Source organism: Astatotilapia calliptera, chromosome 5, assembly GCF_964374335.1.
Source record: "Astatotilapia calliptera chromosome 5, fAstCal68.1, whole genome shotgun sequence".
Classification (NCBI taxonomy): Eukaryota; Metazoa; Chordata; class Actinopteri; order Cichliformes; family Cichlidae; genus Astatotilapia; species Astatotilapia calliptera.
This window is the reverse complement of record NC_137426.1, coordinates 35,713,264-35,850,000: the sequence shown is the minus strand read 5'-3', so window position 1 is coordinate 35,850,000 and position 136,737 is coordinate 35,713,264. Positions and strand designations below refer to the sequence as shown.

At 40.9% G+C, this 136,737-nt stretch overlaps 3 protein-coding genes and 2 long non-coding RNA genes across 8 annotated transcripts in view; 3 read left to right on the top strand and 2 right to left on the bottom strand.

Moving 5' to 3' along the window:
- The window catches only part of barx1 (BARX homeobox 1), a 3,279-nt gene extending 1,612 nt beyond the window's left edge, over positions 1–1,667 (bottom strand). Inside the window, exon 1 of the mRNA XM_026166456.2 lies at positions 1,048–1,667. Within this exon, the coding sequence (XP_026022241.1) occupies positions 1,048–1,249 (202 nt within the window). The 5' untranslated portion in view covers positions 1,250–1,667. The remainder of the gene's footprint in view (positions 1–1,047) is intronic.
- An 18,173-nt stretch (positions 1,668–19,840) lies between these two features.
- On the bottom strand, positions 19,841–22,119 carry LOC145428984 (uncharacterized). Its single transcript, XR_013909346.1, has 2 exons — positions 21,229–22,119; positions 19,841–20,110 (listed from the first exon to the last, which is right to left on the bottom strand). It is a non-coding gene; the product is annotated as an uncharacterized LOC145428984 (long non-coding RNA).
- Positions 22,120–22,583: 464 nt separating this feature from the next.
- Positions 22,584–47,388, top strand: ptpdc1a (protein tyrosine phosphatase domain containing 1a). Of its 4 annotated transcripts, none has more exons than XM_026169069.2 (10): positions 22,584–23,269; positions 29,338–29,429; positions 32,118–32,289; positions 32,682–32,762; positions 32,883–33,001; positions 41,062–41,199; positions 41,291–42,390; positions 43,385–43,570; positions 46,095–46,205; positions 46,287–47,388. In XM_026169069.2, the coding sequence occupies exons 3-10, from the start codon at positions 32,153–32,155 to the stop codon at positions 46,398–46,400; spliced, it is 1,986 nt and encodes a 661-aa protein (XP_026024854.1). In that variant the 5' UTR covers positions 22,584–23,269; positions 29,338–29,429; positions 32,118–32,152; the 3' UTR covers positions 46,401–47,388. The 4 variants fall into 4 exon arrangements, with proteins under 4 accessions (XP_026024854.1, XP_026024853.1, XP_080158284.1 ...); XM_026169068.2 differs by having other exon boundaries at positions 29,338–29,433; XM_080302158.1 differs by lacking the exon at positions 22,584–23,269 and adding an exon at positions 23,428–23,446 and having other exon boundaries at positions 29,338–29,433.
- A 420-nt stretch (positions 47,389–47,808) lies between these two features.
- Positions 47,809–54,517, top strand: LOC145428983 (uncharacterized). Its single transcript, XR_013909345.1, has 2 exons — positions 47,809–47,856; positions 53,684–54,517. It is a non-coding gene; the product is annotated as an uncharacterized LOC145428983 (long non-coding RNA).
- Positions 54,518–57,255: 2,738 nt separating this feature from the next.
- wnt7aa (wingless-type MMTV integration site family, member 7Aa) lies at positions 57,256–71,908 on the top strand. The gene is made up of 4 exons (XM_026169067.2): positions 57,256–57,819; positions 58,058–58,284; positions 61,774–62,045; positions 68,944–71,908. Exons 1-4 carry the CDS (start codon positions 57,749–57,751, stop codon positions 69,421–69,423), a joined length of 1,050 nt encoding a protein of 349 aa, XP_026024852.1. The 5' UTR covers positions 57,256–57,748; the 3' UTR covers positions 69,424–71,908.
- The last annotated feature ends 64,829 nt before the right edge of the window (positions 71,909–136,737 follow it).

Genomic DNA, 136,737 nt, shown 5'->3' with positions numbered 1-136,737 from the left:
GGAAACAACATATTACCCACGGCAATGAGGAGCAGATTTCAAAACGAGTTGGTTTTATTTACTCGATGTTTTCGAGGAGTGGGGACCCAAGGGGGGAACAACGGCGTAAACTACAAGTGGACCTTTAAAATCGATTCCCTGATCGTTTAAGGTGGGCAGCTCTCGGAGGCTAAATGAGTTCCCCGCAAACGAAAAGTCGTTTTAATATCGTGTGTTTTCTGCAGAGGACGCATGTGACAGCACGCACACGCTGGAGCAGATTTCAAAGCGCTGCTGCCACACGGACAGAAAAGCATGAATGACGTAGATACGATTAAGTTCTACTTATTTCTGATACCAAACATTATAAGCGTGGAAGGTTAGAATAAGGCGTCAGTATTATTGTGTTATTGTCGTTAGACATGTTTTCAAAGGTTAAAGGTCACATGATGTGAACATTAAACGAAACAAAGCACAGCTTCAAGCTTTAAAATTGGAGTAGCTACAGTGAATATTAAAGAGGCCTGAAATTATTATTAATAATCGGGAAAGGAAATTAGTCTTTCTCGTTCTGTGACTCGAATTGGAAAAAAGGCAAATGCAGTTCTACCCTAAACTACTACTACTATTATTATTATTATTATTATTATTATTATTATTATTATTATTATTATTATTTCTAGATATTGATCCATCATATTTAGATACCGTCACCGAGCGCTCATCAAAAGAAGAGCTAAGATTAACATGAATCTCATCGGTGATCCACGCTTTAACTCATTTAAGCTTCTAATATGTTTTTGTTATATTCTGTTTCTTAATCAGATAAAACCCATTATTTAAAAACTTTACAGTAATTCATTTTCATAATGCGCCTGCCTTTTTCTTGTTTACAGTGTTACTTAAAAACAGCGATAAGAAAGGAAACATTTCCCCCATGCCTACATTTGTAATTAAATGTGAAATCCCCTTTGAATATTTCGCTATTGTATTAAATATTAATGCGTGTATTATCCCGGTGTGTTTTTTCCACACCGCTATGAAAGACTCATCCATCTTTTGCCTTACCCAGTTGGTTATGGAAAGGCCGCGCAGAGAGTAGAGCTTGTACTCCGAATTTAAGCAGCTCCCCGGCCGGAGCCGAAACTTTGTGCTCCGGGTGATCTGTGAGGATCTCCTCTATCATGAAACTCCTGTAGCGATGAGTTCTGTGGTCTGCATGAACATCCGGAGGATAGTAATGCGCCCCCATGTCCAAAGGATGCTGCATAATCTGGCTGTCGGTCACCGGAGCGCGTTTACCCGATTATCACTCCCTTTCAGTGGCCCAAGCCGGAACTCATATTCCCTCTGTTGCGCTGCTGTAGTCCGAAGATCAACGCTGTGGGCAAAGTTATCCTCAGATTTAGGATCAAGGCAAGTATTGAGTACAGGTTGCCGACTTTTTCTGTGCGTCTGCGGCTCCTGGTTTCTTTTTTTTCTCTTTTCTTTCTTTGTGTTTGTTTTTTCTTACGCTCTACTTCTGTCCAGATTTGATCCCATGTGGAGCAGAAATCTGGAACCGAAAGCAAAACTTTGACCCAAAACTCCCAAATCCTGCCGCGTTCATGCCCGGTCCCTGCGTGTGAAGCGCGGAGCTATTTGTCAGGAGCGGAGCTCGTCACCTTGGCAGTGAGTTGAGGAATAAGCTTCGGATTTTAAGAGTCTCGTCATAGCTCCACCTCTTCTCGGGGTTTGTGTGCTGTCTGCCTTTGCTGACCCAAAGTTACATGCAAAGCCACACTTGTCCTGCATGGATTTATGCAAAAGGGAAGAAAATAAGGACCTGAGAGGACGGGCCTGCAAGTGACTTTTATATGTTATTAAAGTCACGAGCCTGGAGACTTGGAGCAGTTAGTGTGATACTGCAAAATGGAACACAGGGAACAAATGTTTGATATGTGATACTTTTTCAGAATGTGATATACTTTTTTATTCATAAGCAATCTGTTGTTGGTTATTACCCATATTAGGCCATTGCATTAAAATGCATTCATTTCGCCTGTAACGCTGTTGCCAATAAATAATCAATAAATGAAGCCCATCCCCTTTTCTCTACTGCTGTGTTCCTTTATATGGTGCAATGAATGTAAAAAAAAATATTACCGCAGATATGATTCAAAATCATTGCTGTCTCACCGCTGAGGTAGTTCCCTGCTTTAGGTGAAACATCTCCGGCATCTTCACTTTTCACTATTTTTTCTCTGAAATTGTGAAAACCCTCCCACAGGACAGCTTCAGCGGCTTTGAAAGCCGCTTGGTCGCACTGTGTTTTAATCTATAGAGCGGTAGAAGTAAAGGACAGTGATTCACACAATATTTGTTTTAAGTTAAAGAGCAGTGGATAGTAGCTAATGGATCATACCACTGTGAGGCATAGGAAGGGGAGTTTTCCAAAACGTAAACATGTGTTTTTATTATTATTATCATTATTATTATTAATAATAATTCATTTATATTTATTATATATTTTAACATTATATAATTCTATTTACTCTGATGCCTAAAGATGAGGAGAACAAAAGGATGATTTTTATATCTGGAAAGTTTTTAAGTGAAACAGCTATGAAAATTATTTTTACAGATTTTATTTCTCTCTCTCTTTAAATAAATACCTAAACAGGTCTAAACAGAAAATCTAAACACCATCTATACACCACCACAACAAAAGAAATGACCATGAAGTAACAATAAGGGCATGTTGAATATCCAATAATCTGCAAAAGGTTTTAACCACTTGTTGGTTTCAGTTCGCATTCTTAAATCCACAGTCTCTGGGACTCTATTAAGCACTTTGTGCAGCCACATGGCTGTGAATGATAATTCCTGAGAGCTCTGCTCGATGTGCAAGAAGACACCGGGTCAGAAGAATAGTGCTCTGTGTCCTCACAGATCCTTGTACCTGTCAAATAGACTCTGTGTGGCAGCGTACAGATGAGAGCTGATGCTATTTGGTAAAGTATGATAATGATTCAGCTCTGCACACTGCAGGTTGTTGGGTAACAACCTCCCCCTGGTGGGCATTTCGGAGATTGCAGATTATGCTCCTTGATAACGTTTCTGCAGTAAAAATCAAGAAAAAATACATATACTGCCTTTAGATGCTTCTACTGCTGCCCTCCATAATCACGTACACAGGTTTTGCTTTCCTCACCTTGTATGTTTTCTTAACATACATATTTCTCACCAAAAATAAAACAAAACAAAACAAAAAAAACCCCGAATGTGAATATTTTGTTCTTTTCTTATGGATAGTTTTCACTGTTTTTCATTTTCAGAGAACGACACACTCAACGGTCATTTATTAAAGCAAAAACTGAATACAGATTATGTTTTCTGAACAATATTATAGTTACAGTGCACAAAGTAATCTAAACCATATTGGTCTGGCTCATTATTTACAATGTGAAGATATGAGTGTTTCTTGAATCTTTACATAGTCAAACTAATAAATTGTATTTAGGAAAAACAAGGCGAGTTCCAACAAACAATATGCTACCACTAAATGAGAAGAAACATTACCATTTTTTGAGACAAAAACATTTAATAATGTCACTCATTTCAGACAATGAAGCAGTTTCTTCACAGTTGATCACACTGACCTTGATTTTCTATACACAAAACTTAAAAGAACATCAGAATACAGTCGCTATTCAGTATACACACCTTGTCCTATGTATTGTACCAAAACAATGTCCATTTATTTTCCAAATATAGAAAGAGCATCATCTTTTTCAAATATTTCATTTGCTGACACTGATACAAAACTCAACGTCTTACAGGGTATAAGTGAGTTCAGCTACAGCAATGTTCAGATTGATGTGTGTGGTAGCTCATAGTCACTGTCAAATATCACTCATGACAACTTTTTGCTGGTTTGTATGCTTGTATTTGCTGTTCTGATCTTCCTTTACCATGCAGCCTACCTGCATCACTATAATAAACAGCCACTAGGATGCACCAGTGGACTACAGGAACGAGCTCTGTTTCTCAAGGATCATCTTTCTGTTATCCCGCAGAAGCAGCAGTGTGGCCAGCCGAATGAGCTCTGTACAAAGAAAAGAAATCTGACTTCTGCTCTCCTAACCTTTACCATATCATTTTTCTGAATTCAGGGGGTCATTTCAACAGCTAAAAATAATTGCTGGTACCCAGTGGTGCTTACATTGTAGGTATAGTGGAACAGGGGAGTAAAAAAAAAAAATAGACAAAAGCAGTTTAGCACTACAGCTAAATATTGTTTTGTGTTTGTTTTTTTCCTCTTCTTCTCTTTTGCCTACATTTTAAGCACCATTAGTTGCTAAGTTCTTTATATCAAGGGCGCAGATTTGGTTTAGGCATTGGTGGAGACAGATGATTCAACCACCGAATGCTGCCCTGTTTCTTTTTTTTTCCTTTTTGTCTTTGCTTCTTGATAAAAGCAGAAATATACTTGCCTACATATGCCATTCTACATGCTTTTAAACCATTTAAAATTACAATTCATAGTTTTATATGTGAATTATATAAAGTTAAATTACTATTAAGCAAATGACTGACTAAGTATTTTAGGCTTTAGTTTACTTCAGCCATGTAACACAGGGTCTGGCTACCATAATCTGTAGTGGGCAAAAGCAAGATGACTGATCAGAGTGAATCACAGTCTGGCCCAAATAGAGAAGCACCAGTTTCTAGTGCAGGGTTTAGGCCCTTTGGTATGATCCCTATGTTTAATATGGTCACAACTAAATTTAGAGGGAAGGATTCAGATATTAGTCTAGGTGAATGGAAAAGTAATTTGCAGACAACATTTGCTTTGCAAGGAGTTCCTGTAGATTTTAGAGCAGAATTAACACTCTGTTACTTAGAAGGCAAGGCTAAAAGAGAGATTTTAATTCTAGCACCAGAGAAGTGTAATTGACCTGAGCTAATTTTTAATGAGTTAGATAAGTTGTATGGGGATAAAACAACTGCTTCGGTCCTGCACTCTCAGTTCTTCAACGCTCGCCAAGAAACACATGAAGACATCAGTTCATTTGCACTGAGATTACAAGAACATTTTCTCAGGTTAAAGAGGAAGGACCCTAGAGGTATGAATGACGAAGATATTCTTCTCAGAGATCATCTGGTTGAAGGCTTGAGAGACACTGCCCTTAGAGGTGAATTCAGAACAAAAATTCTAATGAATGATCAGTTGACATTTGCAGAAATTAAAGCAGAACTAATCCTGAGGGAACACGTTTATGGTGAAATGGTTGATCCAGTCCAGTGTTTTGCTGCCAAAGGTGAAAGATACAAGACCTGTAATGCTAAGGATATGGAACAGATCAAATCAGAGTTGTGGGAGGACATGAACAAGCAAATGACTACACAATTCAATGATTTATCACAGACTTTGATCAAAGAAATTCGATCAGAACTTCATCAAGCTACACAAGGGACTTTGGACTGGAAACAGACTGACCAGTCCAGATCAAGAAAGAAAGGAGGGAGCAGACCCAGAGTCTACTCAAACAGCTATGATGAACAAGGTAGCCCCATCTGTAACACTTGTTCCCAGCCAGGCCACATAGCTCGGTTCTGTAAAAGCACGCCTAGATCTGGATCGTTAAACTAGACGACACCACTGGCGGCCCAGACAGTGGGTTGTGTCGATGCCAATGGGCCTCAAACTGATGTGAAAAAACTGATTGGAAAAGTTCCTAAAGTCAGCTTGTGTCTTGATGATGTCCCAATACAGTGTATTCTGGATACTGGATCAAATGTGTCACTGATAAAGAACAGCTACTTCTCTAAACACTTCGGCAGTAATGGTATGAAATTGAAGGATGCAAGCAGCTGGCTGGTGCTCAGATATTCCATACCTGGGTTATGTATTGCTACATGTGAAGATTGGACAGGTGGAACTCCCTGAATGTGGTTTTTTGGTGATTAAGGACCAATGTTTAACCGACAGTGAAGGCGTCCTGGCTATGAATGTTATTTCACAGTGTTACGAAAAAATGGATCAGGAGAAGCCCTTAGCCTACCTCTCCTCTAGTGGAGCCGAACAGAGAGCTTGGACTACTGCTTTTCAGATTTGTGCCAGTCAGGCACGGTTTGCAGCTTTAGATGGGTCCATTGGGTATGTACGTACCATAAATGGCGCTGTCACTTGGTGTTCGCTCGCTCTGTGGTAGAGTATCACTTCCTGTTCCTGCTCAAACACAGTGGTGTTTCTGAGTAGCTTATTTGCTTAGCGATTTAATTAACAACTTTTAAATACATTCTTCTTTCATAGTATAATCTTCACGTGCTTCCTCCGAAGCACACTTTCTGTGTACTCACTACCTAATTTATAGCCAAAGTATTCACTCACTGTCTCTGTACTGTCTCGCTAGCCTAGCTTAGCTCGTAGCCGACTCATTAGCACCATGGCTACTTCACCTGTCCCTCCTGCACTTTCTTGCTCATTGTGTCAGATGTTTAGTTACTCCTCGGCCTCCTTTAGCAGTAATGATATCTGTAACAAATGTAGCATATTTGCAGCGCTGGAGGCCAGGATTACTGAATTGGAGACTCGGCTTCGCACCCTTCATTCACCCGCAGCTAGCCAGGCCCCTGTAGCTGGTGCAGCCGAAAATAGCGTAGGCCCCGCTAGCTGTTCCCCGGCAGGTCCCAAGCAGCTGGGGAATCAGGGCGGCTGGGTCACGGTGAGGAGGAAGCATAGTCCTAAACAGAAGCCCCAGGTACACCACCAACCCGTTCATGTGTCTAACCGTTTTTCCCCACTCGGTGACACACCCGCCGGGGGTCAAACTCTGGTAATTGGCGATTCTGTTCTCAGACATGTGAAGCTAGAGACACCGGCAACCATAGTCAATTGTCTTCCAGGGGCCAGAGCAGGCGACATTGAAGGAAATTTAAAACTGCTGGCTAAGGGTAAACGTAAATTCAGTAAAATCATAATTCACGTCGGCAGTAATGACACCCGGTTACGCCAATCGGAGGTCACTAAAATCAATATTGAATCGGTGTGCAACTTTGCCAAAACAATGTCGGACTCTGTAGTTTTCTCTGGTCCCCTCCCCAATCACACCAGGAGTGACATGTTTAGCCGCATGTTCTCCTTAAATTGCTGGCTGTCTGAGTGGTGTCCCAGAAACGATGTGGGCTTCATAGATAATTGGCAAACCTTCTGGAGGAAACCTGGTCTTGTTAGGAGAGACGGCATCCATCCCACTTTGGATGGAGCAGCTCTCATTTCTAGAAATATGGACAAATTTATTAAACCCCCCAAAATATGACTATCCAGAGTTGGGACCAGGAAGCAGAGTTGCAGTCTTACACGCTTCTCTGCAGCTTCTCTCCTCCTGCTACCCCCCCAAAAACCCATCTCCATAGAGACTGTGTCAGCTCCCAAAAAGACAAAAAACAAACTAAAAACCAGCAACAAACAACTTAAACATAAACAATCACAAAGAAAGAACAATAAAGTATCCACATCTGAACCAAAGAGTAAAACAGTGAAATCTGGATTATTAAATATTAGGTCTCTCTCCTCCAAGTCTCTGTTAGTACATGACTTAATAATTGATCAACAAATTGATTTACTCTGCCTTACAGAAACCTGGTTGCAGCAGGATGATTATGTTAGTCTAAATGAATCAACACCCCCGAGCCATTCTAACTACCAGAAATCTCGAAGCACAGGCCGAGGGGGCGGTGTGGCAGCAATTTTTCACACCAGCCTATTAATTAATGAAAGACCAAGACAGACTTTTAATTCATTTGAAAGCCTGATGCTTAACATTGTCCACCCCAGCAGTGAAACTCAGAAACCAGTCTTACTTGTTATCATCTATCGTCCACCTGGGCCTTACACAGAGTTTCTGTCTGATTTCTCAGACCTTTTATCTGATTTAGTTCTGAGCTCAGATAAAATAATTATTGTGGGTGATTTTAACATCCATGTAGATGCTAAAAATGACAGCCTCAACATGGCATTTAATCTGTTATTAGACTCAATTGGTTTCTCTCAAAATGTAAAAGAACCCACCCACCACTTTAATCACACTCTAGATCTTGTTTTAACATATGGCATCGAACCTGAACATTTAACAGTGTTTCCTGAAAACCCTCTCCTGTCTGATCATTTCCTGATAACATTTACTTTTACAATAATTGATTACACAGCGGTGAAGAGTAGACTTTATCAAAGTAGATGTCTTTCTGAAAGCACTGTAACTAAGTTTAAGAATATAATCCACCCACTGTTATCATCTCCAATGCCCTGTACCAACACAGAGCAAAGCAGCTATCTGAACGCTACCCCAACAGAGGTCGATTATCTTGTTAATAATTTCACCTCCTCACTACGTACGACTCTGGATACTGTAGCTCCTGTGAAAACTAAGGCCTCAAATCAGAAGTACCTGACTCCGTGGTATAATTCTGAAACACGTACCCTAAAGCAGATGACTCGTAATCTGGAGAGGAAATGGCGTGTCACAAATCTAGAGGATCATCATTTAGCCTGGAGAAATAGTTTGCTGCTTTATAAGAAAGCCCTCCGCAAAGCCAGAACATCTTACTATTCATCACTGATTGAAGAAAATAAGAACAACCCCAGGTTTCTCTTCAGCACTGTAGCCAGGCTGACAAACAGTCAGAGCTCTTGTGAGCCAACCATCCCTTTAACGTTAACTAGTAATGACTTCATGAACTTCTTCACAAATAAAATTTTTATCATTAGAGAAAAAATTACCAATAATCATCCCACAGATGTAATATTATCTACAGCTACTCTTAGTACCATTGATATTAAGTTAGACTCTTTTTCTCCAATTGATCTTTCTGAGTTAACTTCAATAATTACTTCCTCCAAACCATCAACGTGTCTTTTAGACCCCATTCCTACAAAACTGCTCAAAGAAGTCCTGCCATTAATTAATTCTTCGATCTTAAATATGATCAACCTATCTCTAATAATCGGCTATGTACCACAGGCCTTCAAGCTGGCTGTAGTTAAACCTTTACTCAAAAAGCCATCTCTAGACCCAGCAGTCTTAGCTAATTATAGGCCAATCTCCAACCTTCCTTTCATATCAAAAATCCTTGAAAGAGTAGTTGTCAAACAGCTAACAGATCATCTGCAGAGGAATGGTTTATTTGAAGAGTTTCAGTCAGGTTTCAGAGCTCAGCACAGCACAGAAACAGCTTTAGTGAAGGTTACAAATGATCTTCTTATGGCCTCTGACAGTGGACTCATCTCTGTGCTTGTCCTGCTAGACCTCAGTGCAGCGTTCGATACTGTTGATCATAATATCCTATTAGAGCGATTAGAACATGCTGTAGGTATTACAAGTACTGCGCTGCAGTGGTTTGTATCATATCTATCTAATAGACTCCAATTCGTGCATGTAAATGGAGAGTCCTCTTCACACACTGAGGTTAATTATGGAGTTCCACAGGGTTCAGTGCTAGGACCAATTCTGTTTACATTATACATGCTTCCCTTAGGCAGTATCATTAGAAGACATAGCATACATTTTCACTGCTATGCAGATGACACCCAGCTCTATCTGTCCATGAAGCCAGATAACACACACCAATTAGTTAAACTGCAGGAATGTCTTAAAGACATAAAGACCTGGATGGCCGCTAACTTTCTGCTTCTTAATTCAGATAAAACTGAGGTTATTGTACTCGGCCCTGAAAATCTTAGAAATATGGTATCTAATCAGATTCTTACTCTGGATGGCATTACCTTGGCCTCCAGTAACGCGGTGAGGAACCTTGGAGTCATTTTTGACCAGGACATGTCCTTCAACGCACATATTAAACAAATATGTAAGACTGCTTTCTTCCATTTGCGCAACATCTCTAAAATTAGAAATATCCTGTCTCAGAGTGACGCGGAAAAACTAGTTCATGCATTTATTACTTCCAGGCTGGACTACTGTAATTCATTATTATCAGGATGTCCAAAAAACTCACTGAAAAGCCTTCAGCTAATCCAAAATGCTGCAGCAAGAGTCCTGACAGGGACTAGAAAGAGAGAGCATATTTCTCCTGTTTTGGCTTCCCTTCATTGGCTTCCTGTTAAATCCAGAATTGAATTCAAAATCCTGCTCCTCACATACAAGGTCTTAAATAATCAGGCCCCATCTTATCTTAATGACCTTGTAGTACCATATCACCCTATTAGAGCGCTCCGCTCTCGCTCTGCAGGCCTACTTGTTGTTCCTAGAGTATTTAAAAGTAGAATGGGAGGGAGAGCCTTCAGTTTTCAGGCCCCTCTTCTGTGGAACCAGCTTCCAGTTTGGATTCGGGAGACAGACACTATCTCTACTTTTAAGATTAGGCTTAAAACTTTCCTTTTTTCTAAAGCATATAGTTAGGGCTGGACCAGGTGACCCTGAATCCTCCCTTTGTTATGCTGCAATAGATGTAGGCTGCCGGGGGATTCCCATGATGCATTGAGTTTTTCCTTTCCAGTCACCTTTCTCACTCACTATGTATTAATAGACCTCTCTGCATTGAATCATATCTGTTATTAACCTCTGTCTCTCTTCCACAGCATGTCTTTATCCTGTCTTCCTTCTCTCACCCCAACCGGTCGCAGCAGATGGCCGCCCCTCCCTGAGCCTGGTTCTGCCGGAGGTTTCTTCCTGTTAAAAGGGAGTTTTTCCTTCCCACTGTCGCCAAAGTGCTTGCTCATAGGGGGTCATATGATTGTTGGGTTTTTCTCTGTATCTATGAAGCGCCTTGAGGCGACTTTTGTTGTGATTTGGCGCTATATAAATAAAATTGAATTGAATTGAATTGAATAAATCGCCATCCTATACAGATTCCCCCTCGGAGTGAGATGTTGGTTTGGGGTCGTACGAAGACTGGAGTGGATGGCAGGGATTATCAATGCCTGGTGGAACCTGTCGAGGTGGGTGAAGTCTTAATTGCTAGAACATTATCTACAGTCCATGATGGGAGGCTTTTGATTAGGGTCCAAAAACCTTAATGACTCACCAATGTACCTTTACAGACATCAGAAGTTGGTAAGACTTTTATTATTGACCCAGCAGATATCATACAAGAGAATAGTGTGAACATGACTCGTGTTGGTGTAAACAGAGTATGGACAAGCCCTGCCCAAGGAGAAATGCATGTTCCCTGATTTAACTGGTCTTCATTTGTCCACAGAGGAATTGGAGAAACTGCAGGCTTTATTGCATAAGCACAGAGCAGTGTTTGCTGTGCATGAGGAAGATTATGGATTGACAAGCACCATGCAGCATTCGATTCCTACAGGCAATGCTGCACCAGTCCGTGAGCGCTATAGACAAATTCCACCAAAGTTATATCAGGAGGTGAAGAGTTTGATTCAAGGTATGTTGGATGCTAACATCATTGTGCCTAGTTGCAGTCCATGGGCTTCTCCGATTGTGTTAGTCCGTAAGAAGGATGGGACACTTAGATTTTGTGTGGATTATCGTAAACTTAATGCTGTGACCCATAAAGATGCTTACCCTCTTCCAAGAATAGAAGAGTCACTTGCCAGTTTGGGTAACGCAAAGTATTTTTCCACACTTGATCTTGCCAGTGGATATTGGCAGGTTGGGGTGTCCCCACCAGACAGAGAAAAAACTGCCTTCACTACACCCATGGGTTTATTTGAATTCACCAGAATGCCCTTTGGCTTGTCAAATGCACCAGCCACCTTCCAAACTTGTGCGGGTAACTCCACGTGTAGCACCAAAGTTAATGATGACTCTTGGGTGGAGGATGAGGAGGAAATGGAGAAGGTGTGAGGAGAAAATTGTTAGAAGGCAAAGAAACTCAGACTTGGATATCTTTTTAGATGCTTCTTATTATTAATATTATCATCTTTTTCTTTCTACATAATAACAATAGTATATTACAATATTTTATTAGTGTATACTACTACTGAGCCAATTTAATAGTTAGGATCATCTTACTCAGCAAACAGATAATTTAGAATTCATCCAATCTGTACAAATTTGCTTTTTCTCTGAAGAGGTTTGTGCCTACTTCTTAGACTGGTCTTCTGTTTGCCTCATCTCAGATCCAACCTTCGGTCACATTCATTCTCTCTGTTGCATGGCAAACCAAGCAGTTTATTATAATATATATTATTTATATTTTATTTTGTATCCATCAAGGGCTTCGGGTGATCTGCAGTTTCACCCTTTACCAAGCTGGAGACATTTACCTTTTCACACACTTTCCTTGGCCGAACAATGACACAGCCTTAATGTACCTTATGCATCTCTCTATTTTATTTAATAGGTTTTTGTGCGAATTATTTCCTTTTATTCATTTTATACATTCTGGGCATGGTCGTCATGCCAACTATGTTTCATTGTTAATATCAGTTTACAGGTTGTTATCCTTCCTATTATTAGTTTCAATACGTTAAAAATAAGTTCTAATGTAATTTTGTCTTTGTTTATTTTATTTTTGTACTTCTTATATTTATATCTATTCGGTGGGGTCTGTTTCCAACCTTTTTAAACTACTTTGATCTCTAGTTTTCACTTAATAAGGGTTTTGTCAGTCACTGCACTGTAGTGTGACCTGATGCTGATTTTACTATTCAATTCTCAGAAGATACTTTAATAGTAAAATCAACAAACTTAGGTACTCAGCGAGGTGAATTATTAATCTGAACCTATGACAACGACACCTAATAAAGTTACTGAACGTTCTTATTACTTGAGTTTCTCCACACCTAAACATCACTTAAACAGCACTGCATTTGCGCAGATCTCTGACTAAACACTATCAACATTCAACACTATAATACTGGTTACAGTGTTAGATTCAGGAACAACAAACATGTTACACGCAGCATAACCTTTAACTGGTCACTCAGATATTCAAGTCTTAGATCTGATGTAATCAGACAGATGCATAGGTACGCGTCTGTTTGATCTGACTGGGTATCTGGGCTTGTCTGTTAAGGCGGGGTCGACATGCCGTCCAGGTGGGGCATCTTCAAGTCCATGTCTGATTTTCTTGAAGAATGAGGCATTCCTGACAATGACAATTGAGTGTCCATCCCTTGTAGCTGTAATTTCAGAACCCTTAACCTTAGTCACTTTGTAGGGTTTTGCATTGTATGGTGTGGATAATTTGTTGTGTTTGGGTTGGCGATGCAGCACTGTGTCACCCGGACTTAGTGAGTGTGGTCTGGCGCGACGAGTTGCATCTGCAATCACCTTCATCTTGATCTTTGCGCTATCATCCCTTGCTCTCACTTCAGCATCTGAACACTTCCGTGGAGTGGTGTTAACGAAAGGGAGCTTGGTGTATAGCTGGCGTTGAAACAGTATTTCAGCTGGTGAGCTCGCTGTTGTGCTATGAGATGTAGATCTGTACTCATGAAGAAAGATGTTTAGTTGCTGTTTCCATGGTGTGCCCTGCGTCTCGGCAACTCTCAGTGCTTTACCTAGGGTTCTCATAAATCTCTCAGCAATGGCATTCGCCTGAGGCCAACAAGGTGTGATTTTGCGATGATGGAATCCTAGGTAGTCTGCAAACTGTGAGAAAGCCTCACTGATAAAAGGAGGACCATTGTCAGTTTTTACTGTCCTTGGGATCCCAAACATGGAGAACACTTTGTCAATGACTGGGATAACAGAAGATGCTGATGTTGAGTGTATACTTTCAACGACTGGATAGCGAGAATACTAGTCTGTGATAACGAGCAGGTATTCCCCCGTAGGGAGTGGTGCATAAAAGTCTGCACTGACACTGTGCCAGGGCGTTTCCGGTAATGGTGACATCTGCAGAGGGTCAGTGTGTGTGACAGGTGTGCTAGCTTGGCACGGCAGACAGTTTTGAACTGCAGATTCTGCTTTCCGATCGATCTCTGGGAACCATACTTTGGTACGTAGCAGCGCTTTGGTCTTGACGATACCCTGGTGCCCTTCGTGTGCCAGTTGTATTGCTCTTTCTTGTAGGACAGTTGGAATGACTATCCTCGTGCCTCTGAGAATGAAGTCAGATGAGTCGGCTACTGTTAGTTCACTTTGAACATGTTTGAATGATTTCAAAATGTCAGCATGCTGGGATTTATCTGTTAGATGCCACGTGTTGTTCCTGATGTGACCGATGACTTCCTGCAGAACCTGGTCTTTCAGAGTCTCTGTTTTTATCTCGTGAAGTGTCATGGCTTTTGGGGTGGAGTGATAAGAGAAGAAATTGACATACTCTTCTGCAACCTTACATGCACGAGCACTTTCAGTCTCCTGTGTTGGCACTGGATGACGTGACATTGGGGCAGGGATAGCTCAGTAGGTAAAGTGGTCGCCCCATGATCGGAAGGTCGGCGGTTCGAATCCACTTAACGGCTACCCTGAGGTACCCCTGAGCAAGGTACCGTCCCTACACACTGCTCCCCGGGCGCCTGCTTAGTGGGCTGCCCACTGCTTCACTGAGTGAATGGGTCAAATGCAGAGGAAAAACAAGTAATTTCCCCATGGGGATCAATAAAGTATCCATTATTATTATTATTATTATTATTATTATAAAGTCAGCTGGATTATCAGCACCTTTTCTGTATTCCACTCTGAAGTTATATGGCTGAAGTCTCAGTCCCCATCTTTCTATTCTGGCAGGTGGTTTTGATCTTGGGTTATTCCAGATGATTTCGAGTGCCTTGTGATCGGTCACCAGTGTGAATGGATGTCCATAAACATACAAATGGAAATGTTCGCAACTCCACACAATGGCGAGTGCTTCTTTCTCAGTCTGCGAGTATCCCGTTTCCACATCACTCAGTGCTCTGCTTGCATATGCAATAATGTGCTTCATCCCCTTTTCATCTTTTTGACAGAGAATGGCGCCCAGTCCTACTGAACTAGCATCAACTATCAGTTCAGTCTGTCTGCTGGGATAGAAGTAGGACATCGTCGTGTCGCTTGTGAGACTGACCTTGAGTGCCTGCAACGCAGTTTCTTGGTCTTGACCCCATGTCCAAGGGGTGTCCTTGTGCGTGAGCCTGCGCAGTGGCTCAGAGATCGATGAGAAGTCTCTGATGAACCTTGAGCAGTAATTGGCCATGCCAAGGAGACTTTTGATGTCATCAGATGTTTTTGGGTTGGGAGCGTGTTGAACTGCTGCAACCTTTTTTTAGGATCTGCTGAAACGCCACCTGCAGAGAAGATGAAACCAAAAAACTCAAGTTTCGTTTTATTAAATTCACACTTCTCTCGATTCAGAGTAAGACCTGACTCTGATAGTCGCTTTAAGATTGCTGTCATGATCAGCCTGGTCCCTGCCAAAGACTATAATGTCATCACTGAGATTTTTGACTCCGTTCAGTCCTTGCAGCATCTGATAAATAGCATTTTGGAACACTTCAGCTGCAGAAGAGACTCCAAGTCCCAGATGAGTAGTGAATGTCGTAATGTAGCGGCTGTCGGGGTGTAATTCAAGTTGGTGGTATCCTGCCCTGAGATCAAGTTTTGAGAACACCGTAGATCCATTCAGCTCATGGATTACATCATCAATCGTGGGCGTGACGTGTGGTTCTCGTTCGATTGCAGTGTTCGCTTGTCTCATGTCCACACATATCCGTACGTCATCCGGATTCTTTGGTTTCGGCAGTGTTACAATGGGTGAAACCCACGGTGTTGGTCATGTAACCTTTTCAATAATGTCATCAGCTTCTAATTTCTGAAGTTCGTCCTCCACTTTTTGACGTAAATGAAAAGGAACACGTCTGTGTGGTTGACAGGTTGATTTTACATCTGTGTTTATGTGCAGTTTCACTTGAAAATCTTTTGAGTTTTCCAATTCCCTGGAAAAGTTCTGGGTGTTGTTCTACTAGCTTGTCTGCAACAGAACGTTGAGACTGAGAAGAGACCGCAGTGACAATATGGAGGAGTCCCAAGGCTTTTGAGGTTTCAAAACTCAAAATATTGAAACCTCCTCCTTTAATGACAAAGAAGGAACACCTAACTGTTTTGTCTTGTTTTTCCACACTGCACCTGAACGCACCACACATAGGGAGAGACGTAGATGAGTGGTATGGGTAAATCTTGATGTCTGTAGAAGTCAATGTAGGACGTGGTGTCAGTTTGTTGTAGGTAGCTTCAGTTAAGCAGTTAGCAGTGGCCCCAGAATCGATTAGCACCGGTATCTGGGTGCCCCTTACTCTGATTTCAGTATGTGGGAGTTTAGGATGTTTAGCTGTGTTCACCACATATACATAGGCGTCATCACTGCTGGATGTGTGTCCTGTCTCCACATGTGCAGCGCTATCTGTTACTTGATGAACAGTTTGCGGTGGCAGATTTTTCTTATACTTCTTTCCACAATGTGTCTCTTTTCTCTTTGAGCGACATTGCTTTGCAAAATGATTGTATTTGCCACAAGAATTACAGATTTTGTCTTTGGCTGGGAAGCCTTGCTCATGAGGATATCTGCCTCCACAGTTTTGACAGCGGTTATTCGGCTGCCATGAGGGTGTCCATTTGTTTCTAGCCGTGGTGTCACGTCCTGTTTTGTGCTGTACTTTATTAACTGCAGCTGTCTTGTCAGCTTCCATCCCTGTAGCTTGCAATTCAGACAACTCACATGCATGCCCATGATTTAATAGATCATCCAAAGTTAAATCAGGTTCTCTGAGTGCTTTTCTACGCAGCTGTGATGATGTACAGCTTTGGATAATTTGTTTTGATTTCTGCAGTAATGTCTGCAAACTCAGTTTTTGGCTAGAATCCTAAGCCTGGTGTGATAGTTGTCCAACGTTTCACCTGACTCCTGCACCGCTTTCCTGAACAGATAAATCTGATACTGCACGTTTTTCTTAGGCGCAAAGTACGCTGACAATTTCTGTTTTGTATCTGCGTACTTGTCGTCATTCGTTGCTAACGTGTCGTAAACGTCATGCACTTTTTCACCAGCCACATGCAGCAATAATGCTCTTAATCTCGCATCCCCAGTAATATTCATTGCGGTGGTGTAGTTTTCAAACCTCTGAAGCCATTTTGTCCAGCGAGGTCCGACGGAACCGAGGTCGGTCTCCGTGTCGAAGGGTGGAAGTGGAGTAGCGTGTGCAGCCATGTTCTTGTCTCCTAAGCTCCGGGTAGGGCAACTTCCTTCGTCTTGCTTTGGTTGTAACCTTTACTCTCATCGCCAATGTAATGTTTGCATGCCTCAAACATTAATGATGACACCTTCAGTATTTCTCAGTTCTATTCTTTAATTCTCAGGCTTGCAGCGGCAACCCAGTCTGCAGCGCTAACTTGTTCATCTACAGTTTTCTGTTGTCTTTTTTTTAAATTTTTTTTTATATCTCCTCCTTCCGCCTTACATTCGACCTTTCAAAATAAGTTCTGTAAACATCACAGGTGTAGTGAAGGCAGTTTTTTCTCTGTCTGGTGGGGACACCCCAACCTGCCAATATCCACTGGCAAGATCAAGTGTGGAAAAATACTTTGCGTTACCCAAACTGGCAAGTGACTCTTCTATTCTTGGAAGAGGGTAAGCATCTTTATGGGTCACAGCATTAAGTTTACGATAATCCACACAAAATCTAAGTGTCCCATCCTTCTTACGGACTAACACAATCGGAGAAGCCCATGGACTGCAACTAGGCACAATGATGTTAGCATCCAACATACCTTGAATCAAACTCTTCACCTCCTGATATAACTTTGGTGGAATTTGTCTATAGCGCTCACGGACTGGTGCAGCATTGCCTGTAGGAATCGAATGCTGCATGGTGCTTGTCAATCCATAATCTTCCTCATGCACAGGAAGATTATGCATGAGCACACTGCTCTGTGCTTATGCAATAAAGCCTGCAGTTTCTCCAATTCCTCTGTGGACAAATGAAGACCAGTTAAATCAGGGAACATGCATTTCTCCTTGGGCAGGGCTTGTCCATACTGTTTACACCAACACGAGTCATGTTCACACTATTCTCTTGTATGATATCTGCTGGGTCAATAATAAAAGTCTTACCAACTTCTGATGTCTGTAAAGGTACATTGGTGAGTCATTAAGGTTTTGGACCCTAATCAAAAGCCTCCCATCATGGACTGTAGATAATGTTCTAGCAATTAAGACTTCACCCACCTCGACAGGTTCCACCAGGCATTGATAATCCCTGCCATCCACTCCAGTCTTCGTACGACCCCAAACCAACATCTCACTCCGAGGGGGAATCTGTATAGGATGGCGATTTATGGTACGTACATACCCAATGGACCCATCTAAAGCTGCAAACCGTGCCTGACTGGCACAAATCTGAAAAGCAGTAGTCCAAGCTCTCTGTTCGGCTCCACTAGAGGAGAGGTAGGCTAAGGGCTTCTCCTGATCCATTTTTTCGTAACACTGTGAAATAACATTCATAGCCAGGACGCCTTCACTGTCGGTTAAACATTGGTCCTTAATCACCAAAAAACCACATTCAGGGAGTTCCACCTGTCCAATCTTCACATGTAGCAATACATAACCCAGGTATGGAATATCTAGTCCATTAGCAGCCTCGAGCACCAGCCAGCTGCTTGCATCCTTCAATTTCATACCATTACTGCCGAAGTGTTTAGAGAAGTAGCTGTTCTTTATCAGTGACACATTTGATCCAGTATCCAGAATACACTGTATTGGGACATCATCAAGACACAAGCTGACTTTAGGAACTTTTCCAATCAGTTTTTTCACATCAGTTTGAGGCCCATTGGCATCGACACAACCCACTGTCTGGGCCGCCACAGTGGTGTCGTCTAGTTTAACGATCCAGATCTAGGCGTGCTTTTACAGAACCGAGCTATGTGGCCTGGCTGGGAACAAGTGTTACAGATGGGGCTACCTTGTTCATCATAGCTGTTTGAGTAGACTCTGGGTCTGCTCCCTCCTTTCTTTCTTGATCTGGACTGGTCAGTCTGTTTCCAGTCCAAAGTCCCTTGTGTAGCTTGATGAAGTTCTGATCGGATTTCTTTGATCAAAGTCTGTGATAAATCATTGAATTGTGTAGTCATTTGCTTGTTCATGTCCTCCCACAACTCTGATTTGATCTGTTCCATATCCTTAGCATTACAGGTCTTGTATCTTTCACCTTTGGCAGCAAAACACTGGACTGGATCAACCATTTCACCATAAACGTGTTCCCTCAGGATTAGTTCTGCTTTAATTTCTGCAAATGTCAACTGATCATTCATTAGAATTTTTGTTCTGAATTCACCTCTAAGGGCAGTGTCTCTCAAGCCTTCAACCAGATGATCTCTGAGAAGAATATCTTCGTCATTCATACCTCTAGGGTCCTTCCTCTTTAACCTGAGAAAATGTTCTTGTAATCTCAGTGCAAATGAACTGATGTCTTCATGTGTTTCTTGGCGAGCGTTGAAGAACTGAGAGCGCAGGACCGAAGCAGTTGTTTTATCCCCATACAACTTATCTAACTCATTAAAAATTAGCTCAGGTCAATTACACTTCTCTGGTGCTAGAATTAAAATCTCTCTTTTAGCCTTGCCTTCTAAGTAACAGAGTGTTAATTCTGCTCTAAAATCTACAGGAACTCCTTGCAAAGCAAATGTTGTCTGCAAATTACTTTTCCATTCACCTAGACTAATATCTGAATCCTTCCCTCTAAATTTAGTTGTGACCATATTAAACATAGGGATCATACCAAAGGGCCTAAACCCTGCACTAGAAACTGGTGCTTCTCTATTTGGGCCAGACTGTGATTCACTCTGATCAGTCATCTTGCTTTTGCCCACTACAGATTATGGTAGCCAGACCCTGTCGACAACGCCAGTTGTAACACACCAAAAGAAAGACTCTAGGTCTGACCAACCGTCTCAGTCGTGAGCAAAAAGATGACAGTCAATAAAATTCTAAAAGATAATTTATTGACAAAAAAAATATCAAGAGATAAAAGATAAAACAGTCCAGTGTCCCATTTATGAATCGTATAAAAACACACAGTCCCAAGGCCAGAGCCAGCTATGCCACACGGCCAGTTGCACTCCACGTGTTGCCTTTAACAGGGTTAGAAGTTGTCCTTGGAGACCCACCACCCTGCAAGCAAATAGCCAGTGGTCACTCCAGCCTCTGCAACTCTGCTACCCTTAGGCTGTGGCATATAATAGGCCCTGGCCTGCACAGAGAGACAAAACGACACTTTCACTATAGAATTCATAGCACAAAACCAAAACATCTGATTTCATCACATTACATACCTGCACAGAGACAAAACGACACAGCAGTGTTTGTAGTATGGGCTATAAGTAGACCAGTGTATCAGTGCAATCAAGTACACCTGCCTCTAATTAGTCCAACCCCATTCCAGCCATTGGCTCACCAAAAATGTGACACACACACACACACACACACACACACAAAACCACTCCCAACCCAGTGCAACTTCACACAATAATATGGAGCTGAATTAACACAGGCACATTAGTCTACCATGTTACAGCCATATTCCATATAAATCAAGTATCATACAAAAATAAAAATAGCTTCAAATACAGTTAAGACAATAAAAGAATATGACTTTAAGGACTTCACAACATTAGTTCAGTTATAGTACACCAACATCGTTATACATTAGCACTAAGGGAACACTGAATGGCCTGGTGGGTTTTGTCCATAAAACTACTCGTCTAAGAGTACCACAAAATTATCAATTTCACCTGTGATCTTGTATCACCATTGATCTCTCAGCTTTGTGTTGGTTCGCCTGTCACCTGACAAATAGGACATACATGACAATAAGACTAAAATGTGGAGCTGCTTCAGTGTTTCTGTCAGTTTGTGCAGATCTAGACTCATCAGTAATGTTTGTAGTGTGAGTGCATTTTAAAAACAATTTGTGCAAACTGCACTATGAGGTGGAATATTTGCAAAATCATGACTACTTTGTGATATTTTGTCTCAAAAATTAACCCTATGAAATTATCATTACCATTAGGATGAAATTATTGTGTCTCCAACATTTTAACGTTAGACATATAATTCTAACAGCCTCTGTAAACTAATATCCTGGCTTGCTCGAGGCTGCTGTTTTCTCTGACACCTTCAATCAAAAATAGAAATGCTGCTCTGAGACTGAGATAACTAATAGTGCTGCATGTTGTGCAGTTAGTTTCCAAAAAACGTTATTCGTGGTTACATACAGTTTTAGACTGATGTGGGCCAAAGCCTAGCATAGCCTGTAACGTTATTGTGACGGACACATTTTATGAGTTAACTTGGCTTTAAGTGACTTACAGGTTTCTTTGAAAAACACTTTCTTATATCCAGGTTCTTCCTTTTTGCTGCCATCCTCCTCTCCTCCTTGCAGGTCCTCGCAGCGCAGTAGTGATGGGTCGTTCGCGAACGAAATGGCTCTTAGAGCCGGCTCTTTGACGTGAACGACGCGAGCCGGCTCCTTATCGCGAGCCGTCACGTGGGTTTGTTTTTTTTTCTTTCTCTCAGCCTCTCTCTCGCACTTTTTTTCCGTTTCACTCTGCACGCGAGCCTTGTGCTTTACGCTGGGCAGAGGGGGAGGGGCGGTAGTTACACTCAGTAGCACAGGAACAGAGCCAGAGAGAGAGAAAGAGAGGCAGGGACAACAACATTAGAAAGGTATAGTAATCATCCACAACTATTTTCGGTTGCAGATGATAAAGGATTGAGAAAGTTTATTCATGCAGGTCCATATGACAGAGAATATGCATGTTCTTTTAGTTTTCATATTATAATTTATATTTAATTGTGTTGTGGTTTGCAGTGTTTTGTGTTCTTTTCACTTTAAATTTGTGAAAGGAAAAAGCTGAAAATGTAAATAGTTAAAACTTGAAATGTGAATAGTTGATTTTTGTATTAGATGATTTATTTATTACATTTTATGTGGAGTGAATAAATAAAAGTATATTTACGGTGGCCCCTAGAGACAAAGCACATACAAACTTCAAATCACGTACGAACTCTGAAGCATGTACAAACTCCAAAACACGTAAAAACACGTACAAACTCCAAAACACGTAAAAACTCCAAAACACGTAAAAACACGTACAAACTCCGAAGCACGTAAAAACTCAAGCATATAAAAACTCAGAAGCACATAAAAACTCAAAACACGTACAAAAGAACAACAGAAGTGCTCCAGGATGCTGGGCGCAGTGTTGAGCCTTTGTTATCTTGTGGCTACACAAGCCAGCAAGTACCAATGACCGGATTTGGTGTGTGGTAATAACAGGTAAATGAACTTTTTTTAAAATTATTTGAATATATATATGAGTGCCTGTGTATAAATACACAAACAATACACACATGCTTTCAATTGTGTAATTTAAGTGATCTAGTAGCTCTGCTTTGGAAGTTCAGTTCATGCTAGAAATGTGTTTTGGAGTTTGTACGTGTTTTGTCTCTAGGGGCCACCGCATATATTTATATATAAACATATATAAATAAAACCACTTGTTTTTACGTTAGTAATTCCTTTTGTGCATAATTTTATATTATTGTTAATAATAAATTAATTAAAGCAACAAAACAACCTGAAGAGCCGGTTCGGAGCCGAAAGAGCCGGCTCTTTTTAGTGAGCCGAACCGAAAGAGCCGGATCTCTAAAAAGAGCCGGAAATCCCATCACTACAGCGCAGGCTTGCCGCTGCTAAAACTAAACAGAGCTCCCTGAGAGGCACAGCCAATCACATTGCCCATATTTGTCACATGAGGTAGAACTCCAGTAATTTAACGCTTTCTGCACCGCTGGGTGAATGAGACGCTGACAGATCGTTTTTTTCTTTTTCTTTTTATCGATCAAATTATTGGTGGGGACATGTCCCTTCCGTCCATGCCAAATCTACGCCCTTGCTTTATATACTGAAAATGATATCTTAAATTTAGATGAATAATTGTGAAATTACATCACAGGTGAAATTCTTTACAGCTTTACATCGGTTGTACAGTTCCATTGTTTTGTTTTGTTTTTTAAATTCTATCGCAATAGAGCCCAAATGCCTTTGTTTTTACTTTGGGGACAGTGGCTCTGTAGCTTCTGGATAAACAAACTACCAGACTACAAAATGCAAATTGAGGGGTGCTCGTGGTCACGTGACGCAATTGGACCGTTCCCCATGACCAACGTGTCAGGTTGCTAAGTTAGCTAGTAAGCTAGCTGCACTTAGCTGACCAAATGATGTGGCTCGAAGAAGAAGATGCCGCTTTGCGACGTGCCAGCGATAAGACTGTTAGCTGGAAGAGATGAATCGACTATGTCAAAAATTGTAAAGACAGCTACGTACTCGGACGACAGGCAAACAACGGTAAGCTGGGCCTTTTCTAGTCACTGTGCTGGCTTCAGCTAATACAGCAGAGTAAGCTAATCAGCTAGCGGTAAGTCCTCATCTTGCAGCATCAGCACCACCGGGCCAGCGTTACCCAACTCTCCGGAGTCCGTCCTGGCCAAAACAACAGTGTGTCTCACACAAATTCTGATACATGTAAGATAGTGCTTGTGATGTTTAAGCCAATCGCATCGTTCATAACTATAATATTAATGTAACCATTAAGAGCCAAGCGTTAATTGTTAACGCTGATAGCGGGACCGAGGAAATCAGAGCTATAACCTCAGCAACCGCTGACAGCATGCTGTTTGTACGGGGACAAATCTGCGTTTTATATCAGGGTGCTAACAGCAATGGGGGCAGGAGGTAGATGATGAGCTCAGCAGGTCAGCGTAAAGATTCTCTTGAAAGCTTAGGAAGGCAGCATGTTCACGTTGGTGTGGAAAAAAAGAAACTTGTCAGTGTGCTGCTATGTTTGCTCAGACGGTTATTATTATTACAGAATGTAGTTCTCTGTTTAAATGTGCTCACTCCGGTAAATCTTTCTTCATTTTAATGCCAGGCTCATCTAATAGCCGGTATTTCTTCAGTGTTAAAAGAGTGAAATGTATGTTGTTATTATTATAATATATTTAATATTGTAAAAATTTGACTGATTTGAAAGCTTACTCAAAATGCAGTTTGATGCTATGACAGCCAAAGCTTCCTGAAGAAACATTACTCTACAGATTATGTGACATTGCCCACTTATTCTTCCAAACAATAGAATTTGAAGACAGATATTATGTGCACCTTACTGAGGCAAATGTGGGAGTTAATGATATTGATACTGCTGAATTGCTTTGCCTGATCCTATTTTTTAAGCAAGAAATAGTCACTTCCTATTGTGCACATCAAATACTTGAATGTTATGAGGCTCAGTGCTTAATCTGACCAAGCAGCACCTTCAAAGGTGGTGTATTTGGGATCTGATGATCATTGTTTTCCCATTATGTGACATTTGTTGATTTAAAAAACAAACAAAAAAAACAAGCAGAATAATCAGCAGTGGAAATGCTAGTACATCGCCGTACTAATTGTTGCTCAGAACATTTAAGACTTGAGGGCAAGACTTCACAGACTTGCCCTCAAGAAAGATCATTCCATGCCTCTAATTGTGTTATTTATGACTCTCACTCATAAGGGTTGTCGGTGGTTAGGGGTCATTCATAATTCTCCTGTCAGACTTTTCCCTGTGTTGTGTTAATGAGTGACAGGTGAAAAAGGATGAACACCAGCTCTTAGCCTGACAGTAAATTGAGCATTGTGCTCTTTGGCACATCATCCAGGTTTGTGATCAGACAGTCCAAAAACATTGGTCTCTTGTTTTTCCCTAATCACTTTTCTTTACTTTGATGGAAAATTTTATGAGGTGAAGGAAAAGATTATAACTAGTCTACTTAATAATGTGACAGTGGATGTTGTTGACATAGATCTGCTCTGTTGAAACTAATGTCCTGAAGGTGGATTACGAAAAGCTTAACTTAGGTACTTAAGTGTCATGCTATGTTCTTAGTGTGTTTTTCATGCAGCCTATTTAAAGAAAAATCTCACTTATCAGGTTGTATTTTCTTAAAGGAATGTATACAAAGTGAATTGAGATGTTTGTCATCCTGAGGTTAGTTGTGCACTCTGTTTACTCGTATGTTCTCTTCCTGTTGGAGAGAGATGAGAGATGATTTCATTAAACAAACAAATAAAGGTCTGAAATATCATCGTCTGTAAATAATGGCTGTCAAATAACAGAAAGTACAATTTAACAGTATTTCAACAATGCTTATAATTATTATTTTTTTTAAATGAACTGGAGGAACTCTAATAATTGGGTGGCTGTAGCTCAGGAGGTGGAGTAGGTGGTGGTTCAGTCCTTGGCTCCCCCAGTCTGCATGCCAAATATCCTTGGGCAAGATACTAACCCCAAGTTGCTCTGTGATGCATCTATCGGAGTATGAATGTATGTGAATTTTACATAGAAAGCACTTAAGTTGTTTTAAGTTAACTGTTACTTTAGGAGTGTTTGCATTCATAAATAATAATAAAAAAAATAGAGCTTTTGAAAAGGTTTCCCGGTTTCTTCTTTTTCCTTACCTACATTTTACATATAAACCATCTCAGCAGGAGGAAAAGGAAAAGTTTCACATGTTAAAATATAAATGGTCATTCAAAATCTAGCGATAGGTCTGGGTCGCTAAAGAATGACATCTGGTCCAGATCTGGAACAATGTCTGCCTACTCTAGAGTTGGCCTGTGCTCTAAAGTAACGTCTGTGACTGAAATTAATAAATGATAATAATAATGATTCATAATAATCCTTAAAACAGATAGTACAGCAGCACTTAAGTTGAGGCTACAAAAATTGCAAACTGGATAATAGCAAACCATCGATTTGCTCTGCTCATATACTTTATTGAAGATCTTTTTCTAAATCTGTGCCACATAATGGTTCATTCCTGTGAACAACTTTATAACAAGCACATTGTATTTCAGCAGCGTGGTATTGAGCTGTAATTTCATGCATGATATGGTCCATCCTATCACAGCTGACAGGGTAAAATGCAGGTTACACCCTTGCCAGTCAGTCGCGTGGCTAACAGATGGGCAGCCATTCACACTCACACCTACAGACAGTTTCAAATCACCAGTTAGCCTACATTATAATGCCAAAAGTATTCGCTTGTCTGCCTTCACACAGATATGAGCTTGACTGCCATCCCACTCTTAATCCATAGGGTTTAATATGATGTTGGTCCGCCCATTGCAGCTATAACAGCTGGTAAGGCAATCCTTACCAGAAGAGTTGAAGCTGTGTTTACGTGTGGGAATTTGTAACCATTCTTCCCGAAGCACATTTGTGAGGTCTGACAGTGATTTTGGATGAGAAAGTCACCTCTGTAGTTCATGCCAAAGGTGTCCTGTCGGGTTGAAGTAGGGCTCTGTGCAGGCCAGTTCAGTTGTTCCACACCAAACTAACTTATCATGTCTTTATGGCCCTTGTTTTGTTCACTGGTGCACAGTAATGTTGGAACAAGAAGGAGCCATTCCCAAACTGTTCTCACAAATATCATCCAAAATTTCTTGCTATAGCATTAATAGATTATTTTCACTAGAACGAAGCTGAGCTCAACTTCTGAAAAACAACCCCACACCGTAATCCCCCTTCCTAACTTAACACTTGGCACAATGCTGTCAGACAAGTACTGTTCTCCTGGCAACCATCAAATCCAGATTCATCCATTGAATTTGTTACTCCAGAGAAAGCATCTCCACTCTTCTAGAGTCCAGTGGTGGCTTGGTGTACACCACAGCATCTGATGCTTTGCATTGGTTGGTGATGTAAAGCATGGATGCAGCTGCTCAGCCATGGAAGCCTATTCCATGAAGCGCTCTAAGCACTGTTCTCGAGCTAATCTGAAGGCCACATAAAGTTTGGAGGTCTTAGGTGTATTGACTCAGCAGAAGGCTGTGGACCTGTGCACACTATGTGACTCAGCATCTGCTAACCCCACGCTGTGATTTTACATGGCCTACTACTTTGTGGCTGAGTTGTTGTCATTCCCAGTCACTTCCATAATGCCAATAACAGCTGACTGTAGACTATTTAGTAGTGAGGAAATTTCAAAGCTGGTTCATCCTGTCACAGTACCGTGCTGAAGTTCACTGAGCTCATGAGCGTGACATATTCTTTCACAGATGTTTGTAGAAGCAGCCTGCATGCATAGATGCTTGGTTTTATGCGCCTGTGGACATGGAAGTGATTGGAACACCTAAATTTAGGTGATTTAGGTTGAGTGAATACATTTCACAATATAGTGTAGCATGCTTGTCCTTGGACTGTGAGAGGAAGCAGGAGACAACCCAACATGCATGGAGAGCACACTCAAACTTCACATTTAAACTAGGATCTCAGCACAGCGACGAGAGAGAGGGGGCCAGGCTATGCAACCGAATTTGTTAATCACCAGTTGTTAGCCAGCGCACTAGAAAAGACGAATATATGAACGGAGACACAGAGTTGTGCTATATTCTTATGGAGGCTGTTTACTCTGCTGGCTGACTTGTTTCCAGATTAGTCACATTACCGTAACTGAAACATGGTGTGAGGAAAACCATTTAATGGGCCATATTTCTTTATTAGCACTCAGTGGAAGCGACTGTCACATCCCACACTCATTAGCTGGTAACGCTCAGCTTTCACACACTGGGTCATGTCCACCAACACACCAGCTTCCCAGAGGAGCTTATGGATACGGCACAAATGCGTGAGGCGTTTTGGCTGATTTGTGTCTAATACTCTGTTGAGTGAAGAGATTTATTCACAGTGGCTTCGTTAGATCAGTTTCACATAACTGTTAATATTTGATACACATGCGTCACGTTGGTCATGAAGAACAGCTTCTCACTCACCAGCTTGTTATCGAGAGCTTCCTATAAACAAAGCCAAGCGGTGTCAGGCTCCAGCCCAGCAGAGTCTTGAACTGATTGGATAGGCTACCTATCCAAAACACAGGCTGAAGGTGGAAGCACTTCAGCCTGTGTCATACTGAAAAGACAGGCTATAACTTTACACTGTCAATTATTCAGAGACGTTAGGAGCCTCAACAATAGTGTCCTAAACGTGGAATGCTTTCAAATGTGTTTAAAAAAAAAAAAAAAAAACCCTGAAGGGATTGAAATCTCTTAAATGACAGAAGCGGCTGCCTGAATGTTTACTCTTCCTGTTTGCAGTACTAGTCAAATACTTATTTTTAGGCCTCACAAACACAGACTGCTGGATGCACCAGAGTTTTTACACTTTCAGTCTGCCTGTAGGGTGCATGTGTATTTGGTACTAGACATGAGTCGACGTGTTCACAAAGAATTGGTGGATGCATGAGTCTTGCGCTCAGTGACTGATAGAACTGTAAGACTGGTTAGATCACTCCTCAGTACCTTGTGATTTATTTTGCTGGAAAAATAAGAGCAAAATTTTCAGCATTCTGAAAAAACAGACAGGTTAGAATGATTTGAACATTTTGTTGGTGCACATTATGTTCACGAGATTGCTTGCTATTTTTTATTATGTGTTCAAAGCTGAGCTTGTGTTTTACAGCTTAGCACAGACTTGGTTGTTATCGTGCAGCCATCATTAGTACACACTTGTTGAGCTATTCACTCTTCTTTTAGATAGATAGATAGATAGATAGATAGATAGATAGGTGTGTGTGTTTGTGTGGCAAAAAAGCAGGCCATTAAGGCCATTAGTAAATCTGGCCTGCAGCCTCGTTGCTCTTTGATTAAGCTCTCTGCATTAACTTCAGGGAGGAAGGAAAAGTCAAAGGTCAGGGAATCATTTGCCCATCAAAAAGTCAGCATGTGCGATACAGTGACCCTGCTCAATTTTTGATGGGTCTCACTGAGGCAGACAGCCTGAAAGGTGCAGAGTTTCACTCCTCCAGCAGTAGTTAGCACACGATGTTGAAGGCCTATTAGAGCTCTGGGTGTAACGTGAGAGATGGTTGGTCCCCAAAGTTAAATCGACACTCTGGAAGATTGGTGTGGCACAACTGTTATATCAGGCTACATGTTCAAGTAAGGTATTGGTGCTCTGAAAGAGGATGTGGTCACCTGAATAATTGATAAATGTGTCATCAGTCTTGTAAAACAGGAGAAATCGGAACTTATTGAAGTGGATTTGGAACAAATTATCATGCAGCGATTTTACTGCGTGCTCATCTTGTAGTCTTTGTGATTCTCATACTTTGTAATGCAGCAGCTGCTGCTGTTGTCCCCAGGCTGTATGCACCTGCTCCCAGAGGTGCAGTGGTCAGACCAACACACAATCTGCTGACACGGTGGCTCAGTTTGCACATTTCCCTCTCTCCCCTGGGCTCTCCTGCCAGGCAACGCTCTTATATCTCATCCGTGTGCACACCTTGTCACTGTTTGTGTTATCGGCACGAGAAAAGCTCCTGCTATGTTTTTTTCTCCTCCCACCTGCGTTTGACACAATGTTTATTCCCACCTTTCAGCCCGTGCCATGGCAGCAGGTGTCAGCATACTGAGTGACCTGCCTAACTCCATCGGTGGAGCCCGCAGTGGAGAGACCAGCACAGAGATGGAGGCAGGTAGGAGAGCTCTGCACCACACAAACAACACAGGAACAACACCTGCTTTTTATTTGGCAAGGAGATGGCACAGGACTGAGTTAGGAGTGAATTTCACGTCTGGTTGGGTTTTCTTTAATGTAGGTTTACGGAGCATCAAGATAATCCTTATTTTATTCTCAGCTCTTATACGCAAAACAGATGAATGAAAATGTGTGTGGTGTACTGTATGTAACAGGTGGATGAAATGAGAGTGTGTTGTCTGACTATTCCAAAACTTGTTGAATGATTAGAGAGCCACTCAATTCATAATTGTCGATTCAAAGGTCACTTTGAGTTTCAAAAAACAAATATGGTGGTCGAAAACCTATGTTGGAGTCCAAAATCAGAGGCTGATGTAATGGTGGCTGGTTCCATCTTTTTAATACTGTCACTGTTGATAATGGGTTGGGAGTATGTAGAGGCAAATATATTGGGAAGTGAAGTTACGTTCCTGTCTCATTGTGTGTCAAATTGTGAGTTTACAAGCCTGGGGATTTTCACAGTGTGTACCAATATACACTATGTGAAGTAAAGTACTGGACAAGCAACAGGTTACATCTACAGGAGCTGCTCTGCCGTGGAAACCCACGCCATGAAGCTCCCAACATGCTGATGTTAATGCCAGAGGAGGTTTGGAACTTTGCATTTACTGAGTGTTGGCAACTTTCATGCACTATGCACCTCAGCACTTGGTGAGACTACTCTTTAAACTTTACGGGATTTTTCCCTGCAAAGTTGAGCAGCTGTGGGTCGTAAACAATTAAATCCTGCAATAAAACCACTTGGAACCCCTAGAAGAGAAGACATTTCACAGACTGACTTGTTCCAACTGTGACATCCTTTTTATGCTACTGTGCTTGAATTTGGTTTATTCTAAAGAGCTCACTATTCTTCCACAGATGTTTGTAAAGACAGACTGCATGCCTAGGTGTTTGATTTCACACACCTGTGGTACTGGGACTGTGGGCCAAACTCTTGTCCATGTCATGTAAGTTTGTGGTGTGTGATTTCTAAACTCAGTGAGTAAGGAGGCAGTGTTAGTTATATCAGGGCTGCAGATGTGCAGACCCCAAATCATCATCAGATTTATAACACGTGTTACCTGGAGAGGTACGTTTTCACTGAGCCAAGAAAGAAGAAAGTTATATAGGGTCCGAGTGAGAAGGCACAAGACAGACAGCTTTCCAAAGCGATTCCACTGCTGTGACAACCGTTTAATAAATATCTAAAAAGTGATGCGCAGGCTGAAAAAACAGAGGTTCCTAATAGTGAATCACTAACTCAATCACTCAAGTTAAAGTCTAATTCTCCAGTATCCATATGATAGTACCAAGAAATATAAATGCAATTTATATATTGATTAATATGAATGTTTGTCTGAATGTTTTTGGCTTTCTGTGATAGTTTTAGTACTGTCAGATGTCTGCCTGGTTGCACTGACTGAAAGACTGTAAGACAGACTGATCTGTGAAATATTACAGTAGGAAGTATGAAGGTGGCAGATTTTCAGCCGGTGTTGTTGAGGCTCTGTCCCTTGCAGCTAGTGAAAGCAGCTCTCACTTTTTTGTCAGCCAGCCGTCCTGCTGCTCCCATACACTCACAGAGCCCACAGTATCACTTCACCTTTTGGATGCAGCAGCCTTCAACCACAGCTTGTTGTCTTCATTTTAACCAGTGCATTCACGTTGTTACAGCAGTTGAGTTTGTGTTTGATTTGTTGATGCAAAGACATAATTGCTCTTGTATGTGTGTTACATGTGTGTTATATATATATACAAGAGACATGCATGTATATGTCTCTTGCATTGCTTTAGATTAATATAATGTGGGAAATATGATTCGGGCCAATAACAAGGATTTCATTTAAGCTATCCTGTGTATAATTGACGATTACATTACGTTAATATGAATAGGAACTCACCTGGCTCTCCAGTACAGTTTTCTGCTGAATATATTTGGATCCAGTGCACTTGGTTAATAATGATCCAATCAAAAGCAGAAAAAGGTGTGCCATTGTACCTGCTGACCAGTGCCGTGTGTTCGTGGCTACTGTAGATGTACAGCTTTAAAAACCAAACAAGTGTGACATTTTACAAGCAGCCTGCCTGCCTCAGATCTGTGACATGGTGTGTGTGCGCACTGTGTGAGAACAACATAAGCCCCTGTCCCACCTCCCACTGACGACTTTGGAGATGGTTGTCATGGTGACACTTCAAATGCTACTGATGAACTGATCAGCAATGGGCGATTGTTGAGCCATGATTCATCATGGGCACAGAAGTGCTGAGCCAGGAGCCTTTGTTAGCACAGAGGCGCTGGCTGTGGTGTGCAGGCAGCAGCACTATAGGATGCAGCAGCATCAAGCACGCCGCTCCTTCGCCGGTGAGATGTTGGCCAGAGTGAAGTGGCATGACCGCAGGCGCTCTGCCTCGGACATCCTGCTGAGGGTTCTGCAGCGGCAGTGCAGATCTGCCCTGGAGTTCCTCTCCTCCTCCTCCTCCCACACGGTCATGGTGGCTGTCAGCATGAACCAGCCTCAGTCCGTCACCCAGTGCAAGACCAGCAGATGTAACCACACTGAAGAAAATGAGAAATGTTGCAATTTCTATGATATCTTCTTCTGCAAATGAAGAATTTCCTTATGTTTCTTTTTGTACCATTAGCCAATACAAGGGTCCCTACTGCAAAGTACACCAAGATGGGTGAGACCCTGAGGCATGTCATCCCCGGTCACATGCAGTGCTCCATGGCCTGTGGAGGGAAAGCCTGCAAATATGAGAACCCCTCTCGCTGGAGTGATGAGGAGCAAGCCATCAAGGGACTCTACTCATCCTGGTATGTCGATATCTTAGAGTGTCCATGTAGTTTAAAGTGGGCAGATGTACAGATGTACTGTTCCTCTAGTGGAATGTTAAATAGCCGCATTTAATAGCCATATTAAATGGCCATTAACATGGCCACAATTTCAAATAATGAGGGCAGTGTATGTTTAAGTAAACCCTGTGAGGGTTGTCATCTCAGCCACACAGCTCTGACTCTTAGCAGGGCAACCAATCAAAAGGAAGTAGAGTTAAAGGGAGAAGAAGCTAAAACAACTTGTGTCAGGCATAGAATAAAGTGAGGGACTGCACCAAACGTTCAGTATTAGATACTGAATAGTTTTTAGTATTGATATTGACCATCTTGCTGTTTTTACTTGTTCAACCTTTCATCTTCTCTTATTACAGGATTACTGACAACTTGCTAGCTATGGCAAGGCCTTCCACTGAGATCATAGAGAAATATAACATAATTGAACAATTTCAAAGGTCCATTCTATTTCTTTCACATCTCATTTAAAATGAACATCGTTATAAACAGAAGAACTGTGAGACATAGAACAGCTCTGTGTGTCTGTGTTGACTTGTTTTGTGGACTGCTGTGCTCAGGTGTGGTTTGAAAACCGTTATTAACCTGCAGCGACCTGGAGAACATGCCAGCTGTGGAAACCCACTGGAGCAAGAGAGCGGCTTCACTTACCGACCTGAAACTTTCATGGAGGCAGGCAGTAAGTTCTCATATCTACTTATTGCTTATACACTGAACTGCCCCAAACATGGCCAAAAACGGTGTGCACGAGTAGTTGTGTGACTAGGTAATACCCTTTTATAATCATGGTGGAATAGCTTGTTTGACGGCCTCATTTCTAAAACTCTTAATGTCCACCACACTTAACTTTGCAGCTGGGCTTCATTCATGAGGTTAGCAAGGTTTGGCTAAACAAGTTGCAAATATAAATTCCATTCCTTCAGCAGATAATGTATAGTTCAGTTAAAACATGTGCAAAAAAACTGTACAAAAGCACAAAAAAAGAACAATTACAGTTATTCACTGTTATCATACAACACTGTGAAAAATTCTTATGCCACCCCTCATTCCTCTGTGCTCTGCTTCCACGTAACCAGACATTCTTTGTCAAGTTTTTTAAGCAGTCTTGAGCAATTATTGTATAGTTTTTTTTTTTTAATGTGCTAAGCACATGTGCACCTTTATAGAGCTGTTGTAATCTTGTTATACTGTGTATAATGACAATGAAGGCTTTCAGTTCAGTTCAATTCAATTCAGTAGTCGACCAGACCTACTGAAGGTCTTTTAAAGACTTTTCAATTTCCGTCCAGTGCTTGTACCTAGGGCTGGGCCATATTATACCGTTCACGGTAATACCGGTATAATGTTAGGCAACGATAGGAAAATGAAATATCGCGATAGAATATGAGTAAAACGCGCATGCGCAGTGCCTTTGTTTTCATACGCACATGGCCGATTGTTGAGTGAAACAGATGAACCAGAATTGGTTTGTAAAAATGGTGCAACTTCAGTGATGTGGAACTGGTTTGGTGTTTGTCCGTCAGATACACAACAAAGCACATTTTTTTGCAGAACATGCAAGCGGCCGTCGTTATTGTCATATTTGTCGGACTAAGATGCTCTTAAATCTGGGAGTAATCTGGGTCCTAAACTCCGTATGCGTCAGGTCAAACAAACACTGCAGCATCACTTAGAGTTAAAAACTGTCTAAATTCTTTCATCTTTAATAAAACGATCAGCATTGCTGCTTTACCAGGTGTAACTATGAAGTTTAACTTCCAGGCATCCATGAAAACAGAATTTATTACATTTAACGGAGTTAGAAGTTAGCAGGAAGCTAGCGGAAGTTAGCTCGCTAGTTTCGCTAGTTACCTAAGCATGATATTGCATGTTCTGACTGAGAGATTTCTGAAAAAATTCAAACGTACAGCTCTGCTATCACTTCCAACATAAATGAAGACAGAAAACTAAACAGCAGTGACGTTTGTAGGGTTACTGAAGTTGGGCTAGTTGGTATATAATGATGTGCTACGTGATCGCTAGCGACACAGCTATGTTAGCATAACATAAACAGTGAAGCTGGAGGACGAACACTAACACTTTTCCACTTATAAAAGTTAACGTGAAGGTTCCTGATAGTTAGAGACAAATGCAATCGCATGGCAGGATGCTGTAAACGGACCAAACTTCAGTCAGGAGAACAACTGAGATAATCCATCCACAATACGAGGTTAGTCATTAATATACTGCAACAACATGGGAATAGAGCAGCTGCCAGAGAATTCAACATTAATGAATCAATGGTACAGAAGTGGAGGAAGCAAGAAGAATGAGTTTAATAAAGTTTGATTTATCTGACTGCTTTGTTTCGCTTAATGTGCCTTATAATCCCGTGCACCTTATGGTCCAAAAAATACGTACTGCACACTGCAGTTTAATGTTGCAAAGCACCTCTTTTTAACTTCAGTGGATATTATACATGGTTATGCTCAGGATATGTCAGCCCATTTCTACTGGAAATGCCTTTTGGTTAAACTTTTAGCAAGGAATTTGCATTTGCACTGTTACATTTTTATAAAGCTTTAATGTACATAAAAACCAGCTTCTTGTTTAAGTGAAAATAAATGGAAGGTTGTCTTTTTGCGCTAGTAATGTTGTGGAGTTGTATTTTGTCTCGCATCAATTATATCGTCAGTTATATCGTTATCACAAATTTTCAAATATATATCGTGATAAATATTTTTGGCCATATCGCCCTGCTCTACTTGTACTTCATCATTTATTTGTTAAGCCACTCAACACTGACTTATGAACGTTAACTTTGTATTATTGTACGGGCTTTACCTTACAATATAAAGCACCTTAAGGCAACTGTTGTTGTGATTTGGTGCTACATTATATAAATAAAATTGAATTGAGTTGAATCAATTTTTCAAGCATAAAAAGCCCCCAAACTCAAGGGATGTGTGTTGTGTCTACACATATAAGACAACTTGGCAAAGAAATAATCTTTTTTAAACTTTAATGTTTAGGTACATTGTTACTAGTCTGAAAAATTTCAAAGGTATTATGTTTGACGTCATCAGATAGGATTTTACAACCAACAAATTGCTTCCCAAAGAGTGACTGGCTGAAAACTTGGCATATCTCAGCATAGTGTGCAGTGTGTCCTTACATTTTATTTAAGAAACTGGATAAGTGGAGGACAAAAGAGAACATGTCAGGCCTAAAAGAAATATGTATACAGCAGATGAACAGTGTGGGAGAGTCATGCCTTTAAACAATAGGAAAAAATCTAGAAACCTGAGAGATTGGTCTGTTCGCAAAAGACCCAAAAGAACTGACCTCAGTGGAATGGTAGCCATGTTTTTTTGTTTTTTTTTTCAAGAAGTCATTTTATGGAATGGCACAAGTTGAGGTTAAAACATGCCAAAAATGGAAATCTTTGTTTGAAATGATTGTCACCAGACAGAGGTGGTCAGGACGAAGGTATAACAATGATTATCTACAGCCATCTAAAGCACGGTGGAGGCTCAGTCATGGTTTTGGGGCTGCAATTTAGCCTGTGGTGTTGGGGATCAAAATGAATGTAGAAGACTACAGTCATATTTTGATCCACCATGCAAAAGTGTCTGATTGGCAACAGCTTTATTTTTCAACATGACAGTGATTCCAAAGACCTGCCAATGCAGTAAAAGCGTAACTGGATAGAAAAACACACAGCGGATTACTATCAGTGGTGGATTGGCCCGATGTGTTAAAGGCCTTTCAAGCTCAGAATTGTTCAGACTTTGTTTTTGCCTTTGGGCTGCAACGATTCTTCGAGTAATTTGAATGATTCCATTATAAAAAAACCTCGACACAAGGTCTGTGCTTTCATGTGTTGTTTAGTGCACGGCTCTGTAGCGTGTTGATGTGTTAGACGGTGTAAACGCCAGTGTTTTATTAGCTAAAAACAGACCTGCAATACAAACGTATTTAGGAGCAGCGTGTGGGCAAGAAGTCTGACATGAAGTTAGGGGTGGGCGGTATAAACGGTATACGGTAGAAACGATATGAATTTGGCCAATGGTAGAGATTTTGACACTATCACGATAGCGCATGTTGATGGTGACATCAAGCTTCGCCTTTTTCGGTCAAAAGCATCGCAGCAGCAGCTGCAAACAATATCATCTGCAAATTATGCCGTGCGACAGTAATAGCGATGAGACGAAACACGTTTTGGAATATGAGAAAAGCCAAAAACTGCACTTCCTCTTCTCTCGCAGCTTCTCTATTCCCACGTTGTTGCAGTATATTAATGACTAACTGGATTTCTCAGTTGTTCTCCTGACTGAAGTTTGATCCATTTACAGCATCCTGCCATGCAATTGCATTTGTCCCATCGGGAACCCTCACGTTAACTTTCATCGAGTGGAAAAAAGTTAGTGTTCATCCTCCAGCTTCACTGTGGTTATATTATGCTAACATAGCTGTGTAGCTAGTGAATTTAGACAGTTTTTAAATCTCAGTGATGCCACAGTGTTCGTTTGACTTTGGGACCTGAAGCGTACGGAGTTTTGGACCCAGATTCCTCCGCAAGGCTCCTGACTATGGTAGCCATAATGCTCCGACAATCCATCAAGCGGTGTGGCTTTGTAGCTTACCAAAATCGTATTTTGAGCGTCGTGTACCACATAAAATGAGTTTGAAGGTCAGTAAGCACAACCAGAATTCATAAATAAGGCGCACTGTCGATTTTTGAGAAAATTAAAGGATTTTAACTGCGCCTTATAGTGCGGAAAATATGGTATACACAAGAAAAGAATATATCGAGATATATATTGTTACCGCACATGTTTCAGATTATACTGCGATATGGATTTTAGGCCATATCCCCCCCCCCACGTTAAGCCCACTCAGGGCCCAGTTTGAAACAAAGACACAAAGGCAGCAGTGACGATGACGCTGGCACAGTTTACACAAGAGTGAAGAGGCGGAGCGGTTACTGAGACGGTTTGTTTTTTTTATGATGTTGTACGCAGTCAAACAATTTCTAGAATGGAAGCCAAAGAGAAGTTAATTCTGGAAGACCTTTTTATTAATAAGACAAAAGTATTTCTTATCTGATTAATTGATAGATTACTCGATAACTAAAATTATTGTTAGCTGCAGCCCTAATAAATAAATATATACTGTATTTCAATATGATACTAATACTGTTTGTTCTCATTTTAATAAGTTGCTGCACCTTCAAGGGGTGGCTCAAGACGTGGTAAATGGACTGGTTCTTAATTAGAGCTTTTATCGCCCATTTGCACTTTTTTCTGTATAAGTGCTTTCAGTCTAACATTCACAGTCCAACGGATGCATCGAAGAGCAGCTTGGCGTTAGTGTCTAGCCCAAGGATATTTGGCATGCAGACTGGAGCAGAAAGGAATTGAACCACCAACCTTCTGATTAGTAGGTGACCTGTCCTGCCTCCTGAGCTGCAGTGTTCAGATAGACTATTGCAACATTACACTGTTATTGTGTCACTGACAGCTTAATATACTCCTGGTTCTGTTTAAACTGTCCGTCTTTTAAAGAGCTGTTTCTCATACACCACTGACGTGTGTATCAGTAGCTTTTTGATTGGATCCTTCTGGAAGTGGCCCTAACAGCAGATGTACTTGGCACCAACAGCTATTGAAAACGTTGTGAGGATGTAGAATGAAAAGTGACAGATGTGGGGTTTTTCTTAATGAATCAATGGTTCGGCCCTGATTAGGTAGATTTGTAGATTCTTAAGAGGGGAGACCATTCTTAACATAGAAGATCATGTGACCAGATAGTAATAATGGAAAAAGTATACATTTAGTTTTCTTGAGCCTGAGTTATGGTACAAGGTATGCAGTTAGTGGAGCAGGTGACAGGCTAAGGTAGATTTAACATTTCCCTCAGTACCATCTGTGTTGTGTTTTGCCTACATGCAGTCCCTAGTAACCAAGTAATTGCAAGGGGATTGATTTCATTCCTCCTTCTTCCTAATAGGCTCTCCTGGGATTCTGACAATGTCACCTCATCAAAACGTGCATTTTGCGTACCCCAATGTTTTATTTGACAGTCTGTAAAAAGTCTCAAGTCTAAACACTTGGCTTTAATCTTAATATTGGTCTTTGTCGTGCAACGTTTTTCACTCCTTGAGAAGCAAATCTTATGAAAAGTGCCAAAGCAACAATCGTGTGAGTCTGTTAATCACCTGATCACGTATCATGTTAACATTTTCCCTTTGTGTCAAAGATCTTTACAGAGATGTTGGAAGTGGCGGCTGTAAACTAGTCTTTGAGGTGTGTTTCTAAAATGATTGATAGTTCCTGTATTTTGTATAGAAAATATGCATCATTCAGTGTAAGACTAAGGCTCCTTTATGTGTTTTGAATCGCTTTTCAGCAACAACTAGTTCAAGTTCAACAAGTTATTAAAAATCCACCAAGCTTTAATCAGTGGTTTATATTTAACCAAATAATAATGGAAGGAGAGCCTTTCCATAGAATGGATTGATCCTCTAACAACACATTATTCTGGGAGTTGAATTTAAATGGTAGCAGTAAGTATATTTTCGAGCAAACACAGTTTTATCTTGGGGTAATAAAATGTGCTTAATGTATTACAAACCTGTATTACGCTGTCAATATTTATCTAACAAAACCCAAGCACAAAAGCTGAAGCAGTGGTTGACAAACTTGAGTACACCATGAATCAGTAGCTTAGAAACACCTTTACCAACAGTAATAGTTTCGTGTAGGGCTTCATTAGTCTTTCATGTCTTTTTTTTTTTTTTAGCTCACTTTTCTTTACAACATTGCCTCAGTTCATTGTGGTTTGCAGGCATTGCTTTATATGTGGCTTTCTTCATGTCTTATTGCAGCGTCTCAATTGGGTTCTGGTGTGGACTTTGACTGGGCCATTGCAACACTTGAATTCTCGGGACACAGTCTAAAACGCTGATATACAGAGCAGTTCATAATTGGTTCAATGCCTTCAAGATGCCCATGTCTTGTGGTTGCAAAATCAGCTCAAGTGATTGAAGTTTGTGCCAAACATGTTTATGGTCAAACATGTCCACTCAAGACATTTCTTGAAAAAGGTGTCAAAACTATTACAGCATTCCGCTTTTAGAGTTTACGCTTCAACCCAGGTAGCTCTGGAGGAATGTTAGGGGAAAATCACGCTCTGCTTTGGTGCAGAAAATGCAACAATGACTGAGGAAGTTATTCAGAACTAATTATATTCATCCTAAACACAAGTAACAAAAGAATTTATTCATCTAAAAAATAATTTCTATAATACATTGCTGTTTATAACACTTACAATCTTATTCATGCACAAGATTGATTTATTCCAAGTTACTTCAAGTTGTATGTTTTACAACTCTATTATTGAACCTGGCTGACTGCGCCAGTCACACTAGACTGGAGACCAGTTGGTAAATACTTGGGAACCACTAGTTGTAAGAGAAAAATTTCTGTTTCTCGAGCAGTTGACAGTTGCTGGCAGTTGCTGGGAAATGGATTGTTGAAGTCCCATTCACACAAACCTGAAGACCAGGCTGTGACCCCTCTGATAACCAACAGTTGCTAGGGTGTGTATTCTGTGAATGGTGCCTGGAGGTTGCTGGAAGAGGTTTACAGTGCTGGATCTTGTTTTCCGATAATTTGAATGGAAGATGCCTACTACCTTGCAAACACTCACAAACTACCAAGTGGTAGTGTGAGTGTAGCACAAACTGGAAATGGCGACCATTCAACTTCAAAGTAAAATATGCACCTTTTAAAATGTATTTGTTGCAGTGGTGCAATACTTTACTTTGAAGGTGAACATTCTCTGTTTTTTGTTTGTCATACTGTTTCACTACTGCTCGGAGAGAAAATTGCGTTTGCAGACAAGTCAGTGGCTTTGTTGCGACTCATGGTGACGACAGTAGTCTGCTAGCAACCAAAGCAATCACAAGGTTTTTGGTGCAGTACCTACTAGGAAGTCCAGGAAACCTCCAGCAACCACTTAAGAACCAGTCAGAGAATTCACATTTAGATTAGATTAGATTAGATAGAACTTTATTAATCCCTCGGGTGGGTTCCTCTGGGAAATTCGATTTCCAAAAAAGCACAGCACCGACAGAAGTTACAGAGTTACAGAATATTTTATATATATATATATACACACATACACACAGAGACAATATAAATAAAATATACGAAGGGGATAAATAGAATAAATAGGAATAAAAATACAAGTGAATTGCACATTTCAAGTATTGAGTCTATTGCACCGTTGACTATTTACAAAAGTATTGCACAAAAGGTATTGCACAGTGAGGTGAAGAGGCACTACAGCTTATTTCTTCCTGGAGACCAGAAATTGCCAGGGGATTGCTGGCTAATCTCTAGGCCTGTGGGACTGAGACCTTGTTTAATTAGCAAGCTAGTTTTGGAGGGAAAGAAAAAACAAGTAAAACTACCACCAACTTGTCATTGCTGCTCTTGTTTATTAGATTATCTTAACTGATTTAGGGTGCAATGTTTGCATCTCTCGGCTGGTCTGGGAACACCTTGGTGTTGCTCCGGACAAGCTAGAGGAGGTGAGTGGGGAGAGGGAGGTCTGGGCTTCTCTGCTTAGGCTGGTGCCCCCGTGACCTGGCTCCGGATAAGCAGAAGAAGATGGATGGATGTTTGTGACCATGTACTGCACAAACAATTAAAAACTCCTTTTGATTCTAATCTCTGGCTTTTTATCTTTCAGTATATTATTACAATTTTGGATGGAAAGATTATGGTGTGGCATCTCTGACTACAATCCTTGACATGGTAAAAGTCATGTCATTTGCTGTCCAAGAAGGGAAGATGGCTGTCCACTGCCATGCTGGCCTTGGAAGAACAGGTTTGCAACACGAGCAGTCTGGAATCGCTCAAATCTGCATTTGTACTTTATAAATATATCAGTTTTTTAATTTGTATTTTGCATCATTCAGGTGTGTTGTTGGCTTGTTATTTGGTCTTTACAACTCGTATGAACGCTGACCAAGCCATCCTGTTTGTGCGAGCCAAAAGACCCAACTCCATCCAAACCAGAGGCCAGCTTCTCTGTGTCAGGGAGTTTGCCCAGTTCCTTGTTCCTCTTCGAAGTGTCTTCTCCTGCGCTGAACCCAAAGCAGGTGCTGTTACTTTGTCCCAGTATCTCACCCGTCAACGACACCTGCTACATGGCTACGAGGCTCGGCAGATGAAGAACGTGCCAAAGATTGTCCAGCTGGTGTGCAGGCTGCTAATTGACATCGCAGCCAACAGACAGGTGGTGATTGAGGAGGAATGGTTGGAGATTCCCGACCTCACGGCTGAGGTAGAGAAGACGGTGTCCCAGCAGGCCCTTCAACAGCTTGGGAAGGAAATGAAAGGGAAAGGGATTCCCCTTCTATGTAGTTCATCCCATCCTCTTAGTCCAGCACTGATACAGCCTAGACTTGCTAACGATCAGCCTCTAATTAGTGACAATGAGCTTGACCCCTTGTGGAGGCAGCAGAATGGAGAGAGCCCCCAGCGATCTTCTCTGTGCGAAAACAGGAGCTACAGCGATTCTGTTCTTCACAAGCTGGGGCAATGCCAGCATCCTTTAGGAAATCTGAAGAACAACCAACCAATCAACTGCCTGATCAAACATTCCTTGTCTCACAGCAGCCTTACTGCCTGTAACCCTTCCAGATTTTGCAACCTCTCTACTCAGAACATTTTTAAGAACAATCAGAACTCCAGTATAGAAACAAAGGAAGACCTTGGATCTCCCATTTTAAAAAGACCGCTCCGTGAAGGCCATCAGAGTTTGCCTTTAGATTTCTCTGAGGACAGTAGAAGATCCCACTGCAATGCCACACTGCCTGCCTTAGCAGTCAAGAGCAAACTGGTAGCTGGTAAGGAGAATGTGTCAATGGGTGGAAGTGCAGATGACTTCTCAGAGGTTCCTTTCATCACCCTCCAGTCTGAGTTCTCACCAGAGAGCAGGTGCCTCGTGGTGGCAAAAGCTCTGGCCCTGGAACTGACAGACAAGGATCTCACCTCCAAGGTGTCAGTGTGGCAGGTGAGCCCCACCTAACTTGTGCAAGGACTATTACACTTACTTTCCAGCCAGATTTCCAACCTGCTTAACCAGATTTTCTAAACATTACAATCTCAAATTGTAAATTGCACCACCTTAAGTGCAACTTTGGACTGTCTCATAGTCGATACGCTCTCCGGCTAAATTCTTACTTTTCATGCAATTGCTAGAAAAGCTATCTATGACTCTTCATAAGGGAAGGATGATAGATTAGCAACCTTCCAGGATTAGCCTGTTATTTTTAGCAGCGGGAGGAAGAGAGTACCTTTGACCAATAGGGTTTTGAAAAGAGTGCTCTGTCTTTACAGCTTTGGGCTTACCCATCTTTGTGTTGACTGCTAGGTCTACTGTGTGACCTCAAACCATAATTGTTTTTAATGACATCCACAGCTTGTTGCTTTGTGTTTGAACAGAGGTCATGCTAGGATTAGCCAAAACAGTGATAATACATACATGTGACCGACTAGATTCCAGGACCTCGAGGCACCAGTGCTAACCATTGTACTGTGCTGCTCTAATTTTGTCATGCTAGCAAACAGGAACTTCCATTCATGTGATTTTTGTCAGTAATAATGTTAGCAAGCAAGATAAAGGTAGCTAGCTAGGTATATCTTAGCTGTGCTCCCAGAATCTAGCTAATAAACTAAATTAAAAATGGGCAGCTCAGTTAAATAATCAGATTAAGATCACAGTGGTATTTGCTCCATGTGTAGTTTTAGTGTGTTAGCAGACCTACCAGTTTTAGCTTACATTTGCCAAAAAAAGACAGCTCTGGGTCTCATGTATCATAGATTGTCTTGCAGTGTATTTAGAATCACACTGTCGTTACCATAGGAGATGCGTGTTGAGTTAATCTAGTTCTCATTTTTTTTTATAAAAAAAACTGTTGTACATAGTTTAACTTGAACCTGGAACTGTGTTCTTACTGGCACTTCATTTCAGTCATTTCATTGTCAGTCTGTTTTGTGTTGTGCAGATGGAGCTGAACTCCAGAGAGGGAACATGGGAGAGGCTGTGCAAGGAGAGAGACCCTCTGGTCCTATCTAGTCTGATGTGGTCATGGGTGGAGCAGCTTAAGGATCCAGTCATCAGCAGTGAGGATATAAAAGCCCTCACTGAAAGGAATGTAAACCCACAGAACGCCCTCGATTCACTGGAAAAGGTAGACTGTGTCAAATATCTTCCAAGCATTGCTGTCTAAACCAAACAGGGATAGCAGACTTTGTTAAACAGCTGAATGACGTGAAAGGTTGCACTGCATATTAAAAGAAAATATTTCTTTTAACTTTGAAAAATCAAAGCTACTGTAGTGAAATGTACACAAGAAAACATGGAGCATGAAATTGGCTTAATTAGTTTTTTTAATGTCTTGAAATCCCAACAAAGAAAGTTCTGAATTGGTTTTAAAAAAGTTTGTAAAAAAAATGGCCCAGTCTGTTAATGGAACTATTGTCCTTCTGTTCAAGACCCTTTGACTCAGTAATGGGCTTGAAGAATTAGTCCCATGATGCCTTTAATTAAGCTGATAATGTAATTTTGCTTAACATCAATACTAGATATTCAAAAAAGTCTGCAGTAAGGCTCAGGAGTAGTATTTGACTTCCACTGGGTGGTGTATGTCAATAAGTCAGTAAGTGAGAAGGACAATGAAAATGTATTGTTTGTCTAACTTGTTTAAATTGTGAGGCTGTTTGGAACAAGTGTAACTCAAGTTATTTTGTTATAGCTACAATTATAGCTACAATTTACAGATGTCCCCTAAACCCATCACATGTAAGCAATCGTTAAGTTGTTGCTCTCAAATGGCGACACCTACAAAAACAGTGCCAAATTAGTTCATCTTAACTTGCATTCATAAAACTACTTAACTACAAACACGGTTGAAGCTACTGGAATTTCACTCACAAAAGTGAAGCACAAACTAATCTGATCATAGTATTTTTCAGATAACTGCATTGGACGTGCTCCACGAGGCACCAACAACACAAACAAAGTTGTGTCTCCCTGTTTGCTGAGTCTTGAACTTTCGGTCACTTCCCCGAGTCGTGACCATAGGTGAAGGATGGGGCGCAGATCATCAAGTAAATCGAGAGCTTCACTTTTAGACTCTCTTTTCACCACGACAGACCGGTGCAGCGTCCGCACCACTGCAGCCGCAGCACCAGTTCTTCTATCGATCTCCTCTTCCCTTCCCTCTCACTCGTGAACAAGACCCTGAGGAAACTTAAACTCCTCGACTTGGGGCATTAACTTGTCCCTGACCCAGAGTGAGCACTCCCCACTTTTCCATCTGAGGACCATTGCCTCAAGCTTGGAGGTGCTGATTCTCATTCCTGCCACTTCACACCCGGCTGTGAACCACTCCAGTGTGAGTAGGAGGTCATCCTTCTAGAACCACATCGTCTGCGAAAAGCAGAGACAAATTTCTGAGACCACCTAAGTGGAAACATTCTGCCACGAGGCTATGCATAGAAATTCTGTCCATAAAAATTAGTAACGGAATCAGTGACAAAGGGCAGCCCTGGCAGAGTCTAACCCCCAGCCAGTCCGACTTATTACCAGTGTTCTGACAAACCATCCTACTTTGGCAAAATGTCCTACCGTAAGTAGTTTATGCACATTTGTGCTGTCACAGAGTAATTCCAGCACCAGTTTAAGTAGGTATGACGGTTTGCCACTTAACTTTGCTCATCAGATTATGCTTGTAGCTCATTTTCATACAGCCAGGATGGTTTGCCACTTCATTTTACCCGTTAAAGTATGCTTGTAGGTGACATTCACAAAGGTAGCATGGTTTGGCACTTAATTTTACCCGTCAGAGTATTTTTCTAGCTGATATTCACAAAGGTAGGACGGTTCGCCACTTAATTTCATGTTGTGCGCATGCGCTGAAACAACGGGTAGGATGGTTTGCCAGGTTGATGGATTTCCAGAACACCGGCTGTGTGAACCAAGATCTTGCCATGGTTGTTTAACGACCGAAGGCCTGTGACAACGGGCCAGACACCCCATACTCCTGAAGAAGAATACTCCACAGAATACTCTGAGGGACATAGTTGAACACCTCGAAGTCCACAAAATACATGTAGACTGGCGCCGGTTTAGCTCAGTTGGATGAGCAGGTGACCATATGCCGCATGGATGAGAGCGGCCGATCTGGGTTTGAGTCTGACCCGTGGCCCTTTGCCGCATGTCTTCCACTATCTCTTTCCTGTCAGTCTTCACTTTATCTGTCTAATAAAGCCAGAAAGAGGCCAAATAAAAAGGATGTTAAAATGCCATTAAATAGCAAATTTAGAGGCCGTTTTAAAAAACCAGGGTTGACATCTATGGATAGTTTCCACCTTAGTAACAAGATGGTGGGTTTTTTATAACTCACCATTCATAGGATGCTTCATCTCAGCTAGTTCAGTTACTGAACAGGGCCGCTCCACTATATTATAGTCTCTAATGGAATAAACGGACTGGTAAGGTCATTGCAGGGAATAATTGGGTATTAGCAGATATGTGTGTCTGTACATTGCACTTGGTTTTTGGATGTAGCTTGCTAACCAATCTTGCTAAGATTCAGATTCATCCCTCGCAGATTAGCGACAATTTAACTGCTATCCTGACACACCCAGTGTCTCACCCAGCACTATGTGATCCTGTAATGTGACACAGTATGGTCTCCTTCCTTTTGATAGGGTCACCGGCTCACTTTGCTGTGCATCCTCGACTGTGCTGCTCATCTCCTGCCAGTGCCTAAAGAATTGGAGACCAGTTTTCTTAACCAAACCATTAAAGTGTTTACTAAGGTGAGCTTTAACAAACAGCATGTATTGAACATGTTTACTTAAGTGTTTACTGGGCATGATGCAGTGCAGTTTGCTTTGCAGATGGACCCTGGCTCAGAGGAGAACAAGTCTCTGTATGCAACACTGAAAGCAATCCTGACTCTCATTCTTCACGAGCTGCATGACAAAGCTGTTCAGGAGAATGAAGCCTCCTGATTGGCATTGCCCCAATCAGCCTGCCGAGAAGAAGACTCCCAAACGAGGTTCCACTTTTATTTGTGGGCATTACTGCATTAGAAGCCACCTCTTGCACCCGACGCTGCTGAGATCTGCCAGTCATGTAGTGTTTGAAGCTAAGTGTTTTTTCATTCTGTTTCCTTTGAAGCTTGTAATTGACTCTGAGTACTGCTACTCTGTGTTAATGTGCCACTGTGCTCACTCTGAACGTTTTGTTGGTTACCTGTTCTTTGTCTGAGACTAGATCTTGCTTTATTATCTAACTCATAGCTGTTAGGGACATGATGAAGAAACATTTCATTACATGAATGTAATGTTGTTTAAATGTGTGACTCAGCTCTCTGGGTTCTTGGTGGGGAGGGGTTATTTAAACCAAAATATGTTTTACACTGTGCACATGCTGCAATGTGTCTTATTTATTCAGATGTTCTTTTTTGAAATGCACAAGTCGATAGAATTGCTATAACCTGATAAGTTGCTTTGTTGCTGTAGAATGTAAGGCGTTCTCTTAGTGTTAAACTGTGGCTGTTACAGCAGTGCAAACTCACCAGGCCACAGTGCGTTTTCTTTTTCAATCAATTTTATGTACTTAATACTGTTTACCAAAAAAATCCTCCGTGTATTGTTGTGTCATTCATTCATTTGTAAAACATCAATCTGCCTCAACTCCTGCATTTAGCACTCTGCCTCGACTCACATGGCCTCTGTTTGGACTCATTTTGTGTAATTTTGACTCGCGCGCGCGTGTGTGTGTGTGTGTGTGTGTGTGTGGCTATTGACAAAAATCTTCCACCTCATCGCTTGTATACGGACAAAATTCAGTGTAGATGCAAGCTGAGGGTGATATACTAATAGTACTGTAGTAATACGAAGAACATGACACGTTGGGCTGTGGAGGATTTTCAACAAGCACTATTTTTTCATTGTTCCAACGGGTTACTTGGAGAAATAAAGATAACTGACTGAGTCTTGTTTGAGTGTTTGTTTGTTTTTTACTGGGGGTGGGTGTTGTGTTCCCCAAATTGCTCCTGGGCTGGTTTTTGACTTACTGGAAGAGGCTGCTGCCTGTGGGGAGTACTTTTACAATGGCAAGTGAGCTTGGTTTTCTAGCAAGAAGTTTCACTGTTTTTCGCTACACCAATAAATAGTTTAATGTTGAGGCTAAACATGTACAACATTTTAAAAAACTATACTATAAATCAGAAAAAAAAACCCTCAAAATTAAATTTGTTAGTGGCAAGCAGAAGATCAGTCAGCCTTGACTTAAAGCAAGTGTCGGAGCATCTGGGAGGGTGAGACGTTGTAGGAGTTAAGTAACTCCTAAAGATGGCAGTAATGTAACATTAAGGATTCTACTGTTAAACCCTCGAAGAAGACGTAGCAGCTTCACGAAGAAGAAGCAGTCAGAGGGTGGCGGATTCTTTCGACATGGCAGGTAGGTGGGTATAATTTGTTAATTATACATTTTGGATACACATTTCTTAGTAGTTGGGGTAGTATTCTTTCAAGCATACATGTAAAGACTCGGTAGTGCTGCAGAGGCCGCTGCCGCACTTTAGCCTGGCGTTTGCCTTTTGGGACTTCCATGCTGGAACGTGCTGCTAGCTGCTAGCCCGACAGGGTTAGCTAGCCATTAGTAAGGAGTGGTTATTATCGGGCGCAGAATGAAGAGTACGGGGGCGACTGGAGCGCTTCACGCGTCTCTTCTTATTAAGCACTGAGCGGGACTTTACCAGCGAGGGAAATGGGCATATGGGATCTTGTGCTTCTTCTGTTTCTGCTAAACATTAAGCCTCTACACTGGGCAGCTTTGACTGTATTTTAAGAGCAAACACTGGGCAGGGAGCAGTTTCATGTTGGGAAGAGGTACTTCCTTTCTAATGGACACGTTAAGCTCTTCAGGGTTAAAGGGTCTTTGCGTGTAAAATCATTTGACTGTAGTAGTCAATGCCCTCATTTATGAGGCTATTCATTCTTCAAGCAAACAAGAGTTTAAAAAAGACCCTTATTGTGTTTTCCTAGCTGTCTTTAATCATATTTAATATGGGTATTTCAGTTTACATCATAGTGTAATATGTGCATGTAAGCCCTCTAAACAAAGCTAGGGCTTTGGACTGATCTAACTGCTCAGGTTCACAGTTTTCTCGTTGGATCTTTATGATGTCGCTGAGCTTGGAGCTCTCTAATATGGTCATCTCAGGCACGTGCTTGCCCCACCCACCTGCTGCAGATGAGGTGAGGTGCTGCACCAAGGCCTGAACAGTGTGTGGGACAGACACAGCTGTCTGGTCTGCCTGCTGTCTGGAATATTATGAGTGCTGTTTATCTGACTTCTAATTTTTTTTTCTTTTCCCCTGGCTCAAGTCTTTGGGAGGCAGATGTAAGCAGGGTTGGCCTAAATGTAGTTAATGCAATGAGTCTGTGATGATGAAGCAATTTTAAGTATTCATTTCTGAAGGCCAGAACCTCATTCATCATATTTATGGAGCACGCGTTCACAATAGCCATCTCAAATTGCTTTATATTTTAAGATCTAGCCTACAATATGGGAGAGAGCCTCATCGATCAGGAGATCCCCTATGAACAAGAACTTGATGACAGAGGAAAGAAAAACGCCCTTTGAACAGGAAGAGACCTCTGACAGAACCAGTCTCAGAGGGGAAGCCCTCTGCTCTGACTGGGTGTGAGGTTTGGGGAAACTCTGAGTAAGTACACCCTGAGTTAACGAAAACTCTGGGTTTTCGGTTTCACAAAGCGAGTTTAGGTTAATTCTGAGTGAGTTACTATGACGACACACTCCGTGAAGCTAACCTGCCCCCTAGCAGGTTTACTTCAACTAACCCTGACGTTCTCCGCCTCTTTGTCAGAAACCTGACTGTAGGAAGTGTCAGACATGGCGTGTCCCTTCCTTGAAGAGCCAGTAGATGTTGAAGCCCAAATTCTCCGCAGAGCTCTCCGCCGGGAGAGAATGATTAGAGCGCGTTTGGACATTTTATCATTTCCTGATGATTTCCTGTGTGAACGTTACCGTTTTTCAGCACAATCTATAATTTATTTGAATAACATCCTCAGGCCATATATTACGCATGTGACACATCGCGGACATGCTCTCAGTTCTGTACGTTTTATTTGTATTGCACTTCGGTTTTTTGCAAACGGGAGCTTTCTGTATAATATTGGTGACGCTGAGCACGTTTCCAAGGCTACCGTCTGTCGGGCAGTCAGGAATGTTACAGTTGCACTGAAACGTCTCCTGTACTCGTCTGTGGTGTTCCCCGGTCACAGACCCACAAGATTTATCAAAGAGGGATGCCACAAAATTGCAGGTATCAGGATGAACAAAACTTAATTCATGATGTGGTGATATTTGAACTACTACTTAAATTTTACATTTATTCTCACGGTTCCCAGGCGTGATTGGCTGTATAGATGGTACTCACATTCCAATTATTGCTCCTTCAGTAAATGAAGGAGACTATGTGAACAGGAAGTCTTTCCACAGCATTAATGTGCAGGTACATAGTTCCCTGTAGCATTTCAAACTAACAAATTATTTCATTATAGTAATGGATGCTAATTTGTGTTCTCTGCACTGTGAAGATCATATGTGATGCTGCCAACATTATCACAAATGTGGAAGCCAAGTGGCCAGGCTCTGTGAGTGGTGGTGGTGGAGGACCCCCACCTGTTTTTCGGGCCTCCGCTTTTTTTTCTGTTGGCTATAACGGGTCACATTTGAGCATACAGAGTAAGCAAATATGTACTTGTAATGTGCTCAGATAATTTCAATAAGTGCTTACAGAGGGGAAATTAATGTAGCCTCTAACTGCAATTGATTTACATCGGACAAACAGACCAAGCACTATGGCTCATAATACAATTACACCTTACCTGTTTGGACTATATTTTTATATTTCATTTTTACTTGCTGCCAGGAACGTTTGGGGCCTGTTGGGTTGCACCTGCGCTCACATCACGTCACAAAATAAAATAAAATATAATAAAATAACGTGTTAAATGGGTGGAAATCCCTAGATCAATGTTTAAATTAACACTCACGCATTGACTCTGTCGGCTTTGTTTTGCCATGCATGCTCCCTTTCTTTTGCAGCTGAGGCTGTTACTTTTTTCCCGCAAAATTTGCATGTTATCGGCATATGCTGCCATCAGAATTTCGGCCTCAAGCGCTGTAAAATACATTGACTGCGCCTTCTTTCCCTCCGTCTCCATGGTGACTCGCTTAATCTGTGCTCCACTAATCAGGGCTTGATGTATCCTCGTGCGCGCGCTTAACTTGGGGTTAAAGCAACTCCGCGTTGACTGAACTAATTGTTATCAGCCTTTCTGAAACCGAATATTCCGAGTTGGACAGTTCGGGGTTACTCAACCCTGAGTATCGTTTTTCACTCTGAGTTTTCTAAACCGGCTTCCTGAAATAGGGCCCTGAAAAGCAAAACCGATACGGAGGTGCCTTAAACCTGGAATGTCTTACATGACCAACAGGAGTCCTGACTTGTTTGGTTGCAAACATTCACTTCAGTCCAGTTTTAATTATATACCACCAGTTCATAACAACAGTCACCTCAACATTCTTTATATTGGAAAGTAACAATATCAGAAAGAAATCCCGACAATCACAAGACCCCTATAAGAGCAAGCACTTGGTGACAGTGGTAAGGAAAAACTCCTTTTCAACAGGAAGAAACCTCCGGCATGAAGAGGACATTGACTTTGCTGATGGGTGTCGATCTTGTCCTACTGTGAGGTTGAGAATATTGAGAAACTCACAGACTCTGCTCATTCATTGGCTAAAGACTTGTGAGCAAACTCTCGCCTACTTGTCGACGTGGAAACTATAAGGCTGGAGCTATAATGGCTTGCTTAGACGCATGCATTCAGTTGTGCATACCTGGAATTAGTCCTTCCCATTTCTCTTTGTTCAAGTCTGTTTGGAGTAGCCTAAAGGACACATGATTAGTCAGTGTGTTGAAATGCAGTGCGTCATGCATGTCACTCAGATAGTTGTGAACACAGAAACTGTAACCTCTGGGGAACTCTGCTGTTAGAGTCGTTGTACTGTAGGGACACACAGTGTCCCTCAGTTTCTTAGTCATATCCATCATCCTGTCCCCTCCCATTCTCCTTGGGTGATGTCATGGTACCGGTATCCAACTTTCGTGTACTGTCGACGTGTCTTTGGGCTGTAAAATGCCTTCCACCTTACAGGCGCTGCCTGTTTGTGATGAGGTTGATCAACACGCACAGTAAAGCAATGCAAGTCATTGGTAAAGATGTTTGTAATCCCAAGCAGTTTCTAAGTATTTTATCATGCGCGTGTTAGACTCGACCCTAAAGAATGCTGAAGGTTTGTTGTTGTTTTTGCAGTTTAAGATACAATGTCCCCAAAACACTGTCATAATATCCACAGCCTTCACTTTAATCAGCTGTGCACACACAGTTTGATAGGCTGGCACAGGACATGTGGCTCAGGGTGAACGAGAAAACAAAGCGCGGTAAAGAACATTTGTAATCTCTCTTTGAAAAATGTAATTAGATTGTGACTAATTTTTCTTACAGTTGTTAGTTAATCTGAACCTGCAATAATGTATAATACCAGCAGTGTTTCACTGTGAGGCAGTATAAACTAAATAAATCCCAGAAGTGTAATAAACTAGGAAAAACAGTTAAAGACAGCAGTGCATTTTCAGCATTAAAAATTTCCTCAGAGGAAAACTGCTCGTCTCCTTTTTTGTCAACACTCACCTCGCTGTTTAACTTTATTGGAATTGTCATCAAAGAAGCTGACTGGGGTCTTGCATTGGGATAACACACTGGCATTTGTATCTACTGATTACCCAGTTCTAACCCAGTACCAGTGTTGGTGAAGCTGCAGTCCTCGCTCTGCAGCAGAGACTCAGAATGTTATTTGCAGAGGTCCACAGAAAGGTTATTGTCACAGGTGTAACATGAACGTTTGCTGTTAGCTTTCTGTGTTAGCTCTTCCACTAACAACTGGTCTGCTGCTGCTGAAGAAAAACAGAAATGAATTAAACAGATCAGCCTGTCGGCGTAGATACCTCATCAACTTTTTGTCTCTCTTTCAAATTTTTAACTCGTGTATCCTCAGCCCTGCATTCAGTGTGAGCTCTGTGTGGTGGCTGGTCAGTTGAAATGTACAGTGCGAGCAAGTTCAGAACTCCTGTCCGTTTACTCACAGAGTACAGGCTCCCCCTGGAATGTTGTGGCAACATCCCATAATGAACAGTTGATTGTTATTATAAACAAGCAGGGACTGAAATTAACCAAATGGTGTGTTGGCACAGCTTGACCTCCACCATGTTAGTTTGCAGTCTCCATCTACATCAGAGGTGGGGAACTCCAGGCCTCAAGGCCTTGTCCTGCAGGCTTTAGATGTCCTTGATCTGACACAGCTGATTTAAATGGCTAAATGACCTCCTCCACATCTCTTGAAGTTCTCCAGAGGCCTGTTAATGAACTAATCATGTGATTCAGGTGTGCTGACCCCGGGTGAGATCTAAAACCTGCAGGACACCGGCCCTTGAGGCCTGCAGTTGCCCACCCCTGATCTACATGAAGTGTTCTGGATAGGCTACAGCAGGGGTGGGCAATCTCAGTCCACGAGGGCTGGTGTCCTGCAGGTTTTAGATCTCACCCTGGGTCAGTGATTAGTTCATTAACAGGCCTCTGGAGAACTTCAAGAGATGTGGAGGAGGTCATTTAGCCATTTAAATCAGCTGTGTCGGATCAAGGACACATCTAAAGCCTGCAGGACACCGGCCCTCGTGGACTGAGATTGCCCCCCCTGGGCTACAGTGTGACCTCAGTTTTTGGTCCAGTATAATGATGGAATGGTTCACTCTGTGTGTTTTGTTATCTTTATCAGTCTGTTGGTGACTGTCATTGTTCACAAAACTCTGCACTTTGGAGTCTGTTTGTTGGCTCAGTGGACTTGGTCTGCAGGTGGATGTCCTGCAAGTGTTCACATTGATGCCAATTCAGCACTCAGCTCGAGGGAAGGTACTGAAACATTACCTTCTGTTAAAGGTTACTAAGCTGTGCATTTGAATCCAATCTGAAAGTTGTGATGTGGTCACATGTGGCACCATGAACAGGCAGGCAGATGTAGAGCCACCGTCCAGCTGCGCAGGACACTTGCAGTTCAGTGGGCAGATGGTATACTCGGCTTTCTTTCACTGCAGCCTCTGGTGTTTGTCTCCTCACCGTGCTCTCTGTCTCCACAGGCTTCACTGCTTCACATCTCTGGGATCAGTCGGGTCCTTGTTAAAGCCAACAGCATGTGCACAGTGGGATGAGGTAGTAGGTTGTATAGTTTTAGGGTCATACCCACACTGGGAGATAACTATTCAACCTACTGTCTTTCCCAAAGTGCCAAGCAGACATCTCAATGGTCCCTGTGTGGATTCCGGAGGTCTTCTCCCTCAGCGGTGTGTTCGTGGATTCAGATGTTGCTCTGTATTCTGCTGCTCGTCCAGTGTGAGGTAGTAGATTGTGTAGTTTTAGGATAGTGATTTTGCCCTCTTTAGGAGATAACTATACAATCTATTGCCTTCCCTGAAGAGTGGACTCTCTCAAGCTCTCCTTCATCTGTGGAATAATTTTCATAATGTAAGAGTTTTTGTGTTATCGTATTTATGAGGTGTTAACATATATACTCATATTTATATGTTAACACCTCGTATTCCTTATGTTCTTATAACTCTGTTTTTATTCTTGGTTCATTTCTTGTTGCAGACTGCAGTTTGGGTTCTGTCCTGTGTATGTCCTTAATGTATTACAGAGCTGACAAAACTGACTTTAAAAAATGATAATAATGTTGAACAGTGTTGTGTATCTGTATTGTTTGTGACCTGAGCAGCAGAATGATGAACTAGGACTGTATTTCCACACCTATAAAAGGGATCTGTTTTCCGGATACGTTTTTTTCCTGTTGCTTCTTTTTAATACGCTCTCATATGTTGGACGCTGGACTGTGGATTGATGTATAAATTCGTAACTTTGTTTTGTTTGTGTTTCTTGAGCTTCCCAATAAAATCTGACCCAGTAATTAAAACAAAGTGGAGTGCTGTGCTATGAATGTACATGAAGGAACTAATCTAAAGGTCCTTAAGGTAATATTTAAAAGACAAAAGGGGAAAAAACACTTCACCTGCAGTTTCAGTGACAGGGAGGGCCTAGAGCCTCTCCCACCTACCACAGGGCGAGAGGCCCTACACCTTGGACAGGTCGCCAGTCTGTCGCAGGGCTAACACAGGCAGGCAGCCATTCACACTCACATTGACACCTAAGAGCAATTTAGATTCGCCAGTTAACCTACGCTTCTTTTACACTTTGTGCAAATTCCTGCTGAAGCGTTTCCCCCGTCCTATCTTTTCCCCAGTTTTGCAGTGATGTGCTGACTCCAGCTTCTTTTAATGGAAATCCAAGGATCCCTTTTAGATTTGGGGATAGGGTGCATCTTGGCATCATTATTCCAAAATATTTCTGCTATTTGGAGTTATGATGATGGAGAATTCTGTGCAAAATGTCCATAATTCTTCAGCTGGGTTAAGATCTGGTGACTTGGAAGCCCAAACAATCTGATTAGAATGACTGTTGTGCTGTTCAAACCATTTACTGAGCACTACTGCCCTAAAAATATAATCACACACACAGCATAACACAGCCACTGGTTCTGTTTACTGTACAGTCAATAAAAAATCTCATCTGGTCAGATGAGACTTAGTTGGTTGATGCACATTCAGTTTATAGCAAACACATTTCCTTAATGATTAATTATCTGAATAAATAAATATTTGATTTTATCATTTTGCACATTTCAGTTGAATTTTACTCAAAGTTTTCTCTTCAAGTTTCTTGAGGGTGTAGGGTAGTGTTTTGGGTTTTTTCTTTGTTACGTGTTTGTAGTTAGGAAATCTCTGCACACTAACGATGAAGGCAGCATTTCCCACCATTGTGTGTGCTGTTGTTTACTTGGAGGTAGAAGTGCGAAAACAGCTTTTTGTTCAATGTTAGGTTCACATGTGTGCCAGCAGATGGCGCTAGAGCGCTTTGACGGCTCCACACCAGATGTGCTTGTAATGACAGTTTTTAAACAAATAAAACATTTTATGGCTTAAGTTATGTTTCTAGGCTTGTTTTTCCCCCATGACACAGAAACTGCACGACAAGCCAAAGACTTTTTATTTAAATCTTTTTTTTCCAGTTTTGAAGTTTGAATTTCCAACTGAATTTGCTTTTTAACTGTTTCAAAATATTTAGTTTGACGATCAGACTTCAACTCAAATGCTCCATTATTCTCTGGTGGGTAAAATTCTCTGCTTATTTACTAAGTAAAAGCAGCCTCGAAAACACATAATATAAATGCGCTGTTACAAGCATCCAAAATGACAAACGTTCAAATATAAAGTTCCTCGGTACTCAGAAAAGTGTTCTTGATGTTTGAACCTTACTGTGCAGAACGTTACATGCTCACAGTTTAACAATCTCACTTTAACACCTCAGACTCATGTTTACATTGTATCCACTATTTATCCGCTTGTGCAATGAAAATAATTGAAGGTTTAACTGATGAACAGATATGTGTGCCATCTAATGAATTTCTGGCTTTGTATGGATTTTTTTCCCCCAAAGAAATCCAGTACTTATAGTACCACAAATTTTAAAACTGGGGGGAAAATAACATCCTAAAACCACTGTTATACTGAGCCTAAGCACTTAATTCAAGTAAATAACTAAAGTAATGAAATTCATTCGGGGGTCCTTGGCTGTGTAGCACTGACTCAAGGGGGACTGACTGCTCTTTAGCAGTCTCCATTAATGACCAATGTTAAAATAATGTTCAGTCAAAATATTTACCTTTCAGCTTTAATGAATTAAAAGTTGCACACGGACCTGAAATACTCATGTAAATACATTTGCCGCAAAACTGTTCATAATGTAATAAAGACACTGACAGCTGACTGACTGAGAATTGGGGTCTAAAAAACGCAAAACCAGCTCAACAAAATGTGAGCAACGACAAAGAACAAAGTGAGAAACTGCAAAAAAAGACACAACGAAAACACAACAGATGAAAAGAAATTCAAACATGCAAAACGGCTACAAAATACAAACATAATTTCATATCGTTTTCAATCATTCATATTATGATTGTAAGATGATGCCGTTTGACTTCAGATAAAGACGCAAAAAACCCTACAAAATGACTCAAAATGAGCACAAAGACACAAATGACATCACAAGTCTAAAATGACTGTACACATAAAACAACTACAACTAGATACAGCATCTTGGAAAACACACAACATGACTACAAATAGCTCCAAAACAAGACAAACAAACAAACAAACAAAAACCCTAACGTAATAATAATAATAATAATAATAATAATAAAAACACTACTGCCAAGAGACAAAAACCTTTAAAGAGACTCAAAATGTCCACAGTGACACTAAATAACTGCAGGTGCAAAAAAATGACTACCAAGACACACAATCAACTACAAAAACACAAAATGACCGCAAAGACACGCACACATATTACGCACAGCTAAAGATGACAAAGGAATATAAATACTAATATATATATATATATATATATATATATATATATATATATATATATGTCTGACAGAGTGAGCCCCGTAATCCGTTCATTTGGGCTGAGGTGTGTGTGTGTGTGTGTGTGTGTGTGTGTGTGTGTGTGTGTGTGTGTGTGTGTGTGTGTGTGTGTGTCGGTGGGAGGGGCTTTTATTTTACTGCTAAATAAAAAGTAACGGTGCCCGGCCGGCTGCCAGTCTGCGGTGTCGCGGGTGACCTGTGGTTTAGGATGAGCCGCCGCGTGTGAGTGTAAGGACGTGACGGCTCCGCGTGTTTACCACACGGGTCTGCGGGAGCCGCAGCGTGTACCTGCAGGCTGTGTGAGAGCGTGTGTGAGCGGCTCGGAGGCAGATCTTCCACAGAACACGCCCTAGTAGAAAAGGTAGACACACACACCCACGGCGAGAGAGAGACGCACACAAACACACTCACACTGAGCCTGATCACCGAGGAGCCGAGCTGCCTTACCTGTACACAACAGCCCCAATGCTCCCCTGCAGGCTGCCACCTCCAGCGCACTGTCACCAGATGAGAGCAGGGCGCGTTTACTTCCACACACTCTGGACTTATCGTATATTTACGCGCGGGGCTCTGAACACCTGGAGAGCCTGCGGGACTCAGCAGGAGGAGTAAAGCTGGGTGTTGTTGCAACAGCGGAGCGTTCATCCACCGGCAGGGCTGAGTACCATGAACAGGAATACGCGGCGCTGGATTTTCCATTTTTTCCTGTGCCTCGGGATAGTGTATCTGAAAATCGGGTGAGTGCTCAGGTGTATTTGTTCTGTTGTTCGTGTCTCAGATCAAAAGGGAGATTCTCCAGACACACACACACACCGGGGTCTGCTGGGTGCTGGGGTCTTTTATGGTTTCAGTTTGTACATGTGTTGTTACAGAATCCCACGCACCTGCCCCCCCTGCATCCACTCACACGTGGTGTTCTCAGAAAGAGCCGCAGAAGGGAAACGCCACATTTCTAACCTGTCACCTTCATCGCAGGGGGCTGTCGTCGGTGGTGGCGCTGGGAGCGAGCATCATCTGTAACAAGATCCCCGGCTTGGCCCCGCGTCAGAGGACTATCTGTCAGAGTCGACCCGACGCGATCATAGTGATCGGGGAAGGAGTTCAGATGGGAATCAATGAGTGTCAGTTTCAGTTCAGGCACGGCCGCTGGAACTGCTCAGCCCTGGGGGAGAGGACCGTGTTCGGGAAAGAACTCAGAGTGGGTATGTAGTTGTACACGCTGTACCTCAGTGACGCGCTCAGTTTAGGAGTAGAGGCTGATTCAGGGGGGCGGTTGGCTTTTGTCTTTCAGTGGCATATAAATAGAATAATACTAAATATAATTATAATGCCATCATAACACTACTGAATGTTGTATCTATATCTGAATAATACTCATATTCTAATTTCCTAAAGCACTTCTGTAAAAATAATTGATCTTTGCCTGCTTTAAAGGGTTCCATCTCTCTTGTCACCTGGTTCAGGTGGACTTTTAGTAGAAATAGTTTGTCACTATTATTATTATTAACATCACATTAATGTTAAGATTTTCTGCAGATATTGAAATAAATGTTTGTGTCTCTGAGCCCCACTTTTGTCTTCTCTTTCCCCTCTGTCGATCAAGACAGGTGGCTGCCTCTCGCCCAGAAGTGTCTTTCTGTCAAAAGGGAGTTCTTCCTCCCACCTGTCACCAAGTGCTTCTCACAGGGCGATCAAGTTGGGGTTTTCTCTCTTTCTATTCATCCCCCCCCCCCAAAAAAAAAAAAAAGAAAAAATTGCTGGTGGCAGATGACTCCCCCTCTGTGAGCCTGGTTCTATTGTGAGCCTGGTTCTACTGGAGTTCTTCCTCACAGGGAATTGCTTGAATGTTGAGGTTCTCTCTCTATTATTGTAGAGACTTACCTGAACATTTAAAGTGCCTGGAGGCTGTTGCTGTTGTGAACTTGCACCAGAGATTTTAGCATGATAATTAAACAACAAGTTTACATGTCTGTAAGCTTTGTTCTTTTGTGGTCGGCTTTAGCGCCGGAGGTAGAGCAGGTCATCTGCTGTTTGGAAGGTTGGTGGTTCGATCCCTGGCTCCTCCTGTCTGTGTGTTAAAGTATCCACAAGTTGCTCCTGATGTCTCCATCTGAGTGCGAATGTCATTTATAGAGTGCTCAAGTAGAAAGGCACAATATAAGAACCAGTCCATTTACATAGTGAGAACCCTTTAAAACAGATTTGTGAATAAATGTCAACTAATAAAATAATTATTACACAATATTTTCTTTAGCTTGTGTGTTATCTTTAGTACATTTCCAGTATCATTCTAGCAGATACAGGGGAAGTAAGCTGGATACTGATTGTTCAAAATTGCTTTTAATTCTCCAAAAACATTTGGAGGAGACATTCCTCCGAGGTACTCGAACTCTGACACTTGGACAGATGTCTGTAAGTTTGAAGCCCAGGCGCACTGCGTCTGCTCTCAGTGGGAAAATAAGCCCCTGATTTGATCCTGTGTGTGGAACAAAGCTGGAGGCGATGCTCGCTCCAGAGACAGCACTGTGGATAAATGAGTTTTTAAAGGCCGGTATTCTGCTGTCCTGTCCTTTAAGTTCAGCCTGTCATCTCAGACGGAGAGCTGAGGGTGTCGTTTTTCATGTTGTGTGTATTATAGCTCACGCTGAGCTGTGGTTGCTGCGTTGTGCATGACATACTGGTTTGAATGAGTGCACCAACCCATTTTCTTTGACCACTTATTTAATGTGATGCATTTGACGGCTGCAAGATACACATACCTACATGCTCTCTTCTTCTTTTTTTATCCACTGTCAGTGCGACTGCCTTCATGTATGTTCATAAAATACACCCCTCTCCCCCACCCACACCTCCCAAAGCTTCAAGTTCAGACAAGTACTTACTTCTAGGTTTACAAATTTACCTCCCGGTTCTGCAGCTTTGGCAAAAGACGCTGTATGTAGAATGATTTTTAGTTCAGTGCTTCAGGGCAGAGCAGCACTCTTTATCATCAGATTAAAGTCAGCGAGTAAAGATGAGTGCAGATCTTTTCAGAAAAGCACAACTGCAAAAGGCTGCTTGGGTCCGGCTCCCCAACACCTTGTCTATGTGAATCTATTGTTTTGTTTCAGTGAGCTGGAATGCTGATAACTGACAGAATACACCAATTTGGGATCATTGTTGGCAGCAATGCAGGAGGGTACAGTAGTTTGGCATTAGATTCAAGCATCCTCCCCACCCACCAAGTTGGCTGCTTGATGTAGAGAGTGAGTACGGGCTTCTCCTTTCTTGGCTGCACGGGCAAGCGATTGGACAGAAGAAAATATCTCTAGATCACAAATGTAAAGCCAGGATGTTGCTTTCTGTGATGTCCCATCTACTTTGAGATGGTCCTAGACTGATAGTGAGAATCAGGACTCATTGTGCATGTGCTCCAGCAAGCTTCAACAGCTGCACAGAAGTGTGTGTGTGTGTGTGTGTGTGCATATAAAGACAAGCTGTGCAATGTCGGAAAAGTCTCTGTGGCAGTTCAATCTCTTAACATCCACTAGCTCATTTGGGACAGGTCCAGGGGGACAAGTATGTGGTTAGGAAAATCAACCAAGTTAAACCTGGAGTAGAGTCAATGACAACGAATGTGCTGGCAAATGTCACTCAGGGCTTCAGTGGAAAGAAAACAAAACAGGAACCCTGAAATGAACATCAGAACGAGGCAGACAAGCTCTACTACACAGTTTTATTTACATAAAACAAGTGACTAGGGTTAGGGCGACGAGGATCAGCTTTAAGTTAAACTACATGTTAGGGTGAGGCACTGAAACTGACTTGTTAGAGCTAGAATTAAGCATTAGAACTGCAGAAAGGTATCGCAGAAGGAGAAGTGGTTACAGTTAGACAAGTGTTACAATATGACAGAAGCAAAACCCAGCTCCTGATGAGAGTTGGGTTGTTGGGTTGTTCTGGGACAAAATGTTACCTTTCAAATAAAGTCTCATACATTACATCACTACATATAGTGATTTTCTTTTAAAGGTATCCCATCTGCTTGTCCCATATAGGTCAAAATGCCTCTAAATAATACCCCTAACCTGGGACGGGTCACCTGGCAGAGGTTAAGAAGTTAGTAGTTGAATATGATGACTTTATTGGCCATTTCTGGATGCTTTCCCATGTGCTCAGAAATGATCTCCGCCTTTAATTAAAAAACTACAGCTGAAGAACTTGGATTTATGGAGTGGAAATCCATCCACGTAGGGAGGTTGTGCATGCCTCTCAGATTCCCCTCCGCAGGGTGGATCCTGGAGAGATGGCGGCTGGGACAAGGGCCAAAGCCGATGCCCGAGCTTTTAATCTCTGATCTGCCTCTACTGTTTCATTATGCTCATCTGATCAGTGAATTAGTGTAATTACTCCTGCACTTACAGTAGTATCCCACCTAACCATACTTCATTACACATTCAATACAAGTTGCTTGAAAATACCTTCCTTTATTAAAGGTGTTCACTATTAGAGCTGTTAGAGGTACGCTTCCTGCTGAAGTTTATCTGCTTAAAGAGAGCTTGATTAATGAAGGGGACTTGGCTCGGCTTGTGTATTTCATGATTTGGTTTGAGGCAACTATGAAAGGTATGTAAGGAGGTTTGACAGTGCCTGAAATAGTGAATCCTGTTGTCTGTGATAGTGATTAGAAATGTCTTTCCTCTTTATCGCAGGCAGTAAGGAGGCTGCTTTCACCTACGCTATCATAGCCGCAGGGGTCGCCCATGCAGTCACAGCGGCCTGCACCCAGGGGAGCCTGAGTGGCTGCGGTTGTGACAAGGAGAAACAGGGTTTCTACAACCAGCAGGAGGGCTGGAAGTGGGGTGGCTGTTCTGCGGACATCCACTATGGACTGAGTTTCTCCAAGGTGTTTGTGGATGCGCGGGAGATCAAGCAGAGCGCCAGGACACTCATGAATTTACACAACAATGAAGTGGGACGCAAGGTAGGTTTATACATCGTCACCACCTGACGGCAAGCGTTCTGACAGAGCTTCATGCACGGTTGTAATAAAGCCATGCAAACGGTATATCACAATGTGCAAGACAATGTAGGCAAATCAGAAATGACATACACACCGTCTCACATGCTGTTAATGGGGTACAGCCTGGACATGACAGCAGTCTGCAGGCAATCCGATTTCAAACAGCCCACATTTGCTCCCCTAATACCTCAGGCCAACTGATGTTAAGTTTAAAGTTTGTGTCACTCCCTGCATGGATCTCATGGGGTTCAGCTTTTAAGCGAAGCAACCTGAGATCAGTGTTGACAGCAGCACTGAAACCTGATTCAGCAGCATGGCTTGATTGTAATGTAACTACTAACAGTTGTAATGTGGATTGCTCACACTATAACTGATATCAGATCCAGCACTCTTTACAACCAACACATGTAATTAGGCAAACGCTTCCATATCCGCACCTACAGGCAGTTCAGAGTTTGTAGTTCTTTGTTAAAAAGACAAAAATCTGAAAATGCTAACATGGTGTTGTAGTGTGTACAGAGAAAATGTAACTTTGCCAATTAAACAAGAAGAATAGCAAGAAGAAACAACAATGTGGGCTTTATTAGGGAAACTGTAAATGAGACTTTTTTGACTTTTTTCTCTGATTAAACTGGAGAAAAAAAATCAGAGAAAGTATCTGAAAGTGATGAAACTCAAACAACAGTTGCACACAGAGTGGTGGATGAGGTAAATGTTAGAATTTGTTATACCCACAGCAGCGAGAGCAGCAAGTTTTAGTTGTTTGAGTATACTTGAGTCAAAGATAGCACCCACTCAGTTTAATAATGATTGCTCAACAAGGCACATACCTGTCTTCTTTTTGCATGTTCTACATTCTTCATGTGTCTTTTCCAATATAATGTCTATGGAGAAAATGCTGTTTTGCCCACATTTTGAGTTCTATTACCTTCATTTGTGTTACCTGCAAGCGGCGCACAGAGGTCTCCCAAAACTGTGAAAGCAGTTTGACATCTGCTTAAAACTGAAATCTGTTGTTATCTATTGTGTTTTTAACACTGTGTCCAAAACACCAGAATGTTCTCATGGAAACAAGGGTTTTAATGATTATTTCTTTAATCTTTATTGGTTTTCTGTCGTAAGCTTCAGTGAGCTCTATAAACACATTCATCTTAGAAATAGAATTAACGGTTTGGCATTAAAAATGGTGAACCTCATCCCCTTATTTACCCATACAGTACTTTCCTTCCATGCATACACAAATTTATCTGTCACACACATCTGCATCGAGGGTTATTTCTATCTTGGACACTTTAACATGCAAAGTGGAGGATAACAACACAACATTTCAATGAATGGACAACCTGCCCCACTGTAAAATATAGTACTGGTTCCTACTGTTTAGTCTTTGTTAAAATCTTAATGGCTCATATCAACATGAAGGTAAAAAACGGTTGTTTTTTTTACATAGAAATTTCATTATCAGGAGCCACTGAGGGCATCGTGTGGTCATTGCAAAACTAGTGCAAATATCATTTTGAGAACACGAACTCATGAAGTAATAGTGTTTTCAAAGAAACAAATTAGGGTAAACCCAAGACGACCATATTATTATTATTATTATTATTATTGTTAATTTATTTCAAACATGTAAACAATATACAGGTACATTTAGTAAAGAAAATAAGAGAGAGAGAAAAAAATACTATACAAAAGTCAATACATTTCAACATAGCTACCGTCCTGATTCATTTACATGTTGAAAGGGAGTGGGAAGAATTACACACTTATTTAATCCCACCCCTTTGCCAGAAGTTAGCAGTTAATATTTTGTCATCTTTCTTACTGATATAATCTGTAATAAAACAGTGAACAGATTTCTGATATAAAATCACATCATGAAATTTTTTAAATAGAGACATTCACTTAATTTCAATATTTTCCCTTTCTTTATAGTTCGAGAAGATCATATTTTTTAACTCTTTTTGAACTGTTTTATGTTTGGACGTTGCTTTAATTCCGTATTCAAACTGTTCCACAGTTTCACTCCATGCACAGAAACACAAAAGCTTTTTCTTGTAGTACGTACCTTCCCTGTTTTGAAGTTACAAAAACCCCTTAAATTGTAACTTCCTTCTTTCAAAAAAACATACTCTGAATATTACCTGGCAGTTCTTTAGTTTTTGCTTTGAATAGAATTTGTGCTGTTTGGAATTTCACTAGTTCGGCAATTTTCAATATTTCAGACTGCAAAATTGTGAGTTTGTATGTTCCTATAACCTGCTCTGTGGATGATTCGAACTGCTTTTTTGATATGGAAGAGCATTACCCCGATGCTGATATCATTAGCAGCAGACAGCAGTAAGGAGCCAGACGACCGACTGATCAATAGAAAAGACTGTCCTCAAAACTGAACCACAAGAAAACAGTCCATTGAAAAAGCACTGGAAGGCATCAAAGGCACATCCTGCTCCTACTATTAAAGTGGACATGAAAGTCTGCATGCTTTAACCTTAATTTACACCACGGAGTCCAACTCTAAAAACAATGTCACAGATTTAACACTGTCCATGAAGCTAGATTTAAAAAATTTTATGGTGTTTAGAGCATGTGTAGTGCCATCTTGTCAAGTACGGACAATTCAATTCAATTTTCAATATTTATACAGTGCAAATAACAACGACAGTCACTTCAAGGTGCTTTATATTGTAAGGTAGACCCTACAATAATCCATACAGAGAAAACCCAACAATCATATGACCCCCTATGAGCAAGCACTTTGGCGACAGTGGGAAGGAAAAACTCCCTTTTAACAGGAAGAAACCTCCAGCAGAACCAGGCTCAGGGAGGGGCGGGGTCATCTGCTGCGACCGGTTAGGGAGAGAGAAGGAAGACAGGATAAAAGACATGCTGTGGAAGAGAGACAGAGTTTAACAACAAGTATCTAGAAAACAAGAAATTGCTGTCAGTAGGTTGGTTGGTTACTACTAATACTGCTACACCAGTTTATGTTAGCTAACTAGTGACAGAAACAATTATTAATTGGAAAGTAAGTAAGTAAGCTTCTTCACTGTTGGCTAGCTGCACTGAAATGGGAGAATCCTGCTGGGCTTTGTTGAACACTTTATAGATCAGGGTCTTTGATTATTTCTTGTTGGGCCAGACAAATATAGAAAACCATTACATCATGTCAGACCTGAAATCTGATTTTAAAAAAGAGAACTTGTAAGCTTAATATTTCCATTTTTATCAAATGCCACTGAAGAATCCTTACCTTTAAACATAAGCTTAGTTTCTTCCTCCATCTCTGAGTGAAGTTATCTTGCACTGTATTCTTTTCCTTGGAAATAAAGCAGCCATACTTTTAGCTAGCAGATGCACTGTGGGACAACCTGCACACAACATTTTGTGTGTTCGTTGAGGTGATGGAAACATTGTATTTGATGTTAATGTTTCTCCTTTTATGCTCACACCTATTCAGTAGCACTTGCTAGACGCTATACCATGAATTGTGTTCATCTGCATCAAAAGCACTGTTCTATAGCACCATAAATGATGAACAAATTAGGGCAGTGCCTGCTGAGTGCCTGTTTAAATTAAACTTATACTTAAAATTGTCTCCAGTACAGCGCTTATGAAGTAAATTAGTAAATAATAGTTATAGAGTAAGATAAATGTTTTTGTTTAAGGCTGTGAGCATGCTTATTTCAATTTAATTCAATTTTACTGTATTGATTACACATTCAGATGACCTCCTATGACACTGCACTTGGAGACAGCGGGAAAGAAAAACTCCTTTCAACACAAAGAAACCTCCTGTAGAACCAGGCTAAGGGAGGCGAGCCTTCTGGTGTGTTGGGGGAGAAGATAGGACAAAAGACACACTGTGGAAGAGAGCCAGATAACTAATGATTAAACACAATAGTTGCGTAGAAGCACATTGAGAGTGTTTATACAGCTAAGCAACAGCAACTAAGGGGTGATTCAGGGTCTAGCCCTAACTATAAGCTTTATTCAAAAGGAACGTTTTAGCCTAATCTTAAAAGTAGAGGGGGTGCCTGTCTCCAAAATGCAAATTGGGAGCTGGTTTCACAGAAGGGCCTGAAAGCTGGAGGCTCTGCCTCCCACTCTATTTAGGAAAACTCTAGAAACCACAATTAAACCAGCGATCTGAAGCAAGGAGCTCTATTGATAGAATAGGTAGTGCCAGATTATTCAAGACCTTTCTTTTGAGGAAGGCGATTTTAAATTCAGTTTTGCTAGTGAACAGATCCTAATATTGGAGAAATATCAGTGTCAGTATTCTCACTACAGCATGCTGTAAGCAGTCCTAAATATTTGTTTGTTGCACAATGGAGGACATAGTCTGGTCAAAAATGACTCAGAGATTCCTCACAGTGTTACTGGAGCCCAGGGTAATGCCATCAGAATATGTCTCTGTTTAGACAATAGGTTTCTGAGATTTTTAATGCAAAGCACAATAACTTCCGTTTATATTTAGATGCAAGAAATCAGAGGTCATCCAGGTCTTTATGTTTTTAAGACATGTCTGTAGTTTAACTAGATGGGTAGATAAAGCTGGGCATCATCTGCATAACAATGAAAAAGTAGCTATGCTGTTCTAATAACACTGCCTAAGGGAAGCATGTATAATGTAAACTGAATGAGTCCTAGCACAGAACCCTGTGGAACTCCATAATTAAGTTAATGTATGAAGAAGACTCCACATTTATATGAAGAAATTGTAGTCTATTAGACATTATTCAAACCACTGCATCACAGTACTTTTGATACCTATGTTTATGCTCTAATCTCTCTAATACAATATTGTGGTCAGTGTTATTGAAGGCTGACACGTCAACCATAGAAATGAGTGGATATTAGTATACTATTAACTAAGACAGCTGTTTAAAGTGATGACTTTTTACGTAGTGGTTTAATTAAAGCCTGCACTACATAGTCCATTAAGACAGATAAAGACTGAAGCATTAATAAATGGTAGAGCTTCTTTGAACAGTAGTAATGGGATCTAATAGACAGGTTGATGGTTTGGCGGATGTAATTATTCTGTTGAAAATTTGGGCATTTCAAGTCTTTGGAGACTGATTGACCTTTGAAGAATTTCAAGGAACATTAGTTCAACGCTGGCCTTACTATTCAGCCTGAGAGGTTGCTGCTTGCTCTGGTATCTCAACTGTTGAATAGCCTGCATTAATTTTTTATATAAATGCTGATGGTTCAGCCAGAATAAATCCTACTGAATTTTGTTATGCCCTGACTATGTCCACACATGGATGGTCATTGAAATTTTGTCAAGATAAAATATATGCTCCTTTATTTAATCTCTAACTTTTCTGAAACCGGTAATACGAACTCCAAGATGTTTAGGAAATATTTGCATTTTCAACAAGCTAAGGTTTTATAATGACCACAACATTGTGCAAATGCATCATTATGGAGGATGCTCTTGAGATTTCTCTAGTGTAGCTGATTTTAGACCTGTGGTTGGACACACAGGCAAATTAAAAATGTATCAGGACCTATTTAGCTTCAAACTTTTTTTTTTCTTGCAGTTTAATGGCATTTTGGTACTAGAATAGTATTAAAAGCTAATAGATGAAGAGATATGAAGAAAGTTAATTGTAGTCAAACAAAAATAAAAAGGAAATCCTGCTCAGTCTTTTATGCAGTTCAACTGAATCAAATATTCGTTTCTGTTCAATGACATGCATCAGATCATGTAACTGACCATGAGATGAGATTATTTTAGGATGTGTATAGAGTTGATGAAAACCTAATTTCTATGTATTAAAGACAGAAATAGCAGTTCCTGCAGACCCTTACCTTACATGCATCAAATGAAAAATCTAAGCAAATCTTTGTCAAAATTTCTCTGTGTGCACAGCTTTACTTTAGAGGAATGCATCTAAAATGTTGTTTGCAGAAGGCTGTGCGAAGTCTCTCGGGATGAGGCTTCATATTTTAGGCCTGACATCAGTCACAATGTGATACAGTGCGTGGATCTCTTAATATACACTTACTAAACTGATACCTCTGTAATTATTGTAGGAAAGCTTTCATGTTTAATTGGAGATAATGTCAGTCTGTGTGACTTGAGTGCCAACCTTCCAATTTCTTGAGAAGAATAAACAAGAGTGTAAAAGGTGCCACAGGAGGCTTACGGGGCTTCTGTTAGACAAACAATGGCATCTTCACTGGGATTTCACTTCACTGAACTCCATGAATTAAATGTTTGCCGGGTCTCGGGGGCATGACCACACTAAGCTGTATGCATCCAAGGCTTTTGACAATTACCCCACGAGACTCCAGAAAGTCTGAGGCCACATCAGAGTAGAATAATTAAAAAGCAGGGTGAGGCTTCTCTAATGCATGCAAGGGTTCCCACTCAGTGAGGAGGAAGAAGGGTAAGTTGATGTCATTCAGCCAGAAGCACAGACAGAGTCCCCTGGCTGTAGTAACAAATACACTGAAAGGTTCCACTCCTAAACTGTAATTCAATTCATTTCAACGACTACGGATACTCAAGATTGTCTTTTGAAGCTCATCCTGACTCGTAAAAATGGCACATGTATTGCTGGTAGCTATAGACTGACATACTGTAGCAGCTCTGAGATCCCTGGAATGCTTGTATTCATTTGGAATGCTAGAAAATGTTTGTCTCAACCTGTTGAAGCGTTAGACTCCCCCGCCCCACCGACTCATTATGGAAATACAGCAACAAACAGTCTACCGAAATTGTATAAGATGACAAAAATTATGCACACTTCTTTTATCAGGAGGCATGCATTAGTTATAAAATAACAATTTTTCAATGGCTTAAGTTTGAAAAGATTGCTTCATCTGAGCTTTTCTTCTATAGGTCCTGGAGAAGAGCATGCACCTAGAGTGCAAGTGTCATGGGGTTTCTGGATCCTGCACCACGAAGACATGTTGGACGACACTCCCCAAATTCCGTCAGCTGGGATACATGCTCAAAGACAAGTACAACCACGCTGTTCACGTGGAGCCTGTGCGCGCCAGGCGGAACAAGCGCCCCGCCTTCCTGAAGATCAAGAAACCACACTCCTACCGCAAGCCCAAGGACATGGAGCTAGTCTACATCGAGAGGTCTCCCAACTACTGCGAGGCTGACCCTCTGACCGGAAGCATGGGGACGCAGGGCCGTCTGTGTAACAAAACAGCTCAGCAGCCCAACAGCTGTGACCTGATGTGCTGTGGTCGGGGATACAACACACATCAGTACTCGCGTGTTTGGCAGTGCAACTGCAAGTTCCTGTGGTGCTGCTATGTCAAGTGCAACACGTGCAGTGAGAGGACAGAAGTGTATACCTGTAAATAGATATGTTTACTGGACATTCCTTTGTGTTGTTCGTGGGTTTCAGTATCTGTGGAGAGACTGCCTTGCTGCCCTTGTGTTACAGCAATCACAGCTTTTTCATTCAACTTTGTCGATTATAATGATGCCAATGGACATCTGCCACGACACTGGACTTGAGCTATCAGCTTCACAAATGTTCTTTTTGTGTTTTAAATTGATTGACATTTTGTGCTGCATGCTTAACGTTTTCACAGGCCGTACTGGTCTACTGGCATGACTCACCTTAAACAGTAGGCCTAACAGGTTTTTATTTTATTTTATTTTTCTTTTGTTAATCGACTAATAATTTATTTGATGAGAAAACTACTGATCATTTCGAAGATTCACTGCAACTAAATCTAGTAAAGGTTTGGTGGTGTAGATTCCGGTTTTTAGAAAAGAAAAAAGAAACGGGCACTTAAGGTTTTTCTTTGTTACTTTTTTTTGAAGACTTAAACACTGGATATAAAAACTCAAACAGTCTGAACTAACCAATAGTGAATATTTGGGAAACTACAGCAGAACATTAAACTACTGATTATGGGTCAAGTATGATAGTATTGTTTTCTACTTGTTCTCTGTCCCATTTCCTCTTCACTTTGCTGCTAGTTGTCTGGAAAGGTGTGGTCGAGCAGCCACATTTGTAGTTAACCCCAGGAGCAAATGCAAGCTTCCAGATCTAAATCCCCATGTTGCTGGTTAATAGAAAATATTTTGTAAGAGTTTATTTTTATATAAATATTTCTTTATTTATTTCCCATCTTTGTTTAAGATGTGTTTTCCCTTTATGTTAGTAACTGTGTGTGTTACTGATTTCAGGAAATGACCCACTACAATTTAAATATAAGTCCTGCACACTTGCTAACACGTTTATTTAGTCACAACATTTTGGTCTGACTGACCTTCAGGAGGTACATTGTATGTCTGTATATTCACACACACACACGCACACGCGCACACGCACACACACGCACACGCGCACACACACACACACACACACACACTCACACACACACACACACACACACACGTGTGTGTGTATTCATATCCTTGCGGGGACATCTCATTGACGTAATGCTTTCCCTGACCACTTACCCTAACCATGAAAAATGAATGCCTAACCCTAACCTTTACACTAAACCTAACCATACTGTAACCCTGACACTAAAACCACATTTTGAGTCTTCAATCCACTGGGGATGGGCATTTTGGTCCCCAAGTATACAAGTAAAGTAAACTTCCGACTTTTGGTCCCCACAAAGACATCTAAACAGGTACACACACACACTGCTGTGAAAAAGTATTTGTCCACTTTCAGATTTTGTTTCGGGTCAGCTAACAAATTGTAATCTTAGACAAAGAAAAATTATGATTTGATTTATTATAAGTAAAAAAAAATCTGACTCTGTGTGAAAAGTCAGTGTTAATGATTTAACAATAAGAAAGAGACTGGGCAAGGCACGTCTCAGATTTGCCAAAAATGCCCTGATGATCTCCAAGACTTGGGTTAGGGTAGGGAAAATATCCTGTGGAATATTACTCTGTTTGAGCTCTGTTACTTTTTGTGTAAAAATAAATGTAGCATCATACCAGCAGACAGACAGGGTGGTGGTAGTGTGATGGTCTGGAACAGTGTGAATTCTGCTCTCTACCAGAAAATCCTGAAGGATAATGTCCGGCCATCAGTTCATGCCCTGAACTGCAAGCACATTTGAGTTATGAAGCAGGACAATGACAAAGAGTGGGCCAAAATTCCTCCCCAGTAATGCGAAAGACTCATTGGCAGTTATCGCAAATGCTTGATTGCAGTTCTTACAGCCAAGGGTGGCACAACCAGTTATTAGGTTTAGGGGGCAATTACCTTGTCACACAAGGCAAGGTAGGTTTAGATAACCTTTTCTTTCCCTCAATAAATTAAAACACAACTTAAAAATTGTTTGTCTAATATTGTTTAATGTATGAAACATTTAAATGTGACAAATATGCAGAAAACTAAGAAGTCAAGAAAGAGGCAAATACTTTTTTCACCCCACTGCATATAATAATCACTTAATGGATGACACTTCCCATGTGTATATGCCATTATTCAGATAAAAAACCATTAGTCTGACATGTTTCAAAGCTAATCATAACACATATACAACTACTCTCCTCTACAGAAACATCCGCACAGATGGAAATGGTACAATGGCTAATCGTTGTTGAATGAGTTATCTTTAAATTGTTGTGGCAATTTTCCCTCGATGCACCTGTTAACCATTCAAATGTACAGAGGTTTTTTGAACTATGAAATCATTCACTGAAACACTGTTTTAAAGATGTGCCTTTATCCTTGTTAGCACAATATAATTCTTTTACACTGAAATGTGTGTTCAGGAAAATGCTAATATTACCTTCAGGATAGGTGTTCCATGAATGTTTCTTTTGTCTGTATTATTAAAAAAAATACCATTACAGTTTCATCTTATCTGAACTTTACAAGCTTCTTTATTCCTTAATTAAGCAGGCCTAGATAAGGGTTGCTGATTCCCTGGCTGGTCGTTAGGGGAAAATGCGTACACTGCAACCAGTTGTGAATGGATGCTAGAGGTTGCTGGCAGTCACTAAGGCGAACGTGATCAAAAAGACGTATACAGTGTTGCACTGAAAGCCTCCTCACCATTGCTTTGGTCGCTAGCAGGTTGCTATGGTCACTAGTAGTCACATGGAAGACTAAGTTGTCTTCAAACGCTCATCATTTACTCTAGAAAAAGTGTGACACAGACCTCCAATGGAGACTATTCACCTTAAAAGTAAAAGCTCTCGACGTTTTTGTATTAGCATAACCTTTTCCACTTCTAGTTTTAGCTATACCTTCTCAATTGTTTAAAGTTTTGTAAGTGCTTGCAGACAAATCATGCAAACTATGGGAGACCATGGCAGTCTACTAGTGACCAAAGCAATCACAAGGAAGTTTTTGGTGCAGCACTTTCTTTGCAACCAATTTCACATGGTGATATCAAGCAACCTCGGGCAACCATTCACCACTCAGTTGGTTACTTAGACTTTTTCCACTTGCAGCTAGAAGTCAGGGGGTTACTGGCCCCAAGACCTGTGTGACTGATCCCTTAGTTACCTAGCTAGGTAGCTTGTTTAGCTAACCCTTTAGCTAAATAAATCAAACACAGATTTTGTTAGCATGCAACATCAATCAACTATGAAATGCCTGTGGCACAGATTCTAGTTTTGTGTTATCGTTCAGCTTCATTATAAGTTATATTATAAATTCCTATTCATTTTCTCCATTGAAGTTTCAGAAACTCCGTGTAAAATCCGTTTTGAACGTATCCAGCCAACTATCAGGTGAATCATGACCATAAAAAGAATTTTGATCTGCATCAAAAAGAAAAAGAAAAACAAAAAGGTCAAAGGTAAAAAACCTTTTCAAAGTAAAGAAATTACAACTACTGCCAGTCCCAAATTCCACAGCTTCCAGCCTTCCTAAATCAGCCTTCTTGAATTTAATTTTTTTTAGCTACTATAGTGTTGCAGAACAATATTTTATACTAATAAGTTTTAAATATTTATAGTTTGTGATGTGTGTAGAGTGAAGTGCAGTCTATGTACTGGTATAGTGCAGTGCTACACTCATGGCTGTACACGGTTTCTGAACCAGATTGCGACAAGTTTAAACATCTATGGTAATAGTAACTCCACCAATCAGAGACATTGAGTTTAGAATATACGATTATAGATAAAATGGTTCTTTTCCAAAGCATCGCCAATAAAACAAGTCTTTGTTAAAACAAGGCTTCTGCGTATACGATTGTTTCACAATGTCACAGCTTGTATTAAGTTTACTTTGGATGGTAACAACATAATTACAACACGCAACCATAATCAATTTTTACTTGAGGAAAATCACTCTTGAGCTCAATATGTCATACTCCCATCTTTTTATGAGAAACTACATTTCACTTGCAAAACAATTTAAAATAAAATTTGGCTTCTGGAAATTGTGTAATTAGATTTGTTCAAGTTTCATCACATGAGATTTGATTCAGTTACAAAAATCGCATGTTATTAAAATGATCTGTATCAGAGTTCATGGGTGACTTCATGTAACACCGTGCTTCTCAGCTCTTGTCATGGTTTATTTGGGTAAATTAATGTCTCAGAATTATCAGCAGGAATTCATTTTATGTTTAATGCACATATTTCAAGCTTTGCGGTTACTGTGAGGATAGTTTGGAGCAAAGTGGGTGTTACTGACAGCCGTGGTGCCGTGCAGAGGGTGTCACAGCAGCGTTGTTCCTCAGTGAGCAGTGGGAGTGTGGAGCTGCTGGCTGATAGATCACTCTGACATCTGCTTCATTCAGCCCTCAACAACGTTGCTACAACAACCAAACCGTGCCCCACAAAAATGTTCCTCCTCTCATCGAGAGGCCAGGCTGCCATTAACAAAATGGTAACCATGAAAATCCCAGATAAAATCTGCATGCTGTTTATTTTCTGGAAATGGCAAAAGGGGAAGAAAGTGGGGAGGGGGCTTTACAATTGGCAAGAGGATGATGTCAAGAAGGATTTCAATCTGAGCAACAGAAAAGATCTTAACTCCGTGAATAATTGGCACAAAACATTCCTCAGCTAAACATTGCCTCAATAGTGTGACGCTTTCAAAAGGCAGCTGGCCAAACAGCCTTGGTTAGAGTAACACAGAGGCTCTGTCACTAAGAGCTCAACAACACTGTCCAAGTGTCTCACACAGCACAGCCTTGTTCAAATTTCAGTTTTGATAATAATATGACTTCCATCTAATTCTGTGAACATACAGCAGACACAAAAGAGGAGTTGAGGAACTGAAACCTAAGTATAGTTATTGTGTTTGCATCTGTGAAGGAGTTTGACTATTCCTCCCTTTCCTTCAGATTTTATGTGTATCCCTTAAATATTTGTTTCCACTTCTGTTAATGCCACTTATACTTTGTCTCAGGACATGGTACGTCTTAAATGAGGAACTGTGCTAACTATTGTGGTAACGTGTAGTATCCTGACCAACTAGCAAGAAGCTAGTAACTACACTTTTATTGTCACTCTACTATAAATAGCACCAAGCCAAAACGGGCAAACTATAAAAGGTTTGATCTTCAAATCACAGGGAATATGGACCATTTAGAGTTTCCAACACCACACATTCTGTAATATCCACGTCAACATGACAATTTCTCATCATTTCTCTCATCTAGATGCCCATGCTGAATGTGCTGCATAAAAGTTTTACTGGTTTGAGGTGTCAACTAATGAGAAAAATGTTAAATATGAGGACTTATTAACTTCTATAACTAGAAAATTTGCTTAAAGGCTCAGCAGACTGCATTGTTTGCGTGTGGCTGTATGGTATGTTAGGTAAGTTTTCTGTGAAAAAAAATCACAGAAAAATCTACAACTTCAAAAACATGAACTTGTTTTTAAGGTCAGCTGTTGCAATGCCAGCTTTTCTAGCACAGCACAGCTTTTGGGTGTTGAGATGATTTTACTCTTTACTATGTGGCAAATGAACAAATTCAGCTCTAAATGGAAGATAAAGAGCTACTACTGGAAGTTTTGAGCCGTATCGGGCTTGAATTGAAGATTCCCACAAAGCATTTTACAATCACCTCCTCAACAGACTATTGAAAGCTACTTGTTATTACTCATTAGCAGAGATGGGCTGTGATCACATTACTTTTTTCAAGCAACGAGTAATGTCTATTGCAAAAAAGTAATTCGATTACTGTTACTTTCCCATAAGCACGCTACGTTACTAAACCGTGATTTTGTTTGCAAGAGTGTCTCATGACAATGACGTACGAGCGTGTGACGTCCGTGGCAGCAACAGACGTGTGCAGATCAACGATGAATAATATGGAGAGCGGGAGAGAGTACGACCGTGCAGCGTTTAAAGCTTGGAAGTACTCACATTACTTTGAGTTTGATTTTGTAAAAAATTACAAAAACATTAGCGTCTGCTGTTCACTCTGCGTGGGAAGAAAATATCTTTCTACCGTGAAAACTTAAACTTCAAATCTGAGCGAGCACCGAGCACGCTGCCACGGGAATGTGACATTCACTGAGAAACCCCCGGATCCTCCCACTGACATGAACGCTGTGGCACCGGGCAAACCTCCACCCACCCCACTCCTGCTAAACAGGTGACAACAGATTTAAGAGCGACAGGACTCAGTGCTGCTGAATCTTTTATTTATTTTTTGCTGTTTTACTTGCATCTATTTGAAAGAGTGTAAACACAGAACTTTATTTTATTTTATAAGCTGGAATATGCAGAAACGGTTTAAATGTTAAACACATTTCTTCCAGTCAGAGACTGCTGCATATAATTAAATTTTTGCTTGATGCAATGTGCATGAAGTTAAAAGATTAAAACTAATAAAACAAGTTTTAAAAACAGACTTTTTCATTTGATTCAGTTTTATATGATGGATTATGCAGAAAAAATAGAATTGGGCTGAAAGATCTGCTGCTTTATTACTTATTCAGTTTGTGTATCAAGTTTTTAGAAAGTAACTAAGTAACTAAGTAACTAATTACCTTTGAAAATATGTAATCAGTAAAGTAACATGATCACTGTCTTAAGGAAGTAATCAGTAATTAGTAATTAATTACTATTTTCAAGTTTATTGACAAACACTGCTTATTAGTCATTACTAACATCATTTCTAAACTGATTTGCTTGTGAAAAATGATCAAACAAAAGCAGAATACGTCCACATCATTGAGCTCCGTTTTTCACATTTTTGGGAAACATTTTAACCAAGTAGCATCTCTGGGGTTCAAACATGAAGCCAAGTTCCTCAAGTGCCCACCTGAAGAGTGAGTCAGTTCCGACTACAGTCTCATATTAATTTCATCTGCAGGCTGAAAGTTAGCAGTGTGTTGATTGACAACGATGCTGACACTGGCAGCTGTCTAGCAGCCGTCATCTCTCCTAGTTTTCTATTAGTCCATTCTATCAGCTAGCTCTAATTAACTCTGTGCACTGTAGCCTTACTGTTTAAGGATGTACTTTTTAACTGAGCTTGTTAGCCTCAGCTGATAGCATAGCATGCTACTGTCTCTTGTAAATATGCCCATACTTACATATGGCAGTATTTACAAACTGTTAGGTGTTGCCTTTCTATTATTTTTGCTTCAAACTTTTTTGCAGCCAGGATAATGGGATTTTGGGATTTTTACCTATAGCAGATGGCGTGTATTAGCAAAATGCACAATAAAAAATGATTTCATGCTGTTTATTGGCTTCAGTTTTCACTTTACGTGACATAATCTCGAAACTAACCTTAAATCAAACGATGCATATTCAAAGAGAAAATGCACGACGGCCCGTTTCAACCTTTACAAGCCAAGAGCAGCTCACAGATCACTGGAGCATTAACGAACTGTTTCATGGTGTTGTTCCTATAAACAGTGTTACGTCACTGCCACGGTTCCAGGTATTTAATGCCTGTGCTTGTTAAAGGGGTCTGTGTCTGCCGGTGCCAGTCTTGCTGTGTGCAGTGCACCTGTGAACACCTGCACTATGATCGTCTGAGATTTATGACTGCCTTTCTAAACTGGTTGTCATTCTGCCCCTGCCTCCATTCGGTAGCTGTTCCTGGAGCTCCTCGTCTTAGGTTCCTCAGAGATTCTCAGAGCTGTAACCCAGAATTTATATTTATATTTTCAATAAAGGTCTTTCAGCATGACAAGCTCGCACTTAATAGCAGGTGGTTATGCCTGACTTGTGCAGGAGTCTTTGTCAGAATGTTGATTATTTAAGACAGGGGCTGCTTAATAACTATCATTACAGCAATGCCTTGAGAGCGAGGGCCAATCAGGGTCCAAACAGCAAGCTCTTCTGCCAACAATGACGTTGACGTTGAGGAATGAAGAAACAAGGTGCACATACTTTGGAAAATCAAAGGGTGTTAGGAAATTTTTAATTTTAGGATGCATAAATCAAACATTTCACTTTAAACGCTGCATCTATAATAAATCAGAACCTGCCTTAGAAGAGATCAAATAATGAATGATGTGTTATTTGTTGGTTAAAGCGGTCCACAGTTGAATCATGCCGTTTAATGATAACTGTATAGCCCTGAGCTAAAACTTTATGGTGTGACTGTAAAATGTTTTTATTGTTAAAATGTCTTCATCGTTCAAGAAAACTCAACAAAACGGCTTCGAAAACATATCACGTTTCATTCTTGGTCATTTGAATATAAAATCAAACTCAACTTTGTCTATTTTTATCTGATGCAGGCTGTGATAAGACCACGACTGTCATGTTGGAGTGTGTAGGTGAGATCCCAAATGCAGTCATGCAGAGGCAGACTTCAACTAATAAAAAGTGAGCAGTTTTAAAGTCCACAAATCAAACTCCAACAAAGAGACAGAACACACACCATCGAAACACAAAAGTGATAAAAACTGTGGAGTTTAACCAGGAACAACAACAAAGCAGAGACGGGCCGGCGTATGACGTGACAAAGGACAGAGGCTGACAGAAGGTAATCAGGGAATTACACACAAGGGGGTGATGAGGATTAAGTGAAAGGGATTACACAGGTGAGCTCAATCAGGGTAAACACGAGGTAGGAGTAAAACTGAGGCACACAAGTGAAATTACAGGAAACAAGGCTTCAAAGTAAAGTTGAAAATAACCGAAAGACGCTTGTAAACAGAGAGGCGAGAACTCACAGTGAAACGCCAAGAGGGACAAGGAAACATGGAGAACAATGTTGCAAAAAATGCGCCACAAAGAGCAAAGATAAGGGAGGAAATCCAAAAAGCATGATTTTGATTTATGTATATTATAAAAGTTGGAACTGGGAGTGAGTGTCACTGCTGAGTTGAGCATGTTTCAATACCAAAGTTGGAAAAACAGGATTGGTTTTGCTCCTTAGCAAGATTCAATAATAGAACTGTGGGGATTCTACTATTAATACTTCAGTTCAGTTTTTCACTTATGTAGCACCAAATCACTGAAGGCACTTTATAAAGATTTAGAATCCCAAAAATCAGATGAACCCCTATGAACAAGCACTTGGCGACAGTGGGAAGGAAAAACTTCCCTTTTAACAGAAAGAAACCTCCAAGAGAACCAGCCTCAGGGAGGGGCGGGGCCATCTGCTGTGACCGGTTGAGGTCCCACGCTGTGGGAGAGAGCCAGAGATTCATAATAATGAATGATGAAATGCAGAGAGGTGTATAAACACACATAGTGGACGCTCCAAGTAGCCTAGGCCCTGTTGCAGTGTAACTAAGGGAGAATTCAGGGTCACCTGATCCAGCCCTAACTATATGTTTTATCAAAAGGGAAAGGGTTAAGCCTGATTTTGAAACTAGAAGGTGTCTGTCTTCTCAATCCAAATTGGGAACTGGTTCCAGAGAAGAGGGGCCTAAAAGCTGAAGGCTCTGCCTCCCATTCTACTTTTAAATACCACTGGAATTTAGAATAAGCCACAGTCTGAGAGCAACGTGCTGTATTGGGGTGATGTGGTACTATGAGGCCTGTAAGAGAAGATTATTCAAGACCTTGTATGTGTTGAAAGCATTTTGATCCAGGGTTTGATAGAGAGACAAAGAAGAGAACTGAGAGAAGAGAACGTCTTTCTAGTGCCTCTCAGATATACCGTACATATACAGCACAATAACTTGTTCTGTGTCTAAAAACACCAACTGCAGCATATTAATGGATGGAGCCTGGCAAACAACAGTGGCAGTACAGATTAAAAGTTTGACAGGTTTACTTGTGTTTATATTGACTGCCACCATCTTGGATTGTGTGTGTGTGTGTGTGTGTGTGTGTGTGTGTGTGTGTGTGTGTGTGTGTGTGTGTGTGTGTGTGTGTGTACATACTTGGAACAAAGTTATGCCAACATTTTCAGCTTTTTCCAGTCCAAACAGAAATCAGAGTGTGGCAGAGGTAAAGATCTCCTGCCATTAGCACTGAGACCTCATGCTATTATACTATGGTTTTGCACATGAAGCCATGCTGGAGGTCCCAGGCCTCCCTTTGTCTCCTTCAGTTATTGACAGGCAGCTTTATCCCACAGCCAAAGGAAATAACATCAAGATGCAGTTAATTGCATTTTTTTCTCTCCTGCAGGCCTTTCTACCCCATGTGTGGCGTATACCTAAAATTACACTCCATGTATGAAGAGGATTATAAATGATTGTCATGCTTGTGTTAGCTTGCAGTTCATACCAATTTGTGCAGTGTATAGAAGACTATCGTGCTGTTATTAGAGCTTTCAGCATGAAGGGGTGGGGGGGACTAAATTATGAGTTGTCCATACAAAGGTTTACATCAGACGCTGCACCCTGGGCTCCTTTGACTGTAAAAATGTGCGAGGAATGTAGTAATAATACATGGTGAGCACCTTATGCACTGACAGTACACGGGAGGTACTGTATGTCCCTGTGGCCATGCTTACATGAAAACCAAATAAGCAAGCCTCAGCTACACAAGCGACTTCCTGCTTCACACCCATCGGGCTATAATTTTTCCCAAATAAGAGGATGTAAAAACTTCTCAGAGCATACTGAGGCATGAAATTATGAGACAACTCTGATGTTTAAAGCCTGCAGGAGGTGGAGGTTGAACTGAGAACTAAGGCAAATGCTGCAGCTTTAGTTTACTCCAAAAGCACTTCTGATTAAGCAAAGGAAAATCATTCTTTGCAGAGGCAGTGGGTATGCTTTAGGTGGCACATAAATTCCTGTGTAGAATCTGCTCGTTTGCGATGGTTTCATCACCTCGTGCAATTCACAGGTGATTTGGACTAAGGAATGTGGTGGTGATCCTGCACTGAGAGGGCGGCTGGGGAAAGCTGAAAACAGTTGTGACAGTCATGCTAAAATAAGTTTGAGTAATGAACAACCTGATGACAGACTAACACTGTATCAGTATACGCAAAACAACTGAGTCCTCGTTAAATGACTTGAGAGATGAATGAGAGGGATTTCTGGAAACATTTATACCACAATAACAGAGCTGGTAGTGAAGCTAAAACCAGTGGTGTGTTCTCTGTACACGTCCAAGTTACTGTTCTTGACCGCTGACTGGTAGATTTGATCATACTTGTAAGTTTGTTGATGTTTAAGCACTCTAGTAGTTACATATTCTAGTAGGATTAATCTTACCCTATTCTGAGGTCAGTGACTTCAATAAACTTGGCAGTTATCAGTTTCACCTTCAGTATTTTAAGTTATGTGAGCAGTTTGAGTTGACATTTAATCTAAAACCTGTTATGATTTACACCTCATAGCTTTTTATTCTATATAGCTTTGATACATCTATGTACATTTTTAGATCTAAACTGCAATGTATTGTAAATAGAGTATAGGAGTTAATAACAGTATGTGTTTTTTGTCACGAGCTGGTGGAGACCAAAACAGTGCTTTAACGATAAAATACCAGACTTATTGTGTCGACAGACACATAAAACGCTTGTTTTGTTCCATATCAATTGGAACTTTTGCATTTAGCACCATTAATGAGAAAGCAAATCAGAGTGTAATAGATTTTTAAAGAAGCAGCTGTTTGTACCCATTTACACTCACATTTAAACTCCAAATATCTGCCCAGAAGTAGAATTTATGTATGTATCTAATGTATATATATATATATATATATATATATATATATATATATATATATATATATAATAACAACTGTGAAGTAAAAAGGCGTACTCATCTCACCATAGTACACAGCTGTCTGTGGTCACCACCTCTCACATCATCAGGAGATGAGCAGCTGTACCTGACACACAGGTGCATCTTAGGCTCCTGTATCAGACATCATTATATTGCCTAGCAACCGTCTAGCAATAGGCTAAAATGATCCATTGTCACACTTAATTTTTCCGCATTAACATCTCCAAGACGTTAGTTACATGTGATATGGCACCATCAGGTTGCTTGGCAACAGTTTTTTAGCCTTTATATTTTGCAGCCTTTTTGCACTCTATTACACCTTTAAAAAAAGCATCCTGTCATTTTAATTTAATGTCATGAGAACAACATCTCATTCATATCCACAAAAGCTGAATTATGCATAACTAGGTCTTTTGTTTATTTTGACAGCAAATGTTGAATTAACTTTAGTCAGTCTTTTAACTAAAACTAAATTTAGTTTTAGTCATAATTCTTTTAGTCATTCCCTCTTCCTCTTCCGCTGCCTTGAAGCCTTGAAATATGCAATTGTTCTAAAAAAAAAAAAACAAAAAAAAACCAACTCATTTTTTTAGACAGACTACAGCTAAATCACGCTTTACTGACAGTCATCCATATCATCCGTAAGATTCGCTAGTAACACTTTCCGAGCACAAACACTAGACCGGACTCCGCTATGACAGATCAAATTCTTCAGACCTAGAAGGCCTCTCAAAAATCAGGAACAGTTAAGAAATCTGAGCTTTGTTTTCCTCTGAGTGCTGAGTGTGCTTACACTACCTGTGCAGGACCTCGCCACATGTTATCTTTATGTCCAATCACCTGTCTGTTTTCGTCTGTGCATTGCTTCAGTTAGGAAACTATTCTGCTCACATTCATCAAGCACATATCTTTATGAGCTTCATGAGGAATTACTGAGATAAGACATGCTCATATTGTAAATGTGCAAGACTCTGGGGTTTGCACCAAACCTTCATGCTTCAGCTGCCTCAGAGATACAGTTCTTAATCACAGGAATCTTTTTCACATGCAGAACAGAAACTCCATTAAAAAAGTCTTTTGATTTGTCAGTTGTCAGGTTCACAGTAAGGTCATTATGATGGCACAGGCGTATAGGCTGTGGAAACTAGGAGATTAGTATAATAATGATGACTGCAAAGCTTAGTCATTTGTGCTGGCAACATTAGCCCTGGATTGGATCATTGAGCTCTCGACTGTGTTGCTTTAAAACAACAAGTTTCAACAAGTGACAAGACATGGGTTCTACAAAGGGAAAAAAAACCCTCGGCTCTCGTTTGAGCCAAACGTCATGTTTGGGAAGCCAAGACAGTCTTGACTACTAGTTGTCTGTGCACATTATGCAGTTTCATTGTGCATCTGGGTAACATATAAAAAGCCAGATTAAATGTCAGCTGTCAGGGTAATGATACTGTGGAGAAAACAATATCTGCAACATTACTGTACCTGTGAGTTCGGTGACCTTTCATCTCGCTGCAACCTCTGATGTTCAGACAAAGCTGGCACAGATAAAAAGGGAGACAGAGATCAAAAACATCTGAAGATCTATAATGCAATTATACTCTCTATACACTTTTTTTCCAAGTTGAAAGAGATTCCGTCATAGTTTCTACAGGCCTGTGTCCTTGGCACCTGCCGCACTGGTGGGATGGGTCCACAGCGAGTTATTGTTTAAAGAGCAATTACATAAATCTTTTAAGAAGAGTAGGAACCTGAGGCACTCTCCCTATTCAGCCCAACAGGAAGGTTTCTTTAAGGGGTGAATTTTTATTCTGCACTTGACAGAAAGCTGAAGTGTCAGTGCAAGAACATAATGAGTACCACTGTGGGAACGTGAGGTTGGTCATTTGATCCAAAATTTATAGGAAATATTCGGGGGGGGGGGGGGGGGGGGGGTTCAACTCTAGGGCAGATATTCTGATTATTCCAAAAATATCCTTCTGTTATTTTAGCAGTGTTAGATGACAGATCAGTGCAGCTCAAATGTGTTTGCAGCTACTTAGCTTTGACAGAGATGGCTTAAAGTTCCAGGTGTATATTTTTATTCTGAGGTAAAAACCTAATTATTTTTCTTTAGGCATCATGCACTCAGTTTAGCCTCTGTCAAAATCAGGACCAACAGGCATCACTTAAAATTATGTTCTCTGAGCTCAAAGCAGTAGGCAGCAAAATCAAAACAAATCTATAAGAGTGATGACAGGAACACAAGGAGAAGCCAAATCAACAGTTTGATACAGTCTCGGGGAACAAAGAACACATTGGTTACCTTGGCAACATTAAAAAAAGACATCTGGAGAAGACAGCAGCGGTGAATGATCACATGATCTTTTTAGTGGTTAAGAAAAAACTGCCAAATATAACAACACTGATTGGACTGTGACCCAAAACTACTACGAAAGCAAACCAGATGTGATGGGAAACAACTCCCTTTGAGCAAGCATCTGGTGAAAGTAGAAAAGAAAAAATTCCTTTTAACAGGAAGAAACCTTTGGTGGAACCAGGCTCAGGGCTAAGCAGTTGGGGGTAGCTGGAGGCGTGTTTCCATTGCTCCCTTAATCACACTGTGTTGCTGCAGCAGATGGATCTGTTGTAGCTGACCAGATGAAGCAGGTCACCAGTACCCTCTCTAGGGTTAGTATTAGGGTTGGGTTTTGTTTTAGATGTATGTTACACCAAGAAACTAAAATATGTTACTTTTCAAATGAAGACTCATATATTCACTGTGGAATTACTATTTTTATGACTTACGTTTCCATTTGGAATTTAAAAAAAACAACTAATCCCTAACCATGAATGTGTTGCTGGTGACCTGGTCATGGTTAAGAAGTTAACCATAGTTTATTTGTTGTACCCAGAATCTTCTCACAAACATTGGTATTGCACCTAAGAAAATTGAACAATGAACATGATATGGGGTTTTGCAGAATTGTTTCCAAGTTCTTGCCTGGTCATGAAGTTTTGTATTTTAAAAAGAGAAGGTCACATTTATCTTATAATTTAAGGTGACATATAAATGTGGCACTCGGGCAACCAACACTCGTGCTTTTTAAAAACAATAACTCTCATAAGGTTTTAATTAATGTTAGCTGCTGACTTACCTGCAGTGCTGACAGAATCATGACACTTCAAATGCACAGATTCTTGCTTTTACCCTGGCAGCTGTCAGCATCTCAGTGTCTAAATTCTCATGTGGTTTATGACTGTGTATATGTAAATAACATCACGTCTGGAATCAGTGAAGCTCTGCACCTGGTGGCTCTAAAAGTTCAAACAAACACATGTGGGATCTAAGTACATATTTCTCAGAATAAAAAAAATAAAGGCTATTTCTTCCTCCTGCTTCCTGAGATGTGCATTCTGCTTTCCCATGGCTGCCTCATGTTGCTTGTTGCTGTCCCCCTTCTGTCATTGTTTAGACAGCTTGAGGCCTCCTCAAGAAGGGAAAGTTCATATTTATGTTAAGGCTTTCAGACTGACCGTAAGCAGGAGTAGCTTTTGCGCAGACTCAGGCAGTCTGACACTGATACAAAATATTACTCAGGACTAGTAGGCAGGTTCAGACAGTGACCTTGACATGGAGCAGGTGAGCACTCTTGTGTCTCTTGTATCCTATAAGCTCTAACAGGCTGTGTCGTCAAATGTTCCAATTCTTCTGAAAAAGATGCTCCATCTGTATTTAGGTCATGAATTTGTTCCAATGATGGCTAACTGCGAGAGTGGATCCCTGCTGCTGCCTGATTGGCTGAGAGTGTAGTTCAACATGAGGTCGGAGGCATCTGTTGGTGTCATCCTCTGCCCAGAAAAACACAGCTGGCCTGACCAGTGATGTCAGGCTGAGGATGATAATTAAATAACTGATGCTGGCTGGGCTGATTGACAAGGAGCTAATATGCTGTGTGGAGACACAGGATGAGCCTGAAGAAAAGGCAAGATAACTGCACTGGAAAGCACTGACTACTCAGCGTTTCTAATTATAAGCTGCAGTGACCTCTTGGGATGTTTTGAGGATGACTGTGACACATACTACGAGTGGAACGTTTGGACACTCTTACTTATTCAACCATCTTTCTTTCTTTGTGTTTCTAAAACCATAAATCAAATCAAAATTTATTTATATAGCACATATTAAAACAACAGTGTTGACCATAGTGCTTCACAGTCAGTAAAAGCATGAGACAGTTAAAACAAACAATAAAAGAGGACAACAAACAATAGGTAACAACACAACAAGCTAGACCAGCCAACTAGACAAAATCAAAAGCCAAAGTAAAAAGATAAGTTTTAAGACGTGATTTAAAAGACTGGATCGACTCGGCAGTACGAATATGAACAGGGAGGTTATTCCAGAGTCTGGGTGCCACGGATGCAAAGGCCCGGTCACCTCTCGACTTCATTCGAGTCCTAGGTTGTGCTAGGAGCCTGTGATTGGACGATCTAAGTGCTCTGTTGTGATTGTATGAGTGGAGTAGTTCAGAAAGATAGCTGGGCGCTAAATTATTCAGAATATTAAAAGTGAACAAAAGAATTTTAAAATCTATACGATATTTAACAGGGAGCCAATGTAGTTTGGCTAAAATTGGAGTTATGCGTTCATGGATTCTCATACCTGTTAAAAGACGCGCAGCTGCATTTTGAATTAACTGGAGCTGGCAAAGAGAGGAGTGTTGGAGGCCCGAGTAGAGGCAGTTACAGTAGACCAATCTGGATGTAATAAATGCGTGGATAAGCTTTTCAAGGTCCTTTAAAGGAAGGAACGGCTTTGCTTTGGAAATCTGACGGAACTGGTAAAAGGTGTTTTTTACCACAGTGGAGACCTGTTTCTCAAGTTTAAAAGAGCCATCCAGGAACACTCCGAGGTTTCTTACAGTGGGCGAGAGATGGCTAGCGAGAGGGCCTAGGGCATCAGCTAAGATAAGCTGAAAAAGTCACGTTTTAGATTCTCAAAGTAGCCACAGTTTCTGTAGATGGTAGCATGTACGCAATATACTATTAGGAGTTTTATACCCCTCCTGTAAGTTCTGTTGAACCTCTGCCTCTGCAGCACATCTTTCAGTGCTATCAAAATGATTTCCATTGTTTCCACATGCTGTTCTCCCTCAGGCATTATTTTAGAACTCACCAATAATCACAAAAGACAAAGTCATGAAAAGCAAACAAATACAATTCTCCCAACCTGATGTGCCATCTTCAGGCTTGGAATTTTTTTTTTAACTTGTCTAAATTGCTAGGTGATAGCTCAAGACCCAACCATTACAGCCATCAGTGATCCAGCTAAGTAACATTAGACATTACCATTAGATAAGTTTGAAGAAGTTGATCATTAAGACCTGCCAAAGTGTTTCATGTCAGAGGTGAAATTGTAGATGTGTGGTTAGAACAAGAGGCCGTAGCATGTGTCAGAGAAATGAATGAAAAACAAGAAAAAATGATAAAAGATCTTTGAGCTTTTGAACTTTGATCACACCTCATATGAACCTATATATTTTCACCACCTTCTACATATCATCACTCATTAAACCCTTAGATAAAACTGGCTCTCAGGGCTCTCAGTGGTCCAGGAATTCGACAGGAAGTCAGGATGTTGTTCTAATTAGCGATTCTGATTGTGACCACTGTGACTGTGTGAAATGGAAAAACCTGGAATGATGGTATCCGTGTGTGTGGTTCTCTTTGAGAAGCACTGAGGAGGAACTATGATGGTATGGGTGATATTTCTGGTGACATGGTTAGCTACATGGTGTGACCATAGTCTGTGAGGGGTAACTAGTGATTGAAGTAACTCTGATGGTCACTAATTGTTATTTTTGTTTGACACATAGATGGAGCAGGCAGCTACATAGTCCTTGACATCTTTTTCTAAGGTTCACCACCAGAAGTGATGTTTGATTAGGGAAATACTGAATCCAGTATGGTACCTGGGTGGGTTCATCCTGTAGTGCCTGATTGATGGTGTCCTCGACTTCCCAGGTGATAGCTCCCACCTTGCAGGTGGCAAAGAGGATATTTTAGGGCTCTGGTAGTTTAGCATTGGTGGCGAACTGGTGGGACAAGTAATCATGCTTGACATAAAAATATATACTTTATTTATCCGGTAAGAAATTTCTTAATACTCTGCATTTAACCCATTCACTCAGTGGGCAGCTACCAATCCAGCAACCAAGGATCAGTGTGTGGAGATAGTACCTTGATCAGGGGTATCACTGGGTAGCCGTTTGATGGATTTGAACCCCTGACCTTCCAATCATGAGACAAACACTATCTGCTGAGCTATCATTGCCCCTAACTGAGCTAGCTCTGCCCCTGGAATTCCTGAAACCTGGACTGTATGAGATGATGAAGTGAACTAAATGCTACCAGCTGAAGATTTTTTGAGTGCCATGATTCCCACTCTGCAGTTTACTGCTTTTGTTAACATCTCGATACTAGGGGTGCAAAAGAGTTAGTAAAACCAAGTTAGTAAAAGTAAAAAGTGCTCGTAGTGCACCTGATGTTGAGAGAGAAAGCCAGATCAAGTGTAGCTTATTTGAACACTGGTCCCTAATTTCTGTGCCACACAATAGGCTTTAAGAGAGACACAATGGCTATTCTTCCCCCTGGAATAATCCAGTGCTCCTTTGGAATGCTTAACAGCCTCCTAGAAGCCATTCCCTGTTCGGCAAATAATCAGTACCAGGTAATAAAAGAGGCATTTGTCTGATATGTCAGCGGTGTGTGAGGCACCTAAAAGCAAAGAGATGGTGTGGCGAGATTGCATTCACTTTTTTTCTCCCATAGGGGAAAGCTATACTATTATTACCAGTACCTACTGACACAATTACAGTACTTGGAATAAAATGTGGCAAAGACACGGTCAGATGATACCTGTGTGATCACAACCAACATAATTGACAGTTCCTGTGGCCCAATGCGTCTCTGGTTGCAGCTTTACATACAACAAAGGCTTGTCCTGTCTCTTATTCCTAACAGAAAGAATTATACAGAGGAATTTGACAGAATTTATTCAGTTTGCCTTCTTTTACAAGCAAAACTCTTTTTCCAAGTCCAAAAGATTTTTTTAATCATTTTTAGTTCTATGTGCTAATTGTAGTAGGGTTTCTCCAATTCACTTTGCAGAAAGCACCACTCAGTGAATCGGTATAGCGACATTGGTTGCAACGCGTTTTGTCTACCAAGGAAAAGCATGGGCTGGTAAAAATATGTGGTCGAAGTACTGGTTAGCTATCGATCTGCTTGTCCAACAGGATCAACAAGAACTATCAAGCCAAATTTTAAGATCAGCTATATGTCTACTGTCGATAACTATCATAACAAAAAGCTGCTGGTTATTATTTATTTATTTATTTATTGTCTATTCAGTCAGTCCTTATCTTAGCCGAATCTATTGAATCTCTACACCTGAATTTTTGCATTAACAAAAATGTATTAACAATGCTTATATCTGTATTAATGATAGCACTCAAAAATCTGCCTTCACTCTTCCTAAAGACCAGGAAGAGCATGCATGAAAACTCTATAAAAATTGATTCTTCCTCACACACTAAGGTTGATAAATGAGTTCCTCATAAGTCTGTGCTGAGACCAAATATGTTTCCATTATACATGCTTCCCTTATCTAGCATTGTTACATGTTATAGCAAATATATGTGCTATATGTGTTATAGCACATATTTTCATTTGCTATGCAGATGATACTCATATCTATCCATGAAGCCAGATGATAGACACCAAATAGTTAAACTGCAAGCATTACATGGCCCTGCCCCTCCCTGAGCCTGGTTCTGTTGGAGGTTTCTTCCTGTTAAAACTGAGTTTTTTCTTTCTACTGCCCCTCACAGGGAGCCATCTGGTTGTTGGGGTTCATTGATATATAGATATAGTTCTTGTTTAAAAAAATCACAATTGTCAGTTCAAGGTATGAAATAATAGAGAGAAAAGTCTTGAATATTGAATACCTTGCCAATGTAAAAAAGTATTTAGTCAGCCACCGATTGTGCAAGTTCCCCCACCTAAAATGATGACAGAGGTCAGTAATTTGCACCAGAGGTACACTTCAACTGTGAGAGACAGAATGTGAAAAAAAAAATCCATGAATTCACATGGTAGGATTTGTAAAGAATTTATTCGTAAATCAGGGTGGAAAATAAGTATTTGGTCAATAACAAAAATACAACTCAATACTTTGTAACATAACCTTTGTTGGCAATAACAGAGGTCAAACGTTTACTATAGGTCTTTACCAGGTTTGCACACACAGTAGCTGGTATCTTGGCCCATTCCTCCATGCAGATCTTCTCGAGAGCAGTGATGTTTTGGGGCTGTCGCCGAGCAACACGGACTTTCAACTCCCGCCACAGATTTTCTATGGGGTTGAGGTCTGGAGACTGGCTAGGCCACTCCAGGACTTTCAAATGCTTCTTACGGAGCCACTCCTTTGTTGCCCGGGCGGTGTGTTTTGGATCATTGTCATGTTGGAAGACCCAGCCTCGTTTCATCTTCAAAGTTCTCACTGATGGAAGGAGGTTTTGGCTCAAAATCTCACGATACATGGCCCCATTCATTCTGTCCTTAACACGGATCAGTCGTCCTGTCCCCTTGGCAGAAAAACAGCCCCATAGCATGATGTTTCCACCCCCATGCTTCACAGTAGGTATGGTGTTCTTGGGATGCAACTCAGTATTCTTCTTCCTCCAAACACGACGAGTTGAGTTTATACCAAAAAGTTCTACTTTGGTTTCATCTGACCACATGACATTCTCCCAATCCTCTGCTGTATCATCCATGTGCTCTCTGGCAAACTTCAGACGGGCCTGGACATGCACTGGCTTCAGCAGCGGAACACGTCTGGCACTGCGGGATTTGATTCCCTGCCGTTGTAGTGTGTTACTGATGGTGACCTTTGTTACTTTGGTCCCAGCTCTCTGCAGGTCATTCACCAGGTCCCCCCGTGTGGTTCTGGGATCTTTGCTCACCGTTCTCATGATCATTTTGACCCCACGGGATGAGATCTTGCGTGGAGCCCCAGATCGAGGGAGATTATCAGTGGTCTTGTATGTCTTCCATTTTCTGATGATTGCTCCCACAGTTGATTTTTTCACACCAAGCTGCTTGCCTATTGTAGATTCACTCTTCCCAGTCTGGTGCAGGTCTACAATACTTTTCCTGGTGTCCTTCAAAAGCTCTTTGGTCTTGGCCATGGCGGAGTTTGGAGTCTGACTGTTTGAGGCTGTGGACAGGTGTCTTTTATACAGATGATGAGTTCAAACAGGTGCCATTCATACAGGTAACGAGTGGGGGACAGAAAAGCTTCTTACAGAAGACGTTACAGGTCTGTGAGAGCCAGAGATTTTCCTTGTTTGAGGTGACCAAATACTTATTTTCCACCCTAATTTACGAATAAATTCTTTACAAATCCTACCATGTGAATTCATGGATTTTTTTTTCACATTCTGTCTCTCACAGTTGAAGTGTACCTCTGGTGCAAATTACTGACCTCTGTCATCATTTTAAGTGGGGGAACTTGCACAATCGGTGGCTGACTAAGTACTTATTTGCCCCACTGTATGTATATATATATATATATATATATATATATATATATATATATATATATATATATATATATATATATATATATGCACCCCTAATATATATATATATATTAGGGGTGCAACGATATTCGTATTGATATTGAACCGTTCGATACAGTGCTTTCGGTACGCATATGTATCGAACAATACAACATTTGTAATTTATTTTATCAACTTTCCTTCTGACGATGCTGTCTGTGTTGAGCGCTCAGTGAATCTGTGTTCGACTACTCCGCCTAGGCTGCACTGTCGAGCGCAGATCCACTGAGCGCTCAACACAGACAGCATAGTCAGAAGGAAGAGCGCAGGGCAAGCTAGCAAGACAGAAGTTAAGCTCTCCTTGCAACATGGACCTCCCCCACCCTCATTCAGATCTGGCGTTTGGAATTATTTTGGTTTTCATGTGATGTATGACCCTGAAGGTAAGCGAGTCATGGACTAAAGTAAAACAGTATGTTGGATGTGCCATGCAATGCTCAATTACATTGGTGTGAACTAGTGTGTTAGCGCAGTTAGCTCGTTAACGTGTTGGCCGTCTAGCCCCATGCACGGGGCGATCGGCGGTAGCTCGTTAACGGAGATTTGCCGTGTTGTGGCGTTAAGGTCATTTCAACGAGATTAACCTGAAAGCACTAGTGGGAACACAACGAATATGACTGCACATTTACGCCGACATCATCCTAGTGCAAAGACAAAAACAACAAGCATGCTACTAACTTTAGCCGAGTCATTTAGACAGCTGTTAGCACATGATTCTCCTTATGCTGCTGAGAATATAGCCCAGAAGAAGCGGATAGTATAGCTTTTATTTTGGAAAGAGACATTTCTCTGTAATAAACTCTCTTTTCCAAAGATGCATGATTCCTCAATCAGATACAGGGCTTGCAATATCGCCAGCCCGACGTCGTGGAGCTAGCGATTTTTTTCAGTCGGGCTACCAAAATCTATCTCTTCCCTGCCCGTCGGGCTATTGTAGGAAAAATATATGTCAATGCTTTTGCATTCTTTCAGAAATGTAGCTGGGTAATTATGTCATTGGCATCGGTGAGCCACTGTCAATATGTGACATATTGAAATCGCGTTTGAATTTGCGCTTGTTTTTTTGCTTTCACTTTGCAATCGTGCGAACTGTGTATAGAGAGCGACAGCACTGATCTGTGAGTGATGATAATTTGCGCACCAATTCCTCTGACATCGTCTTATTAATCGTTAGCTTACTATGCAAACATGACAAGTGAAATCTCCCACAGCAAGCTTAAACATGTGAGAGGTTGATCGCGCAGAAAATCGCTGAGCTTATGTGAGTGCAATGAAACACATAAACATAGAACCACAAAAGACCTGCAACATACCAATATGTTGGTATGTTGCATCGCCCTGAAGAATCCTCTCCTCTCCAAGGAAAGAAAATTCATCACCCTGAAGAATCCTCTCCTCTCCAAGGAAAGAAAATTCATCGCCCTGAAGAATCCTCTCCTCTCCAAGGAAAGAAAATTCATCGCCCTGAAGAATCCTCTCCTCTCCAAGGAAAGAAAATTCATCGCCCTGAAGAATCCTCTCCTCTCCAAGGAAAGAAAATTCATCGCCCTGAAGAATCCTCTCCTCTCCAAGGAAAGAAAATTCATCGCCCTGAAGAATCCTCTCCTCTCCAAGGAAAGAAAATTCATCGCCCTGAAGAATCCTCTCCTCTCCAAGGAAAGAAAATGCAGAGAAGACTCACCACTCAGCAAGCCTTGGAAATGATCCTGACGGAAGTCGACCCTTGTGATTCGGATGGAGAAGACCTAGCAGTTCAGCCGGATTCGGACTCAGAGCTGTCTGATCAGTCTTCCGGTTAGTTTCATTTCATGTTATTTCCTTTTTCATTTCAAACAAGTAAGTGGATGTAGTTAGTAAGTAAGATATTTCAGACATTATTCTGATACAGAGGAGGAGATACTGGAATTATAATTAGTATCTATGCATGCATTTGTGATTTTCCCATTTTCCCATTTTGCTCACAATTTGAATTTGTTCACACTGCAGATGAGGAGACTGCTTCTCCACCGAAAAAGAGACCTTGTTTGGGGACTGAGACAGCGAAAGATGGCACAGTGTGGCGTGAAGAACATGTGGGGACCTGTCTCCCTTTCCCAATAGAACCGTACGCTGCAGATTGAGAGCCAACGGCTAAGGCCAGGAGAAGTATCTCGACTCGCCTTCAGAGCTTCCTGTGTTTCGTCACTCTTGACATGCTTCGTAGCATTCAAGAATGGACTATTCAACATGCAAAGGAAACGGAGGATGTTCATTGGTTCATGGACCTCCCTGAACTAATGGCATTTATTGCAATTGTGATCTTGCGGGGGGTTTGCAGGCTTCCATCGGTAAATGACTGCTGGTCAGCAAACCTGGGAAACCCACAGATAATTGGAACTATGGCACGAAACCGCTTCCAAAACATCATGCAACACCTACGCTTTGATGACAAGTCCACCCGCAGTGATCGAGCAAAGACTGATAAGTTCGCTGCAATTTCCAGTGTGTGGGGATCATTTGTCACCAACTGCATCACGTGCTACAACCCTGGTCTGCATATCACCATTGATGAACAGCTTTTCCCATCAAAGACTCGGTGCAGTTTCCTGCAGTATATTGCAAGTAAGCCGGACAAGTTTGGGATCAAGTTTTGGGTGGCTTGCGACCTAAAATCCAAGTACATTTGCAATGTCTTCCCATATCTTGGCAAGGACCCCAGTCGTCCCACCGGGGAGAGACTTTCTGAAAATGTAGTAATGAGGATGATGGAACCATTCCTAGACAAGGGCAGAAATGTTACCACGGACAATTTTTTCACATCGCTTTCACTTGCGCAAAAACTTCTTGGACGGAAAACCACCATCCTCGGCACAGTCAACAGGATTCGCAGGGAAATTCCTCAATCCACTAGACAGACAGATCGCAATGAATTCACCACTCAGGTATGTTGCAGGTCTTTTGTGGTTCTATGTTTATGTGTTTCATTGTGTGTAAAAGGGCTATGAAAATAACAATTTATCTTATTTCTTAGGTGTTTTCAACCTCTGCTGCCACGCTGACGGCGTATGCGGCCAAACGGAAGAAGACAGTCTATATTCTTAGCAGCATGCACAGCGTGGTTCAGACTGATAACACCACCAAAAGAAAGCCAAACACTGTCACCCTTTACAACAAAACAAAGTGTGGCGTGGATGTGATGGACCAGATGGTTCGGGAGTACACTGTCCGCAAAGGAACACGGCGCTGGCCAGTCGCCGTGTTTTATAACATGATTGACATGGCAGCACTGAATGCACATGTGCTGTATCAAGCATGCACCGGGACGAAGGAAAGACGGGTGGACTTCCTGGTGGCGCTTGCAACAGAGTTGGCTCACTCTCATGTAGCTGCGAAGAAGGCAAGAAAAGATCAGTTGCTTCGGGCAGAACCCTCCACACCGAGCCCTGGAAAAAGGGCCACGTGTCAGGTCAAACACAGATGCAAAAAAAATCAGGCCACTGTGCGATGTGTTCACTGCTACAGGTACACATGTGGTAAATGCAGACGACAGATACCGTGGCAGTGCCAGGATTGTGAGTGATTGCTGACAATGTTGAATTATTTGTAAATATGTGTACAAATGGTTGGTTTTTTGTACTGTTTTTATCAATAAATGTCAGCAACAAAGGACATACACCCATGTGTGTTGATTTCTCCCCAAGATGGCAAACTGAAACACTCCAAGTTGGTGACTTTTGGAGATTTATTTCCCTGGATGATTGAGAATGCATCAAGATGAAACACAAAAGGAAGTTCACAGCTTTTAGCAGCTCCCCCCCCCCCCCCCCCCCCAATCACTCACCCCCACTCCCCTCCCTCCAGAATTCCTAGGTAACGACCTAATATACATATGAATGACTAGCCAATTTAGCTTCCACTTCCACCATTTGACTGCTCTCGGGTTTTATAGGTAGAAGCCTGGGGATGCTAGTGGTAAATGTGCAGTCATATTCGTTGTGTTCCCACTAGTGCTTTCAGGTTAATCTCGTTGAAATGACCTTTACACCACAACACGGCAAATCTCCGTTAACGAGCTACCGCCGATCGCCCCGTGCATGGGGCTAGACGGCCAACACGTTAACGAGCTAACTGCGCTAACACACTAGTTCCCACCCATGTAATTGAGCATTGCATGGCAAACATACTGTTTTACTTTAGTCCATGACTCGCTTACCTTCAGGGTCATACGTCACATGAAAACCAAAATAATTCCAAACGCCAGATCTGAATGAGGGTGGGGGAGGTGCCCTGCGCTCTTCCTTCTGACTATGCTGTCTGTGTGGAGCGCTCAGTGGATCTGCGCTCGACAGTGCATCCTAGGCGGAGTAGTCGAACGCAGATTCACTGAGCGCTCAACACAGACAGCATCGTCAGAAGGAAAGTTGATAAAATAAATTACAAATGTTGTATTGTTCGATACATATGCGTACCGAACCGAAAGCACTGTATCGAACGGTTCAATATCGATACGAATATCGTTGCACCCCTAATATATATGTATATATATATATATATATATATATGTATGTATGTATGTATATGTATATATCCCGGCCATTGCACCATCGAGCTAAGATCCTGTGGGACGTCCAGATACAGACGGACAAAATGGTGGTGGCTAACCAACTGGACATACTGGTGGTAGACAAACAGAAGAAGACGGCCGTAGTGATAGATGTAGCGGTTCCGAATGACAGCAACATCAGAAAGAAGGAACACAAGAAGCTCGAGAAATACCAAGGGCTCAGAGTAAAGCTCGAGAAAATGTGGAGGGTGAAGGTAACAGAGGTCCCAGTGGTAATCGGAGCACTAGGCCAAACTAGGCGAGTGGCTCCGGCTGATCCCAGGAACAACCAGTGTTGGTCAAGTTACTTGAAAAAAGTAATCAGTAACTAATTACTGATTACTTCCCAAAAAAGTAATCCCGTTACTTTACTGATTACTTATTTTCAAAAGTAATTAATTACTTTTAAAAACACGATTTACAACCTGAATAGGTGATAAAGCGATAGATCTTTCAGCCCAATTCTACTTTTTCTGCATAATCCATCATACAAAATGTAATCAGATGGAAAAGTCTCTTTTTAAAACTTGTTTTATCAGTTTTAATCTTTTAACTTTATGCATCAAGCAAAAATTTAATTATATGCAACATTCTCTGACTTGAATAAATGAGTTTAACATTTAAACCTATTTTCTACACATTCCAGCACATAAAATAAAATATTTTTTGTGTTTACACTCAGTCTTTCAAATAGATGCAAGTAAAACACAGCAGAACATAAATAAAGTCAAAGACTCAGCGGTCCTGTTGCTCTATTTTCACCTGTAAAGCAGGACTGCGGTAGGCGGAGGTTTACCCTGGTGCAGGTGTGCCGCGGTCAGTGGAAGAATCCGCGAGTTTCTCTGTGAGTTTCCCAACACGTCGTTGCGCACTCTGTGCTTGCTTGGAAGTTTAGGGTTTTGTTTCGCTGTAAAAAGAAGTTTTCTTCCCACCCACGATGGACGCTAATGTTTTTGTCACTTTTTATGGAATCAAACTCAAAGTAAGGTCAGTACTTCCACGCTTTAAACGCTGCACGCTCATACTCTCTCCCACAATCGATATGTGATCCATTGTTGCTCTGCACACAGCTGTTGTCACTAACGGTGCACTCGCTTACGTCACTGTCGTGAGACATTCTCACAAAAAATCACGGTTTTAGTAACGCAGTAACGCAGCGTTCCTACGGGAAAGTAACGGTAATCTAATTACCGTTTTTGCAGTAGTAATCCCTTACTTTACTCGTTACTCGAAAAAAGTAATCAGATTACAGTAACGCGTTACAAGTAACGCGTTACTGCCCATCTCTGGGAACAACATCCGAGATCTCTGCGCAGGACCCTCAAGCTCCCAGGCCTCTGGTAGAGGACCCGAGCTTGAAGGATAAACCGCCCGCAGGAGCGAGTGGGGAATGATTATGTTATATGTTTTTAAAAAAATACATTTTAGTGATTGTGATAGCAAATAAGACAACACCTAGTCTGTGACGTTATGTGCACCAAAATACCTGAGAAACCACCTTACTAGAAACAACACACGCACACACACACACACACACACACACACACACACACACACACACACACACAAACACACACACACACACACACACATAAAAAAACAGCCCTCAGAAAATTATCTTAAGAGCTTGAGAAAATTCTGGTTAACAAGAAAAATATTCTGTTTTGCATGTTGACTAGTCTTTCAGTCGTGCATAAAGAAAGGCAGCCAGAGAGCCATAAAACTAGTCTGTACATGTGTGTTTTCCACATGCTACTTAAAACTCATAGAATCACACAGGCTTGTTTTGTCTCATCTGCCTGTAACTGTGAGCTACAGACTTATTAAGCCCATTCATCATTTCACCCAGCGCAGACCGTGGCAGCTGGAAAACATTGTGGAAATATCAGCGTTTGTTGACATTTCCATTTATTCTGGTGGGATTTTGGTGAAGGCACGAGACTTTTTCCATCTTTTTCCAGTGTGTGAGGGAAACGGGGTCCAGTGTTGGTCAAGTTACTTGTCAGTAACTAATTACTGATTACTTCCCCAAAAAAGTAATCCCATTACTTTACTGATTACTTATTTTCAAAAGTAATTAATTACTTAGTTACTTAGTTACTTTTTAAAAACACGATTTACAACCTGACGAGGTGATAAAGCGATAGATCTTTCAGCCCAATTCTACTTTTTCTGCATAATCCATCATACAAAATGTAATCAAATGGAAAAGTCTCTTTGTAAAACTTGTTTTATTAGTTTAAACCTTTTAACTTTATGCATGAAGCAAAAATTTAATTATATGCAACATTCTCTGACTTGAATAAATGAGTTTAACATTGAAACCTATTTTCTGCACATTCCAGCACATAAAATAAAATATTTTTTGTGTTTGCACTCAGTCTTTCAAATAGATGCAAGTAAAACACAGCAGAAAATAAATAAAGTCAAAGACTCAGCGGTCCTTTTGCTCTATTTTCACCTGTAAAGCAGGAGTGGGTAGGCGGAGGGTTACCCTGGTGCAGGTGTGCCGCAGCGGTCAGTTGAAGAATCCACGAGTTTCTCTGTGAATTTCCCATCACGTCGTAGCACACTCGGTGCTTGTTTAGGGTTTTTTTTCGCTGTAAAAAGAAGTTTTCTTCCCACGCACAACGGACGCTAATGTTTTTGTCACTTTTTATGGAATCAAACTCAAAGTAAGGTCAGTACTTCCACGCTTTAAACGCTGCACGCTCATACTGATCCATTGTTGATCTGCACACAGCTGTTGTCACTAACGGCGCGCTCGCTTACGTCACTGTCGTGAGACATTCTCGCAAAAAAATCACGGTTTTAGTAACGCAGTAACGCAGCGTTCCTACGGGAAAGTAACGGTAATCTAATTACCGTTTTTGGAATAGTAATCCCTTACTTTACTCGTTACTCGAAAAAAGTAATCAGATTACAGTAACACGTTACAAGTAACGCGTTACTGCCCATCTCTGACAGGGTCACATGTATGAAGTGCACGTACGTTTGAAGCTGCTGAAATATATACAATACAGTAAAAACACTTGAGCTGCACTTTGAGCTGTCATGACCAAGAATGAGTACTCTCACACATGGTTATCATATATGCACATTTGTCCACTGCATCATGGTTTACAGCTGAGCCCCCACATGTGGATCTTCACTAACTCTCAGTTAATGACCTCATCATTCTGTCACAGTAATTATGCCTCTGACAGACTGTCTAGATAACAAACTCCTGCTTTATTTTATGAATAATTCAGAACACTGTTGTCCACTTGTGATAAGATACTCCCAGCTTATGATGTTATGTGCACCAAAACTATTCTAAAGCTATATAAAATGTAATCTTAGTCAAATGAGTGAGAGGTTTTTCCTCAGACAGGCCTGTGATTCACGGTTAAAGAGTTCTATAAGAATGAACATATGTGCCCGCTGACTGCTGGAGTGTGAGTTTATCCTCTTAGCTGCAATGCAATGTCAAATACTGACAATGGGTACCCATAATGTGGCTATCAGGAGCAATCTCATGGCAGTGGAGATGCTAAAGAGCCTGGCGTGTTGGGTTAGGGCCCCAAAGAGAAGAGTGAGCCTTCAAAAGAAAGAATATATTCCTCAGATAGGGTGGCTCCTGAGCTATGACAGAGATGCCTGTCACATTTTTCTCCCTGACTACAGGGGCTCCCTTTCAGAGGAGCTCTCCGGTACTCTGACACACAAGCACCCTTCCAGCCTTGTTCGCATTCAAATGTGATAAAACTAAGAGGTGACTTTCCCCCACAGCTGGACAGAAAATGGATTAGGTCAAAGAGTCAGGCTTCTTGGAGATCCTGCCTCGCTGGCTAGTCACACTGAGGAAGAAAAGAGGCCTCACTGAGCTCAGCTTTGGAAGCCAAATGAGGCTCTTTGCCATCCTTTTCACAGTCTCAGTGTTCCCAATGGCAGCTAGCCAGCTATAGTGACCAGACAAGGTTAGTCATTCAGCCCAGTCTTCTTCCATTGCCAAGAAGTAAACTCCTCCCCAGCTCTGCATCACTGTGGGGCTACATTTTAATCGGGGGTATCAGATAAATGTAAAGTGTTTTGTCATGTTGAATGGAATTAGTTGGTTAATACATGCAGTCATCCTGTAGAAAGAAGCCAGTTGTTCAAGAGCATTATGATCTGTTCGGTTATGTGTTTTTTCCTTCTTTCTGTTTTTGGGAGCATATCTTAAATGCTATTGTGCAAATGAAAGTCCAATTTGATTTGCAGATTCATTCTTCTTGCAGACCATATGAACTTTTCTAAATATATATTTAACAAATAAAATGGAAACAAAGCTCTAAAACCTAAAATAAAACACCATCCAAAAACTGATAAATCTAATAAAAAGTAAATAAATTTTGAAGGCCAAATTCAGAGGACATTACACACAATCATGAATATGAAGGCAGAACCGCCTCTCTGGATACTTTTTAGAATATTTTTAGGCGCTGGTTGACTGTTTATTATTGAGCCATGTTTCACTCTTAAATGTATGCCATGCTCCATTGAAGAGTTTATTTTCTAAAAGATCCCTATCCTCTGTTTTTTGGCCCCAGATTAGAAGGGGTTGACTGTCTCTACAGCACAGTTTGTTTAAAGCTTAGCTCCCTGTTGACATTGGCTTAATCCACTGGAAGACACAGGATGCTTCTATTTGAAAACAAGCAAACACAATTCCATCTACATGCTATGGGACAGAAGTTCACATTGCCACATGTTCGGGATTCTCTGTTCTTCTTTGTTTAATACAGTATTGAACATGGAAAAGATTTTACCTAAGCACTCAGACGGCACGTGAAATGACTATGTTGCAAAGTATTACCACACTGCCTCTAATATTGATTTATTCAGTGTATTGATCGTGGTTGTATATTCCGACCATGTGTTTGTACATAGATTCTCCTCAATGCTTGGCTTGATTATTAGGGAGCTCAGGAACTGGGGCGCCATCTGCAGGTAAGTTCTCTCAGAGGGCTCTTCCGTTCACAAGCTCTGGTCTACCTGACTCTGAAAGAGTGGTTTAATAGCAGTTAATGAGTATAAAATACACGAGTTATATAGATTTTTTTTTTCAAATAAGAGTTTTTTTCAAATGTCATTTTTTGGGAGACCTGTCAGATCACAGAATAAAATCAACGCTAACTCACATGCTATTAAGGAAATATTGTCTCTGAGTATTGAATGATATGAAATGTTTCTTACCTGACTAATACTTGTACATCACTATGAAAATAATGAAAACTTAGAGCATCTCTATTGAGTCTTGAGAGGGAAAACTGAGCTATCTTTATTAAAGGAGAGGATAACATGTTGTGTGTAAGAGAAGAGCTGTTGTTTCATGAGGCAAAACTCTTTGAAGAGCTTCAGAAGAAATATCAGAGACACCTCAAAGATAAGTGCCAAACTGCCAACCAGACATCCGTGTGTATCCCATGTCATCACTCACACATTACCTGTCAACACCTTAGACACACACACACACACACACACACACACACACACACACACACACACACACACACACACACACACACACACACACACACACTCTATGTGCCTCAGCACTCTGTGACCCTGCTCTGTAACTTAATGTGGTCTGCCACTTCGTTGCTGGATTGCTGCGCTTCCTAAATGCGTCCACTTTGCAATAATACTACTTACTACTCGTGGAATATGTAGGATATGGTGCCATCCTATTACTCTACCATGTGGAAATTCAGTCAGCTTTTAAGAATGACCCACTCTTTAAAAGATGTTTGTAAACTCAGAATGCATGGATAGCTGCTTGATTTCATACACCTGTGGCAGAGGGACTAAAAACAGCAGAACTCAAACATTAAAAGGTGCGGTCCATACAATGTACCTTAGCTTTAAACCAAGTCTTCATACTATGGACTTGCTTTTTACTGCTAGCTCCATTAGAGGGGTGCCAGTGATCTGGTGGATTTGAAGGAATGAATTCATAATGAGTAAATATGTTTCAGAGTAAGTGTGCACTTTAACACAAACATGGATGCAGCTTCTGGGTCTGAAATTTGAAGCTATTACAAAAAATCCTTCAGCCTGTGTTCTTCCTACTGGCTAGCACTGGAAGAGTCATGTTATAGCAAAAAGCAACCTAGTTGTATAGAAGTCTATATGAGCCACACCTTTCTCGACTTATAACTTTAAATATATTAAATATATATTAAATATAACATCATATTCTTTTTAATTTTAATTGTAGTCCACATTACAGTGAAAAATAAGGATAAAGCAGCGTCTACCAAGTCACTACCTGATGAGCATTACGTTTTTCTGAGTTGCTGAATGGGAACTACTCTTCATCATCATGCCTGTCATGTCTATGCTAAGTGACTACAGTGACTACACGACACCCATCTACATGAATAGATTTAGAGGGGCACCAGTTGAGCTCACTGACTGTGCACATGTCCATAGGTGAAATACAGCAGGTTTAAGCCTGACCTGTGGCCTACTCTTTTACTGATACATGCAAAAGGCCAATCAGCGAGCACATGCAAGCGCTTAATTCACACAGATAAGTGTAATTATATGAAGAATAGGAAGAATCAGAGCAACAATGCAGCCAAGAGAAGGTCTTACATCACAGCTACTTCTACATCTTAAATGATTTATTACCAAAAAATCACAATCTTGATCTGAATCTTCTTACTCTAATCTTAGTTTTCCAAAACCATAATTCATCTTTATTATATAGAGTCTGTATAAAGTCCAAGTCTATTAAAAAATCTGCTGGGTTAATAATACCTGAAAAACAAATTCTACTGCAGGACACCTTTGCTGTCATCAGTGTTTTCCATAATAATTTTTTTTTTCACGGAGAGTTGTTACGGGTATATAAATGACAAGGATGGCACAATTACAACATGAATCACCTGCCATGCAGATGGCTAAAGATTATAACTGTAGTTTTAATATAGATGTGCCTCCTGCTTCACTTTTACACAACAAGACTGTAAAATATTGTGAAGAATACAGCAGAGACAACACATTCAGTCAATAACAGTTGCAATGAAGTCAGTTTTGTCAGTCAGTAACATCTTACTAACATAATAACACAGCCATAGTTAAAGTGGGTTCTTTCTTGGCTTATCATGTTTCGCCAATCATGTTTCTGATGACTCTGTCACGTCTGTGGATAGAAACCCTAAAGACTGGCAAACAGTGTTAGCTGTGTTGTCAACATTCTTAGCTAAGAAAGGCGAACATCAAACAAAAAGGAAATGTTTCAGGACCTTGGAGAGAGACGCAATAGACGATTAAACTGACCAAATGGCAGCACATTTCAAAATGGGCATATAGATCGGTACATGTACTTTCCCGGTAGTTCTTTGACTTCCTTTCAGCTTGTCTTGAGATATAACTTTGAGGGTATTGGTGCTGACTTAATGCTGAAATATACAGCTATCACTCGGGCTTATGAGAGTAGCAGGACGCATCTATGTGAAAAACTCGAACACATATTTATAACAGTAATCTGGCTTGTTTGTAGCTACTATTGTTCCTAGTAGAACTCATAACTTTTAAGAGGCAACCTATTAGAACCAAAGGTGTGGCTCATAACCACCTATAAAATGAACTGCAATAGGTCAATGCTGAATTTCCTGAATGAATATTCAATAAATTAATCAATCAGCCAACATTGTTGGACTACCAACTTGGCAGTTTCATTTAAAAAAAAAAACGTTGTTTACACAAGTAGAACAATATTCACACAAGATATGGACATGTGCAAATAACAATAACAAATAATAATAACATGTTTATAAATGGAAAAAAGGTATTCAGACCTGCCTGTCTCTGTGTGGAAAAGAAATTGTATGGTTAAGTCAAAGTGAAGTAGACTATGAGGTTTCAAAAAGCAGCACAGCATGCAATAATCTAAACAAACTCACAGATGAGAAACAAAGTCAACAGCATCTGCCAGTTTGGGAAGTCTTACAAAGCTACTTCTAAAGCTTTGGACCTTAGGGAACCACAGTGAGAGCTGTTATCCACAAATATAGAAACCGAGTGGTGAACCTTCCCAGGATTGGCCAGCCTACCAAAATTACCCTAAGAGCGCATCAACAAATCATCTTGAAGGTCACAAACAAACCCAGAAGAACATTTAAATGACTGCAGACCTCCCTTCCTTCAGCTAAAGTCAGAGTTCATGATTCAGCAGTGATCAAAAATGGCATCATGGGAGAACTCCAAGCAAAAAACACTGCTGGCCAAAGAACACAAAGGCTCATCTCACATTGGTCAAAAAACATCTTGATGATGCCTAGGAGCAAAAAGTTGGACTTTTTGGAAGGTTTGCCTTCTGTCACATCACAACATTTCATGAAAAGAACATCCTACCAATGAGCTGATAAAAGTTTACACAGATTTTATGTGGAGTCAGTTATGAACTGATTGGATTTTGGTTAACCTCAGTATAACCTCACATCCATGCCATTCATCTGAAAACAATATATAGGAAGTACTTGAAGAAGGTTTTGTTACCATTCAAGGACACTGGTCATTATATTATATATAAGAAATGCCTTAAGGGACTGTCTTTACTATTATGCCCACTTGAAGTTTTTATCATTTTTCACAATAATGCAATAAATCATAAACTCATTATGACAAATTTCCACTCAGGCCTAAGATGACAAATGAATAAATGATGACATTTTACATCTAAGGTGACAAATGTTATGTGAGGGACCCAAAGTGCAACTTTACTGCCTGGCTGAGGCATGCAACTACAAGGCAGTAATTTGGACGAGAGATAGATGGTTGGTAAAAGGCTGTTTGACTGTTCAAGGTCACAGTTCACATCTGCACCTGGTGTCCTTAATGACACTAAATAATGTGAATTATAGGGTGCGTTTGATATGTGTTTTATCTAGTCTATCATCACCTACATATAGCTGCACTTTGGAGCTAAATTGATGTCTTTATTATTGGATGTGCTGATAGAAGGAATCCTGCAGGTGAACATACTCACAAAGGAATGATGTCCTGAATCAAGTGATTCTAACTTTGTAGAATCAGAGAGATGTGGCTCCACACCTGTGCTTCAGAGCAAAGTTTACACGTGAAATCATTGTGGCAAATGTTACTGTTTAATACCAAAGCCTGGCTTTGTCTGAGAGCTATGAACCTAATTATATCGTCAGGTACTCTGATGACTCAGACGGGGGGAAATTACGGAGCTGTCGTCATTAGTCTGGCTGCAGAGCCAGACCAAAGAACTGTCACTGTCACCTGTTGGCACAGCCTGTGTGAGTTAGAGAAGACGCAAACAGCGATAATTAATAGGAGTAGGATACAACACCTGCATTGCATATTGGCAGGAATGACTATGAGCTTCTGCACATTAAATTCCAAAGCCTGATAAAAACTTACATTTCCATTAAGTTGAACGTGTTTATTAAGACTCTGGGTGTCAACAACACTTTGAGTCATCTGCTGTCAAAAAGTTTTTCTTGTAATACTGTTACCGCTTATAAATCTTGCTTTTGATATATATGGTCTCCATACAATAAAAATCAAAAAGACCGAAACTAGCACTGAAAATAATAAAAACTAAAATAAAACGAAACATTTTCAAAATTTTTCAAAACAAAAAGCCAAAATGAAATAAAAATACACACGATGCTTGTTTTATAGCGAGCAAATATTTTGGCATACAGTCAAATATCAGCATATGTACATATCTGCAGTGCAATAAATACCGTTGCATGTGAAACATATAAATAGGGTCTGAGGAGGCCCTCCTAGTCTCTTTTAGGATGTTTTCAGAAGAATGTGCACTGACATACTTTTAACCAGAGCTCGGCATGCCTTTGGAATGACAGGGATAATGTGAAGGAGGTATTTATAGGTAATGAGAGGGAAGGTGACAGCCCTTTCACATGTATGCTGAATATGTGTATTCAGGAAGTTCAACACCTGGTCTGTGCTCTTCATTGTCATGGTGAGTTCGTGCAGGCTACCTCCTCAAATTATCACGTCTTCATAGTTGTCCCCTAACTGATTCCACCTCCATATTAAGTCATTAAGTTCTCAGCCTCTCCCTTGCAGGTTATTAATAGGCATAATTTGGACTTAATTACAGGTTTACAAGTAACCAGTAATGATAGGAAGCCCTGAGCTTCCCTTTGAAGGAAGATCCCAATCTTCTGGAAGATGGATAAGCATGGGTTCTGCAGATCACACTGATATCTTCATGTCGAAAGCCTCAGGCGTTATAAAGAGAAAGGCCTGTTAATTTGTAAAATGCACTCCTGCATCAGTTGAGAAGATTACACACAGCACTCACGCTTGTATACGGTGACACAGTGGAAGTGAAAAAAGTATGTCCTGCTTTATATGTGTGCTCTTGAGGGTCTGAGAAGTCATTAGTCGAGCCTTAAATGTCAACATTTTTCTTGAACAATATCTGTGATGGAGTGTTCATTTCACTTTGTATTTTGTTAAGGAAAAATAATACCTCTGCACAATGGCGTGTCCAGCGGGGTGGCCTGGGGGGGCACAGGCCACCCCCCCAACCAGACTGGCCACCCCAGGTGCCACCCCAAAGGCAAAACAATAAACTTCAATCAAATATCAAATGTCCGATTATGTTTTCACGGTGAAGCTCAGATATCCGAGTGTAAGTGAATGCAGCATCGGCTTCTGCACTATGTGCATCATGTTAGCAAAGGTAGGAGAGCCAAGCGCAAAAGATGGCACTGCAGGAAACAATTTTTCGGTGAAAGAAAATGAGGACAGAATAAATGTCCCGGTAAGTAATATTAAGTTTGTTGAGTTTAGTAAACTTCGGTGAAATTAGAATACCAAGGAAAAAATAACACTTAAAGAATTATTGCAGCTGTGGAATATTTCAAACAGTATGCTACAGAGGGGAGCTAACATAAGAGTTATGAGTTATAAGATATAATCTAAGTCGTAACATTGCTGTATGGAGCTGCAGATTTGGTTGCAGGTTAACATAGCTGGACTGGCCATCGGGCATACCGGGCATATCCCCAGTGACTTATTTATTTATTTATTTTTAATGGCATGAACAATGAGAGGTGGTGGATTGGCCAGATGCAGGTCGATGTGTAAAAATAACTCAGTTGTTTGGTGGTGGCTATGACGGGGCTTCCACAGAGGCCAGCAGGTGGATGAGGGAAGGGGAGGCAGGAGGAGAGCCCCGAGGCAGCCGCCAGTCCGAGTGTCAGGTGAACTGAACTTCAGGTAAGAAGTTATGACCTGCAGTCTATCTGGGTCAGATATAAACCAAGTTTAGGTGGAGTTTATTTTCATTGTGCTGACTTTTTACTGTCAGTTGCAATACCTCATACTGCGTTCTAGCCAGCTTGGAGTTTTTATACAGCTGTGTGGGTGCTATGATGTTACTGATAGTGAACTTTATTGTATTCATAAGGTTAGTAGAGTTGCCAAGGGCTCCTTAAAAAAATGGAATGGTCCCTCAATCAGAGAAAATATTACACGTTTCGTATTGAGCTGAGAAGAGACGCAGTTTGTCCCGGACTTTAGCTAGAATGGAAAAAAGACACAAAACTGGATTTATTCTGTCTTTACGCTGCACAGCTGCCTCTTCTCTCATTCTCTCCCCCTCCCTCTCCTGTTGCTACTTCAATCATGAAACTGATCGATGATCAGCTGATCGGCTTTTCTCTCTTGTTTGTTTATCGCCCACTTTGCGCCAGAAAGAGGAAACCAGCAGATGTTGCGCTAAACAACAGCAGCACGTTTAAGCTTGATCAGCTGTTGTTAGAATTTATTTAATATTAATTTCTAGTATCAGCTGATGTTTGCTGGAGCCACAGCTGTAAAGCTGCTGGTCATGATGTCAGTTTGGATATGTGGTGAGAGGGAAACATGAAGATGAAACCAGGAGATGTCCTTACTGAACCATCAGAGCTGAACAGGTGATGGAGAAACAGGTTTACCTTTTAGGTGACATGAATGAGTTGAAGTTATCAACTGTTTCTGAGAGACAAATAACACCAGGATCCTTTTTTATGTAGCTGACAGCTGGTAACTGTGCAGGGGCGGGTCTAGGAAAGTTTTGCCAGGGGGCCAGGTAGGGCATTAACAGGGAAAGGTGGGCACAAAGAAATACTTTTCTTTCTTACTCTTATTTAAAATATCTAGCTTTTATTAAATAATTATCTGAATCTTACAACCAAAGTTTTTATCTGACGTAAAATGTATAGAAATCATACATATACCAACAAGACTGTACATCACTGTCACAACAGCGTTTGTTTTCAGTCAAAGGCTTTATGGCTTTAATACCTGGTGGGCCGGTCTGTAGTGAAAATGCCCAATTTTTTTGTCCCAGTCCAGCCCTGCAGGTTAATACTGGTAGTGTCACCATGCCAGCTGACTGTATTTCATCATCAGCCAGTGTTGTTCTTGATCAATATTACCAAAGTTTACCATAAGGCAGCATAGAAAGTATTTACTTGCTTTCAGGTTTTATTCAAATGTTAGTCTTTTCATTTGTTTCCCCACTTTTTTCCTGTTTCAAAATCAAACACCAGTTTGTGAGAAGATTATCTTCTTTTTTTTTAACAGGCAGATAAAGTTTTGCATTGGCATTGGCTAATTTGTCAATTGTTTGTTACAAATGTTCGTATTTTAATATTCAAAAATGTTTTTGCCCAAAACATATGTGCAGTATATGTCAGTAAAAATACTATGCAAATATTGCTGTCCTTGACTGCTGAGTAAACACTGACAACGCACTGATTGCATCTCTTGTACTTTATCAACGCAGTATCTAAAAACTTTGCACCGTAGTGGTTAAAATCTCATTCTAATAAGAGTTAAAAGTGCATTTGGTTATTAGGTTTATAGGATTATTGAATTATGGTTAACGGTTGGTAGAATTTTTTTTTAAACATTATCTGCCACCCTTCTCCAAATCTGTGCCCCTACCTGGCCCCCCCAACAAAAATTTTCTAGACACGCCACTGCCTCTGCATTTAAGACAGTTTCATTTTGTCAGGTTAATTAAGGTCTGATTAGGTGGATTTCTACTCCCACCAGTTAACTATTAAACACATAAAAGAACATGAAAGGCTGATTCAGATGCAGCCTATTTTGAACAATGTTCCCTTTATGTGTGGCCTTCTGTGATCGTGTGTCACCTCCCCCCTTTCCCATTTGATGCTTTTTTTGTTTCCCCACATTCAGACAGCTCCAGGTCAGGTAAGTTTTACCTGCAGATGAACTCTGCACCACCTCCTGCTGTAGCTGGCAGCACTGGCAGCGCTCACATATCCGCTAAACAAACGGTGAATTCCAGGTCTGTGCCCTGAGGCTGTGAAACGTCCACCAAACCATAGCCCTCCATGTACAAGTATATGGTCTAAATACTTTTAGCTGCAGCTCATATCATGCTGCTTTTTTGTCAGAACATTTTCCTGCTCAAAATGGCATTTGTATCAGTTCACTTTGATGAATTGTCTTCTCATTTTGTACATTCCCCAGTTATGTTGCAAGATGGTAAATTACAGTCTTACCCTTAAAAGAAAAATAAAAACCTGTGATGATTGTAGGTTTACCTATTCAATTCAATTCAATTCAATTTTATTTATACAGCGCCAAATCACAACAACAATCGCCTCAAGGCGCTTTATATTGTACAGTAGATCGTACAATAATAGATACAGAGAAAACCCAACAATCATATGACCCCCTATGAGCAGCACTTTGGCGACAGTGGGAAGGAAAAACTCCCTTTTAACAGGAAGAAACCTCCGGCAGAACCAGGCTCAGGGAGGGGCGGGGCCATCTGCTGCAACCGGTTGGGGAGGGTGAAGGAAAACAGGATAAAAGACATGCTGTGGAAGAGAGACAGAGATTAATAACAGGTAGAATTTAATGCAGAGAGGTCTATCAACACATAGTGAGTGAGAAAGGTGACTGGAAAGGAAAAACTCAATGCATCATGGGAATCCCCGGCAGCCTACGTCTGTTGACGCAAACCAAATATGCATAGTGTTGTAGAAGAGTAATTAATTGTATTTTGATTGGTTATTCATTTCTTTTACGTGTTATTATGAATAAATAAGCAATAAAATAAAAACAAAAAGTAAGTTAATCTGCTTCATTAGTACTGTATTGGTGCAGTTTTATTAAATTCAGTGTTTGTGTGCTTACATCTAGCTCTTTATAATTCTACTCTATAATTTAACATGCAGTAGCCTATCAGGTCTTTAAGTCTGACGTCATTAGTCATTTCTGGGTCCAAACTCCGCTTCAGGTCCCAAAGTCAAACGAATACTGCAGCATCACTGAGAGTTACAAACTGTCTAAATTCTTTCATCTTTAATAAAATGATCAGTGTTGCTGCTTTACCAGATGTAACAATTAAGTTTAACATCCAGGCATCCATGAAAACAGAATTTATGAAATTTAACAGAGTTAGAAGCTAACAGGAAGTTAGCTCGCTAGTTTCCATCTAATGATAAACCACCATGTTCTGACTGAGAGATTTCAAAAAAAAAATTCAAACGTACAGCTCTGCTATCACTTCAGAAATAAATGAAGACAGAAAACTAAACAGCAGTGACGTTTGTAAGGTTAATGAAGCTGGACTAGCTGGTATATAATGATGTGCTATGTGGTGGCTAGCTACACAGCTATGTTGGCATAACATAAACACAGTGAAGCTGAAGGATGAACGCTAACTTAAGATAAAAGTTAACGTGAGGGTTCCCGATGGTCAGGGACAAATGCAATCGCATGGCAGGATGTTGTAAACGGGCCAAACTTCAGTCAGGAGAACAATATGAGGTTCGTCATTCATATACTGCTGCATGGGCTGGGCTGTAGTTACATCGTAAGGTTTTAAAAATTGAGCTTTAATATGAATAGTGGTAATAAAAACCGAGAGGCCGACAGTGATCACTGACTTTTTAGGGGTTTGTTGAGATTAAATAGAAGAAGATACAAAACATTAAAACATGTTAAAAACACAACAGCCTTAATAAACGCAGACTCGTTTGGACCCGGAAGCAGCTTTCATACATCATCACTTAAAAGACCAGATAGTCTGCTTTTGGCTGCTCCCTTGTCACAGCGGGCAGCTCTGCATGTTTGATTTGGCAGATTTTTACACCCGGCCCTTCCTGCCTCTTGAAAAAGCCCTTTCAGTCTCAGGCTGGAATCAAACCAGTGATCTTTTGGTTCCTGAGCAAATGTGTTAATCACTACATTTTCCATGATGTTGTCCAAAACAATTCAATTAAATTTTATTTATATAGCCCCAAATCACGACAGCAGTCACCTCAAGGTAAAGACTGCATTATTGCACATGTTTGAGAAATGTTGATGTTATTACAAATGTTTTAACAATTCCTACGGAGCAAAAGTCAGCGTATCAGCAAAAGCAACAAAGTGCAACAGAGTGTTAGTGAATAAGGGCTGACAAACATCAAGCGGCTGACTGGAGAGATGAAAAATAGCAGCAAACAAAGACAACTGTGTGGAGCAATGAGGAAACTGGAGTCTTCATTGAAGAAATCAGTCTTGACTCCTAGTGATTATGATCCCATACCACCAAAATGCAGTTTTAATTATGTTTTATCTCCAACATAATGGCAGGACTTTTAGAGGACTAATGAAATCAGCAAGAAAGGCCGGTATAATCTTTGTATAATCCACAAGATTTTCAACCAGGAAACAAGGGCCCAACATCCCTTAGTCACCTCTCTGGCAGGCAAGAAGAGCACTTTATTTGAACACTTAAAACAACAACATGTCTCAGTCAGTCAGACGTTTTCTGTGTGAAAGTGCTTTCCATAGTAACATTCTGACACACACACACAGGTTGATTTTGTATTTTGTTAATGCTTAAAATTAAAAGCAGTCCTGCTTTAAAGTCCTGCTTTTTAACAAAGGCAGATGTAGCTGACCGCTAATTAACGGCTATAACCACACAACTAATTATGGTTTTGTGAGACGTACAGACGATCTGTGCTTCAGTTTTAGTATGTCAGATGATATTTTATTTGTCCATTACACATCTGTGTGTGTGTTGCACCTTAAAATTTATGGATGCTGTTTGCCAGGGAAGCTTGTAAGAATGACCTGATATCTTTACCTTTTTCTTCAATACAACGTGGCTTTAGCCAGAACAGTGCTAAGCTTTTCAATTGCAGAGTTCAGAAATGTCAGACCTAATTTGGCCTGGTTTAAATGTCATGATTTGAATCGATACGGAGGTCTCTATGAGTTCTGTACCTTTTAATAAATGCAGCACCAAGGGTAAACTATTTGTTATAAAAATGATCACCTCCAAGTCTGGCCATGGTTCTCAGCCTGAGAAATGTGTGCATGAGTTGCTTCATCTATATCAGAGTCTTGTTCACAAATGAAAGAAAAGTGAAACAGAGGAGTTACTTGCCGATCTAGGTTCCTACACCTATGGCCACAAACTGTAAGAATTCATAAATACAGGGAGGTGGAAGTGAGCTTCCTCCAAATGAAAGAGAGTTTTTGTTATGATTGTCTAGCATGTAAAATATTATAATATAATATAATACTCTTTTTCAAATGACTGTAAATACTGAAAAATGGCTCATGCCTCATATGTCTAAGAGGTCTGATACAACCCTGTTTAAGATGTTGGAAATACAAAATTTACTTGTCCTCCATGGACTCAATGTTCTACTCAGTGTGAACAGAAATAAGGGAATCAGTCTATAAACTGACCATGAAAGTGGTTACTAATGCCATCCTTGAGGGCCAGTTTCCCATAGACTTCTTTTGGACTGGAAGTGTTTTTGCAACAACAGGGGTGCATCCCCTGATGGCCATTAAGAAGAAGGCAGGTTAAAGTTAGCAATGCGGGAACATGAGCTTTGCACAACACTGCAGTTTACTTAAAGGCCTTGGATGTCATTACTAACAATAGTTTTCTGGGGTTATGTGAAGCTGTTTACAATATGATAACTATGCTTTATTTATATTGGGAAATTTAAGTGGGGAAATTACAGTTTTACAGCAGTCAAAACATGGAAAAGAGCTTCGATCAATAAAATAAATACAATATGACCAAAGAAAATATCTCAGAAAGGTGAAAAAACAAATGAAAGCTCAATGGACAAATACATGTGGACAGAAATACACGCCACTAGAACCTTCAAACTCAAATTTCAAAATGATTACATTTCAGTGATAGCAGATATTTACCCCCATAAATACAATTCATATTATTAACTTGAAACAAAATAAAACAAGAAAACATCCCTTTGGAAAAGTAAAATGAATAAATAACAAAAAATTAAGACCAAATGAAAAATCTGCAATATTTCTCCATTTCTAATAAAAACACCTCATAACTGTACAATCTGACTAATTTTTAAATCAAATACTTAAATGGATTCATGCAGAAATCAAAGATTTTTTGGTGGAGAGTTCAACATCAGCCGCTGTAGGGCACCGATAGCCAAATATTAATGTTTAACCTGCCACATTGTACAAAACATATGTACAATATAATATAATACAATAATGTGACGGCCAGTTTACAAAGAACACGAAATGTCAGGCAGAAAAGGAGCTCCACTGCAGCTCTACCTGACACTCTTGGCACTCGTATAATGAGTCTTTCACATGGAGTCATTGTTACATCTAAGTGTACGCTGTGCAGGTTTAAATTGCTCAGAACTGGCTGGCACCACAGAACATAGGGCTACAACTGTAACAGAGTAACACAGTTGGGCTGCACACAATGGCAGGTTTCATTATACTTTCTCAGACAGGGTGGCATGAGAAACCAAGGGAAGGAAACCAAGTGCAATTAGGGGTTTTTCTGTGTTTTGTAATATGTTTTGCAAATGATCAAAGAGGTCCTGCAAGACATAATCGCATCTACTAGTTTTATATATATGACGAGAAGAGATTAATGAAGAATCCTGAGGTTCAGAGCATTTTTTGAACCTTATTTCAACAATATTTCATTCTCATCCCGCTGAATCATCAGCGCTGAATCACCAGACTGTCTGCAAGGCCTCCGTATTATGGTAAACAACAGCAACAGTTGCAAGAAGACAGGAGGGTGTTGCTTTTTGTCTCGATTTATTGACAGGTTGAAACAGAAGCATAAGATGCTTGTGCTTTGCAGGCACTATCGCACACAATTAAACACGGGGCTGTTTGGAGTTGAGCACACAAGCAGGTTTTACTAGTGAGAACAGGATTGCGCTGGAATTCTTGAGGTGTGCAATAAGTCGGCAGTAAAAACACTCCATGTATCTATCCAGGAGTCCCACACACATGCAGCCCAGTGTAAAGTGATCACGCATCCTGACGGATCTGTCACCAGATGCTTAGTATGTCCCACAGTCGCTGACGGCCCAGGCCCCGGCTCTTTGTCTGCCTGACTGCTGCACAACAGAGCAGATTCACATTCCCCACATCCACAGGCAGCACTCTGCTCAGCTCTGTGGGAGAATACTTTATGACACACATTTTGTCTCCACAATTTGTCATCCACTGAAAGGATGTTCATTAGCTGTGGATGGGAGCTGTTTCCAAGCTCAAAAGCATTTGGCCTTTGTGGTGTGGTCAACTGCAGTCACAGATCCTTCAGCGTAGTGTTGAGGTTACATTTAGCCTAAGGTACCCGAAGCTGGGAGTGGGTGAAGTGTAAATCAGAGCTAACCTAGTAAATAGTCCACACTGAAGACAGAAATATATTTTTTACTAACAAATACTGGAGCAAATCCTTGAGAAACATTGTTTCTTACAAGAATTTTCCAACTTTATTGTGCAAGTCTGTACATTTCTTAGCTGTTGGAAATTTACTGGCCTTTCGCATTTGCAAAAGACAACATGCATTCCTGAGCTGATTTGTTACTTAGGGCAGTAACACTACTCAGGCATATAGGAACAGCTGGAGAGGAAGGTGGAGATACAGACACAGACAGAGATTAAAACGTACACTAACTAAAAGTAAGCTCCCTATAAAACCAGAGGTGATAACTATCTTTAACATTTATACCATTGTTTCTAGAGTTATAACATTGACCTTAAAGACCCTCAAAGGCACAAAGACCTATGTCTTTCCCCCCAACTAGGATGTTCTATGACTCTGAAAACACTAAAGCCGTCAACACTCCTCCCACCCAGCATGTTCCCATTCCAGCGTGTCACATAATGCAGTTCTGTCAAAGTTGGCCTGGCCCATTTAAGCAGAAGGTGTCTGTGGCCTGATGCTTATGGCACATTAGTGAAAAGGGTGTGTACATTCCAGCAAGGGTCCTTCCATCAAAGACCAACCAAACCTTTTGGCTGACCGTCTCCAAAAGTTTGATGGTGCACGGTTTGAACAAATATAATGCAGGCTGCAACCTGCAGTCGTGGTCTTTTTGGGTCTTCAAATTGGACCGATATCATTCGGTGGTCGATACTGCTGTAGCCCACACATCAGTGTAACAAGGCCAAAGAAAACTTAATGTGGGGATGCAAGTAACATCGTTGTTTAAACTTTATTTTACTGTGTGGTCAAACTCTTCACATCACTCTCATCCTGTCTCATACTACCGTGTCCGTGGGCAGAAGTTGCATTGCCAGCAGGGGGAGATGATATATTTAAAGCCAAGAAGAAAACATATGAAGTGCATTCCAGGGTCTTTAATTGCCAAAAACTATTAAGGTAGGTGGCTAATATGTATGTACATGTAAATGTGTTAATAACGTGTATTTAAATGCTGTCCTGTGATTATTTTCATGTTGGCTTGAAATAATACATCTCCCTCTGATGTCAGCTTACTGCAACTTTTGCATCCCTGTGCATTTCACACACGGTGGACTTTAAATTATGATTCAAGTGTCCAAAAATGCGTACTGAAACTATAAACCTGTTTGCCACTGCTTTTGCTTTTCTTTGCATGACCAGTTGTATGAAAAAGGATTTGCCCTCTGCCTGGTTTCTTATTTGTTGCATATTTTTCACACTTGTGTTTCAGATCATCAAACAAATTTTAATATCAGACAAAGTTTTTAAATCAACTTTTCATTTATTAGGTGAAAATAGTTATCTCTGTGTTAGTATCCTGGCTGGCTGAGGATAACTTTCCTTCTTGTTGTCCTTTCCCGTAGGAACAGGTAGGTGGCTGGGCGTGGCTATGGTGCACTGGGTTTCCCTGGCACACCTCAGGATCATTTTACTGACACTTTATTGAGAAAAAAAAATATTGTTGATCATTTTGAGAATTCAGAATTCCAGTTTAAACGAATCACAAAACCAACTGGTTACCACTAAAGCAAAGTGGTAACCTGCATTCTCCTTGTTTACTTCTTGCCAATTCTCTGCTCAGCTCACCAGCTTCCCCGGAAGCTTGCTGAAGGACGCCTGCCAATACTTCATTTCACTTCCACCGGCTCGGTTCACCAACGTATATCCTGCACCCTGTTTGTCAGCCACTAACTGCCATTTCCCTCTCTCCTTAGATCGCCTGCGATCCTTGGTCCAATTAGCTTCTGTGCCTAGTTATATTCAATTGTGATTGCATTTATTTTCTCACTGAAGTGTGTGTTTGAGTTGCTTCTGTGATGCACGACACCACAACCACCTACCCCTGTTTGGAAAAAAGTCCTTGCACCCTAAATTAAAAATGAGTTTTCTTTACTACCCTTTGCAGCAAGATTTGTAGTCACCACTTTCCAGTGAGTCTTTCACATCACTGTACAGGAATTTTGTACCACTCTTCTTTGCTAAATTTTAATTTTGCAGCAATACTGGAGGTTTTGAGTATGAAGAACCTCTTTAATGTCAGGCCATAGTGTCTCAGTTTGCGTTTAACTCCAAATTTTGACTAGGCCACTCCAAAACCTTCTTTAGTTTGTGAACCATTCAAAGGTAACTTGTTGGTGTGTTTTGGTCCATGCTGCATAACCCGAGTGTACTTGCGCTTCAGAGCCCACTCTCCTTCAGGATTTTATAGTAAACAGCAGAATTCATGTTTTCATCAATTAAGCTTCCAAGGTCCCGAAGCACACTATCACCACCAAGTTTAACTGTTGGTATGTTATCTTCTTTTCATGAAATGCTGTTTTACAGCAGACATGATGGGATGCAAACCTCCTGGAAACTTCCACAGACTGTTTTTCACTGTTTCTTAGGGATCATCATGATAATTTGGGGCAATTTGGTCAACAGTGGTTTTCACCTTGGAACCTGCATGGATGCGATTTTTGCCCAGTCTCTTTTTTATTGTTGAATCATGAACACTGATATTAATTGAGAGAAGTGAGGCCTGCAGTTCTTTAGATGTTGTTATTTTGCAAGCTGCTGGATAAGTCATCAGTGTACTGTTGGACTGATTTTGGTAGGCCGGCCACTCCTAGGAAGGTTCACCATCGTTCTTAGTTTTTCCGTTTGTGGATAATGGTGCTCACTGTAGTTTGCTGGAGTCTCAAAGCTTTAGAAATGGCTGATTTGTTTCTCAGCCATTTTTTTAGATTGCGGCATGATATAGGTTGTTTTTTAGCTTGCTTCACTATGCCAGACAGATTCTATTAAATCATCTTTTTTCTTCCTCCAAAATTTGGTTAATCACAGTTAATTCATGATTTGCGAGTGTGACAAATATGTGCAAAAGAAATTTTAAAAAATAAAATAAAAGAAACATCAGGAAACAGCAATGTATGTATGTGTGAAATCCTGTGAGTGTGATTCTCTTGTGTCTGCTGGAGTCTGGTATTTTCTCAGCGTAAAATAAATCACCTTGAAACTGAGCTGATCTCTCAGAGCCCAACAAGAAGCTTTGATTGAAGTCCAAACTAATGTTGTAAAATGTGTGTGTGTGTGTGTAGTGCATCAGTGGTAGCAGCACAGGAGCAGAATGCATGCCACACAGTGAGACAGCTCTGGTATCCGTCATCACGACCATTATCCTTTGTTGTAGTCAGACCCACCTACGTCAGGCGATGAAAGTTCAGGTTAAAGTGCACTCGGCTGAGAAAAAGCTTCTGGCTCTCAGTTTTCTTAAATCCCTAATTTAATTTGGCTTGATTGGACAGAACGTTTTGCATCAGTTACGTGACTGGATGACTCACTGTGCAGTGACCTTCAACGAGAGCTTTTTAAAGCACTTTTACAAGAGAGCACAAGTTGTTTTTAACTCCTGTACATTCCTAACGTCACATCCGAGAGCTTTAAACAAAATGTTCCTAAAAGGAAGTTTGATTTGTTCATGAAATTCTATTTGTATTTATCTAGCATTAAAAAAACATACACTGCAGTTTGTACATATTAGTTTAACAGCTGCATTCTGTTATGGGCATTTCAACAGGAGATATACTGTCTCAGAAACAGGGGTAACTTCAGTTTCTGTCCCAATATGTAAATTCTGTACGAATGTACTGAAGCTGCCAATATTTACCTTTTCAAGGGTCAACAAGATACATATATATTCCCAAGTAAAAGGTACATGTTTGTACAGATTTGTCTTGATTTCAATGTGTAATATTAGGTAACAGTCTGTGTTTGGACAAATTAAAAAAGTAATCAGGTAAATTCAGGAAATGTCACCCGAGGATTAAATTTTAATTGTTAAATTAAATTAAAACCATTTAATACAATTTGATGAATTTCATTCTTTGCTTTTGCCTTGCACCTCTGTTCCAGGATTTTGCACTGGTTAACATTGGTGACTCCCAGAGATTCCGGTTTTAAATCTTCCTGAATCATTCCCTGTGTCTGCTGGGTTTTAGCTGAGTGCTCTGTTTTCCTCCCGAAGGCTAATTGGTGATTCTTAATTGGCTGAAGTCCCATGTGGATTAAAAAAGCTTTGAGTGGTCAGTAAGTAGTGTAGTAATGTAGGAAAGAGCTCATGATTGTTGTGGTACAAACATACAATTTATAATCAAATTAAAAATGAAGTTTCCATCAGATCAATTGAGAGGAAATAAAAACAGGATTTGGAGCAGGGGACTTTTTCATGACCTTAAACAGGCCGTTCAGGCTTGAAGACCCTCCATTGAGGTTGAATGAAACACTTTTAAACAATTATAAAAATGAAGATTGGGACAAAATTCCTCCACAGTGATGTGAAGGACTCATATTGAGTTATCGCAAAGGCTTGACTGCAGATGTCGCTGGCAAGGTTGGCACAACCAGCTGTTAGGTTTAGGGGGCAATTACTTTTTCACACAGAGGGAGGTTTAAATAACCTTTTCCCCTTAATAAATCAAATAAATAAAAACGTCTTTCAAAACATGTGTTTTGTATCCCCTCTTATCTTCATCTAATATTGACATTTGTTTGATGATTTGAAACGTGAGTGTCACAAATACTTTTTCACATCACTGCACTCTTAACTGCTCCACCGCCCCGCAAATTCTGCCATCAGCAACATCCAGCCATTCTCAGACTTCTTATCTTTTCTCTCCTCTCTCTGGCTAGCTTTATTCCTTTTTAGTTCATACTGCCACCAAGTCCTCACTCTCATGGTCTCCTTCATACAAATACAGAAGCTGTCATGAAAGCAGTTTACTTCCTCTTCTCCAGTAATCCAGGCGCTTTCTTCTTAGAATTAAGCAAGCTCTTGCTCTTTTGGATTTGCTTCCTGTTTGCTTTATGCTTGCTGATCATCATGCTGAGCCTCTTAACCTGCAGCTTCAGGGCTACATTTTCTTGTGCAACAAGAGCTTGTCTGAGCGTGTGCACATCCACACTGGGAGCTGCTTATTCAGTTGACCTGTCTGCCTTCTTCAGGGCCGTTGATGTGTACACAGAAACATGTCTGCACTATTCGGATATTTTTGCGATCAGCTTTTTATCGTGACATACATTGTCATTTGTTTCACTACAAGACATCGTCATAACAGGTCTGCCAAAGTTGTTAAGAGTGTACATCGGTGAATACCAAGAAAATAAATGCTTGCACATGCTATATAAAAGACATTGTTCATTGCAGATATTTTGGCATGTTGTAGCAGGAAAAGCTCAGGTATAGCTAATGACATTAAAATGATTGCATTCCATTTAGGTTAGCTGGTCCCAAGGTCCTGCAGCTGTGATTGGCTTTATGGTCTCTTGTTGCCATTTATACTGGTTAAGAGTGCATACTAAATGTTAGAAGCAATGAAAATACAACTTCATGCAATGCAAAATAACAAAGCTCTTTTTGCTCAGAATGGGTATCTCTCAAAAAGACAGATTTCTGCTACATCCTTAATGACAGATCTGCACATTGCTGTTAAGTATTAAAAAAATGGAAGGTCTCTGACAGGATGTCACAAGATTGTCTGAATTTAGCCACAAATTCTATATCTGACTGTGATCTGAAGAATTGTGCATTTATGTAAGTGAAAACGTGAGAAAGGAGAAAGCAAGGTGTGACACAAAATGTGACACAAAGGGTCATTATGTGACAGGCTGGAACTGATACTGCGTTTAAGCAAGATAAAACTGCAATAGTTACTCAGGTTTTCAAGACCAAACTGATAAAAGTCTGATTATATATATAAAGAAATTCCCCACTTGCCCCTGCAGGTTGTCTATCCTTCAAACTCAGCTCGGGTCCTCTACCAGAGGCCTGGGAGCTTGAGGGTCCTGCGCAGTATCTTAGCTGTTCCTAGGACTGCGCTCTTCTGGACAGAGATCTCCGATGTTGTTCCCGGGATCTGCTGGAGCCACTCGCCTTGCTGGGGAGTGTCACTGCACCTAGTGCTCCGATTACCACTGGGACCACTTCACCCTCAAAATCTCGAACTCTTCTCTGAGCCCTTGGTGTTTCTCAAGCTTCGTTCCTTCTTTCCGATATTGCTGTCATTCACTATCACTACATCGATCACTACGGCCGTCTTCTTCTGTTTGTCTACCACCACTATGTCCGGTTGGTTAGCCACCACCATTTTGTCCGTCTGTATCTGGAAGTCCCACAGGATCTTAGCTCGGTCATTCTCCACCACCCTTGGGGGCATCTCCCATTTTGACCTCGGGACTTCCAGGTTATACTCGGCACAGATGTTCCTGTACACTATGCCGGCCACTTGGTTATGGCGTTCCATGTATGCCCTGCCTGCTAGCATCTTGCACCCTGCTGTTATGTGCTGGATTGTCTCTGGGGCATCTTTACACAGCCTGCACCTGGGGTCTTGCCTGGTGTGATAGACCCCAGCCTCTATGGATCTTGTGCTCAGAGCTTGTTCTTGTGCTGCCATGATTAGTGCCTCTGTGCTGTCTTTCAGTCCAGCTTTGTCCAGCCACTGGTAGGATTTCTGGATGTCAGCCACCTCCTCTATCTGCCGGTGGTACATACCGTGCAGGGGCCTGTCCTTCCATGATGGTTCCTCGTCTTCCTCCTCTTTCTTGGGTTTCTGCTGCCTGAGGTATTCACTGAGCACTCGGTCAGTTGGGGCCATCTTCCCAATGTATTCTTGGATGTTCGTTGTCTCATCCTGGACTGTGGTGCTGACACTCACCAGTCCCCGGCCCCCTTCCTTCCGCTTAGCGTACAGCCTCAGAGTGCTGGACTTGGGGTGAAACCCTCCATGCATGGTCAAGAGCTTCCTGGTCTTCATGTCAGTGGCTTCTATCTCCTTTGGCCAGGTTATTATCCCAGCAGGGTACCTGATCACGGGCAGCGAGTAGGTGTTGATAGCCCGGATCTTGTTCTTACCATTCAGCTGACTCCTCAGGACTTGCCTGACCCTCTGCAGGTACTTGGTGGTTGCAGCTTTTCTAGCGGCCTCTTCATGGTTCCCATTCGCCTGCGGGATCCCCAAGTACTTGTAACTGTCCTCTATGTCTGCAATGTTGCCTTCTGGTAGTTCAATCCCCTCAGTTCTGACTACCTTCCCTCTCTTTGTTACCATCCGACTACACTTCTCCAGTCCGAACGACATTCCAATGTCATTGCTGTATAGCCTGGTAGTGTGGATCAGTGAATCGATGTCTCGTTCACTCTTGGCATACAGCTTGATGTCATCCATGTACAGGAGGTGGCTGACAACTGCTCCGTTTCGTAGTCGGTATCCGTAGCCAGTCTTGTTAATGATCTCACTGAGGGGGTTCAGGCCTATGCAGAACAGCAGTGGGGACAGAGCATCTCCTTGGTAGATCCCGCACTTGATGGTGACTTGTGCTATGGGCTTGGAGTTGGCCTCTAGTGTTGTACGCCACATCCCCATTGAGTTCCTGATGAAGGCTCTTAGGGTCCCATTGATCTTGTACAATTCTAGGCATTCCAGGATCCAGCTGTGGGGCATTGAGTCATAGGCCTTCTTGTAATCAATCCAGGCAGTGCACAGGTTGGTCAGCCTAGTCTTGCAGTCTCGGCTGACTGTTCTGTCTACCTGTAGCTGGTGTTTTGTGCCTCTGGTGTTCTTGCCTATCCCCTTCTGTGCCCCACTCATGTATTGACCCATGTGCCTGTTCATCTTAGTTGCTATGATGCCTGACAGGAGCTTCCACGTGGTGCTGAGGCAGGTTATTGGTCAGTAGTTGGAGGGGACCGATCCCTTCTGGGGGTCCTTGAGGATCAGGACTGTCCAGCCTTCGGTTAGCCATTCTGGGTGTCTCTCGTCAACTAGCAGCTGGTTCATTTTTGCTGCCAGGCACTCGTGGAGTGCCAAGAAACCCAAGAAACCCAAGAATGAAAACCAAAGAAAGAGGAGGAAGAGGAGGCACCATCATGGAAGGACAGGCCCCTGCACGGTATGTACCACCGACAGAGAGCGGAGGTGGCTGATATCCAGAAATCCTACCATTGGCTGGACAAAGCTGGACTGAAAGACAGCACAGAGGTACTAATCATGGTAGCACAGGAACAAGCTCTGAGCACAAGATCCACAGAGGCTGGGGTCTATCACACCAGGCAAGACCCCAGGTGCAGGCTGTGTAAAGATGCCCCAGAGACAATCCAGCACATAACAGCAGGGTGCAAGATGCTAGCAGGCAAGGCATACATGGAACGCCATAACCAAGTGGCCGGCATAGTGTACAGAAACATGTGTCCCGAGGTCAAAATGGGAGATGCCCCCAAGGGTGGTGGAGAATGACTGAGCTAAGATCCTGTGGGACGTCCAGATACAGACGGACAAAATGGTGGTGGCTAACCAACTGGACATAGTGGTGGTAGACAAACAGAAGAAGAAGGCCATAGTGATCGATGTAGCGGTTCCCAAACACAGCAACATCAGAAAGAAGGAACATGAAAAGCTTGAGAAATACCAAGGGCTCAGAGAAGAGCTCGAGAAGACGTGGAGGGTGAAGGTAACAGAGGTCCCAGTGGTAATCGGAGCACTCGGTGCGGCGACTCCCAAACTAAGCAAGTGGCTCCAGCAGATCCCGAGAACAACATTGGAGATCTCTGTCCAGAAGAGCGCAGTCCTAGGAACAGCTAAGATACTGCACAGGACCCTCAAGCTCCCAGGCCTCTGGTAGAGGAACCGAGCTTGAAGGATAGGATTTTTTATATATATAAAGTTTTGTTGTTGTTGCTGTTGCTGACAAAAATATACACCATTTTAATGTAGGCCATTTTACTACTTTTGTATTTATTTTATTCTAGGAATGTCTGGGCTAGTGTGTATGACATGAAGTTGTTGGAATGCAGGAACACTGCACAGCCCAGTCCAGCTTTTTGGTGCTTGAGTCTGAACGAGGCCAAGCTGTGGGAGTGGAAATGAGCTACCCATCTCCACACAGAAATACTGCTCAAAGTGCTGCCTGTAATATTACGCACAATATTGGCTTACATCTGAGCCAAGTTTAACTGTCTGAGCCAGTGGGAGTGGAAATGAGGCCTGTTCCACAATGTCTGAAACAGATATCTGAAAGGGCACACAGCATATGTGTGGCTTTATAAAACAATTAGTATGCATGATTCTTTTACTTTGGAATCGGCAGAGTTTTTTGCATCTGTCATCTTTGTGGTAAACCTTATAACTGTATGAAATGTATATTACAACAAAGCAGAGAATTATTGATTAAATATGCAGAAATACTGCAACTGGATTCAAAACTGCACCCATAAGACTCAGAGGGAAACCTCAAATGCACGAGAGGCCACCCAGAAAAAAATGTTTCTCATAACAGCTCTAATCTGTACTGATAAGGCCAGAACCAAGATACATAAGAACACGCTCCTCTGCCAGCTTTCTTGTTTACACTGTAAATATTACAGGAATATGCAAGGCAGTTAGTCAAAATGTCCTCTTCTGAGTCTGCCACACCCTAACTAGGTCATTAGCTGTGGGCTCATCCTAGCCACAAGTAAAAATCCTCTTCCTTAAGCTTTCCAGAAATGTAGTCCAGGGATCAGTTGAAACAGCTCCTGTGAATTACCCTGTTCTTTACACTGACACACCGTTCAGTGTGTATTCAAACAGATCTGCTTCAGTACACCTTTATTTTTAATGACACCCATGGCTGTTAAGTGAACACTGCAGTGCATATATGTGCAGCTTGTACTGGCACACAAAATGTACTTTTCTACTCTAACTGAGTACTTATAACAGCTTATACAACTTGCCTCATTCAGCAAAGACTTTTTTTCCTATGCTTTTTCTGCACAAGTTCTTTGTGTCTAACACTCATTCATTTGAGCAACTTGGTGTTAGTATCTCACCCAAATATATTTGGCATGCAGACTGGAGCAGATAGGGATCGAACCAGCAACTTTCTAATTAGTAGGTGACCAGAAAATATACAAGTTGGATCATGGTACACACACACACACACACACACACACACACACACACACACACACACACACACACACACACACACACACGCTGTCCTGCATAATTACACAGCACTATTATATGTATTGTGTGTCATGTATGTTGTATAACAGCTGGGAGACCAGTAAAAGATTAAAATATATGTGTTGAAGCAGCTAAAGCTAATACACACTGCACAGTTAAAATTTAGCCACCTTGCTAAAACAACTGTTAGTTCTCTTCATTGGTTAGTATAAAAGATCCAGGTCAGAAAAGTGAGACCGGGACGGGAATGCCTGTATGTAATGTAACTCTGCTTACCAAAAGACTTCTGGTTACATAGCGTCCTTATCTCCCTGCATCTGTGACCTCACTGTAGATCATTGGTTAAATGATCACCAAGCAATATTTGTTTGTGCAGACCTGCCATAACTGTGGGGGACTAGTCCAACCGGAATAGTATGGTGGGGGGAGTTCTGTTCTTCCGGTGCGGTCTGTGTGTTTTGTCGTGTGCTGGAGTACGCATTAAAGTTTTACAGCGGACTAACATCGAGAGTGATTATTGGCTCGTCGCATCACACGAGAGTGCTACACTCACTAAACACTTTGTTGATGGGTTTAGTTGCTACTTTTGTGTCCTATTCTATACAAATGTAGTGGAGCCATGTCGTCCATCTTTTATACATTCATTGCCTGATATGTTATATAGTAGGTAGATGGCTAGCCCAAGCTTGCTTACATTATCATTAGTAAAATATTGTTTCTTTGTTCTTATGGGAAATTTATGTTGTACCTTTGCGTTCTTTGTGTCTTTTGTGTTTGTTTGTGTTGCTCACTGTTGATACAGGGAGATCAGGCAGTAAGATGGACATACCTTCTGGGTGTGGAAAGGGAAGCCACACAGAAATGCCTAAAATCTGCATTCTTTCTATCACATAGTGATAGCTGCAAAAATACTTATAGTTATGCTGGGACCTCTTAAAACACTTCGCTACTAAGTTTTGGTCATTAAAAGGCCCTGAGAAAACTGAGACGATTTTCAGGAACTCTGTTTCTGTGTTTTCAGATGGGTGATCATTAGAGGTGGCACCTGATACTTCAGGCTTTTCATTTGGATGAAGATGGAAAATCCTTGTCTTAAAAATACCCATGTATATGTGGACATTGCACAAGTGTCAGAAAGGACAATTATCCAGGATATGTTCATTCGCCACTGACCTATCAAAGTCAAATCTGTCTTGGTTGTAACTTCCAGTTTCAAAATGCCAACAAGGTAAAGGCTTCAAAATGGGACTTTACAAACCAATAGATAACTTTTATTTGTTATGCAGAAGCCAACAAAAATGTAAATGTACCAAAAAGTACTAATACATGAAAAAATATATTCGACTGAAAACACTTGACATCAAAAAAAGGACTGTTTTAGCTTGCAAAATGGCCAAACATCATATTACTAAATCCTGCTTTCCTTTTTAATCTTGTCATTTGAACTGCACATGTCCTGCTCCTCCAAAGTCATTATCACCTCAGATGTGTGCATGTTGAGAAGATGAAACAGATACTTGAAGCTTTTCTGTTTATCAAACAGAGAGCTCGGTAAAATATCTGCCACTTCACAGGGGAAACACTGTGTGGCCAGTCTTGAAGGAAGAATTAACAGGAAACACAAAATCGTGCGTCGAAAGACAACTGACGGAACGGAAGCTGAGTTGTACTTTGTCGGCCCATCAGGTGTTGTTTCTCCTCTGATCTCTGTGTAAGGTTTCAGACTGTGCACACACAGCTAATAACTTGGGTACAGTGCAGTCTGGGGTTTTCGATGCATTTTGTATGCAGTCACTGTCATTTACATATACATGTTTCGCACCACAATTCCAGAATATCAAACAGAACAAAACAAAGACAGCTTAGAGGAGGAATGGTAAATGGACTGCTTTCTGTCTGACACTCACACACATTCATTCTCCAATGGATTCACTGGAGAACAACTTGGGGTTAGTATCTTGCCCAAAAGCCAGCACTAGTACTTGAGTTGACAAAAAACAATAACGAACAGGTGAATAAGGAGAAAATGGAAAGAATACTCATTTACAGATTGTATGAGATTAAAGAGAAGCCTTTGATTGTAGACAGCCAGCTCTCTGAAGTCAGTTATTGTATATTGTGCAGATAATTACATCATTCCTTTAAAAAAAAACTGGAACTGGGCCAGCGAATGATACCAGTTACCTTTGATTTCATGAAAACAGTAACTTGGGTTATCTGACAATGCTGAAGAACTAGTTCATGCATTTATTACTTCCAGGCTGGACGACTGTAATTCATTATTATCAGGAAGTCCTAAAAACTCGCTGAAAAGCCTTCAGTTAATCCAAAATGCTGCAGCAAGAGTCCTGACAGGGACTAGAAAGAGAGAGCAGATTTCTCCTGTTTTGGCTTCCCTTCACTGGCTTCCTGTTAAATCCAGAATTGAATTCAAAATTCTGCTCCTCACATACAAGGTCTTAAATAATCAGGCCCCATCTTATCTTAATGACCTTGTAGTACCATATCACCCTATTAGAGCACTTCGCTCTCGCTCTGCAGGCCTACTTGTTGTTCCTAGAGTATTTAAAAGTAGAATGGGAGGCAGAGCCTTCAGACCTCTCAGCACTGAATCATTACTTGCTCTGAGTCTCTGGCTCTTCCCCATCATGTCTTTTTCCCTTTACACGAACCGGTGGCAGCAGATGGCCCCGCCCCTCCATGTGCCTGCCTCTCCTGGAGGTTTCTTCCTGTTGAAAGGGAGTTTTTCCTTCCCACTCTTGCCAGAGTGCTCATAGGGGTCATATGATTATTGGGTTTTTCTCTCTGTGGGGTCTACCTTACAATATAAAGCACCTTGAAGTGACTGTTGTTGTGATTTGTATGAATAAAATAAATTTTAAATTTATCCTAAAGAGGTGATTAGATTAGCCTTTATTGTCCCCTTGGGAGTAATTTATCTTTGACAAACAGTGTATCATTGTGTCCATATCCTGATTAGTTTGAGTGACTAATCAACTGAGTCACTGTATTTGTTGAATGATTGAGCACCCATTTAATTCCTATTTACCTATTTATCCCAAAAAGGTTGCAGGGCAATAGGCCATTTTTTTCAAACAGCTGACTGGATCTTTTGGTTTGCAGTCATTGCTGTCTGTTAGTATAGATGCGTATATAGAGAGGGACTGTAAATACATTGCTTAGATTGCTTATATTTTACTCCAGAAGATTTTCCCATAGTAGTGAATCGCAAAAGTAAAAACATATTTTATTGTACCACATAAAGTAGTTCCAGCTTCCACAGGTCTCATTTGCATAACACCAGCAAGCACAAGCAGGAGAAAATGGCCCACATGCACTACAGGCTTTGATCTTTTTGGTAGCTTGATAGCAATCTGCAGAATTTTCTGTGTGCTTCGCACCAACGCAACCATGAGCGTGGGGAATGCCCAGATGCTCCATCGCATCTGTATATAGGAGAGTTCCTCTATGGGCTATATCTGTTAATCCCCCATCACATGGCACAGTTCCTGTCATGACCCTTACGTAGCAAGCAAACCCCTCACTCACAGAAGCATTTCACAACTACAAGAATGTCGGATGATAAAATCAGTTAGTTGGACAGATGTGATTAATTACCCTCTAATTGTTTAACAGTTATCCCAAATGAATGGCAAACATGAAAGGTGCCTACAGGTTATTCAGGTTATGCCTACATAAGTTATTGTACATTTGTACAACAATACATCTGTGGTATAGTTGAGAAAACGCTGCTGATATCTTCTAAAGGAAATGTGACAGCTACTTAGGCCTGCTAGATATACTTAAGATAAATAGACGTATGCAACAAAAGTCAAAGTTATTACAGTCAGTTGTAATTTGTTTCAGTGTTTGGTTGGTCAGCACTTTTATTCGATTTAACTGGTCATTCTATAATTTGGTAAGACAACGTGTTGTTGTCCTGTGGACTAACCTCAAAAGATTAAAAGAAAAAATAATGATTTGATTAATTACATGAATAAATTATATTAAAAATACTTTGTGACAGTAAATGAAGGAGCAAATATCAAGTGTGTCTGCCAAAGGTTTCTTATCACTTGGACAGACTAACTCCAGTGTCTTGATGTTTGTGATGGTACTCCTCGTTCTGCTCTGCAGACTCGGTAGCTACCAGCATTGACGGATATAATCCAGTTTTCAAACTGCTGCAGGTTCTGGATAGAGTGAACCTTCAGCTCAGTTACATCATTAGCTTTAGTAATTGGACACAGCAGAAGAGCCTGCTGGTAGGGAGACTGGAGACAGGAAGGGTCTGTGCTAACTGTTTCGTAGTGACTGAACCTCTTAAAGTAAGAGAACAAGTTTGTCCAATGTAGTCATAGCCAACAGTTTTGACAGTGGCACAAATCATCATTGATTGCAAAATATTATAATAATTCTTCTGTTACACATCATGTTAGTTTTTTCTATTCATTTTAAACCTGTGAAAACAGAAGACCATGTATAAAAATTACTGATATTTGTAAATAATTAATGCAATACCTTTTTCAAACCCTGGAATTAGTCTGTTCTTCATTCATCTTGATTGCTTGATTTATAATCCAATGTGGTATAAAGGCAGAGAGAGAAGAGAGACGCTGAGCCAGTGATAAACCTCGAAAGCAATCAGAGGCCATTAGAAAGGAGTGAGAGAGCCTGCTGAGACTTGACAGGTCTGGAGAGACGAGAATGAGCCTGCAATAATGCCTTATTGGAGGCGACTGTTGTTATGAATTGGCAATAAATAAATAAAACTGAATTAAATTATAAAGAAAATCAGAAGTTAACATCCTCATTTCACTATCAAGGGAGACAGCTCAGTCAGTTTACAAATGTGCAGCATTCAGTAAACTCATTGTTGGCACACCTTTAAACCATCTGTGAAAGATCTGTGAAAATATATGACTTTGATGAAATGATAAAACCTAAGAAGACTGAACGTGTTCAGAGAATGAATCCCTGCCGCAATCCTCACAGCAAACACATCATGTAAAGAGAGAGCTTTTGGAAGAAAAAGAGAGGGAATTACCACGGTGCCCTTGAGGGCTGAGGTAGAGCTGATAATAGCTCCACTGTACTCATCAAGGCATGCAATGAGTAATAAAAAAGGGTCCCTGTAGTTTCTTGCCTCCAGTAAGCAAGAAAGAAAGAAATGAAAAAGAAAGAAAGATGACCAGATCTGGAGATAGTCAGTATTTTTATAATAATGATTCCTGCAATGATTACTTATAATGTTAAGAAAAAGTTAAAGATCACTGATTTAATTGTAACTAGAATATGAAGTATAGATACTTAAGTATATATTTATACGTATATATACAGTATACATCATACAGATCGGAATGTCTATAAGAGGATAGATACATAGTTACAAAAACTAAAAAGTAAAAGTAAAAAGTAGTTCTTTGAAGGATATTTCTACTAGCAAGTGACAGAAGGAAATATAAGCCAAGACAAGCCACTGAAACACAAACCAAACAGAGAAATGACCAGATTTGAATAATATAGACATCCTGATTTTGTTGTTTAAAATATCAAATTGTCTTAAAAACCTCCAAAAACAATTTTTCTGTAGCTGTGAATGCTTTGCTGCTTAAAACAGAGACATTATCTAGAGTGTACCTTTGAGCCTTATAATCACAGCTATGGAATGACCTGTGGGTGATTCAGCTGACCCGTGGATCAAAGCGGCTCAGCGTACCTGTGCGAGCATCACTTGTTGAGTACAAAGAGCCGCGCTGTCAGACAGACCCTCAGCGTGGCTGACCTGTGGCACCTGCACTGACTCAGAGGCGAACACTCCCAGCCTCAACAAACACACTGGTGGACAACTTCAAAAACAGCACTCAGCTCTGAACTTCATTACCTCACTTGAAAGGAAAAGATTCGTCTTTCCTTTGAGGCAGACGGATCATTTGATACAATGCACTGACCTAAATGGACACATGCAGAGTTTCTTTTTGACTGTACAGTTCTATAAATCCCAGTTCTCTTTTTTAGGAAATCTCTAAGGCAACCTTCTGTTATGTGAAAGTCATTTCATAAACAGGAGTGATTCTGTATAAACGGAAGCTAATGAAAAGAAGCTGATATGGTAAAAATATCATGCGCTCTCTGATTAATTATTAATTCCAATAGATCATTCTAAGAGCAATAAACACACTAATAATAATACATGAGGTTTTCAACATTTTATCATTCTGATGATCATCATCACATAAAAGGTTATAGTAATATTTTGAACATGAGGGCACTCCTAAATATTAGCTTAATGTGGACACTGAAAACGATATCCTAGTCAAAAATGATTCCAATAGTATATAATAGCTATTATAAATGCTAACCTGGCCAGCACGCAATTGTCCGATAGCCACATTATCCATATGTTATCATATCTAACATCTATGGCTAATAAATTGATGATTTATTCCATGATTGCAGAATTCATAGTTAAATGGAGTAAAGTGTCTGTCAGTAACATTAGCAGTTACCAGTATAACACACTTATTACACTAAAAAGTGTTATGTTTTCTCTTAAAAGTCGCAGATTGCAGCTGAGAAAAGTCTATCAGCAACTAGACAGAATGACAGACAATGACAGACTACCTTATCTATCTATCTATCTATCTATCTATCTATCTATCTATCTATCTATCTATCTATCTATCTATCTATCTATCTATCTATCTGTCTGTCTGTCTGTCTGTCTGTCTGTCTGTCTGTCTGTCTGTCTGTCTGTTTGTTATCTTCTATCTGTATTATTATGTCACTGTATTGCTTAATAAAAAAATAAATGTTGTGTCATTTTTAATTGTTCTGATGTTAATTTTGAAAAAATTCCACTTTTTTGGGCATTTTCCCCACCTGTGTTATTGAAATTGGGATAGAGTATTGAGTACTTTCTTGGGTATGTAGTTTTAAATTCTAGTATTATGCCAACCCTAGTGGCTGATGGGGGCAATGAGAGGCTCAAACTGAGCTTAATAGAAAGAGCTGGAACTTTTAGCAAAGAGTGTAAAGGAAAGACAAGAGCATAATTTGTAACAATTTGAAAAATGAGAAGTTTTTACCAAAAATCTTTTTATCCAACTCACTCCTGAGTCAGAGTTTAGGATGTTTTCTGATAAATGGTACTGTAGTGAAAGCCCAGAGTGGCACTCGGGCCCCCTTAAAAAGAACTTCTGAAGATCTGAAGCGGAACAACAGAGTTGGATAATAACTCATTCATACTGAATAGCTCAAGTTTTATTCCACAGTATTTGATAATATCAAAAAGCTATTTTTGCAGCTTTAAATGTGAACGAAACATATCTGCAATCATTTTTCCAAAATGTAAAACATTATGTATGTTTTTCCCCCTCATTTAGTACCTGAAAGAGTCCAATTGAGACCTAAATTTAAAAAAAAAAAACTGTAATTAAAAAAAAAAGAAAAGAAAAAAACAATTCATCAGTTTGCTTTCCTTTACAAAAAACTGTACAAGCATTTTTTTCTTCTGGAATAGTCTTATTCAAAGGGTGGCACGGTGGTTAGCACTGTTGCACAGCAAGAAGGACCTTCTTGCCACTCTTTCTGTGTGGAGTTTGCATGCTCTTCCCGTGTTTGCGTGGGTTCTCTCCGGGTACTCCAGCTTCCTCCCACTGTCCAAATACATGCAGTTTGTGGGGATAGGTTAATTGATTAATCCAAATTGCCCATAGGTGTGAATGTGAGCACGAATGGTTGTCTGTCTCCGTGGGTTAGCCCTGCGACAGACTGGCGACCTGTCCAGGGTGTACCCCGCCTCTTGCCCTATGACAGTTGGGATAGGCTCCAGCCCCCTCCCCCTCACGACCCTGAAAAAAAGCATAAGCGGAAGCGAATGGATGGATGGATGGTCTTATTCAAAGAAACTCAACCAAACAATGATGAGTTACATGTCAGCCACGTTCCCTGCAGGCCGGAAACAACTATGTTAAGACATGATAAAGTGAGCTTTCAAGCTGTTTACCCTCCTTCTGCTGTCAGTGCCGTAGGGGAAGACAGTGCTTGGTATGTTGGGGAAAGTCTTACCCTTCCTCTAGTCATACCCATGTACTTAATGAACTTTGATTCATTCCTGTTGGTTCACATGTTAGCTGATCAGCTGACATAAAGAGCTTGACTTGTTCAACTCTTATCAGCACAAAATGTTCATTAAGTGAAAATAAGTTAGAATATTTTATATTGAAGGGTGATTCAGGAATATTTCATTGGCTGCTTGCACATAATGACCATTTGTTGGAAAGGTTTTGCTGAGTGTTGCTGATTGTTATCACTGCTGCTCCCTCCATTTATGCTATGATGTCAAACTTTTAAACAGGCACCACTAAGAGCAAGTTTGTGTTTGTACTGGGAATGCTCTAATGTCCCAGGCCTTGCTGTACACTACAAACTCAATGCGTCTCATGTCTCCCTTTATAGTAAATGGCCTGTATTTGTATAGCGCTTTACTAGTCCCTAAGGACCCCAAAGCGCTTTACACATCCAGTCATCCACCCATTCACACACTGGTGAGGGCAGCCAGCTACATTGTAGCCACAGCCACCCTGGGGCGCCCCGACAGAGGCGAGGCTGCTGGACACTGGCCTCTGACCACCACCGGTAGGCAACGGGTGAAGTGTCTTGCCAAAGGACACAACGACCGAGACAACCTTCTGATTACAAGGCGAACTCCCAACTCTTGAGCCACGATCGCCCCAATTTATAGAAATTGATTTAAAAAAAAAACCGCAAAGTGGAATGTATGAAAAGCAATGAAAAAAACAAACAAACAAAAAAAACCAAACACTACCATACTGTTTTTTAAAAGCTCTGGAATTTTCAGAAAGTAATTTCCTTGTTTAGGAAAGACTTTTCACTGAAACATACAGTACTTTATTTCTCGGTTATTTAAATGAAGGTACATGGAAACCTACATATGTGCAGTGAGCGATCTACTGCAGAAGGAAAGTAGAAAATCTGTAATGTGTGGAAAAGCAACTTTACTATATCCTCCAGAGAACAGAAGGGAAAAGAATCTTTCCATTGAACATTTTTTGTGATTTCCTTCCTCTTTGGAGCTAAAGATGGCCTCCCTTCCCTTTTTGCTAAAGCATATAGTTAGGGCTGGATCCTGTGACCCTGAATCCTCCCTTATTTATGCTGCAGTAGGTGTAGGCTGCTGGGAGATTCCCATGATGCACTGAGTGTTTCTTCTTCAGTCACCTTTCTCACTCACTATGTGTTAATAGACCTAACTGCACTGAGTCAAACTTGTTATTAATCTCTGGCATTTCCCTTTATACAAGACCTTCCCGGGATTCCCTTCCTGGATTGCGGTGAGTCTGCTTGAGTGTTTTAAGATGAAGAGAGTTGGATATTTGTTCCATTGGACCCCTGGAGCCCCATTCCCTCTTAGTGATCACTGTAAACCAGGGGTCGGCAACCCTAGGCACGCGTGCCACAGCTTGCACGCGAAGGGTTAACTGATGGCACGGCCATAGCTGGACTGGCCATTGGGCATACCGGGCATTTGCTCGGTGGGCCGATGATTTTTTATTTATTTTTTTGTAACAGTATAAACAATCAAAGGTGGTGGATTGGCCAGATGCTGGTGTCAGGAGTAGTGTCGTGGACGAGAGAAGGAGGACCCAATCGCTGGACTCACAGGCAGGTAGGTGGATGTTTATTGCCGAAGGAGTGAGCAAACAGTACAGAGGGAGGAAATGGCTGGCTGGCTGACTGAATGAATGAATGAATGAATGAATGAATGAATGAACAAAGGACTGGCTGGCTAACTGAACATACAGACGACACTAACATCAGACGTACATCAATGACACGACAAGGATCGGATGGAACTGAGGACTTAAATACACGCTGGGTGATGAATGATTAGAAACCGGTGAGTACGCAGCTGAACTTAGTCTGACTAATGATACATGGAAATAACTGGAACACAATACGCAGGCGGTATGCTGGCACAGAAAACACAGATGTGAAAATAAACTGAACATGACAAAACAGAAAACACTGGGTCAACGACCCAGGAACCCTGACAGCTGGCCGGTGTATAATAATAACTCAGTTGTTTGGTGGTGGCTGTGGTGTAGCTTCCACAGATTCAGTGACATTAGCAAGTGGTGGAGGCCAGCGGGTGGATGAGAGAAAGGGGAGGCAGGAGAGGAGAGACCCGAGGCGGCTGCCGGTCCGAGTGTCAGGTGAACTGAACTTCAGGTAAGAAATTATGACCTGCAGTCTATCTGGGTCAGATATAAACCAAGTTTAGGTGGAGTTTATTTTCGTTGTGCTGACTTTTTACAGTCAGTTACAACAACTCGTACTGCGTGCTAGCTAGCATGAACTTTATCTTATTCACAAGTTAGTAGAGTTGCCAACCGTCCCGTAAAAAGACAGAATCGTCCCGCATTCAGAGAAAATATTACGCGTTTCGTATTGAGCTGAAAAGGAACACAGTTTGTCCCGGACTTTAGCTAGGATGGAAAAAGACACAAAGGTGGAGTTATTCTGTGTCTTTACGCTGCACAGCTGCCTCTTCTCCTCTCATTCTCTCCCCTCTTTCTCCTGTTGCTATTTAATCATGAAACTGATCAGTGATCAGCTGATCGGCTTTTCTCTCTTGTTTGTTTATCGCTCACTTTGCACCAGAAAGAGGAAGCCAGCAGATGTCGCGCTAAACAACAGCAGCGCGTTTAAGCTTGATCAGCTGTTGTTAGAATTTATTTAATATTAATTTCTAGTATCAGCTGATGTTTGCTGGAGCCACAGCCATAAAAGCTGCTGGTCATGATATGGTTTGGTTATCTGGTGAGAGGGAAACATGAAGATGAAACCAGGAGATGTCCTTACTGAATCATCAGAGCTGAACAGTGATGGAGAAACAGGTTTACCTTTTAGGTGACATGAATGAGTTGAAGGGAAGTTATGAACTGTTTCTGAGAGACAAATAACACCAGGATCCTTTTTCTATGTAGCTGACAGCTGGTAACTGTGCAGGGGCGGGTCTAGCAAAGTGTTGCCAGGGGGGCCAGGTAGGGCATTAACAGGGAAAGGGGGGCACAAAGAAATACTTTTCTTTCTTATTCTCATTTAAAATGTCTGGCTGTTATTAAATAATTATCTGAAGCTTACAACCAACTTTTTATCTGATGTAAAATGTATAGAAATCATATATATACCAACAAGACTGTACATCACTGTCACCACAGCGTTTCTTTTCATTCAAAGGCTTTATGGCTTTAATACCTGGGGGGCCGGTCTCTAGTCAAAATGCCCGGGCTGTTTTGTTGTCCCAGTCCAGCCCTGGGCACGACACGCAGTGAGTTAATCTGAGGAGGTGCGTTAAAAAATAAATGGGCCAGCGGTGCACATCGCAAATCAGCTCGCATAGTTGTGCCAATTCTTAATGACGGTGTCTTAGTTAACAGCCCCAACTACCAGATTAAACATGTAATTGGCTAAAAATAACTTTGCCTACTGGTGAGAGGGACGTTGCTAGCTTTCCACATTCCAACACTTCAAAAGTTTCAGGAGCTTTCCGCTCAGCACAGCATCAACACCGCGGAAATACACGGATACATCCGTAGACTCGAGACAGAATTCACAATGTGTTTTTGGGACTTTCAGGTGTTTGGACCAATGTTTTATTTTCTGATAAAACCAGAAAGCTTTAATGAGCAGCTAGACTTGTCTTGCATTAACTGGCTGAGTTAATGCCAGTTAATGCAACATCGAAGCAGCTGGAATCCACAGCTGTGCGTGTTCATGGAGCTGCATGTTCACCTGCTGGACGTCACTACCTGACAAGTTTAACTGTCTTCAGAACATTGCAGAGGCCTTATTGACAGTGTTTGGCTCTACATGTCTGTGTGAGCAGATTTTCTCTCACATGAGTCCTCAGGTAGCCTCTGAATGCTGGACACTCGGAGACCTGAGTCTCTGAGTGGGAGACCAGAGATCACATTAACATGTGTATCTCTGTATTAAAAAACATGCCATATTGGCCCAGTTTATTTTTCTTATCATTGTTGTGAGGAGACCATAAATGGCATTTGTATTTTCTGTTGTACAGTTCATTTGCTGTTATTGATAAAAAGTGTCTTTTTTTTTGTTTCAAAATAGCTGAAAACTATTCACTGATAGCTGCCAACATCTGCAGACAAATATAATTCTATAAAGTTGTTCTATATAGTGTGTAACTGTTAATATAGAGCGTTATTAAATTTATTGCTAATGCAATCATATGGCACACTGACTTCTGAGGAAATTTTAGATGGGACTCGTCATCAGAAAGGTTGCCGACCCCTGCTGTAAACAAACGCAACAAACTTGTGACATTATCATGTCATTATGTCTTTAAGACATTCCTGTGTGTGTCATCTTGCTTTATTGAAAGATAGAGCTGGGAATCATCTGCATAGCAGTGAGGATTTATGCTACACCTTCCAATGATACTGGCTACAGGAAGAATATACAATGGATCCTTTTCCAGGCTAAATGAACATTTCCTAAATTAGTGATACACTATTTCCCCTCCAGCTTATGAACTGTAACCTGGGGCATTCTGGT

What these genes read in the sequence shown, in the direction of transcription:
- ptpdc1a (XM_026169068.2), top strand. Translation starts at nt 29,346, where the DNA reads ATGGCAGCAGGTGTCAGCATACTGAGTGACCTGCCTAACTCCATCGGT. An exon ending in ATAATTGAACAATTTCAAAG is followed by an intron (nt 32,763 to 32,882) that starts GTCCATTCTATT and finishes TGCTGTGCTCAG; the next exon opens with GTGTGGTTTGAAAACCGTTA. An exon ending in AACTTTCATGGAGGCAGGCA is followed by an intron (nt 33,002 to 41,061) that starts GTAAGTTCTCAT and finishes TTTATCTTTCAG; the next exon opens with TATATTATTACAATTTTGGA.
- wnt7aa (XM_026169067.2), top strand. Translation starts at nt 57,749, where the DNA reads ATGAACAGGAATACGCGGCGCTGGATTTTCCATTTTTTCCTGTGCCTC. An exon ending in ATAGTGTATCTGAAAATCGG is followed by an intron (nt 57,820 to 58,057) that starts GTGAGTGCTCAG and finishes CCTTCATCGCAG; the next exon opens with GGGGCTGTCGTCGGTGGTGG. An exon ending in CGGGAAAGAACTCAGAGTGG is followed by an intron (nt 58,285 to 61,773) that starts GTATGTAGTTGT and finishes TCTTTATCGCAG; the next exon opens with GCAGTAAGGAGGCTGCTTTC.